The sequence below is a fragment of the Trichosurus vulpecula genome, chromosome 3 (assembly GCF_011100635.1).
Source record: "Trichosurus vulpecula isolate mTriVul1 chromosome 3, mTriVul1.pri, whole genome shotgun sequence".
In the NCBI taxonomy this organism is placed as follows: Eukaryota; Metazoa; Chordata; class Mammalia; order Diprotodontia; family Phalangeridae; genus Trichosurus; species Trichosurus vulpecula.
In genome coordinates, this window is record NC_050575.1 from 389,220,762 (window position 1) to 389,363,706 (window position 142,945).

At 42.1% G+C, this 142,945-nt stretch overlaps 6 protein-coding genes across 14 annotated transcripts in view; 3 read left to right on the forward strand and 3 right to left on the reverse strand.

Annotated features, from left to right (window-relative positions):
• Window positions 1-1,561: 1,561 nt before the first annotated feature.
• On the forward strand, window positions 1,562-84,790 carry ZC3H18 (zinc finger CCCH-type containing 18). Of its 9 annotated transcripts, none has more exons than XM_036750924.1 (19): window positions 1,645-1,743; window positions 10,145-10,764; window positions 19,794-19,878; window positions 20,305-20,385; window positions 23,835-23,983; window positions 24,306-24,398; window positions 26,150-26,307; window positions 33,741-33,858; window positions 35,061-35,329; window positions 54,895-55,086; window positions 55,771-55,896; window positions 61,489-61,590; window positions 70,021-70,164; window positions 71,090-71,242; window positions 74,342-74,502; window positions 75,720-75,919; window positions 78,307-78,403; window positions 82,229-82,325; window positions 83,827-84,790. In XM_036750924.1, the coding sequence occupies exons 2-19, from the start codon at window positions 10,159-10,161 to the stop codon at window positions 84,029-84,031; spliced, it is 3,036 nt and encodes a 1,011-aa protein (XP_036606819.1). In that variant the 5' UTR covers window positions 1,645-1,743; window positions 10,145-10,158; the 3' UTR covers window positions 84,032-84,790. The 9 variants fall into 9 exon arrangements, with proteins under 9 accessions (XP_036606825.1, XP_036606828.1, XP_036606824.1 ...); XM_036750931.1 differs by having other exon boundaries at window positions 71,090-71,155; XM_036750928.1 differs by having other exon boundaries at window positions 20,326-20,385.
• A 4,890-nt stretch (window positions 84,791-89,680) lies between these two features.
• LOC118843500 (60S ribosomal protein L17) lies at window positions 89,681-90,295 on the forward strand. The gene has a single exon (XM_036751156.1). It carries the CDS (start codon window positions 89,702-89,704, stop codon window positions 90,254-90,256), a length of 555 nt encoding a protein of 184 aa, XP_036607051.1. The 5' UTR covers window positions 89,681-89,701; the 3' UTR covers window positions 90,257-90,295.
• Window positions 90,296-97,606: 7,311 nt separating this feature from the next.
• LOC118840844 (10 kDa heat shock protein, mitochondrial-like) lies at window positions 97,607-97,912 on the reverse strand. The gene has a single exon (XM_036748209.1). The coding sequence runs from the start codon at window positions 97,910-97,912 to the stop codon at window positions 97,607-97,609; it is 306 nt and encodes a 101-aa protein (XP_036604104.1).
• Window positions 97,913-102,847: 4,935 nt separating this feature from the next.
• On the forward strand, window positions 102,848-105,627 carry IL17C (interleukin 17C). The gene is made up of 3 exons (XM_036748311.1): window positions 102,848-102,871; window positions 103,956-104,281; window positions 105,369-105,627. The coding sequence occupies exons 1-3, from the start codon at window positions 102,848-102,850 to the stop codon at window positions 105,625-105,627; spliced, it is 609 nt and encodes a 202-aa protein (XP_036604206.1).
• A 6,668-nt stretch (window positions 105,628-112,295) lies between these two features.
• Window positions 112,296-128,742, reverse strand: LOC118841027 (cytochrome b-245 light chain). Its single transcript, XM_036748435.1, has 6 exons — window positions 128,571-128,742; window positions 121,117-121,186; window positions 118,095-118,169; window positions 116,643-116,726; window positions 115,150-115,231; window positions 112,296-112,774 (listed from the first exon to the last, which is right to left on the reverse strand). The coding sequence occupies exons 1-6, from the start codon at window positions 128,626-128,628 to the stop codon at window positions 112,568-112,570; spliced, it is 576 nt and encodes a 191-aa protein (XP_036604330.1). The 5' UTR covers window positions 128,629-128,742; the 3' UTR covers window positions 112,296-112,567.
• Window positions 128,743-131,226: 2,484 nt separating this feature from the next.
• The window catches only part of MVD (mevalonate diphosphate decarboxylase), a 12,336-nt gene continuing 617 nt past the window's right edge, over window positions 131,227-142,945 (reverse strand). Inside the window, exons 2-10 of the mRNA XM_036752935.1 lie at window positions 141,458-141,528; window positions 140,240-140,354; window positions 136,880-137,020; window positions 136,413-136,612; window positions 135,918-135,992; window positions 135,472-135,690; window positions 134,756-134,871; window positions 133,474-133,582; window positions 131,227-132,748 (exon numbers count right to left, since the gene is read on the reverse strand). Of these exons, the coding sequence (XP_036608830.1) occupies window positions 132,668-132,748; window positions 133,474-133,582; window positions 134,756-134,871; window positions 135,472-135,690; window positions 135,918-135,992; window positions 136,413-136,612; window positions 136,880-137,020; window positions 140,240-140,354; window positions 141,458-141,528 (1,127 nt within the window). The 3' untranslated portion in view covers window positions 131,227-132,667. The remainder of the gene's footprint in view (window positions 132,749-133,473; window positions 133,583-134,755; window positions 134,872-135,471; window positions 135,691-135,917; window positions 135,993-136,412; window positions 136,613-136,879; window positions 137,021-140,239; window positions 140,355-141,457; window positions 141,529-142,945) is intronic.

Consider the following 142,945-nt stretch of genomic DNA (forward strand, 5'->3'; position numbering starts at 1 on the left):
TGAAGGCAATCAGTAAATGAGAAGATCTTTCCTGCCAATTTGAATAGGCTTCAGGGGGGCTTTTGGGGTCCTGGGGGAATGGCTAAGACTGGAGCCGATGGTTGGCGCCTGAGTTCTGGTCACTCAGATGACATTCTAGTGGAGGGGATGACGTCTGGAGACTATACAAAAGGAAACACAGCTTGAAGATTGAGATGTAGTGGAGGCAGGAGAAAGAGGAAGCGGTGGCAGCAGGCACTACTGAATACAGGACTGACCCTCATGCAGACTGGAGAGTGCTGAGCAAGGGCTTGAGGCCAGTGGGTAATCTTACTGGAGGGCCCTAGCTTTTGGTGGGGGGGGGGGGGGGGGGGGGCGGGAAAGCACTAGTATGGCTTGGCTTGCTACCATAATATTTTCCTGGTCACTGTTGTGACATAGGCATATTGGTTTTGGAAGGTTCTTGCCAGGATATCAAATTGGGGACACTGTTCCATGGGTCTGTTACTGTGGAGCTTGAATAAATGCTTTAACTCCTCTGCCTTCTACTTAGAGAATTTCTTATATCCTGCAATTCTGGACCATTCAGGCATATTCATGATTTTCTTTGAAATCATGAATTCCTCCTTAATGATGTATCAGTGCCTGGAACATAACAGGGGTTTAATAAATGGTTATTTCCTTCCTTCCTTATTTCCTTTCCTTTAGTCGGTTTTTCAATCCGTCTGACTCTTTGTTACCTCATTTGGGTTTGGGGGGCAAAGATACTGTGTCCTTTCTTTCTCCAACTCATTTTACATCGGAGCAAACTGAGGCAAACTGGGTTAAGTGACTTGCCCAGGGTGACACAGTTAAGAGTCTGAGCTGACAAAGAACTCTTCCTGATTCCAGGTCCAGCAATCTATCCACTTCGCTACCTAGCTGCCCAATTGTTAATAAGCATTTATTAAGCACCGCCTATGTGCCAACAAAAATAAACAAGCTCTCCATAATCTGACATCTCTTTTCAGTCTTCTGACATTCTTCCCCTTCTTCTCCTTCACCCACGGGGCTCGGCGATGGCTTGCGGGAGACCACAGGCACATTTGGCACTCCATTTTCCACGTCCAAGCTTTTGCACAGGAGTTACCTCCTCTTGGACTCCTCTACAGCTCAAATGCTGTCTTCTTCATCAGACTTAGGCTCTTCTTGGTCTCCCTCTGCTGCTTGGGACCACCCCCCCCCACACCCCCGCCCTCTATTCCCCAAAGCTACATTGTATCTTCTTCATGTGCCTGCCTACCTGTGCACACCTTAGACGTTAAGTTCTTTGAGGGCAGGAGCTGTTTCGTCTTTGTCCTTGTCTCTCAAGCGCGCAGAATAATGGCTAAAACCTAGCACGTATGTAATAAATTCTTACGATATGCCTCCATTTAATCTTCCCCCATCCTTCTCTTCCCCCAGCAAAGGCTCCTGTCGCCCTTTGCAGCAAGACCTCACGGTGGAAGCACCAGAGCCGGTCTCTTTAAGCGCGGCACGCACGGCACGCACAGCACGCAGGGCACGCACGGCAGGGCGCGGCGCGGAGAGAGGAGGGGGCGGAGCCGCCCGGCCCGGGCCTGGGAGAGAAGGAGGGAGGAGGGAAGCCCGCTCTCTGGAGAGAGGAGGTCGCGGCCTGATGACGTCGCACAATGGCCGGCCCCCGCGGGTAGTGGAGCCCGTTTGTTCCGCCCGCGTCGCCCCGAAGCCGAAGCCGGAGCCGGAACCGGAGCCGAAGCAGCCAAGGTCTGTGAGGAGCGGAAAGATCGGGAAGACGTCTCTCCGCGCCGCCGTCCCCCCTCCCCCGCCCCGTCCCCCTCCTCTCCTCCGCGGCCGCCCTCGCGCTGAGGTGAGGAGCGGGCGCCGGGGGCTGGGCGGCGGTGGCGGCGCAGGCCCGGCCTGGGCTGGAGGCCGCGCCAGGGGCCGGCCAGGGGGCGGTGGCCCTGGAGGAGAGGCCGGGCCGCGCGCTGGGGCCTCGGAGACGGGGAGGGGGGGAGGGGTTCGAGCGCTTCAGGGCTCGTGGCTCCCCCGGCGCGCGCGAGAGTGTGTGCGCGTGCGCGCGTGGGGCGTGGGGGGGGGGCGGGGGGAGGGCTCAGGTTCTACTCCCGGCTCCGTGGGGGAGCGGCGCGCGCGGGGGGATGCGGCCCCAAAGCACGCGCGATCCAGCTTCCTTACCACCCCCGGAGGGCGGGCCTCTGGCGGCCGGCCCCTCGGGACCCTCGCTGCGCAGGGTCTGGCCGGCGGGGACTGGCCGCCTGTGGGGTCGCTCCCTGAGCCTGCCTGGCCTTTCCGGAGCTGTCACGGATCGTGGGCCCGAGATTTACCTGGCCCGTGCTGACCGACCACCAAGGCCAGCAGCCCCGGTCCACGAGGGGTTCCCTGCGCAGAAAGTTGTGGCGTGAGAAACTTTTGGGTGGGAAGTGCCCAGAATTTGCTGTCTGTCCTCGCCGGAGCGTGTCTTCTGGCTGTGCTCCGGGCCACACTTGCACCTATTAGAAGGGGAAGAGGACAGCGTAAATTCCAAGTTTGATTCTGTTTGATTAGGAAAATGGAAACAAACTGAGAGGGTTATTGATTGCCTCGCGGTAACTGTAGCAATGATAGGGACAGTATAAAGGTTTCTGCTCTTGTGCTTATTTTCTGTTAGTAGCAGAGCTAACACTGAAAACCTAGACTTTGCTACATGCATTTGTCCACTGTGATTTGTTGTGGAGAGTGGAAGTTTATCATATAAACCTTTAAAAATACTCCTAAAGCAGTTTAAGGTTTACAAAGAACTGGAAGTCTTAATGCAAATGTTATTTCCCTGTTACAGATGAGAAAACAGGCTTCTAAGAGGTTAGATTGTTGATCTCTAAACCTCCCATTGTCCAGTCAAGTCGTGCATTTATTAAGCGCTTACTATGTGTCAGGAACTGTACTAATTTCGGAGAATTTTACATTTTTTTAATAGAAGAAGAGAGCCTCCTTGTGTGTGCGTTTGTGAGTGCATGCCATCTTGTGACATAGCATTGGTTTTCTTTCTGACTAGCAAGCCTTAAGTTCTTTTTCAGTGATTTAGCCCTTTCTCTAACAAGGGGATTGGGATTACTCTACCCCCATCCCCTCTGGAAGATTGGGGTACATAGATAAACCTTGACCATCAAGTCTTTTATCTTTAAGTTGTTGATAGCCAGTTTCCTGGAGTAGGGATGTGTCCCTAGCCTTTAGGTGGTAATCTGTAACAGTATCGCTGCTCCAGAAAAGGTGCAGTAAAGTCTTGCCTGTGATCAGAGTAGTTTTTGACTTTACATTTTAACAATTTTTGATTGTTAAAACATGAATGACTGCCCTAGGATTCATTGGGGGAGCCATAGCTCAATAAGTCTTATAGTAAATTGGAGGGAAATTAATTAATAAAAATGCTCTGTCACCAACCATACTGAGTTTCCTTCTGGGAGAGTTCACCTTGTGGGTAGCTCTCCTTTGTGGTCTCCAAGTTATGGCTGTAAAGTAAGAATGCTTTAAAAATTAAATTTAAAAAAATACAGCCAAATGAACATTGACCTTCAAACAAGTCACTTTGGGAAGCTACATACTTATTCCGATAATGCTGTTATTGGGCAAAAAATTTTAAGGAGTCTTTTTTGCTTTCAAAGCCTTTACAAGCAATGGAAGAATACCAAGGTATTTATAGTAGCACTTGTTTTTTGACTAAAAATACTATTACCCAGTTTCATCTCTCAGGTATTCATTAGACTTGACTTGAGATTGCTTGCTTTTTACTCTTTCTGAACTCAAATTGTTCCCCAAAGGATAAAGACTTGCAACTATTGAATATATTTGAAAATACTGTCATATACTCTGAAAGAGAAGTTTTTTTTAAATGGGTTTAAGTAAAACCATTATTAAAATCTTCTTTTGCCTTATCAATGAGCTGTATTTGTTGGAATAAACATGTGGCCTTTCAGGGTGACTATGTATTTTTGTTTACATAATTTAGATAGAAAAACTAAATCAAATTATTTCTCTAGTTGATGATGTGGAGGTTGTATTGCATTCTTGAAAGTTGTGCCATCAGAGCACAAAGGTCTGACAGATCCTAACAAAATTTTGAGTAGGGGACTGGCAATGGAGTTGTTTGAGGACCAGTCTTGCTCAGTGAAGTCTCATCACTAGAACCCTAATGGGGTGATGAATTTATTTGGCCCCAATAATTTCATTAATGTAGTTTCTGTAGGTATGCAGTTGTTATAGATTTTCTATGGAGGGAGTAGCCACATTGCTGAATCATGAATCTCAAAATTTTGCTTCTTAAAAATCGATCTCATCATTTCAGTCATATCTCACATGTCATGGGCAATTCCTTAAATGTCTGAACACAGTCCTGAAGAATAGGCTCTAAACCCTGATATGAATTCATGATCATAGGATAGTATTATTAGTTCATCTAAGAAGACAAAATTGGTCAAAATTGTCAGAAGTCAGCTAAGACTTTTGTTCAGAAAGTGTCTCATTTGTTGAACTAAAGTAAACCAAGTTTTTCTATGCTAGTCCTTTCTATAGTGGTAGAGTGTTAAATCTGGAAGGAGCTATAGAGATCACCTATTTTGGGCCTTTTGTAGTACAAATGAGCAAACTGAGACCCAGAGACATTTTAAGAGAATGTATGTGAAATCATCATGAAAACCATAAAGTTCTGTGTAGCTATAAAGTGGTGGTTATTGTCAGTATTCTTTTTAGCGACTTAAAGTCATACAAGTAGTGACAGAATTGAAGAACCCTGATCTTCTGACAGATAGTCCAGGACTCCTCACTAAACCATATTGGTATAAACTGGTCTGAAGCTTCTGTCAGATGCCTGTGGATTCATAAAGCTAGAAAGGGCTCAAGGCCTCATGATCCAACTCCCTCATTTTACAGACAGAGAAACTAGGACCTGGGGAAGTTAAGTGACTGGCCCAAAGTTTACAAAGATAGCAAGTAGCGATAATGAGTTATGAACCTAGGTTCTGTGACTCTAGAACCCAGTGCTCTTTCCCTTATGTTACTTTTCTTTTATGTTATAATGGCTTTCAAACTGCTTACTGTTGTGTTGAAAAAGGTTTCAGACCTTTTAAAACCATTTATCTTTATAAAAGACGCTTAACTAGTGTAACGCCACAGACTTAAATTTTGCTAGTCTTACAAGGGAAGGCAAAGCTGGCTGCCCCTAGTGAAGGCTTCCTCCTGAGAGTAGTAGGTGTGCTTAGTGCTTTTTATTGCTCTGGCACATTCTTATGAGCACATGAAAGCTTGTCTTCAGCCTTGGAGAGTATAGGAAATGGAATTTGGGGAGTTCTTTTAAGTAACTTCTCTTCCAACATGCTAAAGTAGAACTTAAAAATCAAATTTATGAGGGAACTTCCACAACCCTAACATGCTTAATTTTTTATAATTTTAAAAAAAATATGTATGTCTTTGTGTCTGTTTGCTACTGATCTTAGCCCTTTGATCAGCATTTTAATAATTTTCAAGGTATGGATAGAACGCTTATTAAATTTGAAGATAAAGCTGGAAGGGATAGCTTGTATGTTGAACAGGAATCAGGATCCAAAAAGAGACTGGGTAATTGTTTGTCGAAGATGTTGTAGAGGGAATTCATGTCCAAGTGTAGATTGGAATAGATAATCCTGAGGTTTTATAAGAAACAGTTTCACAAGAATAAAAATGGAGGCAGCATTTCCTGTGGAATGGGAGGTTGATTTTAGTTGGTTGCATCTTCTGGATCGTTTTTATTAGACTCTTCTAGTCTAGCACCACTTATAATCTCAGCACCATTCCTTGAGCTTAAAGTAAACCCTTATGTTTATTTTGAAAAAATAAGCTGTTGCATAAGGGGAACTGCAGTAAGACATAAGTGGACGCTTGATTGTATATGTGTCTTTTCTGGTATTATGTAGCTCTTTGAGGGTAAGAGATGTTTTATGTTTTTTTTGGTAGCCCCCTGACATATAGTAGGCACTTGATAAATGCTTCTTGATGAATCAACCAATATTGAAAGAGCATAATTCAGAAGAAATGTCCCAATACTGTTAACATAGGCAGTCCCCAACTTAGGAATGGGTTGTGTTCCACAAGATTGTTTTTGGCCAGTTGTTTGGAACTTGAAATACAGCATTTTCCATAGAAACAGTTTTTATAAATGGTGCTTAGGTTTCCAAGGTAGTCCCCAAAAGTCTCTTTAATATATAGCATGACTGAACTATATAATATGTAAGATTCCCTGAACTTTTTGAGTGTCTCTGAAACTTGTGCAAATAATAGGGAATAGGATATAGCAGCAAGAAGGTGTGGGGCATTCTAGGTTGGAGCTTTGCTGATACTTACAAAATAGGGGAGAAGGTTGGGTGAAGACCAAAATCTATGGAAATGAGATGTTACTCCTGGTGGCAGAAGTGGAAGCTGTCATCCAGAAGGCAAGTAGAGTTTTGATGGCAATAACCTTTTCAAAGTTTAGTGTTTGCAAATTGGGAACGACCTATGATGTTCTTTTCATATAGGAAGGACATAGCAAGTTTTAAAATGAACTTTATTCGGTTTACTTGCAAGCACTTTTCTCGGATTGGTTAAGAATAATTCAAAGTCAGAAAGGCATTTATTTCTGCATTTTATCATTTAAGGTCTAAATGTAAAATGCAGTTGGTTCTTTATCTCATTAAATTTAAACCAGATTAGCATGCTTTGTAATGAATTATTTATATATGTGAAGGTCTCGAAGTAGACTATGATAGTTTGGGGCACATAAGAGCTTTGAATAAGAGTATATGTCACATGATTGAATCATAACTGAAGATTAGACTAGATCAGGGTTAGACCAGAGAGTAACCTTTAAAATCCAACTGTGGTTCGTATTTAGCAGACATATGCAGGAGTTATCTGCAGCCCATCAGGTGCAAGGTTTTTAACTATAGTTTCAGTTGGAACTTAATTTTGAAGATAAATTTGCCTTCGTAGGCAGTCCATGAAATCTGGTATCTGTTCGTTTCTTGTGAGGTAGTAGCATAGATAAGACATTCTTTTGAGGATTATCTAAATTCATAGCATAGAGTACTAAAGGCTCTTTTATTGTAACCAAGCAGCCAGTGCAAAAGTGGCACTCGAGTGTATAGTATGTTAATATTATCCCTTCACTTAGACTTGAAAAATGAGATTTTCACCTTGTTATAGGTGACTGCTGACCTTTTGGCAGCTATTGTTAATTGATGTCAACCCCTATTCCCACTTGACTCAGGAGGAGGAAGTAAGAAGTGTCTGCAGAAGGACCAAAATTCTTGTTCTCCTTGGCACAGAGGGTCAATTTTTTCCTTCCACCTTTATTCACATGTTTAGAGCAGCATGAAGCATGAAATTCAAGCGATTGCTTTGCAAAAAGAAAAAGATCCTCGGTTTTCTCTCCTTCCCTTTCCCATTCAAGGCTGCATTTCCCTTTCCATGATAGTGTTGAACAGTTTGTAGAATGAGATGTGGGTCACTTTGCTATGTCTGTTTTCTTTTTAGTAACTTCAGATGGGTGAGAAACCAAGTGCCCCATGTTTTCTGTTAATGGCTCATACATATCTCTTGCTCTTAACCTTCTCTTTGTTTTCTTCCTTTTATTCTGGCTGGCTGGCCAGTTTCTGCAAACAAGTCAGGGGATAAAGGATTGACCTTGAAATCAGGAAGACTTGGGTTCAAGTACTGTTTTTGACACATACTAACCATGTGTTGCCGCCAAGCAACTGTCTAAGACTCTTTAAGTTACAGAGTTGCCTAACTTCATTGATGGAGGGAGTTTATACTACTGAATTTGCTACATAGCTGAAATCCCAGGTTCTAAACAAATACATCTTAAAGTAAATTTCCATGACAGGTCCCTCACAGAGAGTTTTTTCATTTGTTAAAACAATAAATTCATTGTCAGAGTTGTGACTTTGGAGGAATGAATTTCTGAACTTTGACTCTACTTCTATATGCATTTAAACATGTTTTACTTTTGAAAAGAGTGAGCCCCAAAGAATTTCTACCCAAACCAGTAAGCACTGGATGGTTGGTAGTCTTTAATTCAGTGTACATTTTCTTTGCCCTGGATCACTAAGATAATAGTGTGCTTGTGATATTACTATCCAGTTTCATTATTGAGATTGTGGCAGAGAGAAAAAATCCCTCAGAGGTGGGAGGATTTGTATGAGGCTGTGTTAGAAGGGGGTGGTAGGCCATGGAGGGCATAGCCTGAAATAAGTTTTGCAGGTAGTCCTATTCAGGGAAAGACTGAGGTAGAATTCTACCAGGCTGTGAGGTTAGCTGCATTGTGTTGTATTGAAATGCACATTGAATTTAGAGTAAAAAAGACCTGGGTTCAAATGTGACTACTAATTGGGGGATGGTGTGTGGGGAGGGGGTGGAATTGAGAAATAACCTATCCCTGAATAATACCATGTGACTTTTGGACAAGCCATTTCCCATATCTGACTCTCCTGGTCTTCGCCTGTCATTTGAGGGGGTTGGACTAGATAATCTCTAAAGTCTCTTTCAGCTCTAAATCCTGTGATGCTGTGAATGTAGCCAGTGTGTACATCCCTGTAGATTTCAGAGGACTGCATGAAAACTGCTCAGTGTTTTTTCTGCCACCAACATGCAGAATGAAATTAGTAAATGTCAGCCATCTTGCCCTGCATTTAAAAACAGGAGAAGGAAGAACAAAGTACCCTCCTAAAGCATCTGAGTGGGATACCAGCATGTGTGCACTTTATAATTAAATCTGGAGTAGTAAAAATAGACTTGAATATCTTCTGAAATAGAGCAGAATGAGACTGTCAGCATCATGTAAGCACAGCTCTCGTAATATGGAGAATTTTCTACCAGAAGTTCTTCTCTACAGGTGAATATACCCATTGGCAGCTTATTTCAAAGTCATGAGTCACAATTTTGGTGGGAAGGAAGGAGTCCCTCATTGTAGATATGATAATGTCCACTCAATTACCTGACAATACAAAAATGGCCTAAAATATTGTAATGAATTATGGTCTCCCTTAGTAATTCCTTTAGTTCATAGCTTTCTAAATCTTTGCTTCTGTGGGCATCTTTTGTATGACAAGTGCTCTTCTACTTTTGGAGCATAAAGTGATGCAGATAAATCCATCCCTTCCGGTGGATAGAGTGGTCCCAGGTCATAAAATGGACCACTAGTGCCCACTATCTATTATCCTAACTTATTTTTAATAGGTATTCTGATCTGGGTGGATGTTAACACAGTACCTATACATGAAAAGTGACAGGCAGCAACGTGGACACCCTTTGAAATGCATGCTGAGAGTTGTTAAAGAACTGTCTACAATTTTTCTGCTTTAGGCCCCTAAGGTTAACTCTAAAGCCAAGGTAGGTTTGTGGCTTACAATCTGGTATCACTGGTTACCATGTGGAGGCCATCTTTAATTTGAAAAGTAACATGTCACCTAAAATTGCATTGTTGTCTCCTATAGCAAAGAGCTTGTTGACTTTTTTTCTTAATAACTGCTAGAATGGGGTGGGGGTGGGGGGGATCCTGTGTCAAAATTTGTAACATTGAGATGTTGCCTTAAATTGCATTTGTATTTAGGGGAAGGTAGAGTTTAGGGAGGTAGTATGCTGAGGATATGGAGGATCTTACCCATTTGGCATATTTCACTTAAATTGTCATTGCTAAAAATCTCTTAAGTTGTTTATAAATATCACATTAATTTATGATTTTTAATTGAACCTATATGATTTTAAAGTTATTGTATATTTTCTTTTGGAATGGTACAGTAGTAAGAGTTCTAGATTTTGTGCCAAAGGAGTTGAGTTCAAATCCTGGCTATGCCACTTACTACCTATGTAAGCTTGGGCAAGTCATTTAACCTCTGGGCTGAGCTCAGTCCCCTTATCTGTAAAATAAGGGGATTCTGAGGTCCCTTTCAGCTCTAAATATATGATCCTAGGGAGCATAGCATCTGTAGTCTGGAGAATAAGAGTCTAAATTATAGAGAATATTTGTTCAGGATAAAACCAAATGAAGGAAAGACACATATACCTCTTCCCTCCCCTTTGAGCCAGTAGAACTAGGAAATGAGATATATTTCCCAGTTTGTGTTGAATTTGGTAAATGTATATGTTTCTCTTTCTTTTGTAGACCAGAGGATACTGATGGATGTGTGTGAGAGTCCTGATCGAGATCCTGGATCTCCAGAGGAAGAGCAGCAAGAGCTCTCAGATGATGATATTCTGAAAGAAAGTGGGTCTGATCGGGAGTTGGATGGAGAGGGTGGGAGGGGCACTGATTTGGAGGAAGAAGAAGAAGATGCAGCAAGGGCACTGAGTCAGGGTGAAGAGGAAAATCATTCAGATGAGGAGGACCGATTAAGTGAAACCAAATCTCAGGACTCTGATAATAATGATCAGAGCAGAGATCTTAAGAACTCCCCATGTCAGGAGGAGGAGGAGGAAGAGGAGGAGGAGGAGGAGGAAGATAGGACAAATGATCTTCGAGACGAAGCCTCTTCAGTCACTAGAGAACTGGATGAACATGAATTAGATTATGATGAGGAGGTTCCTGAGGAACCAACAACTACTGCTCAAGAGGATGAGGCTGAGAAGGCTGGTGGAGAAGATGAGGATGAGAAAGGAGAAGGTCTTCCAGAGGAAGAAGAGAAATCCAATGGTAAAAATGGGGAGGAAAAAGAGCACCTGGAATCTCTGAAGGAGAAAAAAAAAGAAGAAGATGATGGAGAGATAGATGATGGAGAGATTGATGTAAGTAATAGCCTTGAAAACTAACATAAATTTAACTAAAGGAAAAAAACGAGATTTTCTACTCACTTGGCATAAATTTTTGCTTGTACACACATATTACTCTGCTGCCCAGTGTCATTAATTGATGATCTGAAAACATGACATTAGGCAAAAAGGCATGGGGAAAACAATTCCACAGAATGTTATAAAAAAAAGTGATTATCTGGATTTCATGATTCTATAAGGTTTGGTATAACACATGTCATGATTATAGTGTCCTAATGATGCCATTACAAAATGATATTGGTCCAGGAAATATTATAAAGGATGTTCCTGGACTAGGCAGTTGGGTAATCATAAGCATGACTTGGTGCTTGTTGGATTGTATGATTGAACTGAAAATAAATGACCATGGATCAGTTTTGTTCATAGTGCCTTGCTTAGTAAACTTCACTGATCATTACCACTTTTGCCATACAATAAAAACAGGAAGGAAAATGCCTTGAAACTCAAATTTAACTAATTTACTACTTGTTGGATTTGGCTAAAGGCTAGTCAAGGAAAGAGAATAAAGTTAATCATTTAAAGTGTCAGTTTTAGACTATCCGATTTTCTGTTTTTTAATGAGGACCAAGTTGTTTTGATAATTCTTGCTTGTTTTGGTTTATAGATATTAAATTAACCTTAACATGGATAAGGAAATTTAATTGTTCTAACATGGTATTCACATCTCATGAGCCTCTAGCAACAGATTTGATGTTCCAAAGATTGCTGTGTTTTTGAGAGGGGGTTAAGGGAAGACAGAGACAGAGAGATTCTTGGAAACCAGGAAGCATTGTGGTGCATTGGGAAAGCATTGGCTCTAGAGGCAGAGGATCCAGCCCTCTTTTCCAGAACCATTTTCTTCTTCTCCCAGACCCTACAACACACTAGTCCAGCAGGAACAGTCAGAATGCTCCTTGCTCCCCGTTTTCAGATTCTGCCTCTTCCATTTTCAGTCAGCACCTCCTCCTTTAAAGTCCATTCTATCCAACTATGTCACCCAACCTGTAGCCTGGTGGCAGTTATATAGTCACTGGTCATACTCTTCTTTCTCATGGAATTTTATGACTGACTGACTTTCAACCCCAGATTACTGCTCTTGTACTAAGGGACTTCAACAATACATGTTGATATTTTTTCAAACTCTCTAACCTCCTAGGACCTCAAGCTCCTCAACTCTGTTTACCATTCCATCTCATCCACACACAGACGATCACACTCTTGCTCTCACAGCCATCCAAAAACTCTAAAATTCCTTTATCCAATCATAACTACCTGGCATTCCACGTTTCACTTTCCCTTACTCCTGTACTTTCCTAGGCTGTGACTTCTGTATTTGCTACACTTTTTCCTCCCTATTTGATCTTCTACTCCCAAATTCCTTGTTCCCTTGTCTTATCACTACTCCTGCCTTCCCACATATCCATCCTAGATTACTCCGGTTGTACACCACCTTTTCTTCTATTCACCAGGCATTGAAGGTAGCTGAAAGAAATCATTCAGTCTTGCTCACTGGGTCTACTACAAATTTGTGAGCTAATGTCAACTGGGCCCTCATTTTACTTCTTCCTAATTGAATCTGTATGACACATCTTGTAGCAACTATTCCAAAACCTCTCTTCTCAAGCATTCCCTACCACCTTCTTTCCCACTGCTTACAGTTGAGACTCTCAAAAATGGAGGCCATTAGGAGCTCCTTTTCTTTTCTCTCACAACCTCCTAACATTGCCCATTCTTTTCTCATTTTCTGTGATCTCTGATGGTCCCTTGAGTCACCCAGGCTGACTCTTTGCTCTCATCCCCTCCTGTGTTCCCCAGAGGTTATCCCCATAATCATTCATTCCCTTTTTCTAACTGTAAATTTGTCCCTCTCTGTTTCCTTTTTTGCTGCCTATAAATACTCCCAGGTATCCTCATCCTTAAAACACACACACCAAAAAAAAAATCCAAAACACCCCACTATCATTTAACCCTATCATTCTCTTAAACTGTTGTCACATTTTCTTTCCCTTTTGCAGCTAAGCTCCTAGAAGAAGCTGTTAGAGTAGGTGCTTTAATTTCCTTTTTTCTCATTCTCCAGCCATTTTCCATTTGACTTTACTGAATTGAAGTTAATCAATTACAAAATTATCAATAATTACCTAATCTAATGGCCTTTTCCTAGTTGTTATTCTTTTTGACTTCTCCATAGCATTTTACATTCTTAACCTACTCTCCAAGATCTCTCTCCTCTCTAGGGTTTCATAGCACTCCTTTCTTTTAGTTCTCTTACCTTTCTTGACTAATCAGACTCTTGCTAGATCACCATCCTTATCATGCCTCCTAATTGTGGATGTACCTCTAACCCTCTGTCTTTGGTGCTCTTCTCTTTGAAATCTCTGTTAGTGACCCCATCAGCTTCCATGTTTTTAATTATCATCTCTTTGCAAATGACTCCCAGGTTCTGTATATCCATCTCTAAGCTCTCTCAGCTACAGTCCTACATTTCAAACTGGCTGTACTGCAGGAATCTCAACAAGTCCAACACAAATCATTATCTTTCCCCCTACCCTAACCCAATGCTTACACAGAGGTCGGAAGAAGTACAAGAACATTCTCAAGGTCTCTGAAGAACTTTAGTATCAGTTGTGAGACATGGGAGATGCTGGCATAGGGCTGCCCCCCATGGCATAACCACATCAGAAAAGATGCTGTGCCTCAGTAGCACAAAGGGAGTGTGAGATGGGCAAATCTAGAGACATCTCCATCCCAAATGTTCAAACAGACTATTGTGCCTGACCTGTGGTAGAGTATTGGACTCATCAGCCACAGTCGAACACACTGTACCTTGACCCGAACGCTGTGGTATCAATCCTAACCCACTCCTCTTCTGATTTCCCTATTTCTATCCATAGTAGAGATAACTAGAAGTGGAATAGTGGGCCCGGAGTCAGGAAGACTTGAAGTCAAATCTGTTCTCATACTTCGTAGCTGTGTGGTCCTGGGCAAGTCACTCAACCTCTGTTTCAGTTTGCTCACCTCTAAAATGGGTGTCATAATAGCACCAACCACCCAGAGTTGTTGTGAGAAAATGTTGTGAGAAGTGCAAAGCACTTAGCACACAGTGCCTGGCATGTAATAAGGGTTTAATAAATGCTTATTCCCTTATTGTCCCTCCAATTACCCAAGTCTCCCACCTTGGTGATATTCTTAGCTACTATGCTACATTCCAGTTAGATGTCAAATCTTGTCTTTTATACCTTCACAAGATCTCTTGCATTTATCTCCTTCTCTCCCCTTGTGTGACCACCACAGCAGTTCTGTCCCTTATTACCTGTTACCTGGGCCATCACAGTGGCCTCCTCATTTTAAAGCCTCTCCTTGCCTCACGCCACTTCCCTAACACATAGCTGCCAAAGTGACTTTCCTAAAATGCTGGTCTGATCGTGTTAGTTCCCCTGTTCAGTCAACTCTTGTGGCTCGTTATTACATCTGGAGCCTCTTAGCCCCCAGCTCCCACTTTCCTTTCAAACCTTTCTAGCACTCATTTGCATTTGGCCCAGCCAAACAGCTTTCCATTGTCTGTCTCCTCACCTTAGCAGTGACTTTCTTCTGTGTCAGGAATATGTTGTCTTTACCATCACCACTTAGCAAGCCCCCTTATTCTGAAGACTCAGCTCTAGTGCCACCTGTAGCGATCCTTTGCTGATTGGCCGCTGGCTGCTGTGGCCTCCCCCTCGTTACTTGGTATCACTTTTTTCTGTAGCTTGTATGCATCAACACATGTTTTAATTAAGCATCATGTGCCAGCCATGAATTGTGTTCTCTCTCCCAATAGAATATAAGCATCTTTCAGTAAGGGGCTGTTTTATTTTTATCTCGGGTATCTCCCAATGTCTGGCACAGAGTTAATTTGTTGGTTGATTCAGATCTTTGCTCAGCGACACTGTGTGTGTGATTTTGGATTAATCACTCAGGGTCCTTGCATTGTCCTACAGTTTTCTCATCTGTAAAAGAAGATTGATTTAGGTCAGGCCTGCGCAGTTGCAGCCCATGGGCTACTTACGTCTGTTTGGCACACCAAAAAATTTTGGGCAGCCTGTGAAAAATGTAGAGGAAAACATCCTTTGTATATAGAGGAAATCCTTTGGCATGCTGCAAGTGGCCAAGAGGGCCTCAAGTTGTGCAGTCCTAATCTAGGTGAATTCTGAGGTCTATTCCAACTCTAAATCTATAATCCTATGATTCCCTACTGAAGGAATTCCAAGTATGGTAAAACCCCAAGTAAAAGGAATATCAAAAAAATGGGATGTTCTTGTCCATTCGAATTGGTTAACCACAAGCCCTTTATGTTATAACCCACATTGAAAATCTTTCTAAAATGTAACAGTGTTCTTTCTTGGTATAGTAGGAAACAAATGTGAATTTTTTAAGACTAAGATATAATCTGGAATTTTTTAAAAAATTATTTCTTAAGTGGCATTCTGTTGCTGCTATTCATCCATTTAACTGGTTAGGGCAAAGTACTAATTGTGCTGTATTGTTTCCTTTCACTCCCATTTTAGGACCAGTTTTCTTTAAAGAGCAAAATAAAATCCTCTTCCACAAACATAGACCCTAATCCTACTTAGCCCATTCATAATGTATTCAGGGGTAATCAGATGGGGTGGTATGGATAGCTCATTAAGAGTTCTTACCATGATGAGAAAACATATCCTGAGATAGTATTATATGAAGGATCAAATATTCTTTTATTTTTTTTCTTTTTTGTGTCCTGGTCTTTTAAGTCTTGTGTCCAATAGTAAACTTAACCTGTATCAATTGTTAGGGTATTGGTCCCTCTCAGTTCTATTTTCATTGATATTTATTCATATATTTTCTTTTTCAAATTGCCAATATTGACTTTTCATTCCTCTCTAATGTCCTGTTCAGCCCACTCGATACCACTTTAGTGGTTGAGAATAAGTGGAAAACTGGTATGAAATCTTTAATTGTTTGACACAGGCCCCTGTACTTAAAAACTGGGAAATACTTTTGTTTTTGAATGGCATAGTGACTTTTCATATTTATTACAAAAAGCAATGAACATTTTTACATTGTGATATAAGTCAATTGTCCTGAGTTTTCTAAATTAAGGGGAAAAAATCTGCTGCTTGAGTTATTTTGAAAAAGAAATTAGAACATACTTATAGCATCCAGGAAGGTTGGTTTAGTTAGCAGTCATCTCATTTAAATCTTTTTGAGAATAAAATAGAATAGGGATTTCATTACCAAAGGAGATCTTGACTTGTTACTTCATTGTTTTCTTCATCTCAGCATCCAGAACAACCAGAAGCGTTTGTTACATGTGTTAACTCTAGAAAGTTACTTGAATTGGTCTTATCTTTTTTCAACTTACCAGGACTTTCTGTTGTGGTGACATATATATCCAGCTATTTTTCCTTTTAAACTATAGGTTATTGTGGCAGTTAAGCTGATCTCTTCCCTTCCCTCCCCCCATCACTTTTATAGTCTTTGCTTTACTTTCCTTGATTATTATGGCACCATAATTCATACATTAAATCCCTTGAACATGTTTTACTTGAACAAACATTTTTAACTAAAGCTTTGCATCACTCATGTTTTGCCATGATAAGATTTTCTTTAGTTACAAATATATCTACCATCATCAGAGATGAAACTATTCTTACGAGTTTTTTAGATAATTATTTATAGCAAACTCTTAGATTATTTTGATTGCAAGGTAAAGGGACAAAGAAATCACTCACACTTAATCCGTAAATGAAACTAATTTTAATTAAGGGTTTGAGGATCCTGATCCAGCCAGGACAGCATTCTTTCTTTGATGGGGATGCCACAGGACATAATGTAGCATGACAGGGTCAAATTCTTTGACATCTACTCTTTTAGGATCTCTCTAGATTTCCAATGGCTCTATCATCTTTATAGGCAAATTATCCATGAATTTATCTAAACCTTTTTAAATATATTCCATATTTTCAAGTCAGGTAAAGTTTCATAAATTTGTGGTCTGCTTTGTGATTTAGAACATTTTATTTGTCCCAAGCTTGCCACTTAGTGATGACTAACATTTATGTAGCATTTTAAGGTTTGTAAAACACTTTGCACATATTATCTCATTTGATCCTCACAATAACTCTATGAGGTGAGGTAGGTACTGTTATTAACCCCATTTTGTGGGAAACTGAGGCAGAGAGAAATTGTGCAGTAAAGACTTTCCCAGGGTCACCTGCTTGTGAGTGAGTGAGGCTGGATGTGAAATGTTTCTGAGAGGCATCTTTTAGTATTCTGGGATTCATGAACGAGCCCATTTTTACCTTCACTATTTCATTTATGATTTTGTGACCTTCGATCACATTCAGTTTCAGTCTTTTGCTTTTCCAAATTGAAGACTTATTTTTTTAAAAAAAATCTCTCCTCATATGCCTATTAAAAAAAAACATCCTTCTGTTCATGCTAGTTGTTGTCCTTAAGATCTTCTGAAGTTCTTTGGCATATTTGTTATCAGGTTGTCTGGGTGTAATTTACTATGGTTTTGTATAAGAGCAGGAGAATATCTTGCATTTGTTATTTTTGATGATACCAGTATTTTGTTGTTCTTTTGTACACTGATTGAGCCACTAAGTAAAAATTGCATATGGTTGTTTTGTTTGGTGAAATGATCACTACTGTCCTTTATTACAGATTCTACCCCCCACTAGTTGAGTTTGCATCTGTTCTCTTTTTCCCTGCCTTTTGGTCATACTGCTCTATGGTTCTGCTGCCTGGTAGATAATTACCAGGTTATGAGAAGCAGGTACCTGCTTGAAAGACTGAACTTGAATAATCTACAAACTAAATGTAGATAAATTGGCCTTTAAGTAATTTAAAAATTGGCTGTTTTATTTAGGTGTCCTTTTTCCTATGTTTCAAGCACATTGTAAGACATATTGGTAGAAAATGACAGTGCACTTTAATCTTCTACAACTTAGAAGAATATTGAATTAATTATTTGTTTACCAGAAAACTCAACTAGTTATACTATGTTTTTTGATCTCATTAGAATTTTCAGGTCACTTCTTATTGGTCTTTGGTCTTAACAGCATTTGTCATATTAGTCATTTCTAGAAATTATTGTCCTCTATAATGTGTGTGTGTGTGTGTGTGTGTGTGTGTGTGTGTGTGTGTAAAGAGATAGTGTGAGTACACATGTGCTTTCCATGTGCTAGGCACTGTGCTAAGGGCTGTTACAAATATCTCATTTGATATTCACAACCACCTGTGAGGTAGGTTCTATTATGACCCCTGTTTTACAGTTGAGAGAACAGAATGACTTGCCCAAGGGCACAAAGCTAGTAAAATATGGGGCCACATTTGAACTTAGGTCTTCTTGACTCTAGGCCTGGCCCTCTGTCTACTGGGCCACCTAGTTGTCTGTAATTTTATTATCTGTGCTTGACCTTCCAAGACTAACAGGAAGAGTCAAGCATCTATGAACCTTTTAAAAGACGTTTTTTCTTCTGTGAACAAAGGAAAAAAGAAATCCTCTTTTGAGGTTACTCTTTGTAATTTTAGTGAATTGACTTTGTTACAGTTTCTTAAGGGAATATATTGAAAGTTTTTCAACATATTGTTCATCCTCACTGCCTAACCATCTTCAGTTAGATTGACTTTGATATTAGATCATCTCATCAGGGTTTTGGTGTAATGATCACCTAATTTTATGAGAGAATCTTTTTTTAAAAGGGCTAAATGGAAAATGGGAGAAGAACAAGGCTTTAAATTGCTATATCAGGATGAACTTGATGCTTCCGTAAAAATTAAAGAAATCAATCTACCAACTTCCTTAGGAAAGATTGGCCTTAGAAATCTTTCATTTGTTTAAATAAGGTTTTCCTAATCTTTTCAAAACCAATTTGTGCTTAGAATTTACTCTTAGAAAATATAAAAAATTAATAAGCCTACATCTTTTACCAAGTAGAAAAATAATTCTGAACAATAGTGATAATGTGACAGATTTGTATTATCTGCTTGACAGAAGTTCTTCCCTCAGTGGAGCAGAGGAATGTCTTATTTTCAAGATAGACAAAATAGTACAGATATTTCTATTTCACTACTTGGACAGATGCAAAGAGAGCTCATCCACATTCTCTCATCCTGTATGATTCTTCTATCTAGTTCAGTCTTTTCATAAAACCTCTGAAGAAGATCTGCCCAACCCGGGCAGGAACAAACATTTACTAAGAGCCTTCTATGTGCCAGATACTGTGCTAAGTGCTTTACAAATACTATCTCATGCTATCAACATGTAAAAGCCTTTTCTCTGTGTGTTTTATGTCTGTTTGACTTTCATTCTCTCTATAATGAGCTAGCTTCCTTTTCTCATGCATGTCATGGATAATGGCTTTCACTCTACTTGTCATATGCAAGTCCTCATTGGCGATATGCTGTAGCCTACTAATACTCATTATGCAGTTAAGAATCAAATCAGAAAAAATGTTTATGCTTTTAAAATGTACCCCATTACCAATTAAACTCATGATAATGATACTTGTACTGCCTACCTCAGAGTTGTGAGGAACATGCTGTGCAGACCCAAAGTGGACTAAATTGTAAAGTACAAAAACTTGTTAGTCATTTGCCTGACAGGCCAAATTTTCTCATGTTACAAATTTAAATTGGGGAGGGAGGTGAGGTTAGCTTGTTTTTTTAAGCTTGACCTAAGATTCTTAGGTGAATATCAGGGGCTCCCCTACCAGTATAGATCAGCAACTTATCTGTAACCTCAGTAGGCTTAGAGAGTAGCTTGGGCAACTGAAAGATCAAATGATTTGCCCATAGTCATGCAGCTGGTATGTGTCAGAAGTAGGTTTTTTGACTCTTGGCCAGCCTGCTTCTCACCCGTGATTACTGAAGAGAAAATAGCTAAGGTTTACAGCAGCTGGTTTTTACACATCTAGATTCATGACAGTGGCACCTCGTCAGGTTGTCATCAGAATTCTATTATTTCATCTTATTTTCTGTTTCAGGACGATGATCTGGAAGAAGGAGAAGTGAAGGATCCTAGTGATAGGAAGGTGAGGCCTCGTCCCACCTGCCGATTCTTTATGAAAGGTAATTGTATATTAAGTCAGATGGCTTGAAACCACCATTTGTAAAGCCTGTTGTATCCCCAGGAATTGAAAGTGACTTGTAGTCATTGTTGAGAGCAGGACAGTATCGAATACACTGGAACCTTACAAAAATTGATATTCTCGGGGTCTATGCTGTGAATCTTTTTATAATCTTATGTGTCTTGATACCACACCCCTTTGTGCCCATATCCAATCCCCATGGGAACTTGAATGATCATTGATAAAATAAGTGGTTATATAATAACCACCATGCAATTGACAGTAAGGAAATTATCGTAACCCTAGGATCTTATTTGAAAATTTTTTGTTTAAAAAAATTGCTTCTTATAAGGAAAGGTGAATAAGGCCCCCTTTACAAGGCCAGATTCTGAAGGTATTATCTTTGATCATGTCCCACCTCTGCAAGGTGGGTTCCCCCTTTCAACAGGATGCAACAGAAACGTTCTCGGCGAGGATTTCCAAGTGGAGCAGCCCTCAGAAAGAAACGGTGATCTTTCTTCTCTATGAAATGAACAGTATGACTCTAGGTGGAACATCAGGTGGAAGTTTGATAAGATCTTAATCTTTCAAATCTGGACTAACACCTGTTTTCTTCTCTTTTATCTTCTATTTTTATCTTGAAACTTGCTTTAAGATACTACAGGGAGAGATTTTAGGTTTGGATTTGTGTGTATTATTTTTGGTTGTTTTTCATATGGAAAGGCTTTTTGTTCATGATTCAGAAACTTAATTGTGAGAAATGAATTTGTTTAGCAGGCTGCCTGGCATATCCTGTTCTTTTCATCATTTTATTTGCTTTGTTCTTATTTGTTGTTTCCTACCAGGGTTGTAAAGTGTTATATTTTTTTTCTCTTCCACTCATTTCAAACTGTTCTCTTGGCTTCCTTTTTTTGCATTGGTTAATGCCAGACACTTATCTCTGTCTTAAGGTCAAAGTTCATATTTACCTAATTGCAAATAGTGATTTGATCTTGATCTAATTGCTATCCCCAAAACAAATAGTCATGTCATGATTTAAACTTGATTGATCTCTTTTGCATGTGGGGAACTTGAAGTAGACTGCAATAAAGTATGTATAGCTTAAGAATTTTGAATAAGAAAATTGCTCCAAAGAAAACTTTGGAATCATTATGGAAGGTAGAACTAGAAGACATCCAAATTCCTAAATTCAATTCTAAAATTACCATTATCTGCTCCTTCTGAAATGACTTCTCACTGACCAGGCTCCTTACAACTTTAAGTTATTTTTAACTTAATGCAGAGGATTAATCCATAGGTTATAACTTCATTTCATCTTAGTCCAATATCTGATTCAGTTTAACTAGTTAGCAGCTAACTAGTTAAAAGTTATGCTGTAATCTATTCATGTTTGGTATAGTACTACCCTCAGTCCTCTGGCTTTAATAGAAGTCTTATTTCCTGGCAGGATCAACCATCTATGATACAAATAAATAAGGGAGAATAGATTTTGAATGGAGAGTCAAGAATTGTTGAGAAATCCTTACACTTCAGGCAAGAAAATTGCATATAAGATAAGATGGTGAATGAATAGCAGTTCATTTAGGAAGAAGTGGCCCCTATGTTAGTTTTAGGAGACCAAAGAACTAACCACATAAAAGCATTGTGAAGTCTGAGACTGTTTAACATAAAGACACAGAATAATCCTATATAGCTTAATATTTTCTAAAGGTATTATAGCACAGAACAATAATTGATATTCATAATGGTGGCCTGAGTTATTGAGAAAAGTTTGTTATATTCAGCATACTCTCTTTAAGAAAGCTGGGAAGTGTATGATGTATTTTGGAAAAATAAATGACTGAAATAAATTTATTTCTTAGAAAGGGTAAGCTTCAATCATTTGGAAAATTTCATTCCCTAAAAAATGCAGATGAGGTATTACTGTGTATTCAGATACAAATTAGGCATTCTCAAGGATAGGATCATGAGCGCAAAGGAACTTCAGAGATCTTCAAGTCTACTTACCTTATTCTGCTTGCCCAGCTACTCAACAAAGGTCTACAATTTACAGTCAAGTTAGTTATGTAGTTCTATGAAATAGTTACCTAGTTTGGTAAATGACCATCCTAAGTAAAAGTAAACAAAATAGCATGGAAAATGATTTGTAAATATTTACAAAATACTTCATACTTAAACATAACCTCACTTCACATATGCTCTATTTTTTTTTAATTTAAGACATTAGTGAATTGAACATTTTTTTAAAACTTGCATTATCATATTTTAGGCTTTTAATTCACACTCCTTGTAGAAAGTGGACCAATTCCATTCATTGTATTGGTTCTTTCTTAGAGTACACATTGGTTGTATAAAAGTGTAGTCTTGGAGTTGAATTCTTCACTGTATGCATTCCTAAAGATATCAGAATCTTTGACTATTGCAATGTCTTCCTGTTAATTGAGACAATGAACAGGATGGAAAATGGTTGTTGAAAACTAAATTATATATTTGTTTTATTTATGTCATATTTTCCGGCTTACCATCAAAGAAAGCTAAACAACAGGACATATGAAATGTATGGTTTCGTTTTAGCAGCTTCTATAATTGTTCTTTTGATCTTTATTACTTAATGTTTTATAAAAAAAATCAACTTTTTCTCATTGAGGCTTAATGGAGGAAAAGTGGGAAATGGGGACAAGAGTTAAACTAATTAGATGCAGTTGCACTAAAGAATCAAAGAAAAAAAATAGTTAAAATTCTAGTTTACATCTTTTTGCAGTATACACTTTGAAAATTTTAGATTGGTAGAGAATTATGTCATATATCATAGGAAGTATCGCAGTGGAAACATTTAATAACTAACTGTAGTAACTGATTAAAATACTGGTAGTGTTTAGGTAGTTTTTTTTTTCTTTTCCTTTTTTTAAAATAAGCCGCTTAAGTTGTTTTTGGATTTTTTAAATATTATTTAAAACTAACTTCTTAGGATCTCTACCTCTTATTATTTAAAAAGTCTAAAGTGTGACCAGATCAGCGCCAGTCTAGCCACTTTTTCACAGTAGTCTCCATTTGTAGAATTTGACTCTGTTTTACCAGAGTGAAAGCATACTTTATGCTTCCCTGAATTTTTTTGCTTCTGACTCAGTGATAAAGTAGGATTTTTTTTTAAATACTCCTGAGCTGATTTCTGATGTTACAAGCCACTTACGCAAATCATTTTGCTTCCTTGCATCAGGGCCATCTTTATTCTCATTACTTTTTGCAGCTTACAGAAGCTGGCAGTTATGGGTTAAATGTGCCTAGCACTCTGCTGAAGCAGGAGAGATGAGGTACCTTTCTTCCAGATTATTGCGTATAGGTGGATCCTCATACCTTTGTCTGCCCAGTTTCCCTTTGGCAAGGGCACGTGTGTTTTATTTTTTCCCCTCTTCTCTTCACTGCCCTTAGCAGCTTAGCACAGTGCCTAATACTTAATAAATGCATTTTAACCTTACTGCTCCTATTGAAGGTATATTTTTAGTATATTTTTCATATTTTTTATTTTTAGTATATTATTCATGTACTCAGTTTCTCATACATGTAATTCAGTCCTTATATAATAATACTTAAACATCTTCAGACCAAATTTATGAGTAAGAGCTAGTTTGTAAGAACTTAAATTATTTTTTAAAAAAGATGGATGTCTGAGTTAATTGTGCTGTTTTCAGTTGAAGGTTCATACTAGTATCTGTAGTTCCATATAGGAAAATCAATTTGAGCTCCAACTGATATGCCTTAACTAAAAAGGAAGGCATACTTATTGTCCCTGTCTTTAGAATTTATGAAGTGCTGTACAGTATCTTGAATTTCTTTATCCTGTATAGATCTGTTTCCTAGAATACTCATTGGTTATAGTAAGGTTAGTAGTAAGGTTGGTAGTAAGATTAAAAAAAACCAGCTGTGGCCAAATCCTTACCTGATTTTATGTTTTTATAGGTCATTGTACTTGGGGGATGAATTGTAGGTTTATCCATCCTGGAGTGAATGACAAAGGAAACTATTCTTTAATCACAAAACCAGATCCTTTTCCACCCAATGGTGCACCACCTGTTGGACCTCATCCATTGATGCCTGCCAATCCTTGGGTATGAACTTCTCTTTTCATCAAAGCCTTGTACATTTGGTGGGTATGGGGTGGGGTTAAATTTCAATCTTAAAATGTTCTGATACCAACTGAATGAGAAATTCTGAGATTCATTGACTGGTGACTTCTCTGGTTGTAAGAAGGCATTTTTGCAGCCTTAGGTAATGTTTTTCAAATGTATGTTTTCTGTGTCAGCGGTCCTAGACATCTGATTTATCAAGGTGGCAGCTTGGATACAGTTTGGTTGACTTAAGTCTATATTTGTCATCTCTACTTTTTGACATCTAATAAAATGTTAATTTTTTTGGTCAATCTTTTAATAGGGTGGACCAGTTGTTGATGAAATTCTGCCTCCACCACCTCCAGAACCCCCAACAGAGAGTGCCTGGGAGAGAGGACTCCGGCATGCAAAGGAGGTAAAAGGACAGCAGAAAACCTGAAAAGAAAAATACAGTCTTCTTCATTGCCTAAAATTCATTATTAGCATTTATCTGATCCAGAGAGAATGAAATGAAACACAGTAAAGCCACTGGGAATTATTTTCACACTTCTGTGGACTCATGCTATCCGAATTTGGAGTCAGAGGACCTGGGTTCGAATCCTGCTTCTGCTGCTTACTACCTGTTTGTCACTTCCCTCCCCTCTTCAGGCCTCAGTTTACCCATCTATAAAATATGGGGTTGGACTAGATGATCTTGAAGGTTCTTCCCAGTTCTAAATACTGTAGTCCTTATTGTATCTTTTATTGTTTTAAGGGAAGCGTAAATAAATAGTATATCCCTAAGTTTTATAAACTTTATAATCCATCCTCTGGGAAGGATACCCTGCAACCTCCATAGAAGAGGAGACTGGATCTACTTATTATTTTAAAGGCAATAGGGTACGGTAGGAAGAGCAAAGGTCTTGAAATCGAAAGATCTGAATCCCAGCTCAAATGCTAGCTGCGAGACTGACTTGTTTAAGTCACTTCATCTATCTGTGCCTCAGTTTCCTCATCTACAAAATGGAAATCATAATAGAATGTCTTATTAGGTTATAAGGAAAGTATTTGAACTTTAAGGCGCTATATAAATGAATTCTCACTGGTTTTATGTTTGGTTGAAATTGAAACCAAATCCAGTAATTGTCAGGTGCTTTGTGCAAGTATGTATTAGAAGGTTTAACCTGCTCTTAAACCAAATTTCTTAGTAGAGAAATTTTCACAAAATGCATTTGACCCAAAAGTCTGTGACTGCAGCCTTCCTTAACCTTCAACGGCTAGGAATCATCCCTTCCTTAACTTCCATAAAATTCTTCACAGTCTTTGTATAGATAAAATGTTACCCCCCTCTTGGATGTGACCTCATTTCTGGAAAAACTTAATGATGAACAAATTAGTCGCTGCGTTTTTCTACCCTCTATATATCCCTTTTATTTATTTTTCTGTCTTTCCTTCTCACCTCCCCCCCCCCCAAAAAAAATTTTTTTTTCTAAACCTTGAGTGACCTTAACAATTATGTTGAATTATGTTGACACTTAGCAATTGTTTTGAATAGTTAAGTCTTATCCTTATTGTTATGAGCCTTTTGTCTCCCATTCTACCTCTCTCTTCACCTCCATGCTTTTGGCTGCTTGAATTTTTCAGTCTCTTGACTCAATCCCAGAACTATTTGTGGGTAATGGTAGGATCAATCCCTGTTGGAATATAAGTTAAATCCATAGCTATGTTTGGTGCACCTGGCTTGAGGGCTGGATGCAACTCCAGTGGTTTAATGAAGAACTTGATTTGCTTATTTGCTCTAAAAACCAGTAGCATTTAGGATCATGGGATCTAGATCTGGAAAGGCCTTTAAAGATCAAATCTAAACCCCTCATTTTACAAATGAAGAAACTGAGTCCCAGAGATTTGTGATTTTGTTGGATAGCTTTCTGTGCTTTGATTCTTTCACAAAGTTATAGGCATCATTTTTTTTTTTAATTATCTCCACCATCATGCAGCTTCTGCCTGACTGCTGTGTTAATTTTAGCATCCTTCCCATTTAGGGTCTCTGGGAGTGCTAGATGCCAAACCAGAATACAGTGACTGCAAATTTTTCCCCTTTCCCCTCCCTCTTCCCCCCATCCTCAGTTATTGTGATAGTATTTTCTTTTTAAATGATTTATATGTCATTTATTCTTGTAATGATAGGTATTAAAAAAGGCAACCATTCGAAAAGAACAGGAGCCTGATTTTGAAGAAAAAAGGTTTACAGTGACCATTGGAGAAGATGAACGGGAATTTGACAAAGAAAATGAATTTTTCAGAGAATGGAATTATCGGATTACTAGAGATGTCAGAGATACAGCGTAAGAAGTGGAACCATTTTTTCTTTAATGATTTGTGGGAGGGCAATGCCAGTGTATCTTTCTGTTAATCTCAGAACTCTTTGGTAGTTATTTGGAAAAGGAATTGCTTCCCTTTTTTTTTTTTTTTTTTGAGGTGTCTGCTTATCTGAAAAACACCTGTGCAGTAGACAAGAAGCTGGTAGGTGTAAGTTCATGTATTTGCCTAGAGTATATTGGCATCCCTGAAACAGCTTCTGGCTATATATTAGCAATTGGCTTTTCTTTTATTCAGATTCTGATAAGTAATTATTGGGGCTTTGTGCTATGGTAGGTGTCCCCTTAACAAGCCATCTGGTGTTCCCGTCAAGTCTGAGAGCATATCTTGTAATTGCTCCAGGAGCCTTGTGATCCTTTCTGCTTCCCTCAGCCTTGTATGGGTACATCAGGAAACAGGAAATCTGTAGAGCTCGACACAAAAACACAGAAGGCACAGAGAGCCTTGACTTGGGGGTTGGGTTACAGATCCCACTGCCAACCAACACTACTGCCTTTGTTTCTCTTCACCATGTTGCTAGAAACTTTGATTATAGCAGCATGCCTTTGGCAGCAAAAAGCTGTTTTTGTAGTCTAGTGGGGTCACAGCTTTTTCCCTGTAATTTTATTATTTGTATCACCTTTCACACGTAAAAACACCTTAAAGCCAGGTTTCTACCAAAGAAAATCATTTTAGTTCATTCTAGTTACTTGGCATAAACTAAAATGTTTTTGACAGTCCAAATTGGTTTGTCATCATTTCACAGGTGTAGTTAGTCACTTTTTACTCTTGGTCATGGAAAAACTCATCATGTATCAACCTGAATTGTATTTATGAATTTAAATGAAAATGAAAACTTAGTGATGAATGGGACAGTCTAGGATTCAATCATATAACTTTAACTGACCCTTGATTTCTTAAGTATATTTTGAAATGCTACTATAGGCAAACATGGTCTCAGAATATCCCTTAATATTCTGTTTTCAAAGAAAACTCAGCACCAAAATTCAATCCTATCATTGCCCTTTTAATGGCTGAGGCAGAGGTGGAAATGAAACTTTTTATACCTGGTACATCGTAGGTTCTTAGGTACTCTCTAAATGAATAAAAGATAGTATTGCCTAGGTCTCCTTTTGCTCTTAGAAGAGAGAGGTAAACTGTTAGTTTCACCAGATAGGGTAGAAACATACCTTCTAGAAAGGAATAAACCCAAAGTCAAAGTGTCAGGGTTTTAAAGACCTGTGTAGATGAAGCATTTTGCTAATAAAAAGACTATTCTATTTGGGTCCAGTGAATTAGAGCTTGGAATTTTTCTGGATCATACTTTGTCTCTTCTACAAAGAAAATAAATGCTATAGATTGTTCATTTGGGTTTTATGGCATAATAGGGGGAAGGATTCAAATGGTTAGTCACAACTTATTTCCCAAGGAGTAAATATCCAAAGATTGGTTCACAAATCTGGACATGTTTTGTAAAAGAAAAGGGGCAAAAGGTGGGAGGATAGAAATTTAGTACAACAGAAAGCGTAATGGACCTATGAAGGGGCAGCCATTATTTTAAACCTCCTCATCTACTGTTTATCTTTTGTCTTTTCCATTATTAATGATCTGTCAGCTCCCCAGGCCTGATGGAGCAGAGATGCAATAAAATTTCTTGTTAAACATAATTCCCATAACTGCTCTTCATGATGATAATATAAATTATTTTTATGTATGTAGCATTTTAAGGGTTACAGAAATGCTTTCCCCACCACAGCCCTGTGAGGTATATCAGTACTGACATCATTACCCTGTTTTACAGATAAGATAACTGAGATTCAGAGATAAGCATCTTACCCAAAGCCACAGTGTCCTAGCCACAATTCCTTGATCCCCTCACTTCAAGCCAAGTGCTCTGTACCATGTTGTGTCCAGTGACCATGTAGTAGTTGGCAAACATTATGAAACTATGTATGTATGTTTGTATATACACATATACTCCTGACGGGAACAGGAGCACATACGACATAACACTCTAGAGTAAAAATAATAAATATGTTGGGGCCATATGGTGGGGCTTTTTTTGCTAAATAATTTAAGATTTTAAAAATTACTTGGAAAATGGAGAGAATACTATTCACTTGAATAAACCATTCTAAATTGATGGCTTTTCAACCTGTCTGACAAGGACAGCTAATTAATAGTGGAAGGTAATAGTATAGACACAGGCCTTCCATGTATAAAATGCCACCTTGATTCTTGAACATCAGATTTAAGGTACCATTAGCAGAAGTATCCTAAGATTAAAAAAGTACACAGACCAAAAAGTGATGTAATCTGAGTTTTCATGTTGATATCATGGCCATTTTTAAGTTTAAGATCTCTTGTTTATTTAATAAGCTCCCATGTATTCATTTATCTCTGTACTTTTAAATCAGTATATTCAGTTTGAAACTCTTGCCTGAGCAAAAATCTCACGTCACTCATCACTTTCTGGACATTTTCAACTGGGAATCTCCCACCTCTCAGCAGTACCTCAAACCCCCTTGTCCAAAAAAGATTCCTTGGTTCAAATACTAGCTTTGTGATCTTGGGCAAATGACTTAACCTCTATGAGTCTTAGCTTCTTTATCACTGAAATTGCTGATAATATTAACCTCATAAAATCTGGAGGCTTAAATGAAATAGTTTACATAAGGTGCTTTGCAAACATTAAAGTATAATTTAAAATATCCATTATTAATATTATTATAAATATGCTTCTCCTCCAGACTTTGCTATTTCTCTAAAGTGCACCACCATCCTAATCAACCTGGTTCATCTCTCTATAGAGAACTTCCTTTATTCTCTCATAACTTCATATCCAGTTGATTATTAAGTCTTACCTATTTTATCTCTGATTTCTATAATGGCCATACCCTATCCAGTGACATGGTTACCACCCTAGTTTAGGCCCCCATCACCTTTTGCCTGGACTATGGCAGCAGCTTCCTTGTTGGTTTCTCAGCTTCCAGGTGTTCCCCTCTCCAAACCATCCTACACAAAGCTGCCAAAATAATTTCCTTAAAGCACATGTCATCCCCTGCTTGAGTCTCCAGTGGCTACCTGTTGCCTCTAGAGTAAAGTAACAAACTCTTTAGCTTGACATTGAAAGCCCTTCATAGTCTGGGTCCAGCCTACCATTTCAGATTATTTCATATTACTCCCCTTCACACATACTTTTTCCATGGAGTCAAACAGACATATATGCTCTTCTTTGAAGTTGGCATTCCATCTCCTTTCTTCATGTTTCTGTACAGGCTATCCCATGTGCCTGGAATGCACTTCATATCTTAAAAGCCCTAACTTCTTCAAGGTTCAATTTGGGTGCTACCTTCTCTAGGAACCCTTTAATGATTCCCCTATTAGTGCTCTTCCTCCATTTAAATGGTTATATTTATTTGAGTAAAGGCGGTATTTCCTGCCCCCTCACCTGCTAGAATGTGAGCAGCTTCTACATTAAGGGATCGAAGTGCTTGGAATATGATATTCTGGAGGTCAGTGAAGGTAGGATTAAAACCAAGAATCACCTACCCAGCAAAACTGAGTATCATGCTCCAAGGCAAAATATGGACTTTCAATAAAATAGAGGACTTTCAAGCTTTCTCAGTGAAAAGACCAGAGTTGAATAGAAAATTTGACTTTCAAACACAAGAATCAAGAGAAGCATGAAAAGGTAAACAAGAAAGAGAAATCATAAGGAACTTACTGAAGTGGAACTACTGTTTTGTTTACATTCCTACATGGAAAGATGATGTGTATAATTCATGAGACCTCAGTGTTAGAGTAGCTGAAGGGAATATATACATATATATGTGTATATATATACATATATGTGTATATATATATCTGTAGACAGAGGGCACAGGGTGAGTTGAATATGAAGGGATGATATCTAAAAAAAAAATAAAGGATGAGAGGAATGGGGTAAATTATCTTGCATAAAAGTGGCAAGAAAAAGCAGTTCTGGTGGGAGGGAAGAGGAGTCAGGTAAGGGAGAATGAGTGAATCTTGCTCTCATTGATTTGACCTAGGAGGGAATAACATACACACTCAATTGGGTATCTTAGCCCACAGGAAAGGAGGAGGAAGGAGATAAAAAAAAAGGGGGGATGATAGGAGTGGGGGGAGGATAGAAATGGGGAGGAAATTTGTAATTGACACTCTTGTGAAAATTAATGCTGAAAACTAAAAACATTAAATAAATAAATAATGATTTAGAAGAAAAAAAAAAGTTGATTGTAGCCAGGATTATGAAAGATGTATTGGAATGGGAGAGGAGTAGAACAGGAAGTTCTGTCAGGAAGATACTGCAGTAATTTAGGTGGTTGGAAATACAGTAGTTTTGAGCATTGCCTGCTTCAGAACTGCAGGGGAAATAACATTCTGAGACAATTTAGTCAAAGGAAAATGATTTCTTCTTTCGTTAAATTTTCCAGAAATTAAACACAATTTTCTCCCATGAGGATTATTTTAGTGAAAGGAATTTCTTTTCTATAAGATCATAATCCTAATTTACAGCTATAGTACTTGTATTGAACACAAGGCATAGTTTAGCTTTACCTTAAAGGGAGAGACTTCCTTGTATACTTAGCTCTAAAACGTCTGTCTTAAGTTAAGAACTGTGTGTAAGCATAGTAGATGATGTTTGAAACAAATTAGAAATCGCACAGTGGGTAAATAGCATTTAAAAACAGGCACCATGGACACAAATGAAAGTATGTAGAATAAATTGGAAGAACATAAGTAAATAAATAAGTAACTACTTAAAATAAATAAATAAATAAATGACATGTTTGCTGAGGTGGGTTGTTCATCCAAGATGGATCAAAGGGTTTGTTTTTTTTTTTAAATGGGCCCTGAGGATGGAAGCAAAACTTCCAAGCTGGATTTTCAGTTTGGATTCTCTCTAATGTCCATCAACTTTTCCCTCAAATAAATCTTTTGAAGATAGTGCTACATTACACCTAGAAGACTTTTTATCTTTTGGTGAGGCAAGCTCCAGAAAAATAATCAAAGATGGCTAAATAGGTTATTTTCTACTTAAGGAATTTTTAACTTTATGGCATATTTCTTTATAGCAAATATATAGCTAGTTTTACTAGCTGATGTGTTATGGTTCCATTTTACTTAAGCAGGGTGGCTGCTTTCTGGTTAGTAAACTTGTCTATTGCTACCATAGAGAAATGAATGAGAAATTGTAAGAAATTGAAACTTTGTGAAGTTTTAGGTTTATTTCCAGTTTGTAATCAAGCACTTAGAGGCATTAAGGTTTCATTTTAGGAGTTCATGTCTAAATTGGGCAACTGATGCCATTTCCCGTTGCTTGTATAGGTAATAGAAATTGCCAGTAACTAAAATTTCCTGATACCTGTTTGAGTTTTTCTAGGTCTTGAGCAGGTAGCAAGTTTTTGCAAGTGAGTGAATCATTTGGGTTGTTGTAAAACCAAAGCTGTTCTTTCTTCTTCTATCTCCTCTAGTTGTCATACTTCCTTCTGTTCTTACTTATTAAAACTTCTTGAAGACTTGTATTCACTGAATGGGCGTTACCACACTCAAAGTGAGAACCTGAAAACACCTTAGCCTGAAAGGGCCAGGTCTCACAGTGCTTCCTGGGTCATCTCCAGTCGTCCTGGTGAATATCAGGCCACTGGACCCAGATGGCTCTGGAGGAGAAAGTGAGGCTGATGACCTTGCACAGCCTCACTCAAATCAAAGTCAAGTCATCATTTCCCTGATGTCATGGTCCTCTTTGAGAATGAAGGACAAACACAATTAGTCTGTTTGAATGGCATAAGCCATTCAAACATTGCCTGTGGCTTCTTATTTAGAAAAACTTTGATATCTTTCTTGTCACTTCTCCTAGATTTTTAAGCTTCATCACCAGTATTGATTCTTGATTCTTTTCATCAAATATATGAGTGATTGTTGTGTTCTAAGCATTGTGCTGTTTGCTTCTCAGATAAAGTATCTGAAGGTATCCCTGCTCTCAAGAGTTGACAGGCTATCAGGAGATACATAATGGGAGGTAAAATGTGATCAGAAGAAAAGGATGGGTCTGATTCTGTGCTGTGAAAAAACTTGAGGGAGATATTTCTTGCAGTTGAGTAGGGACTGAGAAAGCCTTCATGGAATGACTCCTCAGTTGGGTCTTGAAGGAGGAGAAACTTTCTTCCTATTGTCTTATCACCAGTGGATTATGAAAAGAGATCTGGAAAGTTAGGTTGGTGCCAGCTTTCATCAGGTCCTGGAGGGTTGGAACGGGATTTAGTGTTATCCTATACACACTTGGGAAACCATTAAAGTTTATCATTATTATTATTGTGGTGGTGGTGATTAAAGCCCAAGCTCCAAGTATTAGGAAGATTACCCTGGCAGTGGTTAAAAGGGCAAGGTAGAGAAGTAAAAATGCTTGGTGCCATAATTAGGAGACTATTATATTTCAGGATGAGGGCTTGTGTTGCAGTGGTTGTTTTGGGAGGATTGCATTTGCAAGATCACAGAAGAGGGAGAATTAGCAGTATTTGACAGAAGCAAATAGATGGCAGTGTTAGGGGAAAGATGGGGGAGGTGGAGGTCAAAGAGTCAAAAGATTCTTTAAGGTTTCAGGCCTAGGTTACTGAGGCAATAATGGTGCTATCCAGTGTAGTGTAAAAGACTAGAGTTCTGGAAAGATGTCAGAACAGAATACAGATTTTGAAGTCATCTAAAATGAGATAATTAAAGCCATGCGAATAAATAAGAACACTAAGCAACAGTTGAAGATAAGATTCTCCTCTTCTCTCTCCCCATCTCCCTTCCTCTAATTGTAAAGGGGGAAAAGGATTACTGGATCGCAGATCTTTAAGATTGTAGTCAACTGACTGAAAATCAAAAATGAATGTTAAAAAATGAATAAAAAGTTTTCCATGACTTCACATGTATAATTTTTGCCTGCCTTCTCAAAGGGTAAGGAAAAGGTTGGCGGGAGGGAGAGAATTTGGAAATGGAAATTTTAAAAACATAAATTATTAAGTATATGAAAGATCCTACTTAATTAAGAAGATCCTATGCAGTTTATGTCCAGGCTCATCTGAATTTCCACTTACAGAAGCCTTCCTTGATTATTCCAGTCATGTTGATTCAGTTTTCTAGCTCTAAGTGCTTTTCATCCATACTATATACTGGGCACCATATTATAGACTTTGTTAATATCAGATTGTTTTATATGTATGTTGCTAATCTCTCCAGTTAAATGTAGACATTTTGTGGTTAGGGTTCATAATTTCATTTCTCTCTCCTATAGCACATAGCATAATTAGGCACTGTAGGTTCTGAGTAGATACTTGTTTATTCATAATGTTGTATGCAGATTTTTTCCTCCGTTCTACAGGTAGAATTTATAATCTTTTTTTTTCTTCAGACTTGAACCTTATTCAGATCCTTATTATGATTATGAAATAGAACGGTTTTGGCGTGGTGGACAATATGAGAACTTCAGAGTGCAATACACAGAAACTGAACCATATCATAATTATCGAGTAAGTATGAGTCAGATTTCAAAAATAGACTATACGTTTCTAAACTTCCTTTTTGTATGTTGTGAGTTTTTATTTTTCCTTAAATTTAAGTCTTTTTTTTTTAAATAAGATTTGCATGAATTTTGTTGTCAGAGTGTCCAAATTATCATAGCTAAAATGAATGTCCAGGATTTCTACTTAATTAAAATTCGTTCAGACCTTTCCAATCCTGGAGTTGGGGTGGTTACTACAAAGTACTAAATACTATTGATGTATAAATTATCATTCATTCTCATCTTAAAATAGTCAGTTTGTAGATCTGAATTGTGACCACTTTTTTGTTGGGGTAAGTTGGGTACTTAAAGCTGCATTTCTTATATTTTAAAAGCTTTATATGTATTCAACTCGTTTAGATTGGTTTTCCCTGCCGATTGTGAATAACTAGTCTGTGGCTAGGTACTTGCAGGTTGTTCATAATTCATCCATCACCTTGAATTGTGATATGCCTAGCAGACGCTAGAACCATTGCTATTATCAGATAGATTATCCTCACTAGTGTGACTTATGAGACATTATTACAAAATAGTGGGCTTTCAAAACGAAAGTTAGAACACATAATAAAAGTCATTCTGATTTGGCCTGATGGCTACATCAGAAAGGGATATCCTTAGTATAAGGGAGGAAGTCTGCTGGTTCTCTTTCTTCTTGTCCCAGTTGTAGGGGCTGGATGCTCTTCTGCAATGGGGATAAAGTCCATGTTTTAGGGATCAGAAGGAGCCACAGAGCTACCTCTCATTTGTAAAAAGATGAATGGCCATGGTAATGAAGTGCAGGCTCTGAGGCAGGGTATTGCCACAAGGCAATGCAAAGCCAGTTCCTTTCACTGCTGTAGTCATTTGGAGTTCAAAGTGAGGGAGCACTTCATCATGGTTCTTGTACTACAATAAACTTGAACATTTCAGAATAAGAATTGAGAAAAGTCTATTCCAGAGGGCTGGAGAGTATTTGTTGGACTGAATTCAATCCTCAAGCTTTACTTAGACAACTCTGGTTTAGTATTGAATTCCTTAACATTGTACCGAGCAACAGCTTCATTGTTTCCTATTTTCTCAGATGAAACTTTGAAATTTAATTACCATTTGAAACTATAAACTTTGTTTCTTTCATAATCAAGGAAGTAAATATGTTTAAATAGTTGTGTTGTACATTTTTTTTTAACTTAGGAGAGGGAAAGGGAGCGAGAGAGAGAAAATAGACAGAGAGAACGGGAACGGGAACGTGAGAGAGACCGAGAAAGGGAACGGCGGCAAAGGGAGAGAGAGCGAGAGAGAGAAAGAGAACGGGACAAAGAACGCCAGCGAAGGAAAGAAGAATGGGAACGAGAACGAGCCAAGAGAGATGAAAAGGACAGGCAGCACAGAGACCGGGACAGAGAAAAAGAGCGAGAAAAAGAAAAGGAAAAACCAAAACCCAGATCGCCTCAACCACCAAGGTAGGATATTTCCCAAGTACTTTGGGTGTAGGGGCAGGTGAGGGTTAGTATTTGTCAACTGCTCCAGTAAATTTGATGTTCCAGATGAGGCAGTCACTCATTTCTCTTTTGTGTGCCCTGGGAGAAAATATTGTTTTATTCTTTTTGAACACTACGTGGTGCTGGAGGAGATTAAAATACACTACCTTTACAATTTTGTTTTTTAAGTGGGGGAGTCTTTAACATAAGAGTAATTTGGCATTTCATTTTTTTTTTTTATCACTAAAGGACTTGTAGCTGGTCCAGGAAATTTTTTTTTAGGCCCCCATTCTCTAAGTTTTTGTGCCGTTTATATGGTAGTGTCTTCATATACAATGACCAGTATAACCTGATGATTACTTTCCCAGCCAGTCCTCTAGGACTTATCCCTTCCAACTTGAGAGGCTATGATCCTTTATTTGCTTACTTGAATAGGAAAATAGACTGTATGTATCAAGTAATGGATTTTTAAAATTAGTGTATTGGTGTGTTTTTTGTATTGTTTTAAAAACACTTTGAAGTCTAAAGGTGCTACATAAAGATACTTTTATGATACATTAAAACTCAAAGGTGTGATCATAAAATAGCTTGTAATTACATAGTATTGAAGGCAATATTCATGTAACTTCCTGGGGGAGAAATTATAAGTAGGTCATAATAGAACATATTTGGGCTGATGTCTGAGGACTCAGTAGATTTCCCCAACAAATATTGAAATTTGTCACCCTTGAAGCTTTTCCTGATTCATCTACCAGCTGTTCTCCCTTCTCCTTTCTAAAACTATTATTGTCATTACCCTCTTTGTATCTCATGATAAGATTTGGGGACCTAAAATTAGTTTGTGAGGAATAATTTGAAAACTCCTAGATTGTAATGATTATCAAAGTGCTAGATTTGGAGTGAGACCTGGGTTCACACATCCCACTTTGGATACTTGCTATGGTGAGCTTGGAGCAGCTAGCTGGTGTAATGGATAGAGCACTGGGCTTCGAATCAGAAAGATTCATCATCATGAGTTCAAATCCAATCTCAGACACTTACTAGCTGTGTGACTCTGAGCAAGAGACTTAACCCTGTTTGCCTCAGTTTCCTCATTTGTTAAGTGAGCTGGAGAAGGAAGTATCTTTGCCAAGAATACCCAAATGGGGGTCACAAAGTCAGACATGATTGAAATGACTAAATAACATCAAAAATGGTGAGCTTATGGTCAAAGTACTTCATCTGAATTTCCTCTTCTGCAAAATAAGAAAAACATACTTCCTGCCTCACAAAACTGTTAAAAGGAAAGTGCCACACTAATGGAACCTCTTTCTGAGTGACAGAAATGAGGGATAATGGGCCTAAATGAATGCTATTATCTTTTAAGTTTAGCTATGCAAAGTTGAAGCCTAACTATTTTCTAAATGCTTCAGTAAGGTAAATATAGGACTTGGAGCATGAAATAGAATTGGGCAAGGAACTAGGAGGGACATAGAGAAATACAAAGAGGGAGTACAGAAGTGGAGGGGGACTCTTTGTTGAGCAGAGTGTCCTAAAAGTTTTTAAAATGAGAGAATTAGTTAAATTTGATTGTAAAAACTACATTTTCTTTTAAAATTCCTAGTGTGTCTACCATTTGAGAACTAAATCTTATACTATCGATTTTAAATAATATGCATAGAAGTTGAATAATGATGAATTTTTTTTTTTTTTACTGGTTTATAATTTTTATTTTTTTAATTGAACAGCTTATAACAGTTAATGTGACAATATTTATATCAGGTAATATGATATTTATAATAGTTAAAATTATATAATACGAAGACCAAATATTAAATATTTGTCATCTCTATTAAGGACCTTGCAGGTAGTGTTTCCGTACCCTTCTTCCTCTAACAGTACAAAGAGATTATCAGACTAGTTAATCATCACATTAGGAGGCTCAGGGGATAAGATCTGGAAAAAGAGGAAGAGGACAGAAAAAAATAAGCAGGATAGCAGCAAGCCCAAGAAGCTAGGAAGTCGATGAATGGAGTCAATGACTAAGCAGAAGGAGGCCCACATAGGGTCCCCTCTCTGTTTGAAGGGGGAGGATAGAACAGGAGGGCTCTAAGCATGAATACTACCTGCCTCCAAGCCTTGCTGTTTGCTTTTTCATCATACCTAAGGTTTGCCCATTAGTGAGATTAATTGAGACACAGGTAGGAGCCTATTCCTTTCTTTTGACTGAAAGAGTCCCACGGTATGTATTTAAGAAGACATGGTTTTTAGAACATTGTTCTAGATAATCTCCAAATTTCTTAACAGTTCTTACATTCTAAGATTCTAGCTAACATTCTAGTTAGACTTAAGAGGTTTTTTTTTATTTTTTTTTTTGTTTTTTTTTTTAATGCAATTTATTTATTTAACATATTTGGTTTTCAGCATTGATTTTCACAACAGTTTGAATTACAAATTTTCTCCCCATTTCTGCCCTCCCCCCCCACTCCAAGATGGCGTGTATTCTGGTTGCCCTGTTCCCCAGTCAGCCCTCCCCTCTATCACCCCCCTCCCCTCTCATCCCCTTTTCCCTTCCTTTCTTGTAGGGCAAGATAAATTTCTACGCCCCATTGCCTGTGTATCTTATTTTTTAGTTGCATACAAAAAGTTTTTATGTTTTTGAACATCTGATTTTAAAACTTTGAGTTCCAAATTCCCTTCCCTCTTCCCTTCCCACCCACCCTCCCTAAGAAGTTGAGCAATTCAACCTAGGCCACACATGTATTATTATGTATAACCCTTCCACAATATTCATGTTGTGAAAGGCTAACTACATTTTGCTCCTTCCCAACCCATCCCGCTTTATTGAATTTTCTTCCTTGACCCTGTCCCCTTTCCAAAGTGTTTGTTTTGATTACCTCCACCCCCATCTGCCCTCCACTCCATCATCCCCCTGCCTTTTATTTTTTTTTTTTTATCTTCCTCCCTCTTCTTTCCTGTGGGGTAAGATACCCAACTGAGTATGTATGGTATTCCCCCTCAGGCCAAATCTGATGAGAGCAAGGTTCACTCATTCCCCCCTCACCTGCCCACTCCCCTCCTCTCCTAGAACTGCTTCCTCTTGCCACCTTTATGGGAGATAATCCACCCCATTCTATCTCTCCCTATCTCCCTCTCTCAGTAAGTTACTCTCTCATCCCTTAATTTCATTTTATTTCTTTTAGCTATCTTCCCTTCATCCTCAACTCACCCTGTGTCTGCTCTCTTTCTTTTACATATATATATATATACACATACATACACATACATACATATACACATAGATACATGCATACATACACATTCACTTATATATATACATACACATATATATATGCATATATATATATGCATATTCCCTTCAACTACCCTAATACTGAGGTCTCATGAATCATACTCATCATCTTTCCATGTAGGAATGTAAACAAAACAGTTCAACTTTAGTAAGTCCCTTGCAATTTCCGTTTCTTGATTACTTTTTCATGCTTCTCTTGATTCTTGTGTTTGAAAGTCAAATTTTCTATTCAGTTCTGGTCTTTTCACTGAGAAAGCTTGAAAGTCCTCCATTTTATTGAAAGTCCATATTTTGCCTTGGAACATGATACTCAGTTTTGCTGGGTAGGTGATTCTAGGTTTTAATCCTAGCTCCATTGACCTCCGGAATATCGCATTCCACGCCCTTCGATCTCTTAATGTAGAAGCTGCCAGGTCTTGGGTTATTCTGATTGGGTTTCCACAATATTCAAATTGTTTCTTTCTGGCTGCTTGCAGTATTTTCTCCTTGATCTGGGAGCTCTGGAATTTGGCAACAATATTCCTAGGAGATTTCTTTTTGGGATCTATTTGCGGAGGCGATCGATGGATTCTTTCAATTTCTATTTTGCCCTGTGGCTCTAGAATATCAGGGCAGTTCTCCTTGATAATTTCCTGAAAGATGGTATCTAGGCTCTTTTTTGATCATGGCTTTCAGGTAGTCCAATAATTTTTAAATTATCTCTCCTGGATCTATTTTCCAGGTCAGTGGTTTTTCCAAGGAGATATTTCACATTGTCTTCCATTTTTTCATTCCTCTGGTTCTGTTTTATAATATCCTGATTTCTCATAAAGTCACTAGCTTCCACTTGCTCCAATCTAATTTTTAAAGTAGTATTTTCTTCAGTGGTCTTTTGGACCTCCTTTTCCATTTGGCTAATTCTGCCTTTCAAGGAATTCTTCTCCTCATTGGCTTTTTGGAGCTCTTTTGCCATTTGAGTTAGTCTATTTTGTAAGGTGTTGTTTTCTTCAGTGTATTTTTCAGTATTTTTTTGGGTCTCCTTTAGCAAGTCATTGACTTGTTTTTCATGGTTTTCTCGCATCCTTCTTATTTCTCTTCCCAATTTTTCCTCTACTTCTCTAACTTGCTTTTCCAAATCCTTTTTGAGTTCTTCTATGGTCTGGGGCCAGTTCATGTTTTTCTTGGAGGCTTTGGTTGTAGGCTCTATGACTTTGCTGTCTTCTTTAGGCTGTATGTTTTGGTCTTCTTTGTCACCAAAGAAAGAATCCAAAGTCTGAGACTGAATCTGGGCGCGTTTTCGCGTCCTGGCCATATTCCCAACCAACTAACTTGACCCTTGAGCTTTTCAGTGGGGTATGACTGCTTGTAGATTACAGAGTTCTATGTTCTACGTTTGGGGGGGAGGTGCCAGCTCTGTCAGAGCCGCACTCCTCCTTCCCCAAGAACCCCCAGTCCAGACTGGGCTCAGATCTTCGGCAGGCTGTGCACCCCTGCTGTGATCCGCCACTTAATTCCCCCCACCAGGTGGGCCTGGAGCCGGAAGTAACAACAGCTGTAGCTGCCCCACCTCCGCTGCCCCCGGGGCTGGAAGCCGAACCGCGAACTCCTTCCACTCCCGCAGCTTTTCCCACTAACCTTCTCCGCAGTCTTTGGTGTTTGTGGGTCGAGGGGTCTGGTAACTGCTCACGTATTCAGGGCGCTAGGGCCCCCTCCGCCCGGCTTCCGGTCTGGATCGTCCACGCTGCTCAGGCTGGGCTCTGCTCCACTCCGTTCCCAGCTCCCAGCTCCCAGCTCCGTGTGGAATAGAGCTCACCCAGAGACCATCCGGGCTGTCCTGGGCTGGAGCCCTGCCTCCCTCCGCTGTTCTGTGGGTTCTGCCGTTCTAGAATTGGTTCAGAGCCATTTTTATAGGTTTTTGGAGGGACTCGGGTACGGAGCTCACTCTAGTCCGTGCTTACCAGCTGCCATCTTGGCTCCGCCCCCCTGATGAATTTTTTTGTAGGAAAAATTACTGAGTTGAGGCTTCCTGACTTGTGGCAATTTAAATCAGATCTTCTTTATAGAAAGATTTGTAGTGACTTTTACTTGCTGTTCTAACCTTTTTTTAAGAAATCAACTACCATTTATTAAGCACCTAGTATGTATGCTAGGTACTGCCAGAGGTGTTGGAATATAAAGACAGAGGTGAAACAGACTGTGGCCCTTAAGAAATTAAATTATGTCATTAGTGACAACATGTATACGTATAAGTACATACAAAACAAATGTTTTATGGGGGAATGAGCATAAAGAAAGGCTGAATGTAGAAGGTTATTGTTGAGCTGAGGCTTGATGGAAACTGAGGATTCTGGGAGGCAAAAAGGAGCAAAGAATGCCTTCTAGTCTTGAGACTAGCCAAGGCAAAGGTGGGAAACGGAGTGCTGGCTGTGAGGTACTAGGCCTTTGGGGGTACAGAGGGGAGTAATGTGTAAGAAGACAAGAAAGGCTGGCTGATAGCAAATTGTGAGGTTGTGTTTAAGTGACAAATAGAGAAGTTTCTCTTTGACCCTGGAGTTAATTGGGGAGCCAGTGGAATCTGAAAAGGGGAATGACCTGTGCTTTAGGAAAGTCACTAGGGCAGCTCTATGGAGTATAGATTGGAGTGGGAAGAACTTGAGGCAAGAAGTGGATTGGAGCTAGTTGTTTGGGGGGAACTAAATGAGCATGAGGGCTGGCTAGTAGAGAGAAGAGAATGAAAGCAAGGCCTATTGTAAAGGTGAAAGGGCAACTGTTTGGACTTTTGGAGTGAGGAGTTGAGGATGACACTGGGGTTGTCATCCTGAGTGACTGGAAGAATGAATGGTTCCCTCTAGAAACAAAAAGAGTTTGGGAAATTGATTCATTTTGGAGAAAGATAATGAATTCTGTTTTGGACTCTGAGTTGGAGGTATCTTTGAGATATCCAGTTTGAACTGTCCAATAGGCAGTGGGATATAAGGGATATTTAGATCTAAGAGTCACTGGCATAGCACTTAGGAGATGATGAAATAAGAAGGCAGAAAAAGAAGAGAAGGGGGCCCAATAGGGCCTTATGGTGCACCCTCAGTAAGGGGGCACAATATGGATAGTCATCCATCCAAGCAGACTGAGAGAGAGCAGCCAGAGAGGAGTCACAAAAGAGACAGTATCCAGGAGCAGGAGGTCATCAGCAATGTCAGTGCGTTGGAGAGATCAAGAAAGATGACAATTGAGAAAAGGCCATCAGATTTAGCAGGTTGGAGATTGCTGGTGACTCTGGAGAGAGCACTTTCAGTTGTGATGAGTGCAAGGAATTGAGAAGGGAGTGAGAGGAGGAGGAGTAGAGGCAGAGCATGGAGAGAGATTTTTCTAGGAGTTCGGCTGAGAAAGAAGGGGAAAGATGGATGGCTCTAAGACAGTGATAACACTGCTTGTTATAACTTGAAGATAATACTATTCAATGGTATCCTTTTTTAAATTATTTTTTTCAATTAACAATCATTTACTTATCTCCCTCTCACTTTGTTGTCCTCCTCCCATCCCCACTCCAACCCCCAGGGATGGAATCAAAATCCCTGCAACAAGTACACAGTCAAGCAGAACAAATCCTCACATTGACCATGTCCAGAAATACGTGTCTTACTCTGCATATCTAGTCTGTCACCTCAGGAGGGAGGCAGCATCATGAGTCATGGTTGATTATTGCATTGGTCAGAGTTCTTAGCCTTTCAAAATGTACATTTTTACAATGTTGATGTTATAGTATAAATTATTCTGGTTCTGCTCACTTGACTGCATCATTTCAAAGTGAGGTTCAAGTAACATCTAGTTCCCCCTACCCTTTCATCATTTGTATAGGCTTTTATTTATGTTCCTTGATTATATGGGAAAATAAGTTCATCGCTCCTATTTTTCTCCTTTCTTTCTTATTGTATGCTTCCCCCCTTCTACTTCCCCTTTCCTGTTTGCAAGATCATCACAACATAACACAAATTAATCCCAGGACAACCATCTTATTGTACTCTGTCTATGATCCCAGAGAACATTACACATCTCAGGATGCTTTTATCATTTCTCTCCCCATTAGAATGCAAACACTTCATCCTTATTGGTTATTTGTATTCTTCTTACTCTTGTGTTTGTAGTTCAAAGTTTCTACTCAACAATAGTCTTTTATCAGGAATGCTTGGAAGTCCTTTTTCATTAACGGCCCATTTTAGCCCCTATAGGATTACATTCTGTTTTCCTGGGCAAGTTATTCTTGGTTATAAGCTTTTGCCTTTGTTTTCTGTATTTTTTACTCCTTTGTAATGGTAGCTGCTAAATCTTGTGAGAGTCTGACTGTAGTTCCTCAATACTTGAACTCTTTTTCTCTGGCTACTTAACAGTATTTTTTCTTTGATCGTGACACTCTGGATTTTGTCTATGATGTTCCTGCAAATTTTCATTTTCAGATTTCTTTCAGGAGGTTACTGGTGGGAGGTAGTCTTTGAAGAATAGACTCCCATTGATAAACCTGTTATTTGTGACTTACCTTATCTGTCCTGTTTTAATCTTCGTCTGGTACTTTCTACCAAAGTGTGATCAAGCGCTTTAGTTCACTGGCTCTCTTGCCAGCTATTTAGACAGACAGTTATAGATTCTGGGAGTCAGATGAGGTATAGATAGGAATGTTGACTCATGCGCCTCTTGCTGTGTATCCTTTCTCCCTAGTCTATTCAAAATTTTCTCATCACCTCCTAGACATAAAAATAGCTCGCCTAATTCATTGTGAATTGGCAGACCACCAACTGGTATTTTGCCTGAATTTACTTCAATGGCATGATGCCAATGTATTGGGCTCAGAGACAGAAGAGTAAACTTGATGGATGTCCAAGCCTTCTATTTTTCAGGTCCAAGCAAAAAACTAATAAATGTTCAGTCCTAGAATTGTGGATGAATTCTACAAACATTCAAGGTGGTTTCTAACATCACTAGGGTTTGTACATTACGATAGAAGACTTCTTGAAATCAGTTGATGTTTTTCCCAGTCCATAACTTAGGTTTACCATTATCTGTATACCTCACTTTACTCACTAGGCATCTTCCATATTTAAACATGAATGTTTTAGGAGAGCCTCCTACTTAAGGGAACACTAGGATGACAAAACCTTTTGTAATTTAAAAAAAATTCACCTTCTAGTTTGATTTTTTTTTTGGTTAACATTTTCATAAATAGTAAAAACTCTATTAATTTAGACTTCATTAATTTGTGGTAACTTAGAAGCTAATTCAAATTTAACTTTTGCGTGTCCTATGAAAAAATAACTCGAAAGGCCCAGAAGTTTAACTGCTGAGTTTCTGTTACTAGTTTGTTATTAAAAGCTTTTTTATGATGTTCCCCTTCCCTTAAAAAATGTGGCATTTCCAATTTGGCTTTTTTTTTTTTTTTTTTGGAGACCCAATTTGGCTTTCCAAGTTAGAAGGATTTTTTAAAAACTTCTGGACCACTGTGTATTCCATTATATTCATATTTAAAATTCTTTTATTAAGAATTCTTTTTACCACTTTTGAATAGAAGAATGGAAATAGAACCCATTCCATTTTTGAATTTACCAAGAGCATGAATTTTAACATTAAATGTCCTAATGACGTTATCATGATACATGGGCAGATGGTTTAGTTACATAATCTCCTAGGAGACTTGGATCAGCTACTTTCAGTTTTGTGTCCATGCCTTCCTGAATTATCAGTAGAGTCTTGTGGGGTTTTTTTTATACATCCAGATTTTCAGAATTAAGACTGCAAGCTTAATAGAAATACTGGCAAGTCTAGTCCTGGCTCTGCCACAAATTAGTGCTCTGTGACCTTGATCGAGGTTGCTTAGATTTTCTGGAACTTGTCTACAAAATGATGGATAGAACTGTTTGACCACTGATGTCCCTCCTGGCCAAAACCCTACAACCTGCACCTGCAGGCTGTGTTCTGTTAATTATCTGTTACATTCTCTTAACATTGATTATTGGTAAGATTGTTCCATATGCTGAAAGCCACATCTCATTGGTGCTAAAAAGGCTTTAAAATCTTAGAACCTATTACCCTAATTTAGCTGAATCCTTTATTCTTGAAGAACTAGAGTTTCAGCTAGACCAACATTTCCAAAAGTGGCCTTCCTTTGGCCATCCAGGTGTAACAGTAAATTTATCTTTATTTTAATCATGGACTTTTATTAAGAAATTTTTTATTATGAACAAACGTAAACATTTCAGTGTGAAAAAGAGGATTCATTTGAAACTTTGGGTCTCTACTAGAGCAGTAACTTTGTGTAAGGTATCCCATTTCTGTTGCAAACATGTCTTTCTAATCACCCTTCCAGGATAAGTTAAACTTCTCAAAGTTCTCTGACATGTAGGAATTTTGATTGCTACTATGATTAAAGAATTTTTTCACATTCTTTTCATCTACAAAGAGGAGAGTTATATCCCCAAAAAAAATAAAATTGGAATAAGTGTAAGGATTTTGTCAGATACCAATTAGCCTCTGTTAACACAGCTTTATCCAAGTATTTCCTGTGGTGGCATCTCAGAATATCCAAGAATCCTAGCATTCACTAGTACCATCCTGAACTCACCTCTTCTTTGTTTCCAGACATTAAAAGGATAAATGATATATTGTGGCAACATGTTAGAGAATATGCACCATAAATATTATTTTCAAAATCACAATTTACTTTAAACCAAATAGATTCTTTCATGCAAGCTCTAAACCAGCTCTAAACCTTTTAAATCACAAAACTTCTATCTCTTAATCTCTAGTAGGTAAACTCCTGACATGTGAGAGGAACACACATGCAAAATATAAATAGATTGTATACTCCTCTGCTTTGAAGCATTAGCTCCAGACATTAACTCCATTAGCATTGGAGTTAACCCTCCAGTAGAGGGCAGGTATAAAGAAAGTATGAACCTGATAATGTACTGCCTTGTCTCTTGTCCAAAGATCAGCCTAAGTTAAGTTTGGAGAAACTGATCACAAGATTGGCTGCAGGTAGTGAAATTTTTTACCTTAGCAATTCTTGAAACCCACCTAAATGATTAGAAATCTTATCCTCTCCATCAATGAAAGAGCACCCAGAATGAAATCACAGATCCTTAAGATAAGAAGATATCAGAAATATCACTAAAGAAGTCTAAGGTGGGGATAAGTCAGTAAGTGTTCCTGTGAACCAGAGATTCTTCACCTAGGATCCCTGAACTTTTTTTTTAATATTTTGATCACTTTATTTCACTCTTAATTGGCTTACTTTTCAATCCTTTCTATTTTAGTTTGTGCATTTTAAAACCTCTCCACCCATAAAATTCTAAGAAGAGGTCCATAGGTTTTGATGGACTGCCAAAGGGGTCCATGACTCAAAAAAGCTTTACTCTAAAACATTCGCTATAATCTGACCCTCATTTTTCCTAGTTTTTGATATATCCTCCCTACTTGGAATATTTTTTCTTGTTGTTCATTCGTTTCAGTTGTGTCTGACTCTTCGTGACCCCATTTTGAGTTTTCTTGGCAAAGATACTGAAGTGGTTTGCCATTTCCTTCTCCACCTAATTTTACAGATAAGGAAACTGAGGCAAACAGACTTGCCCAGAGCCACACAGCAAGTATCTGAGGCAGAGTTGAACTCAGGAAGATGATCTTCCTGACTCCAGGCCCAGCACTCTATCCACTGCGCCACTTAACTGCCCCACTCGGAATATTGATTTTAGGGCAATTCTCATTTTCCTCCTTCTACACTCTTTTACTAGTTCTTTTTCCCTTCCCTGATTGCTCTGCTCTAGGATGTAGCTGGTAAGTTCATAATGTTTGTACTTCCACTTTGAGAATATTTTTTTTTCCTTTGAGGGGAGAAGGGAAGGCAAGGGGGTTAAGTGACTTGCCCAAGGTCACACAGCTAGTAAATGTGTCACGTATCTGAGGCTAGATTTGAAGTCAGGTCCTCCTAACTCCAGGGCTGGTGCTGTACTCACTGTGCCACCTAGCTGCCCTAACTTTGAGAATTTCTTTTTTTTTTTTTTGAGAATTTCTTATTGCCATTTTCTCATATTGCCCAGTATTTACTTCCAACTTATTCTTTAATTATTTTACTAAAAAACAAGATTTGAACATCAGTACAACCATGTTTACATTTTAAATTATTATCAACATATAAAGTAACAACTTTTCAGTCTCTTTAAGTTTTAATCAGGATACTTTGTGCAGTCTTCTGCCTTTTTCATTTTGTGATACTTAATAAGTCTTTGTTTCTTTGTATTACTTATAATTTATTCTATCTGTTATTTAGCAAAAGATTTCAGTCACAGAGGTCCACGTGACCTTAATGTAATCCTCCACTCCTTACTGTCACTCATTTCACATATCAAACAGCTAAATCTTGCTGTTTCTACCTCTGTAGTATCTTCCACATGCATACCCTTCTCTCCTTCCATATTGCTGCCATCCTAGTTCAAGTCCTCATCATCTGTAGCCTAAACTATTGCAGTAGCTTCCTAATTGGTCTCCCTGCCTCAAGCCTTTCCCCAGTCTAAGCCATTCTCCACACCAGAGTGTTTTTCCTGAAGTGTAGTTGTCATCATGTCACAGTAAACTCCCCTGGATTCCAGTTACCTTAAACATATCAAACATAAATTCATTTGTTTGGCATTCAGTGTTCTTCACAACCTGCCACCACTTTCCAGCCTTATTATACCTTATTCCCCTCCATCCATGTACTCAATTTTACAACCAAACTGGGCTTCTTGCCTGGCACAGAATAGCCACCTAATAAATGCTTGCTAACTTGACTTGCTGAGATAAGACACTTCATCTTCCATCTCCATTCCCTTTGTATTGACTGTCCCTGGTGCTTCTCACCCCTCCCCTCTTAGAACCCCTGCTTTCCTTCAAGAATCAAGCTCCACTTTCTACCTGAGAACTTTTCAGATTCTCCTGAATGTTGGTATCTTCACATGCCCCCAGTTACCTTGTATGTATTTTGCACATAATATACCTATATACATTGATGTGTAAATTAATGCAGAAAAAAATTATTGGCATGCAAGTTAACCTTAGAATTTTTTGCTTCTTTAAAAATATTTTAATGTTCATTATGTTCTCCTTTTGCTCCATTCACTTTGCTTCACATGATTTGGCATTGAGCCCACAAGATTTTGACATGTTCTTTAATTATTCATCATGAGATCACACTTACCACATGGAATATTAAGCATACCTTCTACAAACAGTTCATTTTTCCAGGTCCAACAGGTTAAATCAACCAAGTTCACAGACAGCTGAATTGTCTTTCTCTCTATCTCTTGGATAAATTTGTACCATAATTTAGTATTCCCTCAGTGGGGACAAGACTTCCAGGGTCACTGGAAATTTTTTTTAAAAGTCCCCCAAACATGTTTTGGAGTGATTGTTTTATAGTCTGATGAAGATACCCAATCTTACCTACTCACCTGGACTTTTTCTGACAATAGTTTTGTCATAGCCTTGAATGAAAAGGAAGGTGAGTTTCATCAGTAAAATTTACCTTTTCTCAATCTTGAGTACTTTAGCTTTAATGTTGTTTTGCCTATGACAAGAGTTTTTTTCTTCACAGGAACAGTTAGCAGCTATTTGTTTTTAAATTATTCTTGCTGCCTGTTCATGCAACTTCAGGAAGCCTGTACTAGACAGCAGAGGAATCAGTAACAACCCTTCCATTTGCCAGGTCCCTCTGAATGTCTTTGCCTGTTTTCAGAGGATTAATTAGGTTTTTGTGCATCAACAGTTTCAGTTCTTGGTGATATTTTCCATTTTCAGCCTCACTTTGCTTTGAGCTTCAGGGCAGCTGATACTATTTTGTTGTGAGTTTGAATGATTTTGGAAAAGCTTAATTAACTTCCTCATCCCAGCAGCTGCTACACTATCTATAACAAGTCATTGAAGTATATGCGTTTTTAAAGCTACAATTTTTGCATATGTCCTTTGAATAATATCCATTCTTAAAAACCAAACCAAAGAGAGCAGTGAAGTGTGTGTATATCACAAAATCATGAAATAATCATGAGCTCAACTAATAAAACTAACGAAAGCCAATTCAATCAAATTTCTGAGAAGTTGCTTACTATGGTGCAGGGGTTCTCAAACTTTCTGTTTTCAGGACCCCTTTACACTCATAAAAACTATAAGTCATCTCCCCTCCCAAGAGTTTTTGTTTATATGGGATATACCTATTGATATTTGCTATAGTAGAAATCAATCAGTAAATTAAGTGCTTATTGTGTATCAGACACTGCACAGTGCTGAGGAGACAGAGAAAGACAAAAGACAGTACTTGATCTCAGGGAGCTCACAATCTGTTTTGAGGGAGACGACATGCAAGCAATTATTTATAAGCAAGCTATATACGGGAAACATGGAAAATAATCAACATAGAGCATGCACTAGAATTATGTGAGATAAGGAAAGGCTTCTGGTAGATGGTGAGATTTTAGCTGATACTTTGGAAATAAGCCAGGGATATCAGGGAAAGTAGAAGGGAAAGCAGAAGATCCCCCAAAAGAGTCTTGGAGACCCCAAAGCACCTTTGGAATCATACTTTGAGAAGAACTAGTAAAGTGGATAGAGTGCTAGATTTGGAATCAGTAAGACTTATCTTTGCATGTACCTGAATTTAACCTAGTTATAAAATAGGGCTAATGACTGAGTCCTGCTACTAATCCATTTGAACTAATATTACCATCTTTCCTGCAAAAATGTTTTATTTCACTTTTGAATTTTTCTTTTTTTTCCCCAAATCTTGACATTCTTTTTCTTTAGATTCCTTGGAAAGAGCCTCTTCCTAATTTTCTTTTAAAAGGCTTTGCTATATTCAGTTGTCTGTAACTTTGCCAGCTTCCACCCTATTCCATTTATTACCCTGAATTTTACTTAGGGAATTAAATGAATTTTGGATTTTGTCACTGGATTTGTGCTGGACTCCTTGAGTAGTAAATGAGCTAAAGGCTAACTCATTGTAGGCCTCATTGTAGGGGTATGGTGTTTGTTTCTTGAGGTTTATTTTAATTACATAAACACACCAGTTCAAGAATAAGAAATTTACACATGACTCCATAGATGCTATAAATGCACTAAGGACTATGCAATAAGTGGAATGTCCCGGACCTCCCACTCCATTTCTTCATTTAATTACACTTAGTTTTCTCTAATGATCCAAGTGATGAGGGATTGCTTAAAATTAAACTTCCCCTTCCCCCATGTCTTTGTTTTTATTTTTTAATACAATGTTCAATCTTTTATAGCAAAATCAATCCACTGAGTATGCCATTACATGGGGAACTACATACATACATTAAAACTGTTAAGTTGTGGTAAAAATCTGTGCTTTCTTTGATTTAAAACTTCAAGGGCTTTCCCATTTCAGAATTTTATGGCCTTTGCAAAGTACTTATGTACTGAAGTACTTAGAGTATTAGGTGTTATACCATTTCAGGATCTCAAGGACAGCTCAGGTTGGGGACCTGTTAGCTTTCTGTATTCAAAAAGTGTTATGATCTAGGGCAAAGTCTGCTCACTGACCTAATTTGAGTTCTGCAAACTCCTGACCCTGGTTTAGTTCTGATCGATATGCCTATCAGCTTGTCCCTGGTTGGAATTTTCCAATAGATTTCTGCAGTGAGTAGAGCACCGGCTCTGGAGTCAGGAGGACCTGAGTTCAAATCCAGCCTCAGACACTTGACACACTTACTAACTGTGTGACCTTGGGCAAGTCACTTAACCCCAATTGCCCTGCCCCCCCCCCCCAAAAAAAAAAAACCCAACAACGTGAACAAACTATAGGCTCCCCTTTGGTCTAGCATTCCTGCCTTAGTCATTCTACTTCAGGGTTCATCCTGTCCAACCAATTCAGTATCTGTCTGACTGTGTTATTGTTGAATCCATACCTCTCTATATTCTCCAGAATGATAGTATAAACTACTTTAACACAAGTTTGGCTAAAATCAGGGTAAATTGTGTCCACGTCATTCATTTCATCTATTAGTTTACTTACCTCATCAAAAAAGGGAAATTACATAGTCTGACTTGACCTGGGTTGTTGTTTATTTAAAACATTTTATTTTCAGCTAATATGAATTTTTCCAGGAATCAAAATCAAACTTACTGGTCTAAGGTTTGCAGCCTCTAACTCTGTTTTCTTTCTTTTATTGAAAATTGGGAACAGCATTTGTTTTTCTCCAATTTTGTGGTTCTTTTGTTTTCCATGATCTTTCAGATGTCACTGAAAGTGGCTCACTGATCACATATCTGCCAATTCTTTAAAGACCCAAGGATGTAATTCACTTGGGCCAGGTGACTTGAAGTCATCAAGTAAATTAGATATACTCCCTTCCAATCTCTTACTTGGCTATCAACTTGTTTTGTGATTTTAGGGTAAAGGTTAATTGTCTTCAGATAAAACAGAAATGAAGTAAGAATTGAATAGCTCTACCTTCTCTCTTTTGTCAGTTATCTCAAACATCCTAAGCAAAGATCCTATCCTGTCTTTGATCCTCTTCCTCCCAGTATAGCTAAGAAAAAACCAAAACGCTTTTTATTGTCTTTAGCTCACTTTTGAACTTTCACTTTTCTGACATTTTTTTTAAAGACCATTATTTTGAGGACCAAGCTACTTTCTGCTTTTAAAATATCAGTTGGTTGATTGGTTCCATGTGCATTTACGTTAGTCTCACCAAACAAATCCTTTGTGTCTTTGGAATTTTATTCTTGAGTACATCCCATCCTTCCTAGGCTGACTTCCCCTAAAGCATTTTAGACCAAAGGATTTTAGATTAGGATTTTAGACCTTTCCTCTGGACTATTTGAAATGTGCTTTCGTAAAATCTTGGATTCATGTCAGACCATGCCCAGGTTTCTTCTCCTTTATTACAAACTTTAGAATGGAATTGACATTTCCCCCTAAGGTTTCTATCATTTCCACCCCAGAAACCATTTCCTCCCTGTTAGCGAGAATCAGATCCAGAATATTATTTTCCTTTGTTGATTCCTCTGCCTTTTAAAGGATGAAATCATCACCAAATCAAGATGTTATTAGCTACTCTGCCTTTGAAAGGGAGAACTTGAACAGATTTCTGGATGATTAAAATTGTCTGTCTCTATTATGTCATGACTCTGTTTCCCAAACTTTTTCTTATCTATTTACTTTTTCTGTTTAGGTGGTCTGTAGTATTCTCCGATGGCAAAATTACTTTTGTTTTTCCCTCTTTTAACTTTCACCCAAATATCCTCAGTCATGTTTCCCAACCCTATGGTTCCTGAATTTCCTCACATCAGTAGATCTTAATACAATGTTATGCCATTTCCTCCTTTACCTGTCCTTTTTCTTTCATATTCATCATCCAGATTTCTCCTCCATGAAAGTTCCTTTCTTCTTTGTCTTCCTTTCCCAGAAAGGGAAGCCCTAGTAAGGGCTCACCCTAGCCAAAAGAAAGAGCAGCATGGCTATTTTGGATGAGTTTAGGGTCATCAACTACAAGTCTTCTAGTGAGATAGAGGACCACCAGGCCTTACTATCTCTCCTAACACTTTGTCCTTAAATCCTCTGAGCATTACTCTCTGCCCTGCCCCAGCACCCTTAACACTTTTCAGGCCTTTCCATCTGCCCTGCAGCTGAAGTCTTTTATATATGTTGTCTCCCCTAACTGGAGTGTGAGTTCCTTGAGCCACACCGTCTCCTTTTTTCTGTTTGTATCCTAAGTGTTTAGCACAGTGTTTGGCATAAAGGAAGCATTTAATAAATGTTTTTGTATTTATTCATTCATTCAAGTTAAGCATTAGGCTAATGCCTAAATGGTAGGGGCTGACTCATGTGTGAAAGTAGATAAAAGATACGTCAAGTACATTTTTCCATAATGTAAGATAAATGGTAGAATAGACTTAATTCAGTAGTATCCCCATAATAAAACCCTTTAAACATATAAAAATAATGCCCTATACTATCCATATGTAAGAAAAGTACAAAGCAAATAGAGCCTAGCATTATGTTCATTTCTTTTATGGATATGTTAAGTGCCTATTATAGATAATATATCTACAAGGAAATGGAATATGAAACAAAGATAAATAAGATATTGCCTGTCCTCAAGAGGTTTTTGGTAGCATAACTATTCATGGCTCAAAAAATGTGATCTGCCACTAAAATTGATACTGTTTCTCTTTGATATCTAGATCTAAAAGCATTTTTGATGTTTTTTGGAATTATTTTTAAAAGGATTAGCACTGGATAGCAGTTGTCAGGATATGCTACAAAGATGAATTCTTGAATGATAACATGTTTGCTACTTTCTTGAAGTTGTCTGCCCTTAAGAATAAAGATGCTACTTGGCTATCTCTGCCAATAGAAAATCCAGTACCTCTTCAGTTGCTTGTCGTCAAAATCCCAATTCTCATGTTGTTGGTAAGAGTGCTTGGAGTATATCCAGAATTTCGTGTAATGCAACTATGTGAGAAGACGACTGTGTACAAATATTTTCTGGGCTCCACACTGCTACTATTGAAGCAGCCAATTCGTTTGGATTCCAAATAGTTTTATCCACAGAGTAGGTGGGAAATTCTTGCTGATGTGAAAATGTTGACTCTATAAAGGATTGTAGACAACCTGGATTAACCAGTCTGTCTGCAATCTAAAATAGTCTCTTTGGACTTGACTGATCATGGAGACAAACCAAAGCTCTTTTCACCTTTCCTCCTATCACAGCATAGAGTTTTAAATTTTAGGACCAATCACAGGAAGAGCAAAGAGCCCCCCTACCTTCTCTAATTCCCATCTTTTTTCCCCTACCTTTGCTATTAGTATTTAGCAGAACTGAAATACTCTTTAATGATTGAGGCAAATTCTGATTATGAAACACAAACTTTCTGTTTCGGCTAAGATGAAAATCCCAGAAGAAAAAAGGTGAAAGAACCTTTTAAATGGCCTCTCAGAATAGAATTACCTGGTTTTTCATTTCCTTCCTTTACTACTTTAATATGTAGGACATGGTTACATAGCAATGGTTCAGGGACTATAGCTGAGATAAGAGAAATTTTAAGTCTTGATTTTGGTGACAATGTGTACTTAGGTTAATTCAGGAATTTTGTGTCCCCAGAGTACTGGCATAATGCTAAGCACTTGACAGGAACTGAAAAAATACTTGTTGACTAATTAAGCAAATCCCATCACTGCCATTAGTAAAAGAATGTCCCAAAAGCAAAAAATGAAACACTAATCATCTTTGTTCTGATCATTTGTCCCACTGACTAACTTCATCTGATAAGATATTATGTAAATTATTATCTTAGAACTTTTTCCTTAGGGGTTTATAACCATTAGCTTTGCAAAATCCCAAACTGTTATTCTTAGCATTGTAGTACTACCTAGCTCTGTCAGAATATATTTATTATCCTGGGGTCTAAGCAAAAAAAAGAAGTCATACTTTCTAGGCATCCACCCTTCCTCAAATATTATGCCCCAGCCGCATCTTTGATTGTAAGAACTAATTTAGTCAGCTAAACCTGTTTGTCAGGACATTCAGTTGGAGAACAGTTCAATCCCTCAGAGCTTCCTGCCACAAGAAACAGAGTGCTCGTGGTGGACTCACATCTGAGATTTGCTTTCATCAAATTATTTTTCATTATTGTCAGCTTGGCCAGCCATTGTCCAAAGTTCATTACAATTTACAAGTCAGCATTGGTTACGTGGATTAGTTTACATTTAGGGGCCTTGTAGAATATCTTTTCCTTATCACTCTTACTACCCCTGAATCTTACTTCCTATGTTCGTGGTTCTTTATGAACCTTTATGTTTCCTAGTTGCTTTTTTAATAATTTTTTCAGGATTTCTCAGGTTTCATGGTTTAGCTAGGTTATTTATTTCTTGTTGAACCAGTAAAACTTATCTCTTTAAGTTCGTACTCTATATTTTAAAATTTGTAGGGCTGGATCTTTAATTTTATAGACAGACTTTTATTTCGTTGAGTTAGAGGAGATAGGGAATCCTGTACCACTTTGCTCAATGGAAGGAATGAATCTCCCTTTAAAAGATAATTTTCCCCCAAGAGACAGTACCTCTTTGCTTCTAGATATCTTTGTCTTTTATTTACAAAATTGGCCTCTGACCAAAAAGTTAGGTGATAAATTGGGTAGAAGATAGAGATAGAGTACTCTTGTAGCTTTGGAATATCAGTCTCATATGATACCAGGAGAACTCTGTTCTTTATTAAAATTGGCATGTGTGTGTTTTCAGCCGTCAACCTGAGCCACCAAAGAAGGAAACCACATCAGCTGGCCCACAGGTGAAAAGGGCAGATGAATGGAAGGATCCTTGGCGACGATCTAAGTCCCCTAAGAAGAAACTTGGCGTATCAGTTTCTCCGAGCCGTGCACGGAGGCGTCGAAAAACATCTGCCTCATCAGCATCTGCATCCAATTCCTCCAGGTAAAAAGAGCACTTTAGGATACAAGGCATTATTATTCCTGAATTATCTTCTTTAGATATTTTGGTTTATTGTTATTAACAGCAGCTATGTTTTCATTTTGGACTGGTTTTTATTGTGAGTGAAACTTTCATGAAGTTGTTTGCCAGTTAAACTAGGACATAAAAGGCGAGAATTGACTTCCAAATGCACAAAAGTTGTGAAGAACATCTGAGGTGATTTTGTGGATTAAATGAAAGTAATAGCCACCTAGAATCTCTCTTGCGAGGCTACCAAAAACCAATGGGTCTCCTGCCCCTTTAAGGCCAGTCTTTGACAGCTGGTAAAAGTTCAGTGTGTTGGAGAATAGTAATCTTAAATGCTTTCTATGAGAAAGCATCTGAAATTCTAAGTCTAGATTTTTGTTTGGGCAGGGTGGTAGGGAGAGAGAGAGAGAGATGAGAGGACAATGACAAGGTATGCACAATGCCAGAAGAAAAAAAAAGTGTAAAAATTGTAAAATTGTTTTTAAAAAATTTGTAAAAATGGATTTGACTGAGTTGTGCCCATAAAAATCTCTAAATGGAAGATGGGGTACATTCTTTTTGGGGAGAACACAATGCTGTTCAAAACTGAAAGTTAACAAAGTTAAGTAACCAAATATTCTTAAGTTGATGAAATGACTTTTCCTCTCCTTCTTTTATCAGGTCATCTTCTCGTTCATCATCATACTCTGGTTCTGGCTCCTCTCGATCCCGATCCAGGTCCTCATCCTACAGCTCCTATTCTAGTCGGTCTTCTAGACACAGCTCATTCTCAGGCAGCAGATCCAGGTATACTTTCTTTGGCCAGTGCTCTCCAGCGTTACTGCCTCCCTGCTCTTCTGGAAAAAGAGATGGAAGCGGGTCAAAGGCAATCTGTGGACTTTGTGTTGAACGACTTTGTTTTTATACAATTTTCAGTTGGGGCCTTGGTTACTTACAGTTTGGGGTCCTCTTTCCCCATGTACCCTCGCAACAGAGGCAGTCAACCAGGGTACTTCTTTAATAATTCCTAAATTCCGGTCAAGGTAGTTTGCTCTCCATGGAGGGTCTCTGTCTCCTTGTCTCAGGTAGGTAGGCTATATTCTTCTGCTAAATGTTTGATTGCTTTGAAATGATTTGTGATAACTATAAAATGTTGAATGCTATGTTTTAAAAGTTATTAATATGCCCTAAGACCAAATGGGATAGATTGCAATTGTTATAACTTTTGATAAATGAAATGGAAATGAAGACATAAGTTGTTATTCTAGAAATACCAATATCAATATGTTTTCCTAGTATACTAGAATTGAGCTTAAGCCCATCAAAAAAAATAAGGGGCTATATAGTCAATGAATTGGCCTACTGCACATACAGTTTGGGGCTTCTCCAACCACCAAAATGTAATCCATAGTTACTAAAGGTTGGAAAAAGTTTAGACAGCTCCCTCCTTTGGAACTGTTGGTTTTTGTATTTTCAAAATTGTTAGATTCTGTTAAGAATTTTACTTAGTCCTTTGTTTTCATTTGCTTGTAAGTCAGAATTGAATGAAACTTCTTAATTGGACTACATTCACCAGATGTTTACAGTTCTGTACCAAGGGTGGGAAACCTGTGGCCTCAAGGCCACATGTGGCCGTCTAGGTCCTTGGGTTTGGCTTTTTGACTGAGTCCAAGTTTTACAGAACAAATGCTTTTATTAAGGGGATTTGTTCTGTGAGGTTTGGATTCAGTCAGTCGCACTTAAGGACCTAGAGGGTCACATGTGGCCTCAAGGCCTCAGGTTCCCCACCCTTGCTCTATACATCTTTCCCCTTTGTACTTCTACTTTTTTACTTTTTCCATCTGCCTCAACTCTTTACAGATCATCTCAGCCTTCACCCAACTGCATCCTTCCATGTACACATTGACCACCCTCTCTTTCACAGTAGCCCCCAAAGATTCTGACACTGGCTCATTCTTTGCTAACATGGATTGCTTATGTTTCTATATTCAGCATACTCTCCTTTTCATCTTTATTTATGTAACTAATCACAGTCTGTCCAGGTTTGGAGAAGATTGACTAACAGTAGGAAGGGCATCTAGAATCATTGATTTAGAGTTAGAAAGTACCTTAGAGGCCATTTAGGCAAACTCCTTCATTTACTGGTGAGGAACCTAAGGCCTGGAGAATTTAAGTAACTTGCCCCAGTTTACACAGCAGCAAGTGTCAGACACAGAAATTGAACACTGGTCTTCTGGCTATAAACCCAGCCCTTTTCCCTCTTGACTACATGGGTGGGTTGGACTACTCACACAGACAGCTTCTCTTTTAGGTTCTACTCTAGCCTGGGAACTAGATGAGTTTCATTATGGTTCTATTATCAGAAATGTTTGCCTCACCCTTATGTTTAGTAACTGCAATATTCTTCTCTCAGCTAAAGCCCATTAAGCAGCATGTATAAAACAGTTTAACGTTAGCTTTTGAAGGGATGATGCTTTTCCCTTTCCTCATTGTTTCATTGGGAAGCTTTATTACTGGACATTGTTATTGTAATAAAGCCTTTAACTATCTCAATTCTGATTGATATACGATTCCTATAGTAATTGTAGAGCAAGAAAATTCTAGCAGATTTCCTTACTAACATAAGGAATGTAACTTTGCACAGAAAAATAATTTGTATAAGTAAAGAGTTTAACAGAGCTGTTACACTTGTCAAACATTTTTGGATACCTGCTATGAACTGAATGCTCTTCTAGGTATTTTTGGATAAGAAAGTGGATCCAAGAATTAGAAAATATAGCCTGTGCCCTCATGGATCTCAAAGTGAGATTCATACAACATACAACATTTATATGTGGGAAAAAGACTCAAAATGACTTTTCCAGGTCATCTAGTATGTTAGAATAATATGTTATATCCGTATAGTGTGTTGTCATTTTTATGTCACTTTCACAGCATTCTCATTTGATTGTCCCAAGCACTCTTCAAGGTAAACATAGCAAGTACCCATCTCCCTACTTTACAAAAGAAAAAACCCTGGTTCAAAAAAGTGGCTTGCTTTGAGGTCACCTCACTAATAATTGATGGAGCCAGGAGAACCTAGTATACTATGAGTGGTTCTACTCACTGGTGAACCTCGAGCATTGACCAAAATGTCATACAAATGAAAAATAAATGATGAGTATAGACCTGGTACATAGGAATAATGAAATTGTAGTTAACTCAGGTAATATTTTAACCCAGGAAATACTTCCTCAGGAAAGTAAGTAAGGAATAATAGGAAAGTCTTTGTTGGAATGATGAGGATTTGGCTTATTGGCACATGCAAAGACAGTGATAGAAACCAGCAAGCTATGTGCTGAGGATGATTTACTTGAGAAATTAAATTTAATAGAAGGCCTTGAAGATCTGACAGAGGAATTGAAGGAAAACAATACTGTTGGTGATGATAGGTAAAGCCAGAGAAATACATTTGGAAGTAATTATGTGCAGGCAGCACATACTTAGACCATAAGAACAGAGGAGCTTCCTTTTTCCTGATTAGTTCAGGCAGAATACATTTTGTGGGAGGACAGAATTGGAAGTATGTAATTTGGAAGCTGTATCCCAGCTCCTCAATCCAATTTTAATTACAATTAAAACTACTTAAACCTCTGTGTCAGAACTGATTTTATTTGTAAACTTAAGTCCCATGATTTAAACATTAAATTTTTAGCAATTAACAAAATTAAGTTCTGTGCCTTTCAAGAAAAATGCTACTGATTGTTTCCCAGACAATCGATGGCAACTTTAAAGAGCCTGGTCCAGCCTTAATTATCAGAGGGAAAGTTTCAAGAATGATGGGTGATTCTTCATTCCCTCTTTCCCCTTTCTCTCCTTAATTCATCATTTAAAAAAAAAAAGTAATACAAGCACATTAGACATTTGCTTCATTGATGACATAAGTATTATTAATCACTTACCTGTTATGATTGTTTTGTTTTGATATCTTCTTTGGGCTCTTTAGTACTCACTCACTAGTTTGTGTGGCTCCCACTCTAGGAAATGACTATTGAGTGACCCTCAGAAGTATTGACTGATCCTCAGACTTCCGATATATCTTCAGCTTAACCACTCATCTCACCCTTTCTTTATTCTGACATCCCCATTTGCTTATGGAATACTTCTAGATGAATAATCTGCTAATACCTGAAACTTATCTTGTCAAAACAGAGTTTGACATTTTCCTGGAATTACTAGTTTTCCAGATATTTTCCCTGTTTCCCACTCTCCACATGCTAAAATAATCTTTTAACACTGTTTTTTTCTCATATCCCTCCCTTATCGAAAAGCCATTATGTCATGGTGGGAAAGTGATGCATTTGGAGTAATAGGACTTGCATTCAAATTCCTTCTTTGCCCCTTTACTACCTTTGTGACCTCTTATTTTCTAGAGAGGTCTCAGTTTCCTCATCTGTAAAATTTGGGCAATGGAATGGATGAGTTTTAAGGCTCCTTTCAGCTCTGCCCATCCTCCTGTTCCTAGATTTGAGCAAATCCAAGTACCTCATCTGAGCCTTCGATGCTTTTTCATGCCCCATGCCCCTCCCCCTTCACTAGTCTAAGTTTTGCACTTTAGCTGGATGATCTCTTACAAAAAATAGCTGTTCTCACAGTTGTGCCATGACACATGTCATTCTCGTGGCCTCAGCCATTTGTATCTTTCCAAATCCGATACAAAACTCACATCCATTCATTTATTGAACAGATGGTTATTTGGGGGCACACAAAGCGCTAAAGATACAAATATCAAGACCACAGAGGTCATCTGATTCAAACCCCTTGTTTACAGAGAAGGAAACTGGGAAGTGACCCCCTCATGGTCACACAAGGGGTAAGTGGCAATGGTGGGATTTGAATCTGAGCCTCTGAACTTTAAAACCAGGTTTTTGGTTTTTTTTTTTTTCCCACTGTGCCACACATTACTGTTTCCACCTTGGGGGAAAATCACATACACAAATAATTGTGGAGAGGAAGAGGAGTATGAAGTAGAGATCCCTTTGTCCCAGAGAGAAGCTGGTTAGGCGAGCCTTCAATGAAAAGGTAGGAACCAGACTTGAGCTTGAAAAAAGAGGAGAGTTTGGGGGAGGAATCAGGAGGTAGAGTGGGACTATGGTAGAGAGCACTGGATTTGGAACCTGAGTTCAAATCCCTGCTCTGTCACCTAAGACCTTTGTGACTTTGGGCAAATTACTTCCCTCTGTGGGCTTCCATGACCTTGTCTATGAAATGAGAGCCTTGGAATAGATGAGCTTAAAGCTCCTCTCTAGCTCTAAATGGATTATCATTTGTGTATTAAAAGGAGGACTCAGAGAATCCAAATGGTCTAGATATGGCTATTGTGGGACAAGGCTGGGAACATAGGTTAGAGCTAAATTGTGTCAGTCTTTAAAAAGCCAAGTTTATTCTTTATTCAGTAAATAGGGAGAGATTCTCACTTCTTTCAATTTCTCCTCAATGAAATAAATCTTTTGGCATCTGATTTCTTATAGAAATGTAGGTTTGTGTATTTAAGATGAAGATACTCAGTATTTAAAGCCAACTAACAGGGTTTTTGCTTTGTTTTTCTTTTTGAATCTTTTTGAGGAGTGACATCAGAATAATACATTAAGATTTCTTGGGTTGGTGTTGGAAATGGAATGAAGAAGAGATGGACTAGAGGCAACAAAGACCACTTAGAATATTATTACAGTAAATTAGGCTAGAAGAGACAAAGGCATTTGTAGCAGGAAGTCAGAGGAAGGGAAGGATTCAGAAGATATTTAAACTCAGTGTGAAAGAGAGAGGAATTTTAGTCAAATAATGACTCTGCCGTAGGTCCTTCCATGTTTAAATACCTAACTCTTCACTCTTCTGCTCTATATCTCTTCATTCCTTCCATATTCATCTATTTTCATGGCACTACTGATCTTAAGTGCTTTTAGGTGTTTGTGTTATATTTCTGTGTTCTCTCCCCATATTACCAGTACATTTTAAACTCCATAAGCACAGGGTTCTCATCTTTAACAATTATTTCTATGCCTACTACCATAAAGCTCAGTATTTGCATTCCATTGAATGTCATTAACTGATTTTTATCCTTGATATATTCCTTGTAGTTCTTCTACTTTAATTTTAGGGCACATTAAAGAGAAAAAACAGAAAACAAAAGTGAATTACATTGTGGAAGGAGATTTATGAAATTCTTCTAACTACTGATAATAATTAGTATACTTCCATAAGTCTAGCCTAAATGCTTCAGCAAAATGTTAACTCCTCATATGATCTAACATTCTGCAAGGTGTATAGTGTAATAACTATTTCAACAATTGTGCTTTTTGAATTGTGTATACTTATGCCATGCTTGTCCCTGATAGCCATTCCATATTGTTTATTTCCCAGGTCTCGGTCTTTTTCATCTTCCCCTTCTCCATCGCCAACACCATCCCCACACAAACCTTCTATAAAAACTAAAGGAGAGCCTGCTCCACCTGCTGGAAAAGGGTGAGTTTGGAGGAATTTAAATGTGTCCTTATTCAACTAATTTTTTTTTAATGTGTTTGAGATTATGGAAGGAAATTCACAAAAAATGAAAATCTTATAAAATGGAGTTCTGTTAAGTATTTGTGACTGATGGCAGAACGTCAGGTGACAGGATAAACAAGAAAGTAAATGTAAAGTGGCCACTTTCTGTAATAAAATGCTTTGTTTGAGTAAATTCCTGTGTTCAGATAGGTGAAAACAGGAAAGTAAATCTTTTATGTTTATGCAGCAGTTTATATCATTTAGTACCCCCTAAGTTGGCAAATAGGTTTTCCTTGACAGAGAATTTTCCTCCAGCTTAGATTCCTCCTGAAGATTAGTTAGTAATGAATAACCTACTCCTTGTTCTCAAGTACTTTGTCCACTCTAAAGTGCCACAGAAATATTAGTTGCTGTTGCTGCTATAAAAAGCCAAAGGCAGTATTGGAGAGATTCTCACTTTTTTCAATTTCTCCTAGATGAAATAAAATCTTTTGGCATTTGATTTCTTATAGAAATGCAGATTTGTGTATTTAAAATGAAGATACTCAGTATTTAAAGGCAACTAACGGAGTTTTTTTGTTGTTTTGTTTCGTTTTTCTCATGGTGCTTCATGTTTTTCAATTTTGCTGCAAGTGTCAAAAGGCAGGTTTGATTATCCAAGGAAGGCATCCTTGCTTATAAATTAACATGTTTAGAACCACAACTTTTTCATGTTTTATTTTATACTAGGTTTAGATTGCTTTTAGCAAAACTAGATCCTGGGAGTTCCCAGCTAAGTTTTATTTACTCTGGGCAAATCATTTGAAGAAACTAAGACATAGAGAAATTACCTGTAAATGAAAATGATCAAACTGACCTATCAAATATGAAATATAGTTAATTATGAACAGTTTGAGAGGATGTGTAGCTTAGTGGGTAGAGAGCCAGCCTTGAAACCAAGAAGACTAGGCTCAAGACACACCTTGATACACACTGTCACTCATCTTGGGCAGGTTATTTAACCTTTCAGTATTCTAAGCAACTGTCTAAGCCAGAGATTCCTTGTCTGAGATCAGTGACACTTTTTTTAATATGTCAGTAACTGTATTTAGATGGAATTTGCTTCCTTTGTTATCCTGTGTATTTTAAAACATTATGAGAAGTGGGTCAACAGATTTCACCAGACAGCCATAGGACTCCATGACACAAAAAGAGGTTAGGGACCCCTCCTTCATGCCTATACCCCACACCGAAGATAGCTACACTACTTGCCTCCATTTCCCCATGCAGGTGGGCACATTCTATGTAGTTTGTAGGCTTATAGCAAGGGTCTTAACCCTTCTTGTGTATCATGGACCCCTCTGACTGCCTGGTGATATTTGTGGATCTCTTCTCAGAATAATGTTTTTAAATAAATGCATAAAGTAAAATGCACAGGATTACTAAAGAAACCAAAACTATATGTAATTACGAAAACTTGTTCCAGAAAGAGTCGTCTGCCTTCAGTGCCTCCATTTCCACAGTCCCTTGCAGGCTGGTTTTAGTCCCAAACTCTATACTGAAACTGTTCTCTCTTGGTTGCCACAATTCTTCTAATTTGATTTTCCTTTTTGATGCATTGCAACTTCTCACAAATACACCTCCTCCTCTTCTCCTCTGACACTGCTATCACCCTGATGCAGGCACTCATCACCTTACACGTTGATTATTGCAGCAGGATGCTGATGCATCTGCCTGCCGCCCCAGGCTATCCTCCATTCAACCACTAAGGTGATTTTCCTAAAAGTCAGATCTGATCATGTCACCCCTCTACTCACTAGATTCTAGTGGCTTCTTACAAGACACTTTTAGGATCAAATACAAAAAAGCTCTGTTTGGCATTCAAAGCCTTTGATAATCTAGTTCGCTTCTACCTTCTTCTTACACCTTACCCTCTAGGACATGCTTTTCTATCCTCTGTCACTGGCCTCCAAGCTATTCCTCAAACGAGGCACTCCATCTCCTGACCCTGGGCATTTCCTCTAGATGTGCGCTGCCTCCTCATCTCCTGTACCTGTTGACTTCTTCTGTTTTCCTTTAAGTCCCAACTGAAATCCACCTTCTACAAGGAGCCTTTCCCAATCCCTCTTAATTCTAGTGCCTTCTTTCTCTTAGTTATCCCTTTTTATCCTGTTTATAGGTTTGGTTTTTTTTTTCGTAATTGTTTGCTCATTTTCTCCCCCATTGGATTATGAGCTTCTCAAGTGCAGGGACTCTCTTTTGCCTCTTTTTGTATTGCCAGTGCTTAGCACAGTGCCTGGCACATAAGCAATGGCACTTAACAAATGTTTATTGACTGAGTGACTAACTTGCCTTCTTTGGTTTCTATGACGCTATTCTTTATGATTCTCCTACTACCTCCCAATATTTATTTGTGATTCCTTGGTTGGCTCCTCATTCACATCTTTAAACATGTTGTCTTTGGTCCTCTTCTCTCTACTCTCGACCTCTTCCCTGTGCAAATGACTTCCGAGTCTGTAGTTTCAGCCTCAGTTTCACTCTTTCCCATCTATCCTTTAAACACTCTGTTACATACCTTCATTTCTTACTATTTTAATGGTTTTCATGCCCCTGGTCTCCTTTTTTCTAATACATCCTTCATGCTAGAGTAATCTTCCTAATTTAGCACTCACCTGCATTATTCTTGCTTAGGTGTTATTAGTAACACTCCATTGCCCCCAGGGGAAAAAAAAGTAAACTTCTGATCTAAGCATTCAAGGCCTTTGATAGTCTGGCTACAACCTACTTTTCTAGCCTTATCTCCCAATAATCCTATATGTTCCAATTAAACCACCAAACTACTCTTTCTCCATTATTATCTCCCTTGTGAGGCCTTTCCCCCCAGTACTGCCTTTACCTTCACCTATACCCTTCACATTGGTCCTAAAAAGGGTGTTGGAATACCCTTGTTCCCTGTTACCACAAACAGACCCTTCCTCTACCATTATCATTCAGTTACCTCTCTTCTGGTTAAGTTCATCATAATGAAATCTATCACCCAATCCAGATCTTGGTGGTCCACAGTCGTTATCCCTCCTTTCTCAAGAAGTTTAGTACCTGGCTCATAATACTCCATATATACTAGCCTGGAGTCATTCTCCCTTCTTTCTCAGAGAGGTCAGTACTGGTTCCCAGTAATCTCCATTCCAACTCCTTCCCTTACAAACACCTTGGCCTCTCTGTTCCTTAATCTCCTAAACTCTCATAATCTACCACTTACCTAACCCCAAATTATTGATTGTGATGACAAGATGAAAGATGTAGTCATGCCTTTGATCTTGCCATCATGATCAATAATTCTAAAATTCCTTCATCTAATCATAACCTACAATTCCACCTCTACCTATAACTCATTCCTCTTAAATCAGTTCTTTGTCCTTATGACCTCTAGTCTCTCCCTTCTCCATTCACTTCTTTCTCAATCATCCCTTCTCTGCTCTAACTTCCCTTCACAATCTTCGTCCTATAGTTAATCAGTTCAATATTATACTGTCTCCTGCTCAAGTTCCTTGTTACCCTTGTCCCATAGATGTCCACACCTTGCCATGAACCAACTCTTGATTACTCCTATGTTGTGCTACCTCTGCTTCTTTTCACCTGCTGCTGAATAGAGAAAAAGGAAATTTTTCAACTAGACTAACTGGGTCCATTACAATTTTATTATCTAATCTCAACAGCCCTTACTGTAGCAAAGCAATTTTTTTTACTCCTCTGTAACCTCTTCTCTCCTCAAGCTTCCAACATCAACTACTCTGCCCCCACACTCTCAGCTCATATTTTATTGAGAAAATAGAGGTCATTTGCCAATGAGTTCCCTCTTCCTCCCTTCTCTGCATCATCCTTCTTTCCCTCCTTTATTCCTATCTCTGAAGAATTGACCCTTCTCACCAGCCTCAGCCTCTCTATCTGTATCTTTGATCATATTCCCTTCTTACTCTATCATAGTGCCTTCACAATCATCTCCTTGTCCCTGTTTACTAATTTCTTCCCTATTACCTATAAATGTATGCAGATCTCTCCTAGAATTAAAAATTATTCACTTGCCCTTATTCTCTCAAGCTGTCATCCTTTATTTCTCTTTCTTTCTTCTTTCAGTCTCCTATAAAAAGCTGTTCTCATTACCTTCACTTCCTTGCTTCTCATTTACTTCTCAGTACTTTGCAATCTGGATTTCAAACTCATCACTCTACTGATAACTGTTCTCTCCAGAGTTACCAGTAATCTCTTAATTTCCAAATCTGATGACCTTTTCTCAATTCATCCTTCTTGACATCTCTTCCTTATTTGACATTACTGACCATCCTTTCCTTCTGTTATTCTTGGTTCCCTCTCAACCTTTCTGACCACTTCTTTTAGTATCATCATCTAAATTGCATCCCTTAACTGTGGGTGTGACTCAAAGCTCTGACCTGGACCTCTTCTTTCAAAATCTATTTCTTGGTGACCCCCAACATTTCTTGTGCAGATTGACACAAGATATCATGACCCGTGACTTTATCCTAAGCAAATGACTTCTAGATGTCAACATCAAGCCCTAGTCTGTCTCTGAGCTCCAGTCCTGTATTACCACCTGCCTATTGGACTTTCCAAACCACATGTCCAATAGACATCTCAAAACAGCTCATTCCCATATCCTACCTTCCCCCCCACCTCCCCAGGCACCTCTTCCTATTTTCCCTTTTCATTTTGGTCACCACCATCCTTCCAGACATCCAGATTTACAACCTAGAATCGTCCTCAATTCTTCACTCTCCTTACCCACGCATAAACAAGTCTTGTCATTGTTTACCTCCACAGTATCTCTCACGTCTATTCCCTTATCTCTATTTAATCAGCCACCACCCTTAACTAGTTCAAGTCCCTGTCATCTTTCATCTTGCCTCCCTCAAGTCTTTCCCCTCTCCAGTCCATCTTGCCATACAGCTACCAAAATTATATTGTTAAAGCACAGCTCTGACCATGTCACCTACCCATTTGTAAGCTCCCTTGGTTCTTCATAGACTCTGGATGCAAATGAACATTGTTTGGTGTCTAAAACTTTTCACAGCCTGCCTCTGATCTACTTTTCTAGCCTTCTTACATATGACTTCTCCTTCACACAGTCTCTGGCTTCCCACTGTTTCTTACACATAACACTGCATTTCCAGTCTTTGTGCCTAAATGCAGCCTGGCCTCTATCCTGAAATACTCTCCATCTTCACCTCTGCTCCTTAGAATTCCTAGTTAGGGGAGACTACCTGCCAAGATACACACAGGAACTATATGAACCCAGTTACAGAGCGTTCTTTCTACAAATAAAGACAGATCTAAATAATTGAAGAAATATTAATTGCTCATGGGTAGTCTGAGCCAATATAATAAAAATTGCAATAGTACCTAAATTAATTTTTTATTCATGCCATATCAATCAGACTACTAAAGGATTGCTTTACAGAGTTAGAAAAAACAATTAAAAATTCATTTGGAAGAACCAGTGGTCAAGAATGTCAGCAGAGGGGCAGCCAGATGGGACAGTGAGTAGAGCACCAGCCCTAGAGTCAGGAGGACCTGAGTTCAAATTCGGCCTCAGACACCTGACACATGTAGTAGCTGTGTGACCTTGGGCAAGTCACTTAACCCCAATTGCCCTGCCTTCCCCCCTCAAAAAAAAAAAAAGTCAGCAGAATCAGTGTAAAAAACATGGAAAAGGAAGAAGGCCTAGAATTTCAGATCTCAAACTATACTACGGAGCTATAAGCATCAAAGCAGTTTGGTCCTGGGTAAGAAATGATCAGATTAGGTACACAGCATACAGAAGCAAACAAGCACAATAAACTCAAAGATCTGAGATTTGGGGGCAAAAACTCACTCTTTGACAAAAAACTATTGGAAAAACTGAAAAATGTTTTGGTAGAAACTAGGTATAGACCAACATCTCACACTGAATACCAAGATAAGGACCAGATGAGTATGTTATTTAGACATAAAATGTGGCCTCACAAGCAAATTAGAGGAATGTGGAACAAATGACCTGTCAGACTTGTGGATAAGGGGAGGTTCACAGAAGGTAAAATAGGCAATTTATAGGCAATTAATAAAATTAAAAAGTTTGCACACACGCGCGCGCGCGCGCACACACACACACACCCCAAATAGAGCTAAAATTAAAAGAAGCAGGAAATGGGGGGGGGGTGGCGTCTTTGCAGCAAATTGCTCTGATAAAGGCCTCCTTTCCAAATAAATTGAGTCAAATAAGAGCCATTCCCCAATTGATAAATGGTTTTCAAAGGCTGTAAATCGGCAATTTCAGAGGATGAAATCTAAGTTATCAAAAGCCCTATGAAAGAAATGCTCAAGATGCAAATTTAAACAACTCATGTTCACACTCATGTCAGCAAAGGTGATAAAAATGAAAAATGTCAGAGGGGCCATTGGAAAAACAGATATTTGAATGCATTTTTGGTGAAGTTGTGAACTGGTCTAGCCATTATGGAAAGAAGTTTGGAACTAAGTCACAAATCCCCAGGAGGTCACAGAGAGAAACAAAGTTTCATACATACTAGACTAGTTTGAGCATCACTCTCCAAACAGAAATGGTACATCCAAACTGTGTGAGTGCTCAGGAGCATGGTGCAGATACCACTGAGGCTGTGGGGTCAGTCCCCATGGAGACCTTCAGTCTTTAAAGTTTTATGATAACCTGGAAAGACCCACATGATATGATGCTGAGTGAGGGGTGCAGAACCGGGAGAACATTGTACACAACCATAGACACATTGCTTCTGTGATGACTTACTTTGATAGACTTGGCTCTTCTCAACAATACAAGGTTCAAAGACAGCTCCAAAGGACTCATGATGGAAAGAGCTATTTACACCCAGAGAACTAATTATGGAGTCTGAATGCAGATTCATTCCATTGGTCATAATTCTTCTTTACAACTTGACTGTTGTGTAAATAAGTTTAATGAGAAGGTATATGTAGAACATATATCAGATTCCATGTCTTGGGACAGAGCAAGGAGGGGAGGGAGGGGAAGAAAATTTGGAACTCAAAAATGTGGAACTGGGTGTTGTAAACTAAAAATAAAAAATCTAAAAATTTTTTTTAAAAAGTTTTATGGTATCTTTTGTTTCTACATCACTTTCAGTTATGTTAGAGCCATTGTATGTATTGTTCTTCTGATTCTCTTTATTTCACTCTGAGTTATTTTACTCTCCATTCATATAAATAATTTCCATGTTTCTCTGAATTACTTAGATCCATCATTTCTTTTTTGGACTTAAAATCTGTGATTTTATGGAAATAGGAGTCTTCTAGTGAGGAGACTCCCTCCCCCAATTCAGGTCAGCCACTCTTCTGCTACTTAGTCTTAGGATCATAAATTTAGAGCTGGATGGACCCTCCCAAGTCCAGTCCCCTCTGAAGCCTAAAGAGTCATGGTCACACAGCTAGTAAGTAGCAAAAGCTAGTCCTTTGACTTCAAATTCAGAGCACTTTACACTGTACTGCTGTCTCCCCCAGATCATTGCATGGGATACTACTGAGAGCGGGCATGTCTTACCTAGTCCCAGAGCTCTTATGAACCCAGGTTTTCCTGATGCTAAGGCTAGCTCTATCCATTAGACACACTGCCTTATCATGTGGTACTGAGACTAGTATAGCATATATTGAAACTTTGTTTCTGTCTTTGCTCTCCTGGGGATTTATGCCCAGAAGTGGGATTGCTTTGTTAGTTTAAAACAGCTTGATCACTTTTTTCATATAATTTTTATTTTTTCCAAAATGGTTGAAATTCATAGTTCTACCAACCATGTATAAGCACTGACTTGATTTTTGAGAGGCGGTATGGCAGAGTAGAAAAGGCTGTGGTCCAAGAGTCAGAACTGAGTTTTAGTACCAAGTCATACTGACCGGCTTTCTGTATAGCCTATGACAAGCCAGGAAACTGCTTCCTATACCTAGAGGCAGCTGTAAAATGAAGGCTAGGTCAGCTCTAACCTCCTTTCCAGCCCCAGTATTCTCTGGTCTTAATCTACTACCAGCATGCTCTTGTGGAATTATTTAAACTATCTTAATAAACCGTTCTCATTGGAGTCTTCAAAAAACAATCAATGTTACTCATTTGACTTCTTAATCACAGGGAGAAACACAGTCTAAAGTTCCTAAAATAGTTTTGTTCTTCCCTCCTCAAATAAAGGGGTGATGGGTAGAATATCTTCAAAGTGATAGGAAAGTTCATGGACACATTGTGTCACTAATATATAATGTTACATTTAAATGAAGCAATGAAACTTTTGAATTGTTGTGTTTTTTGTCATACCTAACTCTGGGTGTGACTACATTTGGAAATTTTGTTCAGAGCAAAATCTCTGGTGCTGACAATACCCATATTTAATTTTTATTTCTTAGAGAGAAGTCTCTGAAAAAGCCAGCCCCACCTCCAGCCCCCCCACAGTCCACCAAAACCATCACACCTGCACCAGAGCCAACCAAACCAGGAGATAACAGAGAAGCAAGAAGGAAGGACCGCCAAACGAGAACCCCACCCCGGAGGTGAGATCATTGTGCTCTCCTCGTGGTCACTACGGTTTCTGAATGCTGTGCATGAGCAGTCCCAAAGTGACCTCTAACATAAATCAGGAGATGGTATAGTCCAGAATCCAGAAGCAGAGTAACGGAGAGGAGATTAAATCAGAGTTCCTGAACAAGTAAGATCTAGTCTTCCCACAAACAAAAGTAATTTGCTAAATTGGCAATCCTGTCTAGTAGAGTGTCCCACTGGACTTGGAAGCAAGAGGCCTGGGTTTTAGTTCCTATTTCACCATGGACTAGCTTTGTGACCTTGGTCAAGTCCTTAACTTCCCTGAACTTCAGTGTCTGTCTGTAAAATGATAATAACTACTTTGCCTGTATTCCAAGGTGGTTGTGGAAATTAAATGAAATCATGCATATCAAAGTTCTTTGAAAACTAAAATTTAAAAGGATACATACTTTATCCCCATTATTACTATTGCCGTTTATCATCATTATTATTGCTTAGAGCATGGTGCTAATGCTGCCAAGATTGAAGGTTTAGTCTCTAGACAGGCCTTGTCATCTTGCTTTTTACTACTAAAAATAGTGTTCTATGTTCACAGGTTCAACATGTGGAATTGAACATGTAGCAAAATAGGGACCAGTAGGGTCTCTTTCCATCTAATAACTTCTGTCTCATTCCATGGAAACACGTTTAATGTGGTGATAGACCATGTGAGAATGGTCAGTATCTCTTCAGAATTGGCATGAGCTGTTTCTTTCCATAAAGAAAATGGAGTCATAATGGGCCCTCAACTTAACATGTAAAAAGAAGTTTATTAGTCTGAACCGAGGGTTGGAGCTGTTTATCTCTAAGTCAGTAGTTCCATCATAGTGGAGGGAAATTGGCCTTGTCCCCGATCCATTGACATTGATTCTAACAGGATGTCTGATTGTGTTGCAGGCGGACCATCAGCGGCAGCATCAGCGGCAGCGCCAGTAGCTATAGCGGATCTAGTTCCCGATCCAGGTCATTGTCAAGATCTCTCTCTAGGTCCCATTCCCGATCAACTTCTGCCTCTATTTCTCCCTCCCCATCAGGGTCCAGGAAGTCCCGGTAAGAAGTTAAGCCAAGTGTTAGCTTCCTTCTCCCTGAGGTATTCTGGGACCAATTACTAGTAAATCCTGTAAGTTTGAAAATTATCATGAAGGGGAGTTGGAAGGCTGCCACACTGTTAGAAAACAGTTCTGAACCTCAGTCTTAATTTTTAAAAAGAAAATTTGCAGACATAATTCTACTCATTCTGGAGATGAGTAATATTCTAAGTGAATATATATCTAGCACAGGAAGGAAGTACTTTTATATTTATGAAGAAAAACTAGAAAATTTAGACTGATAGTTGATGTCCTATACTTCTCCCTGAAACACTTGGGTTAAATTGCCAGATCTGATCTCATGTCTCCAGTAGGAGAAAGACCCAGGAGAGTTGGTACCTTCTCTGTGTCCAGCAAAGGCCAGTAGAAAGATGGGTGGAGGCAAGCCATCTGAAACTACACTATTGAGTTCCAGAAAGTTTCTTATCCAAGTCTCTCCGTGTGGAAAGTTGATAGCTTGCAATGTGAGACCTTGAGAATCAGAACCTTTAAGGAAACTCTTCATTGAAAATTGGAAAGAGACACTTAGAAGAAAGATAATAGAAAGAAGTTCTGTGAAGCATTTTAATAACCTGTTGTAAGGGTCACTGGGAGGAAGAGACCAAACCATAATGGGTTTGAGTGACTTGACCATCAGTAAAATAAAAATACTGCTAAATGTGCAGGCAGTGGGGCAGCCTATGCTTTCTTACCTAAACTTTTCTTCATTGGCCTGGGCATATAGCCTTTTTTTAGTGTGGTTCTTTCCCCTTCCCCATACCTATTTATTGACGGTCTTAGGAAATCCAGGTAGGTATTTTCTTTGGAAAGATATAAAACATATTTAACACCACCACTACCACTTTTTTAAACTTATGTGTCTGTTATAATAGTTTAATATTTCTTTTAAATACCCATTTGTGCCTTTCAATTACATGTTTATCAGGTTTGATTCTCATTTCATGAAATTTTAGAGCTGAGAGGGACTTTAAAAATCATCTAGTCCAACTCATTTCACAGATGAGGAAAGTGGGGACCAGAGAGAGGGTGGTAACTTGATTTGTGAACTGTTTTCATACTAGATGAGAAACTAAGGGGTATCCAAGGTAACCTTTCCCAAAGTTGATAGGAGTTCAGTTTTTACTTCAAATTGACTTATGTTTTGAAATGAAATGCCCCTGACCTAGCTTTTCATTTTTCTGTAGGTTAGTCATCTTTCCTTGTTTTGCATATTTCGGTTTACCAGAGTAGGACCTCTTTCGTTCAAGATTAGTAGGCAGTGCATGCAAACACACCGGGTTTTGGTCATTTCCTTCTGTTAACTGGACAGGGAATCCTTTTAGTCAAGTGATAGAAGGTTCTGTTATCTCTGAATCCCACAGTTCTGAACACATATATCCCTTAGAAAATAACAATGAGAAATAGGAGTGCTGTTGAGTAGTCATTTGACTGGTGGGCACTTAATAAACGTTTATAACTTTTGATAAGTAAACATTTATTAAGGCCAGCTATGTTTCAGGCACGGTGCTGAATGCTGAGGATACAAGAAAAGGTAAAACATCCTGCTCTTAAGGGAGCTCACAGTCTAATGAAGGAGACACCATGTAAACAACTACATAAAAACAAGATAAATTAGAAATAATCAATAATCAACAAAGGGAAGGCATTAGAAATAAGGGGGACTCAGAAAGGCTTCCTGTAGAAGGAGGGATTTGGGCTGGGACTTTTGAAAGAAGCCAGGGTAGTTAGGAAGAGATGAGAAGAGAGAGACAGCTGGTGAAAATGCCCAGAATCCTAGAGATGAAGGGTTTTGTTCAAGGAACACCAGGGAGGCCAGTATCACTGGCTCACAAAGTACAGAGTGGGAGGTTAAGGTATAAGAATATTAGAGGTGGGGGGGGAGGCGGGGTTGACAAATAATGATAGACTTTGAATACCAAATGGAGAATTATATATTTGATGGTAGAGGTAATAGGGAGCCACTGGAGTTTATTGAGTGGAGGTGGGATGGGGTGGTTGACTTGATCAGACCTGCATTTTAATATCACTTTGACAGCTAAGTGCAGGATGGACTGGAGTGGGGAGAGACTTGAGGCAGAGGGAGCAACCATCAGGCCTTTGCAGTAGTCCAACATGAAGTAATGAGGGCCTGCTCCAAGATGGTGACAGTGTCAGAGGAGAAAAGAGATATTTCAAAGGTGAAAAAGACAGGCCTTGGCAACAAGGATTTGGGGGGGAATGGGAGGTGGGGAGTGAGATTAAGGAGTAAACACCTAGAGCCTCTGTGACTGGGAAGATGGTGGTAACCTTAGGAGGTTTGGGGGAAAGTTGATGAGTTCAGTTTTGGACATGTTAAGCTTAAGAGGCCTGCAGGTGATCACTTTGAAATGTCTGATAGGTAGGTGTCCGCAGGAAGGTGAGAGCTGGATGAGCAGATTAGAGAATGTTTAGCTAGAGGTGATAATTAAATCCATGGGAGCTGATGAGGTTACCAGGTGAAGTACTATAGATCCAGAAGAAAAGGATGGAGCCCTGTGGGACACCTTTGGTTAGAGGGTTGTGATCTGAAGGAGGATCCAGCTAAAGAGACTGGGGAGTGGTCAGTCAGAGGTAAGAGAACCAGGAGAGAGGGCTGTCCTGAAAGCCTAGAGAGAAGAAAGTATCAAGGAGAGTGATCACCAAGATCAAAGGCTGCAGAGAGGTCAAGGAGAATGAGGATTGAGGAAAGACCATTGGATTAACAACTAAGAGATTGCCAATAACTTTGGGGAGAGCCATTTCAGAGGAACGAAGAGGTCAGAAACCTGGCTACTGGAAGTAAAGGGAGAGGGAAATGGAGACCCCTGTTGGAGATGGCTTCTCGAGCGCTTCAGCCACAGCAGGGTGAAGTAAGGCCCAGCAGCTCACAGTGGGGAGTGAGCCAAGGGAGTTCAAGAAGAGGGCCACCTGGGCATATCGGTCCCCAGTAGGGAAGCATCCAGTCTCCACCTGTACACCCCCCTCCTTACTTTCCCCTTCCTACCTCACTGTCCTGCAATCCAGTGTCTCTTTGGTGGTGCATGGACTTCTGTGTATGTTTCAGGTCCCTGAGTGTGAGCAGCGTCTCCTCTGTCTCCAGTGCCACCTCGAGCAGCAGTTCTGTCCGCAGCGCTGATTCAGAAGACATGTATGCTGATCTGGCCAGTCCCGTTTCCTCGGCCAGTTCCCGGTCTCCCACCCCCGCCCAGCCGAAGAAAGAGAAAGGTAAAGCATCTGGTTCTTTTGTGCTGGTTTATCTTCTGAGGGGATCGGACATCCCTAGAGAGTGTGCCTCACTGCTTTCCAAGTATCCAGGAAAATGAGTGTATCTCAGGCTCAGTCAGGAAATCGGGGTTGGGGAAGGGATATAATAGGACATAATTGTAATATAGAAAGAAAAAGCTTCAGTAAAACTTTCATTTAAAAAAGAAAGAAAAACAGTGCACTTAGAACAACATAGTAGGGACACGGGCTCATAAAAAGTTTGTGACACGAAAATTTAAGAGTGTAGTAGTATATGCTTAAAAGGTTGATAAAACTGCCCGGTATACATCTCTGTTTGGTTGTGAAAAGGAATGACCATAGGGACGTTTCAGCCTAGCCTTAAGTGGGTCTCTCCTTTATTTACTTCACTTACATAAGGTAGGTAATACACAATAACTTTGGGACCTCAATGTCATTCATTCTCCATGGCAGACCTTCATGGTGAATCTTGACCCATAATAAAGAGTGTCACTTTTTTTCTTACCAGTTTTTCTGCCATTTCCATAAGTCTGGAATAGAAAACACTACAAAACATGGCCTGTGTCGATAAATATGAATATAAATATAAATATAAACTTACATGGGGGGAGGGGACGGTGAGGGAGAGATGGTCTGCTTCGGGCCAAAATCCAGTCTTCTTTGTGTAAACTCACAGCACTATATACACATCTCACGTAGAGATGTACGCACACACTGGGCATGAGAGGCATCTCTCTGTGCTCTGTCTGTAACCTCCCTGCTCACTAGACAAGAGCCTGCCTCTCCTGAAGTGACTCCCTGCACTGGCTCTCAGGCCTTCTGGGCCAGGCCTGTGATTGCAGAGCGCCTGGTGAGGAAGCCTGAGCAGCGCATGGTCTCGAGAGAGTCGTTAAATAACTGACTCGTCCAGGGCCACGTCACCCGTGTGGGGTCAGAGGCTGGACCGGAGGCTCAGTGTCTGTTATCTCGAGTCACCTCTCAGTTATGACCCCCCCCCCCCCAAGCCCCCCCTCCCCACCTCTAGGGCCTCGGCCACAGGCTGCCCATAGTGTAGGTACTTTGTAGCTAACAAACCATTCCGTCTGCACATTTGTACTGTTCATCTGCACGTGCACATTGTGTGTGTTTGATGCTGTTAATGATGTTACCCCAAAAGAAGAGATTACGGTAGGTGATGGTGACAATTTCTCATTTAACAGGAAAGTCTAAAAAAGAAGACAGTGTTAAAGAAGAGAAGCGGAAAAGGGAGGCGCCCACACAGCCCCCCAAGTCCACAAAGCCTCCAGCCGGCAGCAAATCATCCCAGCAGCCCCCCCCTCCCCAGCAAGTGCTCCCACCGCAGCCTCAGCAAGGAGGGTTCAGTGCGCATAAGGAGATCAAGCTGACGTTATTGAATAAGGTAAGACCATGGAGCGAGGGCGTTAGGCCAGCTAACTCAGCTATTGCTCATCTGCTCGTGGGGGGACAAATGAAGAAGAGGACTGTGAGCAGCAGGGAACTTCCCTAGTGAGCCCGGCTGAGCGAGAGTCACAGCCCTGCTGCTAGCAGGGAGAACGGAAACCCATCAAGGGGACAAGAAAGGGCTTCCATGCCCTTGACCTTGGGCTCTTAGGGTGGTTTTAGTGCTGCCACTTGCTGGGACAATTTTAGAAAGTGGAGAATGTACCAAGAGGATGATTTTATGTTGGTCATGAGACTTGGAAATTCCCAGGGAGTTCCATGTAGAGTTGGCCAAGTCACTCCACAGCTAAGTGTACTGACTACAGGGGAAAAGTGAGAAATTGATTGAAATAAATAAATGCTCTATGAGAACAGGGCTGTGAATTATCTTTGTAGTTTGTGGATATGCTACCACATTGACTATTGGAAAGACTCAAGCTCCCTAAAAGTCATTGAAATACAGAGTAAGGAAACGTTTAACCTCTTCTCAAGGATAACATCTTCTAAAAAAACCTCTGAATTCTCCTGGAGCTCCTCCTACCATTCCTGGGCTCCACCACTCATGTCACATCCAGTATCTTCTGGCTTTGAAAAGACCTGGATCCAAGTTCCACCTTTGACCTAGACTGGCTGAGTGACCCTGGGCAACTCTCAGATGGCAGTGGTGTACAAATTACCTGGTACTGGGAATGATTGTGATGTCTTCATTTTGTGAAAGCAGAGGTCTTACATGTAGGCTGCTCTGACATAATGTCTGCCCTGGACAAGATGAAGCTGGTTTTCTCCACCTTTACTTAGTTTTCTGTTCTGGGCCCTACATGCCATGCCATACACACATTTCATTGCTCCCTTGGGTTGTTTTTAATTCTATGACTTTAAGAATAGAAATGTGGAAAAGTTGGAGCTTTTAATAAAAGCACATCCTTGGATGGCTGTTAGAGACAGCATAATAGCTGTTAATGTGAAGAAGACAGACCTTTCATTGATCTTCAAGCCCACAATGAAACAGCATCAGGCACCCTGAAGCTCAAAGCAAAGTGAGGCTGAGAATGGGAAATACCACCAAGAACTGAAACTGCTGATGCACAAAATCCTAATTAATCCTCTGAAAACAGGCGAAGACCTTCAGAGGGACCTGGCAGATGGAAGGGTTATTACTGATTCCTCTGCTGTCTAGCACAGGCTCAGGCAGCAAGAATAATTTAAAAACAAATAGCTGCTAACCGTTCCTGTGAAGAAATACCTCTTATCATGGGCAAAACAACATAAAAGCTGGAGTGCTTGAGATTGAGAAAAGGTAGCTTTTACTGATGAAACTCACTTTTTCATTTATGGCCATGCTGAAACTATTGTCAAAACCAAATCCAGGTGAGTAGGCAGATGAAGGCATCTCCTCAGACTATAAAACACCCATTCCAAAACCCCTTTGGGGGACTTTTTTTAATCTCCAGTGAGTCTGGAAGTCTTGTCCCCATTGAGGGAATGATGGTCTCTGAACAGCAGAATTATTCCAGAATTACAGAAATCCACAAATATAGATGGAATACGTCCAACATGACCTTGCACTGTGCCCCATTTCACAAAGGATTAATACAAATATCCAAGAAAAAGAGATAAATATGCTTCAGTGCCTTATTTAAACCTCATTGTCTTATAATCAAAGCTAGACTTGAAAAAAGGAACTATTTATCAAAAGTGTGCTTAATATCCGATTTTTTGTGCAGAATTAAAATATATACATCAGAATCTTGTGAATTCAGTGCCATATCACTTAAAACAAGGAATTGCTGCAAAAGGAGGACAAATACATATTTTTAAAGATGTAAGAGTCTGTAGGCCTTATCGTATGTCAAATTTAATTAGTTTGTATGCCATGGTATAAACTGCTAAGCAGCTGCTCAGTCTGATTCAGTAGAGTAGGGAGCTCCCATGAACAATGAGATCGCAGGTCCAGTCCAAAACCAGAAGCTCTGTGCTACACTTTGAAAGCTGTTCGTGTCTGTCATGCACCAGTAATTTAGGTACTAATTAAATCGAGCAAATAGCTTTGTGTTCCAGTACCAAAAGAATAATTCCTTTATAATACCCTCTTGAAATAGGGAATATTTTGTGATTCTTTCCAGTGTGTTTAAAGGTAGGGGAACAAAGAACCACAGAGGCTCAGTAATTGACTGAGTCCATTGAAGACGGGGAGTGGCCATGCTGGGTAGTATTGCCCTGAATAGAAGGCAGCTTCGTTACTTGATACTACCATGTTTCTTTTTCTTTGTCTTTTTTTTCTTTTTTAATTTGGTCTTACCCAAAGTTTCTCTGCAGTCTTTGGCTTTATTTCCTGTCTTATTTTAGGCAGCTGATAAAGGAAGCAGGAAGAGATACGAACCATCAGACAAGGATAGACAAACTTCTCCTCCAGCAAAACGAGCTAACCTCTCTCCTGAAAGAGGTAAGAAATTACCACATTGTCATTTTAATGTTGAGGAGAAAACTTTTCTAGGAGCAACTGTCTAGTCTTGGCACAACCTTGACTTTTTCACTATCACTCTGCAAAAATGTAAGAGCCAGGCTTATAATAAAAGCTCAAAAATGTGCTGCCTCCCAGCCCTGCAGGCAAGTTATTTATGGATATAACAACTGGAACAGCTACTACATTAAATTACATACCTCAGCTTCCATTCCCAAAGATTTGTTGTAATTTCTCTTCTTTTAGTCTTGACTTTTAAAGGAAACATCTAAGATCTCTCCGCTTCTATCTACCGAAAGTGGGCAACAGATTGCCTAGATAGGCTACGATGATAGAGGCTGGTGAACGTATGATTGCAGTTAAAGGTAGAGAGAGGGATCAAGACTAATTAAACAACAAGTCTTTTTATACTGCTCCCTCCACTGCCCTCTCACTGTGAGACTACCAGTAGTGTTCATCCTCTGGGCTGTCCTCAGCACTGGGTGCTCAGAAAAGAGACCCAAGAAAGAAATGGTCCCTGCTCTGGAGGAGGTGGAGGCATGGGGAGTAGGCACAGCAAACAGCTATAGACATGATTCTAGAGCACTAACCTGGAGGATCAAGAAAGGCTTCCTGAAGGAGGGAGCACATGAGCCTGGGGAGCCTAAGGGATTCTAAGCATATAGGGAACATCTGGGCAAAGGCATGAATTCAGGAAACAATAGCCTTGTCCTACAGCATTTGTGTATGCTCAGTGCTAGGCGCTGGGCATGCAGATTAAAAGGTGAGACAGTCCCTGCCCTCAGGAAAAAGATTTGCTTACTGATTCCCTTCGAAGGGCGGCTAGATGACACAGCAGAGAGAATATCAGGCATTAGGTCAGAAAAACTCATCTTCCTGAATTCAAATCTGGCCTTATCACTAGCTGTGTGACCCTGGGTGAGTCACTTTAAACCCTGTTTACCTCAGTTTGCTCATCTGTAAAATGAGCTGGAGAAGGAAATGGCAAACCCCTCCAGTATCTTTGCTGAGAAAATGACACTCTTTTTAAATTTTATTCATTTTTAGCTTTCAGCATTCACTTCCATAAGATTTTGAGTTCTTCTCATACTCATGCAAATCTGGCACCCGCCAGAAGACACTACACCCCTGGCCACCCACTTCAATACTAGGTGGACCCTCTCTCATGTTCCCTAACGTACTGGACCAGCAGGAAGAATAGACATATTCTTTGCTCTTCGCTGCCCCTTCTAAACCTTGCCTTACCTGCTGTCAGTGACCGTTTCTCCTTTGAGGTCCACTCCATCTGGGTGTATTGTCCTATCTAGATCTACGTTGCACAGTGGGTAGAATGGCGGTCCTGGAGTCAGGAAGACCTGAGTTCAAATCTAGCCCCATAGCTGTGTGAACTTGGACAAGTCACTTAACCTCTGTTTTGGTCTTTTATTTGTAAAGTTCTTAGCATAGTGTCTGGGACATAGTAGTCTTAATAAATGCTTGTTCCCTCTTCTTCCTCTTGTCCCTCTCTACCTTTTCTTTGCCTATTGTCATTCACACCTTACCAAATTCTAGCCATTGCCTCCACCATTTATTTGTCTCCTCACTCTTACCTATGTACTACCAGGCACCACAACTTTGCCAACTGGGTCTACTACAAATTTGTTTCATGATCTCAGGTGGGCCCTCACTGCTGTAATCTCCTTTGGTTGATTCACTGTCATGTACTCCCCATAGTGGCTGTTGCAAATCTCATCTTCTCTCCTTAAGCCACCACTTCCTTCCTGTCCTCCTCAGCAGAGAACCTCACCTGCTTTTCTGGGGAAATCAAGATTGTTCACTGTGAGAATCCTCTTCTCATCTCATACTTTAAAAGCTCCTTTTGCTTTTGTTCCCCTCTCTGAGAAAGAAGAGGTACTTCTTTCCAGTGCTATTCCCTTTACTTGCGCCCTTGATCCCTTCTTCTGCCCTCTCCTGTCTTCTCTAAGAGCTTGTTGCTTCAATCACAATAGCCCTTAATCTGATAGATCCTGGATTCATGTAAAAATGAGATTGCCAAGAGAGAATGTATCAAAAGAATCCAAGAGTAGGGCCTTGGCAGATATGTATGTTTAGGTGGAAGAGATGGATAATCCAGCGAATTAGACTAAGGAATGTTCAGAAAGGTGGAAGAACCAGTAGCAGTGTCACAGAATGAGAGTATCCAGGAAGAAGGGGGTGGTCGACAGTGTCCAAAGTTTCAGAGAGCTTATGTAAGATACAGATTAAGAAGAGGGATGGCAACTGAAAGATCATGGGTAATCTTGGAGAGAGTAGTTTAGTTGAGTGGTGGTGTCAGAAGGTAGATAAATAGAAGCTAGAATTAAAAGTTAGTGGAAGACAAAGGAAAAAATGGGTTTCTCTAGGTTCGTTGGCCTTAGGAAGGAGAAGGAACACACATAGTCCTTCTCTCTAATCAAAGACTGGAGGAAATGTGGGCATGATATCATTGGGAGGTGAGAGGAAAGAAAAAGGAGCTTTTTTTAAAAAGCCTTTCTTTTTTCAGTCAAGGTTGAAGTGAGGTCCTCGATCGAGAGGGAAGGAGTAGAGGTGCTCTGGGAGAGTTGGAGGAGAAAAAGGAAGTTTGGAACAGCCATTGTGGTGGGTGGGAGAGAGAACTAATTTAGGGAAGGGGAAGGGTCGTTTCTCTGTAGAGTAAGAACTCAGTTGAGATTAGGTAACAGATTTGTAGTGATGATTGATGTCTTGTTCTTCCTTCACCCATACTTCCAGGGTGGTGGTTTGACAAGATGCGAACAGCGGCATTGGGACAAGGGCTAAGAAATTCAAATTGAGATTGTGAAAGGAGGAAATAAGGCTAGAGCTAGAATGACATGGAAGGAGGATTAGGAAGAGTGAGGCAGCAGAGAGGAGAAGCTGGGCTTGCATAGAATGTTTTCAGTTCCAGAGTTTCAAGATAGAACACTTAGGGGTAATGGTTAAATTCAGGTCATGACCATCCATCCCTGTGGATAGGTGAGGGGGGGGGGGCAGGTAGAGGCCATGAGAGGTGAGAAAGTTGATGTCTACTCAAACACTCTAGCCTCCCAGTTCTTCAAAGACTAAGGGAAACATTTAAATATGACAAATAAATAGATGAGTATGTATTTTGAAATCTCTGAGGTGTAAGTGAGTGTTGGAGATTGAGATGAAAAAGAAAATCACGAAATAGGGACCAAACGCCTTGAGAGACAGGGAGAATGATCAGCAGCCAGTAAATGATTGCAGCCAGAATAGGGATAGGATAGATAGACAGGGAGAGGGAACTTCAAAGGGGAGAGGGGGGAGATGGCTAAGCAGTGCTGGAAGAGGGAGGCTCTGGAAGTGTCTGGGGTTATGGCTGCTGCTGCTGCTCCTCCTAACAATGGAACATTAGAGTACGCACAACTAGTACTCCAGAGGGTGAGCTAGGGGCTGGAAGAGCACAAAAGAAAGAGGTCTGAGATGAAGGGAAATGTATTCATTATAGGATGGGGTTTCCAGCAGGCCACAGTGGAAGGGAAGCATGTGACAGTTTGTATGGCTTGGAGAGAAAAGTCCTCCATTGGTTCCTAGGTTCGTTTAGAAATTAGGCGAGGAGCCATTTTGCTTAAGGAAAATAAAATGATCTGGAGTGTAACTAGGACTTTTCCTTAGAAGTAAGCTAAGCCTCACATGCTGTGCCACTGACATAACTCCAATTTGTCATATTCTTTAAGATTATCTTCAGTACATAATGTGACTATTGGAGGCTGAAGGGATCCTGGCAAATCATGGGATGAAAAAATAACTCCTTTTCTCCTTTTATTCCAGGTTCTCGTGATAGGAAACCAGGTGGGAGAATTTCTTCTCCCAAACAGGAACGCCAGAGAGGACAGAACCCCAAACCACCTCTCACTCAACCAGATAGGTGAGTCCCCTCTCCTGTCTTCCTCGACAGATTTATATGGTGGCTCCACTACTAATGTAAGGGAAGCTAGAACCTCACCTGTTGTGGGTTCATAAAAGAGCAAAGGAGTCTTGACTAAGCAGTAAGGAGTCCTGGCTTAAGAATGCTTTAGTCCCTCAGGGATTCTGTTCCCCCTAGTATAGATGATAACCTTTGTGCCTTAACAAATCCCCCAGACAGTCTGTGGCCAGATAGCTCACTGCCCTATGACCAATGTGGAGATAAACATCCCTGAGCTTAGCTTTCATCCTCAGTCAGAGGTCCATGCCCAAAGCTTTGCCAGCCTGAGCCTGTGCTCCCTAGCATAAACCCATCAAGGAGCTCTTTATTATCTGTATTAAAAGGCAAAAGGGAGATTATGAATAATATCCACTGATAAACTAGAAACCTTATTTTAGTTAAGTTTAACTTTTTGCTTAACCAAATATGTCCTTAGTCCTGTTAACAAACAGACCAACTGACCTGAGTTTTGCCTCCTCCCCCAGTAAAGTTTCTGGTAAGCAGCAAATAGCTAAAGGCCCGTTGCCAATCAGTCAGTAAAGGTTTATTGACCAGAAAAAGGGAACCTAAAGAAGTGATAGCCCCAGAGATTCTGCAGGTTCCCCACCTGTAAAACAGCTCTGAATAATTCACCTCAATGTCCATCTTTGCATACTGCTTCCATTGCAAGAGAGGCAGGCAGGTTAACAGTAGCCTCTTGTGACTTCCATTCAGAAAATAGATCTTTATTGTAGCTCTTAGATTCTAATACTTTAGTGATGGTGTCACCTGACTGAAAAGTGTACTTGTCTATCAAACTGTCAAACATACATGAAAGGAGGGATGAAGAGATGAAACCCGGGAACAAAGGAAGCTAGATAGACAAACACAGACACAGAGAGCCCTCTGTCTTCCTTGGTAACTTCTGTCAGAGGAGCTTCCTGCCCCTTCCCCAGCCAACCTGGAAAAGCTAGAACCTGCGACTGCCTGATTGGGGGGAAGGGTTCCCAACTTAGTTTTCAGTGGAAATAATGACATTTAACATTTTAGAATCAAGTCTCTTGAGGGCGAAGGGAATGAATGGAGAGTTCAGATTAGACCTCAACAGAGACTGCCGACTGATTGAATAGTGTTTGTGTCAGGACTCAGCAAGAGTTCGCTCCTCTCCTAGCCTTACTAGTCCAGCTGTGGCCTAAAGGAAGGGGCTGGTGAGGAGTTGGTCCATTCAGTCCATTGGGTGCCACAAGGCTAGTCCAGAAGCCACTCTCCAAATGCACGGTTGCCATAAAGGCAATGAGAAGAACTCAGTATCACAGATGCTTCTGACCCTTTAGCTTTTCAGGCATTATTTCATGCAGCTCCTCCCATCCAGCTTTTCCCTTTTACACCCTTGCATAGGAATCAGGGTGGGGAGGAGAGCCACCCAGGCCAGGCTAGTGGGTTATGTCCACTCTTCAGCCCCTTTCTCTCTCTTCCTTTCCAGGAAACGCCAGCTATCCCCACAGTCCAAGAGTTCAAGCAAAGTCACCAGTGTGCCCGGCAAAGCCTCTGACGGGGGCCCAGCCACAGCCGGTGCCAAATCCGGCAAGTCCAGCACACTATCAAGACGGGAAGAGCTCTTGAAGCAGCTGAAGGCCGTGGAAGATGCCATTGCTCGGAAGCGGGCCAAAATCCCTGGGAAAGTATAGCTCCCGGCCCAGCCTGCATAGACTCTTACATGTTTTTATAAATAGCGTAAGCGCAGCCATTTTGGATTGTGCAGTTAATGTCTTATTTTGGCTGCAGTTCTTTTTTAAAATTAAAAAAAAAAAAGAAAAAAAGTTTCTCAGCTGGAAAAGAAGCCGCCCGTATAATGAAGATGACTCTGATTCCCAGCTGCTTCCCAGCGACATTGAGGATCAGTCCCTTTCTTCCCAGAGGCAGACCAAGCCAACACTGAGGCGGAGGCACATGCAGCAGCATTTTCAATGTAAATTATAAACCCTGGACTCCTAATTCCAGCCTCATTGGATACTCTCTCTCTCTCTCTCTTCCCCCCCTCCCCCCCATACCCTCTTTTTCTTTTTTCCTCCTCTTCCTCCGCCCACCCTTCTTTGCTAGCCACGAGTTGTGTTCTAGTTAGCCTTGCTGTGTGTTGTGTCTTCAGCAATACAGTTCTATTCCCTGTGTAACAAGAAAAGCGAATACTTCTGTGAACTACTGGCAACATCTTCCCCTCCCTTGCCCCATCCCCAGGATCAAAAATATATATATAGATATAGATATATATATATTCTTGACTAAAGTCTGATTGGGAAATATTTCCTGTCTTTTATTTTAAGCATCAGATTGTTTTAGTTGATTAAAAAAAGAAAAAAAAAAACAAGGGTATCGTTGGGGCGTCTGTCTAATGAGGAGGGTCTTTTTTTGAGGGGGTCTCCTAAAATAAAATATTTTGATAAACAGTTCTTCCTGCCCTTTTAGTCATGTCTGCGTGTGTTGGAGTGACTCTTCTCCCATTCCCCATTCTCACCTTTGGATTTCCTCACCCACACAACCAGCAAATTGACAATTTAAGGAATAGAAGTCATAGACTCCATTTGTCCTAGTTTAACAATAGCTTGAGCTTACAGAGCACTTTTCTTTCAGGTCTGTCCTCTTGATGAAAATACAGATGAGGTACAGTGAGATTGGAACTATACGTCAAAGCCTCACTGTACAGATTCAAAACTAAAACCGGGGTGGCCGGACTCCTGGGTAACACGACCCCAACTCCCATCTCTGCGGGTTCCCTTGAGAGCAGTCTCTTACCTTATTCCCTGACTTGTCATACTTGTGACTCTTGTTAAAGTTGAAATTGACTGAACTCTGCAGAGGGAACCTGCGCGTGGCATTCATCTGCTAACCTGTAAAGAGAGAGCCGAAGAGGTCTCATCTGGACAATCACTGGGATGTGGCAAACCGTTGGTACCCCTTCAGGGCCAGTTACACCTTCCCTGCAGATTTGTGGTTGTAGGTCAGGAGGGAAGACTTCTGTTTCTACATGCCATGTGTGAGTAACCTTGGGGCCATGGAAGGAAATTAATCTGCTGAAGTTATGCTGGTGTCGACGTGGAAGTGCCTTAAATCAAGAAGCCAGCTCTCTTGGCTCTGTTGAGTGACCTCAGTTTGCTCAAGGTCAACTCTCATCCAAGCTCACCTTCAAAATAAAAGGATGCTGAGCTCAGAACAGTCATTTGCCAGACTCTAAGGGAAAGGTGTGTAGTATTAAGACATCAATTAAATTGTAATATTTGGCTAATTTGCCCCAAAAGCATAGTTCCCCAGATGACATGTCATCAGAGGGACCACAGCCCAATGGCTTATTTTCTCACTCCTTCAGTTTCTCCCTTTCTGATTTTTCTCACACAGCCCTGAGGTCATGATGATAGCATTAGAATATTAAACATGGAAGTTGGGAATCGGTTTGCTTTTCCTATGTTTATGTTTGTGTGTATCAAGTTGATTATGTTTTCTAATTTTTGTCCTTATCATCCAGTCGGGTAACTCACAGTTTATATAGTCCTTTAAGGCTTGTATAACCTATGATGTAGGTAATGCAAGTATTATTTTCATAATTTTAACAGATAACCTCAGAGAGGTTAAATTACTTGCTTATGGTCTCACACCTAATAAGTGTCAGAGCTGGGGATTTGAACCCAGGTTTCCTAACTTAAAGTCCAGAATTTGTTCTGCCATAGTATACCACCTAGGATGTTGAGGATAAGATTAATTAGTACAATCCAAAGCAGTAAGTAACCAGATCCTAACTGTATTTGGATACTTAAAGGTTTATTTAATTTACTGCCAGACCAAAGCTGGACTTCTGTTTGGAAGATGGGAAACATTTTTCACCAGATGAAACGTGAGTTCACAAGAACCAAGCTAAGGTAGTTTGTGGTAGTTTGGGTAGTTTGTGAATGTTCCTTAGTTCCACAGGATTGAATCCTAATGACCTGTTTTGTCAGCAAAGGAAGGGACCCTAGAGACCATCTACTTAAACTAGTACTGCTTTTCCTGTGAAGAAACTCAAGCTTAGAATGAGGAAGCCATACTTTCTGGTGAACTGGGCTTCAAATATCAATCCAATGTGGGAAAAACGAACTGTCTAAAATACTGGTGAATCCTTTCAGTTCACTTTGCTTGGTAAACCGAGTCTATTCAAAGGCTACTGTGTGGACACAGTTTTTAAGGCTGGCACTGAGTTCTCTTCAACCAGACTTGGGGCAGAAGTTGCAAAGAGAAATTTAGGCGTAATAGAAGAGAAAACTTCATAAAAATTAGAACTGTCTGAAAGTAAAGTGGTTAGCTTCCCCCGAAGGTTGGAGGTTCTTTTGTCATGGAGGTCTTCAATAAGTAGTAGAAGAAACTTTTTCAGGTATAGGTCAGACCAGATGACCTCTGAAATGATGTGTGATGCTTCCAATGAAACTACCAAAGGAATTGGACAGGACATTTAATAAGAATTCACGTTTTCCAGCATCTCATTTGATCCAGCAACTCTGTGAGGTAGATAGTAGACAGGTAGACAGATATTTAATCTCTTATTGATGAAGGAATTTTGTCTATAATCAGGTCTTCACTTTCCAAAACCAAGCATCTTTCCACTATAATAATAGCCCTCTCTCCTTTGGGAAAAGGAATGTGTCCTGATTGTTTAATGCTAATCAGAAGCAGAGACTAGTTGCCTTTTTCTGGCAAAATGAGAGCAGAAAGGCTTACAAAATAGAATCCTACATCTGGGAACCAGAACAAACCTTCCTGATTATCTGGATGTGGAATCAGATACTTAGAATGCCAGAGCTCAGAACCTTAGAACTCAATTGGCCCAACACCCTCATCATATAGATGAAGGGAATTGACCTTCCAAGCAGCTTCAGCTAGGTCATGGCAGAGCTGAGGCTAGCAGCCATACTGCCCAATTCCCAGTACAGGCTCTTGCTCAGTCCCCCCACCCCTCACAATACCGTTGACCACGGGTCACCAGAGGCTAGCTGTCCAAGCTCTGCATGTTGTGGAGGATTGTGAACTGATCTAACCCAACCCCCTTCATTTTTTACAGATGAATGATGGCCCTTTGGAAGGCACTCAAAAGAAATGTTTTCAGCAGAAAGCACCAGCCCTGGCCTTTTGAGGATCACCTATAATTCTTGCCATAAAGCACGTAGTTGCCTTTGCTCCAGTAACAGACCCCTTTCACAATCTATAAACAGTCCTTGCTATTTTGCTGTCCAAAACAAAATGTACGGTGGCAAGAAAACTGGCCTTAAGGTCAGAAAGATCCAAAATCTGGTCCTGCTTCTGATCTGACCCCGAGCAAAACAACTTCTCTGGGCTCTATTTGGTTTCCTCATTTGTGAGATGGAGGTAATCGTGATATCTAATACTGCCTACCTCAGAGGGTTGTATCAAGTCAACTGATGTATTCAAAAGTGATCTTTAAACACCAAATCACATAAATGTAAGTTATTAATGTGGGTGAACATGGAAGGGCATGTGAAGAATATAGAATAAGAACATTGAGCATGTTCTAAGTAAATAATAAAAGCATAATATCTGTGTTACAGGCGACTGGAGTTTGGGGGTGAAGAACAAAGGGATGACATTCCACACACACACACACACACACACACACACACCCCACCATATTAACCCAGGGATGCTTTGTACCCTGAGTTAGAAAGAAGGATCATAGAACAACGAATAGGGTTGTAAGGAGCCCAGAGTTCTCTGGGGGAATTCCCCTCATTTTACACTTTGAGGATCCTGAGAGCCAGCACTTTGCCCAAGGTCACACATCTCTGGGGCTGAGGGGCTGAGCTGGAACTCAAACTCTGGCTGAGGATGCGAGCAGCAGTCTGGACGGAAAGAGAGAAGACTTGATGAGGAAGAATCACAGAGAGGCCACAGCGAAAGGAGCACAGGATCCGAGGTGTGGAACCCAGGTTTAAATCCTGGCACTGCTGACTCACTACTGGTGGGACTGAGTAAGCAGTCTGATTTCTCCAGACTCAATTAGCTCTTCTGTAAAATAGGGTTGGGGAAGAAGATTGGACTAGGTATCTCAGGTCAGTCACTAAGCATTTATTAAGCACCTCCTGTGTACTAGGCACTGTGCTAAGTGCAGGATTAAGGTCCTCAGTTCTATTAATAACTTGCTCTGACAGAAAAAAAAAAAAAAAGAAAAGCCATCCCAGGGCCTGCCAGAACCTACAAGGAGGCAGGGAAGGACCAGGTGTGAAAATCTTTGAAAACCTTAAAGCATTATATAAATACGAGTTCTCATTGGGCAAATTATTTAGCTGCTCAAAGACTCAGTTTCTTCATTTGTCAAATAATAATAGGTGTTTGTCCATTAGTGAGGATGTACGTGAACATGTAATCCTGAAGAACTCTGTGAACGTAAGCTACAATTGTTCATGTGGGCAACTGTGTTAAGGGAATACGACCAGAAGACATGGCAGGCAGCAGACTGGATGAACAGAATAAAGGGCTGAAATGGATCAAAGGTTTCTCTGAGGTCTCTTGTTGCCCACTAAAGGAGGATATTGGATGCAGGTGTTGGGGTGTGGTGACAGGGAACAGAGAGGAGCAGCTTCCAAAGGATTTTGGAATCCAGGTATTTTCTGATATGGAACCTCGGGGACCCAAAGGTAGCTCTGTGAGCACCATCTGTGGACATGATAACTGTACCCAAAGTAGTGAATGGCCCTCACCCTGTCGGCCCCTCTTGCAGTTCTTTTATGCTGTTACACACTTGTGCGTGTTTTATCTCCCCTTCCCCCAACTAAATTGTAAGCTGAGGACAGGAACCGTATCTTAATTATCATTGTAATTGTAAAATGGTTGTTCAAGGAATAAATGGTCACCCTAAGGGGTCACCCCATTATCTCAAGGTATATTATGAAATTATCAAGAAATTCTCAGAGCAAAATTCATTTTACTCCCCCCCCCTCCTTTTTTTGAGGAATGTATACATTTCCATACAACTCAAAGCAGAAAGAAAGGGAACGTAATAGAAACAGTGATCCTGGATGTTGACACTTCCAAAACTCTTCGAAATCATTGACCTAGGGCTTTAGTGTAAAGACAGCATCTTAAGATGCTTAGGTGATGTGATTCAGCAATTGCTGAGCAGCAGCTCATCATAAAATTCTAAAGACGCATTAAGGATGGTGACAGTGGAAGGAGACCAACAGGGTTGAGAAATGCTGTGTTCTCATAGAAAGAGCCTCAGGCTTCCATTGGACTCCGGTCAAAGGTGAGGAATTTGGGATGGAATGCCATGGAGAAGGGAGGTAGTGGCTCTTCCGTTGAGCCGTCCTAGGTAATCATTTAAAATGGTGAGGTACTCTCTTGATCCAGAGAACCCCACAAAATCATGCAAGTCAAGGGGTTCAAATCTCCGGGTCCACTTCAAGAACACCCGTGAAACAGCCCAAGCTATCAAGGGCATGCATATCCGAAAAGCTACCAAGTATTTGAAAGATGTCACATTGAAGAAACAATGTGTTCCCTTCCGTCGGTATAATGGTGGAGTTGGCAGGTGTGCCCAGGCTAAGCAGTGGGGTTGGACACAGGGTCGCTGGCCCAAAAAGAGTGCTGAATTCTTGCTGCATATGCTTAAAAATGCAGAGAGTAATGCAGAACTGAAGGGTTTGGATGTGGATTCTCTTGTCATTGAGCATATCCAGGTTAACAAGGCTCCCAAAATGCGACGGCGTACTTATAGGGCTCATGGTCGAATCAACCCATACATGAGTTCTCCTTGCCATATTGAGATGATACTCACTGAAAAGGAACAAATTGTTCCTAAACCAGAAGAGGAGGTTGCTCAAAAGAAAAAGATATCCCAGAAGAAACTGAAGAAACAAAAGCTTATGGCACGGGAGTAAATAATGAAATTAGAGTGCAAATAAAAAGCGAAATGAAAACAAAAAAAAAAAAGGGAGGTAGTGGGGAGGTAGCCAGGAAGATCACCAGAGGACCCTCCTCATTGCCCTACACTCCGTCAAAATGTGAATGAATAGTAGCATTTCATTAGAAGCTAGGAGTCCACAGGGGTTGGGCTTACTGTGCAGAGCTTTGGTTGTGTGATAAGAGAAAAGACAAGTGAGAAATGTCTGTGAGATCAAGACTGGACATTGCATCGATCTGTTTTTTCAGTGCTTTCCTAAATGACTGTGGTCATTGTGTAAATTGTTCTCTTGAGTCTGCTTCTCTATCAGTTCATAGACGTTTTCCCAAATTCTTCATATTCATAATTTCTTTTGAACCAATAACACTCCCTTACATTAGATACAATTTGTTCAGCCATTTCCCAATCGGTGAGCACCTACTGTTTCCAGTTTCTTGTTACAAGTGCTACTATAAATATCTGTACACATGAGACCTTTCCTTTTGATGCCACAGCTTTCCTAATGTGCTGTAACCTCATTTAGGGCAGGCGCAATTGTGACTTTTCAGAAATGTTTTTCTGTCGTATCATCACTGGGACAATATTAGTGTTAAATCTTTCAAATTTTCATTTAATCCTCACAATTTCCAGGTGAGATAGGCAAAGCTAAGATCTGGCCTCACAATCAACCGCCCATTTGCATTCGAGACTTTTCATATTAATCCCCTTCCACACTCAACCTGAGCCTGTAGAGATGACGATAAATACCAGCTTCCTTGGCTATTGTAAGACTCAAGAGATAACGTAGGTAAAGCGTTATGTGCCATATTGAGGTCATTTATTATTGCTATTATCTCTTTCTCTCTTCCTGTCTCTCCTTCCTCCGTGTCCCTCCCTCTCCTCCTCTCTCTCCCCCTCTGCCTTCACCTCTTTCCTTCCTCTGTGTCTCTCCCTCTTTCTTCGCTCCTCCTTTCTCTGCCTCCTTCTGTCTCTGTCTCTGCTTTTCTCCCTCCCTCCGTGTCTCCCCACCTATCCCTCTCTCCACCCACCTGGTGACAGTCCCGGAACAGGAGTGGTGGCCGCGCCTCGCACTGGAGGGGCCAGCAGTGCGCGCTGCTAGGTGGGGCCCCTGGCTCGGGGCCCTCGCTATCTGGGGCGTCGGAGGAAGTCGCTTCGGTTTTCCGAGGGCCGGGGCTGCCCGGAGTCAATGGCCAGACCCATTTCCCGCCCTTCGGGCTGCTAGGTGGCGGCGGGCTCAAGTCTTTGCTCGCGGGCTCTTTCCAGTCTTGCCCAACCTGGGACTTCTGCCGTTTGCCCCAGCCCGGGGCTGCCCCGAAGTAGTTCCCTCCCAGCCCGGAGGTCACACGGCCCCCGGCCTCCCCTCTCCGTACCCAGCTTCCGTGCCATCTCCACCTACCCCCACCCCCGGGATGCTCAACCTAGAGGCCCTAGACCTTAATTCCAGTCCGGATCCAGGCTTCCTCTCTTCAAGTCTTAGTTTCCTCCTATGTAAAATAAAGCTGGTATTTGTCCTACTTGTCCACAGGGTGCTTGCTGCATGGCAAGCCCTTTCTAAAACTTCTAAAAATTGCTATTGTAATTATCCCCACCCTCTGCCATCAGCCCTTCTTTCTCCTTCTATCCCCTGCCTGCTCTGCTTAACCCCCAAAGAGGAGTCCCATTTTCCCAAGAGAGCAGTGCAGAGAGCTTAGAGCCGAATTTTCCCCTGCCCCCTTCTGCTGCTCAGGTCACAGACTCCAAGGAATCCAGGCCAACCAGGGATCTTTCCCCTTCCCAACTGCTAGCAGTCTTCTTGGGTCTGACTCTTGGGCCCAGACCTCCTTGGGCAGACAGGTGGCAATGGCCTTCTTTTGGAAAGGGCCGGGGTCAGAGAAACGAACTTGGGAGCAGCCACATCCCTCAGGTCACACCAGCACTTGCCCACTAAGTTGGCCAGTTTCCTGGACCTAAGAAAAAAAAGGATTCGGGGGGAGCTCTTCTCTCAGTGAGGGGAACTGTCCATTCTGGCCAGTGACCTCAAGTCAGCCTCATAGATGCTGCTGTGCAGTGAGTCAGAAAGAATGTTATTGTTTGTTTTTTACAAACTAGCAAAGGCAGATGGAGAGATTAACGACTTGTCCGGTGGGTTAGTGTCGGCCAAGAGCCCAAGGCAAGTGGCGGCCATCCCTTTGACCTTGTACTTTGCCATCAGGAGGACAAAGATGTTGCGGAGCAGGGAAGAGAAGATGGAATTTGGAATCAGATTATCTGGGCATGAGGCCAGACTCAGAGTCACTTCCTAGTAGGATAACGTTGGCTAAGGCTCTCAAGTCCCTTTCCTTCTGGATTTCTGTTTCCTCATTTATAAAGTGAAGGAATTGGCTCTCCAAGAGCTAATCCAACTCTAACTGTTTATGATTCGGACTTGTACAGCCTGTCAATGACTCAGAGAGCTGTTGTGTGAGAATCTTCAGAAAGATCAACAAAAACAAAACAAAACAATAAAAGACACGTGAAGCCAAAACCCTCCTCTGCTACATCATCAGGGCAAAGTGATGGAAATAGCTTTCCCCAGTTTCCACACATACACACCCTTTGTATGGCCCTGAGCCTGATTTTACCAGGGTACAAGTGCCAGGGCGGAAGACAGTAAAAGAAGCCCAGACTTTTGACCCACTCAGCATTCCCTTGGACATGGACCAGCTCTAGGGACAGCCCCTCCTAGGAATCCAGTGGTGCTCCCAACACGTGTTGCTAAATTTACGTCAGTCTCAAGCAGACACACCCCTTTGTTGTTCAGTCATGTCTGACTCTCCGTGACCCCATCTGGGGTTTTTGTGGCAAAGGTACCAGAGTGGTCTGCCATTTCTTTCTTCAGCTCATTGTACAGATAGGAAACTGAGGCAAACAGGGTGAAGTGACTTGCCTAGGGTCACATACCTCATTGACCATCTTTAATTAGATCCCTTGCAGTATGTTGATTTTAAGAGAGTTCGGAAATGCACTAATTTGGTGTTGTCATATCTATTGCATGCTGCCTATGTGGTCTTGGGGAAGTCATTTCCCCATTATAATTCATCTATAAAAGGAGGGGAATAATTCTCTAACGACATCTGCAGTGCTAACATCCTAAATTCTAATGCACCATGTTCTAAAGTTCCTTCCAACATGAATATTTCATGTCCAACAAACAGTAAAAACACCATATCTGGGTTTGAACCCTAGTCCTGCTACTTCCTACTTTTGTGACTTTATGTAATTCTCTTCCTCTCTCTTAGCTCCAGTTTCCTTGTCTGTAATATGAGAGGGGAAGTAGACTAAGTCACCTAAGACTCTACACTTGATGATCTTGGTCAAAACTTTTGCCTGTGAGACACCTAGATTTTGGCCCCTTTACCCTGCCTCTATCTATATATCCAATAGCAAGGTGAGTGATAACTAGTAGCCTTGCTCTGTTGGGGATACTAAAGCTGATGGAGTCCAAATCTGTGCAGCAGGGAGTTCAGAAGACTAAGATTGGCTTAAAAGAGGGAAAGACGTCCAGCTAGGGGTAGGTCTATCCCTAAGTGTACTGACTACCTGCCAGGTTTCACTGGAAAGATCTTCTGCAAAGATGTCATCTAAGAGGAAATGATTAAGCAGGAAGAGAAAGGAGAAGAGGTGACTTGTCCAACAAATCCTGGAATCACCAGGCATTGCATTTCACCTTGCAGCTTGAAATTATCAGAACCTCAGAGCTGGAAGGGATCTGGGAGGCCATCCATCTAGTTCAACCTGTATGTGACCAACTATTCTACAACATCCTTTAGTGATGGTAAACCCATCCCTCCCTCCAGAGGCAGTCCACCTGGGCACAGCTCTGAGTCGGAAACCTTACGGCCAGCCTAAATCTGCTTCCATGCCACTTTCTAAAGTGAATCCTTCTTCCACAGAACAGCCCTACAAATATTTGAAGGTTAGTTCTTATGTTCCCCAGTTCCTTCAGAGGATCCTTAGGTGGGATTTATTTCAAGATCTGCCACCATCCTGGCTCACCTTCTCTGGACTCTCTCCAAAACAAAAGATTCAAGATTTGGTCTGATCAGGGCAGAGGACCACATTTCCTTATTCAGGACACTGCTTGTCTTAAAGCAGCCTAAACTCACCCTTCTTTCTGCTTTCCTCTTGCACTGCCAACACTTCTAGAGGTCGTCCAAAAAGCCCCAGATCACTTTCCCACAAACCGTTGTCTAGCTATGTTTCCCCAATTATGTGCCCGTGAAGTTGACTTTTAGAGCCCAAGTGTTAAGATTTTGCACTTATTCTCATTAAGTTTCATCTTCTTAGATCTAACCCAACATTCTATCACGTAGAAATGAAAAGCTTGTACATGATCCCATGTGTTTTAAGCTTGTGGAACTTGTTATAAACTGAAACTATTAATAGCTCATAGAGTATCAGAGCTTTAAGGAAACTTAGAAATCAACAAGTTCAAAATCTTTCCAGTCTAACCATCTATGAGGCAGGTAGGTGGCACAGTGGGTAGAGCACTGGACCTGAGTTCAAATATGACCTCAGACATTTCCTGGCTATTTGACTTTGGGCGAGCCACTTAGCTTCTGTCTGCCTCAGTTTGCTTATTTGTAAAATGGGGATAATAAGCATCTACCTCCCAGGGTTGATGTAAGGATCAAATGAGATACTATTTGTAAAGTGCTTTTCAAATCTTAAAATACTATGTAAAAGTTAGCTATTAGTCCCAATCTAGTTAAAAAAAAAAAACAACTAAAAGTGAGGTGACTTTTCAAAGTCACAGACCATAGAAAGTTTAGATAAATTAATGGAATGTGCAACAAATGGGAAATAGGTGGACAGAATTGTGATATATGAACACAATGGAGTGTTATGAGAAATATATAAGAAATGACAACTATGAAGAATACAAAGAAATGTGGAAATACTTGTACAAAAGGGTGCAGCACAAAGAGGGAAGAATCAAAGCAGCCATTTGGGGCCAACAATTCTGAAAAGCAAGATGGAAAAAAAGTGACTGAGATAATCTATGCCCTTTGACCCAAGACAACTATGTAAAAAAAAAAAAACCTGGAATCACCCAAGGCAACTATGTTAAAAAAAAATTTTTTTTAATTCCCTCCACCAAAAAAAAAAAAATACACAGAAGAAAAAGACTTCTGAAACAGAGTTTGTAACAAACAAGTTTTTTCTTGTCTTCATTTCGTTAAAGTTAAAATTCACTTTAACAAATCAAAAGTAGTTTGGAGTTGATGGTTTATTATATGATTTTTGAACATTTTTATTAGTTCATTTTAATATCATTTATATCATTTATAATTCTCCAATCACCATGAATGAATGAATGAATTCGTTAATGACAGTCTAAGAAACAAAATTAGATCATACTTTCAGAGTTATACTTTCTGAGGGCAATCTCTTCTTCCTGCTCCTGTCCCCAGCCTACTATCCGTGTTAAAGCAAGAACCCTGGGCTGGAGGGAGGTTGGGTCTGACCAAAGAGAGCCAATTCTGATATTTTTATGCTCCTTGTATTCTATCCTAGGAGAATTTGAAAATCATAAAGACGCAGGGAAGACGAAACAAATAAATAACTTGTATACTTTACCATCTATCATCTATAAAATACGTTCATTTTGATGCTTTCTTTTGATCCTAACAAGACACTTGTGATGTAGTGTAGTATCAATTAAGGTGGGACTTTCTTACTGTTTTAAAATGATTAATTAAGCGTCTTTGATTGCGCCTTACTAGGTGCAAAGCCCCAGGCCCAAACTCCTATCTACTAGGTGCTTAAGCCTATGTGGGCACAAAGCCCTCAGGGTCCTTAGGGGAGTTGCTAAGACCAGAGCCAATAGTAGGAGCCTGAGTTCCGGTGGCTCAGATGACGGTTGATGATGACTAAAGAGGGTATAAAAAGCTAGAACAGAGCTATTTACGAGGGCTCTCACTCTCGGCGGAGTGCTGATGTGGAGACTCTGGGCAGCTGTAGTTAAGAGCCCTCCAGCTTGTAAACCCGGATGTTTGGACTTTGTTAGACTCTGGTAACTATGCATTGAGATTTGAATCATACAAGGTCTATCTGTTGATGTTTGTAATTTGTATTTGCTCTGAAGTTCAGGGTGCTGGCTTTTTCCTCCGAACTAAGTGAATGATATTTGTATGCTGGATTAAAGTAAGATTGTTAACCCCTTAACATTGCTTTCCTTAGTAAAGCAGATCAAAAGAACCTGTGTTGGCAGCTTTCGGTGTGCTGGTTGTTGGTGGGTCTTACGCCCCTTCAGCAGTTGCTAGCAGATTGTTGCAACGTGTAGGCAGGGCAGAAATGAGTATTTCCATTTGATGGATGAGGAAACTGAGGCACAGAGATGACTTATTTGAAGCACCACAGGACTGAATGAGCATTGGGGATAAGAGGGAGAAATATACTTAATTCTTGTCTTCTCTACATTTCCTTTTCCCTCTCATCTTTTTCTCTCCTTTATTTTTTCTCCTTTTTTTCTTCCTTTATTCTTTCCCTATTCTCCTATCACTCTCTTCATCATCTTAAGCCTCAGGATACCAACTCTCCTTCATGTTACAGATGAATTCCAGGCAAACTGAGTTCCAGAAACATTACTTGAGTTTATTTTATTTTGAATTTTTTATTGACATCTTTTCTTATATCACCTCTTCTAAAAATAGCCCTCTCTATTCCTCTTCCCAAAAGATCACTTCCTTGTAATAAGAATGTTTTTTAAAACAGTGGTTCAACAAAACCAACCAACAAATTGACTTGGAATATCAAAGCCTATACATCTCCACCTTTTCAAGGGCCAAGCTTCTTGGTCATTATAATTATCTCACATTCAAGTTTGGTTTTTTGTTCTTTATATTTACATCATTGGAGTCATTGTATAGATTGGGTTCTTTTTACAATTCTGTTTAATGCATTCTGCGCTGGTTCACTTACACTAGTACTTGTCTCTCATGTCTGTTGTTGTTCAGGTGTTTCAGTTGCATCCAACTCTTTGTAATCCTATTTGGGGTTTTCTTGGCAAAGATACTGGAATGGTTTACCATTACCTTCCCTGGTGCATTAAGGCAAATCGAAGTTAAGTAACTTGCTCAAGATCACACAACTGAGTGACTGATGCCACATTTGAACTCAGGTCTTTCTGACTCCAGACCCAGCACTTTTTACCCATTGTGCCACCTAGCTGCCCCTATTCCTTCTTTTTTTTGAGACACAAGATATCCATTTATTATAAAACAAGAGATTTGTAAATTATTTACATGATGAAACAAAAGATTTCCGAACTTCAGTGGAATGGGCAACTTCCGCGTCATTAGTGGTTTCAGTCCACGTATTTCCCCAGAATGTCACTATCTCTAAATAAGAAATAGTCCTTGTCTTCTATAACTACTTTGGTTCCACCATATTCTGGAAGAACTTTATCCCCAACTTTGACACCAAATGGTTGAATTTCTCCACTCTTTCCTTTAATTCCTGATCCAACAGCTACTACCATTGCATGTAATATTTTTCCTTGAGATTTTTCTGGAAGCATAATACCTCCTTTGGTAACAGCCTCAGCTTCACTCCTTTCAACCAAACCTCGGTCAAGGAGGGGAAGAAACTTTCTAAAAGCTTGCCCCGCCATGGCTCCCACAGTGCCCCACAGCTGTTGCTCTAGCTCAGCGTTCCCTCCGTCCCTCGCTGGGCACCAGTAAACTCGCAGCACCCCCCACCCCCACCCCCATTCCTTCTTACAGCGCAGTAACACCCCAAGATGTTCGCGTACCGCGAGGAGTCAAGCCATTCCCCACTGAATGGACATCGATTTTGTTTCCGGTTCTTAGATAATACTAAAAGCACTGCTCTGAATATTTTGTTGCATATGGGACTGTCTATCTTTGATTTCCTTGGGTTAGATGCCCAGAAGTGAAATCTTTGGGTTCAGGATTGGGGCATCTTGTCACTTTTTTAAAAACAATACTATTCCAGGATGGCTGGCCCAGCTGTCTTTCTGCGGCACCTCCAACACTGGCTGGTTCCATTGTTTGTCACCCTTTGCAGTAAGACCTCAGAGTTGTTCTGATGTGCATCTCTTATTAATATTTCAGAATGAGCTTTAAGATGACTTTGTTTGCAATTCTCCTTTTGAGAACTGTTTATTCATAGCTTTTGAGTCCAAGCTCATCTTAACAATGGATAATTAATGGCTGGAAAGCATGGGAAGGGGAGTATTTAGTTTCCAAAAATAGCCCAACTTGCTCCCTATGATTCCTTTGGGGTAACCAATGTCTTTGCTTCCAGGCACCAAAAAGACTGAATGGATTTTGAGAGTAATAGGGAAAAGTCTCTTTTATGCTTGTTTTACTTTCTCCCTCATTTTTTCTCTACTTCTTTAGTCTTTCCCTATTTTGTCCTTTACTGTTTTCCTGATCTCAAATGTCCCTCTACCACTTTTCTTTCATTTTTGGTGTTGCAAAACCCATTTAGGGTTTTCTTGGCAAAGATATTGCAGTGGTTTGCCATTTCCTTCTCCAGCTCATTTTACAGATAAGGAAACTGAGGCTAACAGGGCTAAGTGACTTGCCCAAGGCCACACAGCTAGCAAGTATCCGAAGCCAGATTTAAACTCTGGTCTTTCTGACTTGATGCCCAGCACTATGTCCACTTTGCCACCTTTATTTTACAGGTGAACAAACCAAGGCCCAGTAAGATTATTAATCCATGACTTTCCCAAGGGCACGCTGATTATAAATTGTAAAATTAGATTTCAACTCAGATCCTCTGAGTCCAAATCCATTGTTCTTTCCCTAATACTGTTCTTCTGAGCTCTGAAATCCCCTGATGCTATGATCTTGGTGAAGGATTGGTCAACAGCTTAACCCATTTGTCTTTTTAAAGAGGATGGGTGGGGCAGGTGGGTGGCACAGTGAATAGAGCACTGGCCCTGGAGTCAGGAGGACCTGCATTCAAATCCAGACTCAGGCACTTGACACTAGTTGTGTGACCTTGTGCAAGTCATGTAACCCCAATTCCCTTGCTTTCCCCCTTCCAAAAAAAAATAAAAATAAAGAGGGTGGGTGAAGCTGGTAGTATCTTAAGCCAGGCCTGGGTGCTGAGGGAAAGTATATTATATTCACTAGATGTCCACCCATTCCACCATTCATTCTTTTCCTAGCATTTGGGACCTCTTCTTTTCCTCTTTCAGTATCCAGGTTCTGTCTCCTCTCATACCTCTATCAAATCTTGCTCTGGGAGCCTTCATTCACACGAAGGTTCAAACAGGGTTTAACAGTCCATTCCTGGGGGAAGGTGATGGAATAGAAGATAGTGGGATTCAGAAGTCTAAAAGAGCTCAGAAGTTATGCAATAAAGGCCCTCTCTTTACAGATAGGGAAACTGAGACCAAGGGCACAGGTGGATGAATCGGAATTTGAAGGCAGATCCTCCAAATCCAAACTCAGCAATCTTCTGACTATCCTACACCAATAAGAAGTAAAGCTTTAGATGAAAGAGGTAATCGAGGTAAATCAAGGAGCATTTCTTAAGTTCCTGTTGTGTTCTCACTGTGTTAAGAAGGGGAGGGGGGTAGGATACAAACAAAGGTGAAAGTATATTCCCTGCCCTCAAGCACCTTACAACCTCTAACAGAGCTGACAATGTTCAAACAGCTGTGTACAAACAAGATATGGACAAGATAAATTGGAGCTAATCTCAGAAAGCAGGGCTAAGATTAAGGATGACTGGAATACACAAGTGGGATTTGAAGGAAGCCAAGGAAGTCCAGAGCCAGAGAGGAGGAGGGAAAGAATTTTTCAGGCATGGAGCAACCTGGGACAATTGGATTGCTGAGTTCAAGGAACAGCAAAGAGGCCATTGTCTCTGGATGAAAGACTGAGAGGGGGTGGGGAATGAGAAGACTGGAAAGGTAGGAAGGGAGCCAGGTTTTGCTGAAAATCCAAACAGGATTTTTTTTTCTACACCTGATCTTAGCCTTTAATAGACCAAGAAGCTATTCAAACAGGTTTTTATTCTTGCTCCAGGATGTAAGAAGTCACTGGTGACCAGCAATAGGATAGAGTTTTAATGGCAGAATTGATGAGTCAATTGGTGGAAAAGATTGAGGAGAGGGGGCTGGGAGAGGGGTGGGTGCCTAACCTGCCTCCTCCAGGCAACGAGTTGCCTTTTCAGTTGAATTCAACACTAATCTGGGAGTCAGGAGGCCTAGCTTTCGGGCTGGAATCAGGACAGTTCTGTGGCATTCAGGATGGTCCATAATTTGAGATCACCCTCTTGTCTTATCTAACACTACCTGATTCCTTTACCTTGTGACCAAATTGGACAACTGAGTGTACCCCTAACCTTTCTTGCCTCCAAATCCTTGGTTATGACATTCCCTATGCCTAGAATGTTCTCTATCTTCCTCCTAGCTATACAATAACAATAATAAGGCAGGTAGGAGGCACAGTGGATAGAGGGCTGGACATGGAGTCAGGAACTCTACCCGAGTTCAGATCTAGCCCTCAGACACTAGCTGTGCGACCTTGGACAAGGTTTGCCTGTTTGCTCAGTTTCCTCACCTGTAAAATGTGCTGGAGAAGGAAATGGCAAGCCATTCCAGTATCTCTGCCAAGAAAACCCCAGATGGGGTCACCAAGAGTCAGATACGACTGAAATGATGAGACAACAACAACACATAATAATAATAGCCAGTATTCATGTAGCACTTTAAGGCATGCAGAGCACTTTATACATATTAGCTCGTTGAATCCTCATGATAACCTTGTGAAGTAGATACTATTTTATCCTCACTTCACAGGTGGAGGAAACTGAGGTAGAGAGGTTTTGACTAGCCCAGGCATCACACTGCTGAGGCTGCATTTAAATTCAGGTCTTCTGGACTCCAGGTCTAACATGCTACCCACTGCACTACCTAGCTGCTTTCAACACCTAGCCATTCATTAATGCCCAATTCAAATGCCAGGTACCTCCATAAACCCTTCCCTGACATTCTTTAGCAATAGTCTCTTCTCCTCCTCCTGCTCCCCCCCACGTAATACTTTATCCACATCTCTCTAACGCACCTACTGTGTACGATTTTGCATGATAGTTTTATGTGGCTGGGTATGTGTCATATCACCCTACAAGACTATAAGCTCCATGAGGGCAGGAACCATGTCTTAGCAACATTTTCTACCCCTCCCAGAATGCAACGTAGTGTTCTGTACATTGCAGGCACTTTCTAGATGTTGGTTGAAGTATACTTAATTGAACTCTGGGACCAGTTTTCTTCTTTGTGAAATGAAGAGATTGCATTAGATGATCCCTTTCAGCTCTTAATATATTATGACTCTGTGAACAGATTAATGTTTTGCTGAGACCCATCCTTGTGCTCAGCTTCAGGTTCTGTAGGATATCCAAAATGAGCCCTGCCCTCAAAGAGCTTCTCAGAGTCAAGCTTAGGATGTGAATGGGGAAAACACTATGTGCACCTCAGCGTGAGGGGCTCAGTCTTCATGCAGCCTTTGCACCATGAATTCCCATCCTCTTAAAAAGAGAGCCGGAGGAAGAAGGAAAGGTGGAGTGGAGGGAGTGAACAGGAGTCATACACCCCATTTTGCTGATAGGAAAGTAGGGCTCAAGGAATCAGAAGGCGAACCCTGAATTCCTGCTTTCCCTGCCCAATGCTACTTCCTTATGGATCCTTGTAGCCTGGCTGCAGAAAGCAAGGTAGGAGTTAAAAATATCACTGGTACTGTCAGAAAGTCATTTACCCTCTATGTGGGAAATGGATGAGCATGGGGAAGGGAAGAGGAGGTACAGATTTGGGGAAGGGGGAAAAGAGGATATGGCTTGTGAAGGATACAAGAAAAAGAACTCGTGGAGAGGTGTGGTTGAGGAAAATGGTTTGGGGGTTAGGAGCATGGGTAAATGTGTTTCTAGATAATATATTCGGGGAAATGGGTTTCTAAAAAGGGTAAATTGTGGGAAATAAGTTTGGGATTTGGAGAAGGAGACATTAGGCTGAGGTTTGGGGCTGGAGGGTTTGTAGAAAGTAGCTAAAGGGAAATGGGTTTGAGGTGGAAAGAGACATGAGATGAATTGGGGAAGGGGGAATGAGGGATAGACTGGATACTGGGGAAGATGGGATTATGGAGAGGGTAGGAGTAAAACACATTTGGGGAGGGGCAGCAGAGGAGAGGGCAGCAGATCAGGCTTGTGGAATGACCTCAAGAAGAAAACTGGATAGAGCCCTTCAAAAACCTTCTAGGTTAAAGTGACACTCGAAATTTGATCCCTCTGGGAAGCCCCCCCACCCCCGGCCTCCCCATGCTTGAAGGCCAGATCATTGTTGGGAGGAGAAAATACTGGGCCATGACACTTCCTTGCAAAGGAGGAAGAGCAGGGCATTAAGAATGGAATGTTTTCCCCTGGAGTTTCCAGAGGTGTGTTCCGCCCTCTTTGCCAGAGTATAAAACTAGCTGAGCCAAACATGAAATCAGAAACGTCCAAATAGACCCCTTGACAGGTGCCTGCTGTGGGACTAGAAAGGACCAAGAAGAAGTCTCTATTTCTTCCTCCTATGCCAGTGAAGTCCCCTGTCATGGTAAGAGCATCAGTGCCTAGTGTGGGTGGCACCTTGGCTGCTCACCAGCTAAAGATATGTTACTGGTTGAGCCAGCCCTCATTGATGAGATGGGAGGGATGGAGTTAGGGACAATGGAATCTGGACCTCCCGGGAGTAGCAACATGATCTAGAGGAAGAAAGAACCTCCAGGTCTGAAACGAAGATTCCTCTTTCCCTTCCCCTCTGCTTTTTTTTTTTGGGGGGGGGGGAGGGAAAGCAGGGCAATTGGGGTTAAGTGACTTGCCCAAGGTCACACAGCTAGTAAGTGTGTCAAGGGTCTGAGGCTGGATTTGAACTCAGGTCCTCCTGACTCCAGGGCTGGCACTCTACTCACTGTGCCACCTAGCTTGTCCCTCTACTCTTACTTCTGCAGTGGCTTAGATTCTGTTCATGGATTTGGGTGCCCCTGCTTTGCCCTAAATAAAATTGGAGCAATAATTTCCAGCTCATCTTGGTGGTTAGGATGTGTTTGGGGAGAGGGGAAATTGAAGGAATTTGAACCTGTGAAGGGGAGCAGAAGGGATAGGTATAGGGAAGGAGCTTATGGAAGGGGGTGAGTGGATAGACTTTTGTTTATTTCTTTGGTTGAGTTTACCCAAAAAGGTTCAGAGCAGGGATTCTTAACCTGGTGTCCATAGACCCCTTTGGATATAATCCAGGGGGTCTGAGAATTCGGATGGGGAAAATACAGAATATATTTCAATATAATTGGTTTCCTGTTTGATCCTGTGTATTTTATTTTATGCATTTAAAAACCTTATTTTAAAAAGACAATGGGCCCCACCAGATTGCCACACCAGTCCATGACACAAAAGAGGTCAAGAAGTCCTGGGCTAGAGGGTCATGGTGACTTTGAAACTAGGGAGCCCCTCCAGTCCTAAAAGAAGGGGGAAAATGAACCTCTCCCCGGTGGATGAAGGTGCCCTGCCTCCCAAAGGTTCAAACATCCCTGCTAGCTAAGTTGGCAGACTTTCCTGGGGCCCGTCAGAAGGTCAAGTAAGTTCCCCATCAAACAAAGAGTCCCCCTCTTATATTCCCCTTCTCCCAAACCTGTCTCCATCAGATCGCTGCCTGGGTTCTCCTCCTCCTCTTTCCTGCCTGCTTCTCCCGCCACCCACCCTGGCTGCCCTCGGGAACTTCGAGTCTTCACCAACGCTGCTACCCTCCCGAGGAGCTGTCCCACAACCAGCTTCCCCTCCACCTGATAGGCGTGGGTGCCCGGTCTGCCCGCTCCCTGCCTGCTACACTGGTGGCCAGCCTGGAGGCTGGGAGCCTAGCAAGGACACGGAGACATCAGCGCCACAAGGAGTCCCGATGTTCAGCTCTCCAGCTTGAAAATGTGTACGAAGCCGAGGTCCATCAGCGATCCCTCTCACCGTGGAAATACCGGTAAGCCCCACAGACAGCAAAGAGCATGGAGATCCGTAGGCTAGGGGCTCAAATAAGCTCCACACATTTGCATAGGTGAAATCAGGCTCCCAGAAGTGTAAAAAATGACCTTTGAGCTGGAAGTGTCTGAGCTGAAGGAACCTTAGAATGAACGTGCAAAACCGTAGAGATCCTACAGGGGGACCTAGAGGGGGAAAGGGATTTGCTACCTCATTGACAACAGAGCCAGGACTGAAATCCAGGTGTTTGGACATCCAGCCGAGGGCTCTTTCACAAAATCATGTGCTGTCTGCAAGATTAAAATGGACAGCAACAGCAGCCTTGAAAGGGGGACGAATTCTCCTGAGGGGGGAGACTTAAGAGATGTGGAAGGAGAGCGGGGTGGAGGGAAGGAGTGATGGGGAAGGAGAGTATGTATTAGTTGGATGGAGTTTTCTTTTTAGTAGCTGGTAGTCACCTGCTTCTCTTCTGCCTGTCCCGTACATGAGGCTCTGCCCAATCCCCTCAGTAGCCAATAATCTGATTGATTTTAATTGGGGTAGGGATGAAGAAGAGTTCAAAATTATTGCCTACAAAAGGTTTTGGGATATTCGCTGTGGAGAGAGGGGAACAGAAATTGAGACTTCAGGCAAAATTGTAAAATAGATGAAATGTCTTTTTGGGATCATCCCACATTCCTTTCCTCCTTTCTTTGTGCTCTCAGCCTACCCTTTATCATCATAGTTGTTTGTGGCAATGGGGGTTGTGACTTGCCCAGGGTCACACATCTATTAAGTCATTGAGGTCACATTTGAACTCAGGTCCTCTGACTCCAGAGCTGGTGCTCTATCCGCTGTGCCACCTAGCTGCCCCTCACCTTAGTTGTTAACGGCAGACATGGACTTAGGGGTGTTCTGTCTGCCCAGGGGTATTTGCCTTTCGATGATCACTATGAGCACTTTCTTCACAACAGCTTTGTGAGGTTGTTCATTAGGTTGTGAGCTCTTTGAGGACAGGGACAGTCTTTTGCCTCTTTTTGTATCGTTAGCACAGTGCCTGACATGTCATAGGCATTCAATAAATGCTCATTCACTTCTTTGTCTTACAGAATTAACTCAGATGAGAACCGCTACCCCCAAAAGCTAGCCTTTGCAGAGTGTCTGTGCAAAGGCTGTATCGACATGAAATCAGGTCGGGAGACATCTTCACTCAACTCAGTTGAACTGTATCAGAGAGTGCTGGTCCTCCACCGAAAGCCCTGTGCTTTGAAGGGAGATACTCAAGTGACCCCAGGGGCCTTCACCTTCGAGATAGAGTACATCAACGTCCCTGTGGGCTGTACCTGTGTCCTGCCCCGGTCTGGCTAAGAAGGAGTGACCAGCAGGAGCTGGTACGCTCACTCCTCAGTCCTCTTGGTTCAACCATTAACCTTCTGTTTAATACACCCTTCAATTATGCATCACTTGCCCAGCTCCAGGATGTGACTTGATCCATAAAGCAGACTGGAATGGTGGGGAAAACCCTTTGTTTGGAATCAATAGACCTGCGTTTGAATCTTGGCTCACTACTGACTTATGTGACCTTGGGCAAGTCAGTTAACTTCTTTGGGCCTCAGCTTCCCTAACTGTAAAATAAGAGGATTGAATTAGACAACCTCGAGGGTCCATTCTAGTTCTGAGTCCTGTGAGCCTCTGAACCCAGACAAAGGACAGTATCCAGGGGAGTCCTTACCCCAGCCAAGACAAGAAACCTCCTTCTTCCCTATGGATTTCTCCAAGGTTTCTCCAGTGCCGGACAGATGGATATGCTTGACCCACAATTATTTATTATTGGTGCCTCTATCCTCTTTTGGTCCTGATTGCTAGCCCCTGCTGACTTTCTGTTGGCCTTTGAATTTAAGGTTCCCCAAGACTCCCTTCACTGTACACCTGCTGGGTCCAGTGCTGCTGGCAGGGCTGGCCCTTCCCCAGGACGAGTGGAGAACACAGGCTTATCCATAGCTGCTGGCTCATTTTCTATGAGGTCCTTCATTCTCATGCCTGGTGGGAGGGATGTTGTGGGTAGGAGTGGGGAGGTTATGTTTTTAATGATGTAGTCATGGAGTTAAATGAAACCTGGGTTTTTAATCCAGATTTGGTAATTAGTATCCCCTGGAAAAGTCATTCAACTCTCTGATTCTCAGTTTTCCCATCTGTAAATTGGGGACAATACTTCTTGTACCACCTTCCTCACAAAGTTGCTATAAGGAAAGCCCTTTGTAAGCCCTGAAGCTTGTAAGTTATTTTATAATTATAATTATTATTATTTTTAAGCCCCATGGGCTGTCTTTTGGTGGGTTCCTTCTTGGAATACAACCTTCCATGTGCCATTTTTTTCTCCTCCTCTCCCAAGACTGCCTGTGTTCAGTGCTGGGGCCCTTTCGTTGGGCAGGCCATCAGGCTGCCCCACAGGGCAGAAGCCTTGGGGTTCAGTGGGCTACTGTAGAGGACAAAAGGGTGGATTTTATTGGCCACATCAACCCACTTGTTCTCTGTCAGCTCTGGAAGGCTGCAATCTGAGAAGCCATTCACTGAAGGTTGTATTTACAGAAGCATTGTGGCTATGTGCATATGTATGTATGTATCTATATATTTATTAATTATTTATATCAAATAGCTTTGTGGTTGCATTATCTCTTTGCAGTTGGTCTCTCCTAGGGAAACTGTATCAGTTTTTCTGACCATTTGTATCTGGAAGATCTCTTTGATTTTCTGTTGCCGTAATTTGAAAAGTCCAAGGTTGATGAACAGGGACCAGTAAGGGAAGAATTAACCCTTTGAAAGCCTTCTCTCCAAATACCTCTCCTCCGATGAAGTTAGTTGTCAGGCTTCGGCTGTGGGGAGAGAGGCCTGTGTGGGGCAGGAAAAGTAGCCTGCCACGGTTCTGACTCAGAGCCAGGGGCTCTTTCTTTCATTGGGACTATCAGGTCCTTTTGGAGACATTTTCCTTTTTCAGGTTGCTCATTTGAACCTCAAAGGCAGTACTCGATTTTGTGAAAAGACCCCTAGGCTGGGTGTTAGGACACCCGGCCCAACTAGTAACAAAGTATAGGTTGGGAGAGGCCCAGGAACAAGGCTTCAGTGAGGTTTTAATCTTCCCTTGGAATTCCACTTTTTATTCACTCTCTTACCCCCATCTCCTAATTATAATTATCTGTGGCAAGAACCACCTAGGATTTATGGGGTTTGTGTGTGTGTGTGTGTCTGTTTTAAAGGCTATACAGGAAGTCATTGATTTCTAATCTAAATATGTTCTAGAAATGACTTTGTCCTCACAGACTATGACTTCTCCATGACTTCATTGTGCTCTGATGCGTTACATATGTTTTATGTATATACACACATATATTCACAAGCACATACATATATATATATTAGATTCATTTTTAGAGTCCCATGATATATTAAATCTTCCTCTCTCCCTCCCTCATTCTCCTGCCTTTCCTCCTTTCTCAATGATGGGTCCAGGAAGATGGAGACCACAGCTGCACCTGTCTTTAGTGGCCCAGCTCAGGTTCCAAGCTCCACAAGACAGAAAAACATAACTTGACTTGGGGCCTAGTCAATGAGAGTATCCTTATCTAGCTGTGATCCTAGGACGGACTTTAGACCCTGGGCTTCTGGGCCAGAGGCCAGTAGGGTGTTGTCAGGCCTTCGTAAAAATTCAATGAAAGTTGTAAGATGCTTCTTATTCATCCATGTGACAGGTTAGATCGGGCATCTGAGGTAAGGCCCCAAGGGTCAGGTGTCACCTTTGAGCCTCTGCTTCTTAGCACAGCTGGTTCAGAGGTAATTAAAGGTTATACTGTGGATTTTATTGATTCCCTCAGAGGAGAGCCCTGGCTTCTTCTTGGGCACAATTTTGTCATGTTTTAGATGGAAAGCAAAGCCAAGGGCAGGGAATGAAAGGGGGGCGTGGAGTAGAGGAGGACAGCATAATTTATTTAAATTATTGTTATCCCCAGATGTTGTATTTTTGTTTCCACAAAAAATAAAGTTGCATTTGGAAATAAAGTTTGTCTTTCATTTAGAGCTTTTCCGTTCAAAGCGCCTGGTCTGTAGCTGGTGCCCATCTAATGGGATCCCCAGTGAGGACTGATTGAAAGAATCTAGCACAGTAATTTGTGCACATGGTGGACACTCAATAAATGCTTGTTGAATGTGGAATGAATGGATTGGAGAAGCTGAGCATGGGGAAGAGAACAACTGGGGGGACAACAGAGGGGTCTTCAAGAATCTGAAGGGCCCTCCAGAGAGCAGAACTAGGAATGATGTGGGGATGTTACCAAGAGAGAAATTTAGGATTGTTTGGGTATAAACATCCCGACAATTAGAGCTCTCCATAACTGGGAAGGCTTTCCCAGTTACCTCTATGCCTTACCACCTGCCCCCAAGCAACCATTTTAACCCCCTCCTCCCACAACAAAACCTTGGGCTCTGCCCCCTGGCACACCAGGCACACATGTGGGTGAATTTTTTGCCCCATCTTGCCTCAAACCAAGCCTAGAATCTTCTACTTCCCAGACATTTCCACACCAAGGCATTGATCCTGTATGCCTCTACCTCTTCCTAGATTCCCTTAATTTTTTTTTCCCATTATAATGAAAGTTTCTTGAACACAGGGACCGTCTTGTTTGTTTGTATTTGCATACCTAGAGCTTAGCACAGTGCCTAGCACATCATAAGAGCTGAATAAATGCTCTATCTACCTGTCTGTCTACCTGTCAATCTATCTGTCCATCTATCTATCATCTCTCTACCTGTCTGTCTATCCATCTGTCTGTCTACCCATCCATCCATCTGTCTATCTGTCTACCTGTCAGTCTATCTACCTACCTACCTGTCTGTCTATCTACGCATCTATCTATCTATCTACTGGGTTTCCTCTCCTTGGAGATCTTTGAGCACAAACTAGATGACTCCTCTTCAACTATGTTGAAGTGGGGATTCTTTCTTTTCTTTTTTTAATTCAAAATCTGAGATCACATCATTTTTTGTTTTGTTTCTTGTTTTGTTTTTCCTTAATAGTATTTCATTTTTTCCAATTACATGAAAAGATAGTTTTCAACATTCACTTTTATAAGATTTTGAGTTCCAGATTTTTTTCTCCCTCCCTCCCTCCTCTCCCCGCTCCTCACGATGACATGCAATCTGATATAGGCTATACATATACAATCACATTGAACACATTTCCACATTAGTCATGTTGTGAAGGAAGAATCTGAACAAAAGGGAAAAACCACAAAAAAGAAAAAAAAAAGAAAATAGTGTGCTTCGATATGCATTCAGACTCCACAGTTCTTTCTCTGGATGTGGATAATATATTCCATTGAGTCTTTTGGAATTGTCTTAGATCATCATATTGCTGAGAAGAGCTAAGTCTACCAGAGTTGGCCATTGCACAGTATTGTTGCTACTGTATACAATGTTCTCCTGGTTCTGCTCCCCTCATTCAGCATCAGTTCATGTAAGTCTTTCCAGGTTTTTTTGAAATCTGCCTGCTCATCATTTCTATAGCACAATAATATTCCACTACATTCATATACCACAACTTGTTCAGCCACTCCCCAATTAATGGGCATCCCCTCAATTTCTAATTCTTTGCCACCACGAAAAGAGCTGCTATAAATATTTTTGGGTATGTGGGGCCTTTCCCTTTTTTATGATTTCTTTGGGATACAAACCTAGTAGTGGTATTGCTGGACGAAAGGGTATGCATAGTTTTATAGCCCTTTGGGCATAGTTCCAAATTGCTCTCCAGAATGGTTGGATCAGTTCACAACTCCACCAACAGTGTATTAGTGTTCCAATTTTCCCACATCTTCTCCAATGTTAATCATTTTCCTGTTTGTTGTATTAGTCAATCTGATAGTTGTGAGGTGGTACCTCAGAATTGTTTTACTTTTGCATTTCTCTAATCAATAGTGGTTTAGAGCATTTTTTATATGACTGTAGAGAGATTTAATTTCTTCATCCAAAACCTGTCTGTTCATATCCTTTGACCATTTATCAATCAGGGAATTATTTTTATGCTTACAAATTTGACTCAGTTCTCTATATATTTTAGAAATGAAGCCCTTGGGACAACTAGGTGGCACAGTGAGTAGAACACAGGCCTTGGAGTCAGGAGGACCTGAGTTCAAATCTGCCCTCAGATACTTTGACACACTTGCTAGCTGTGTGACATGGGGGAAGTCACTTAACCCCAATTATCCTGCCTTCAGCCCTCCAAAAAATTTTTTTTAAACTATAAAAAAAGAAAGAAATGAGGCCTTCATCAGATACCCTAGCTGTAAAATTGTTTCTCTACTTTCTGCTTCCCTTCTAATCTTGGTTGCATTGGCTTTGTTTGTGCAAAAACCCTTTTTAGTTTAATCAAAACTATCCATATTGCATTTTGTAATGTTCTTTATTTCCTGTTTGGTCATAAATTCTTCTGTTCCCCACAGGTCTGACAGGTAAACTATTCCTTGATCTCCTAATTTGTTTATGATATCACCCTTTATATCTAAATCATGTACCATTTTGACCTTCTTTTGGTATACGGTGTAAAATGTTGGTCTATGTCTAGTTTGGGGACTTTTTTTCTGGTAGGAGCTGCACTAGAATGCCTTCAAGATTGTATTGCTCTCCCCTACCAAGATCCGGGAGCAGCACCAGCAGCAAGACCTGGTCAGGCCCCAATCTACATGCAGTTCATTCAGTGTCCAGAGCAAGAACCAAGGCACAGAGGGTAATGTCATACTTAGAGAGCTCTGTAAGGATGGCCCAACCCTCAGCCTAGCTTCCTCTCAATACACAAGGATAATGTTGCAATCAGTCCATAGACCCTTGTAATAAAGAGCCAAAGGCCCCTAGTAATAACAGTTTATGATCAGAGGAGGGAAGAAATGTCTGTTTTTACGACACACCCTGGGGTTTTCCCACTCCTTCATCTCTGCTCACAGCTTTCCTGGGGCTCTCCCCCATATTTCCACCTGTTGAAATCCTGCCTGTCTATTAAAGTTCAGTACAGGTGCTATTTCCTCTGTAAAATCTTCCCTCTGACTGAGCTGTAAAGGACCTCCTCTCACCTGAACTTTGTCTGAACCTTCCTGAAAGTCATTAATCACATCCTGTCTCGTGTAGTGGTAATGTTTGTGGGTCTTTGATGGGTGAACCTTTCTTATCATTCTAGGAATGTGGGTTCTCCACCACTTCCTGGAGTCTTTTTGCCAGGCCAATGAGGACCCTTTCTCTATTTTCAGCTTCCCTTCACCCATTACAGTATGTGCTCGAGAACAGAAATTGTCTGCTTGTACTTGTATCTCCAGTGCTTAGCATGGTACCTAGCACATAAGGAGTCCTAAATAAATGTGCTCTCTCTCTCTCTCTCTCTCTCGTTCAATCATTTTAATCATGTCTGACTCTTCATGACCCCATTTGGAGTTTTCTTGGCAGATACTAGAGTGGTTTGATATTTCCTATCTATCCATACATCTATTTATCTATCGATCTATCTACCTACCCATCCATTTATCCATCCATCCATCCATCATTCCATCTACCTATCCATCCATCCATCTATACAGTCATCTCTGTGTCATTCATCCATCTGTATCTATCCATCAGCCTACTTCATCTTTCTAGACATCCATCCATCTGTCTTCTCTCCTCCAATGGAAAGAACCTCCTCGAGGACAGGTATCAGACTTTACACATTTTTTTTGTATCCACATAACACAGGACCCATTGTGTCTTCTCCCACCATGGGAAAACTTTGAGATGAAGCATGGGAGAGGAGCACAAGGAAAACTGGATTTCTCATGTCCTGCCTTTCTCCACAGTATGGTTTCATCATTTGCACTGAATTTCAAGAACATATGACACTTAAAAACCAAATGAAAGCAGTCTGCAACCCTGGAAAGGACTCTAGAAAATATGCAAAGACCCCTCCCTCTTCCTGTACCACCCACCATGCCTATTTGAGGAAGAAAGACACATGAGCTTTTACCGTGCTGCATTTATTACAAAATATATATTGCAACTGGAAACTGTGACCAAGGATGAAGACAGACGGGAAATAGGCCAGGCTCTGCCCCCGGGGCCAAACAACCTGCTAGGAGGTTCTCCATCCCAAGTAACAAGGGTGCCTGTCTTTGATGTCTTTTGCCCTCTGGTGGTCATTTGTGGGAGTACATGGTGGTGGTGGGAGCTAGTCTCTGCTAGACTGGAGGGTGGGGGTGGGGCCATACCCAATCAAGGGTCCCAGGCCAGGCTCAGGGTCTCCTTACACGACCTCATCAGTCACTGGAACTGGGTTCACCTGGGGGCCCCCAGAGGGCCCTGCGGCTTCTTCTTCAGGCTGCTTCTTCCGGACCTCGGCGGGGGGCCGAGGTGGGGGGTTGCTGGGTGGCTGCTTGATGGTAGCCCCCACCTGGAGTCGTTCCTTGGGCTTCTGCTCAATGGGCCTCCACTCTTCTCCCCGGATTGCAGCCTAAAGAAGGAGAACCAGGGATGGGTGTGTTGGTCTAGGGGTGGGGGTGGTTTGTCCATCAACTGGCAGGAACAGAGGAGCTGCCAATTAGAAGCAGCATCCTCCCCTCCTCCCCACCTGCCCTGATTCCACTAGCTCCCAACCTCTACTCCAGGATTACTCTAGTTCCCTCTTAGGGACACTTCCTGCCTACGGGCTTTTTCCCCATATATCTGGAGGCCTCCACTACACGTCACTAAGTCCTTTCACTCACTTACTATACATATCTTTACACATCTAGTTATTTGCATTTTCTCTTCTCTATTAAAATGTGAGCTTTTTGAGAACAGAGACCGTATTTTTGCCCTTCTTTGCATCCCTGGCATCTAGTGCAGCATTTGTCATACAGCAGGCATTTAATAAATGTTTATTGACTGATAGACTGAATGACCTTTGGGACACAAGTGTGGAGCAGGAGAAAGCCAGACCTGGAGTCAAGACCTGCCTCTGTGACCCTGGACAAGTCTGTTCCCCATATGGCCAATTTCCTCATTTGTAAAATGAAGAGTTGGGACTATTTACAGGTTGTCTTTCCCTATTAGACTGTGAGCCTCTTGAAGGCAGACACTGGTTTTGCCTTTTGCCAGCACTTCACACCAAGCCTGGCACATAGTAGGTGCTTAATAAATGCTGATCGAAATACGTGTAAAGTTAAGCAACTTTGAAAGACTTAGGAACTATGATCGACATAATGATCAACCACAATTCCAAAAGAGTCATGATGGACTCAGATTGAAGCATGTTCCTTCCTTTCTTCCTTTCCTTCCTTCCTTCCCTTCTTGACATGGCTAATGAGGGAATTTGCCTTCGTGCCTTTATATTTGCTAACAGGTTTTGTTTCTCCTGCCTTCTCAATGGGCAGGGGAGTGATCAGGGAAAGGGAGAGAACTTGGACCTGAAAGTACATGGATTTTTTTTAAAACAATGCTTGTTGGCTGTATGACTGTGGGATAGCCCCAGGAGCGGAAGGTGGGGGTGAGACAGCATTGACTGTCAGACTCCTGCTCTCTTCGACACAGGCCATGAGCCCCCAGGTTATTGAGGGACCTATCCAAGCCTCAGTTTCATCCTCTGTAAAACGGGTATACTAGTAATTAAACTTCCCTGCTTTGTGGGGTGGTTGCTACAAAAGTAGTTTGTAAAGCTAGAACTGAAAATAAAATAAAATTGAATTTTTAAAAAGATATAAGAAAAGGAAAAATAAAAGAAAGAAGGTGGCAGCAGAGGGGCTCGTGATCAATTATTATGGTTATTACATGGCTTGCCCACCAGCAGAGGGCCATAGGCTTTGAGCTGCCTGCAACCTGACTTTGCCCTGAATCCATCACAAAACCAGCCTCTATGATCAGAGGCGCCATTCCTGACTGTCTGGCTGAGGCGAAGGGTATTGTCCATGGTTCTACAGAAGAGAGGGGCATGAACTGGCCCACACAGGAATCAAGCTGACAACCATGGCCTCAGCAGCCAGGCTTTGTCAGGAGCTAGGCAGGACACACAGCTTGTGAAAGAGACACACTGCCTTGAGGCCAATGTGCAGAATAAGGGGCTCCAGAGGGAAGGGTGCTGCCTCCTCCTCAGCCAGAAACATCTCTCTGCCCTTAGGGGCCCCTTCTCCCACTGCTGAGTTCCTCCTGGACACTTGGTTTTCAGGAAAGCCCCAGAGCAGCCGTTCTTCATTCCTTTCAAGGCTCTGCTTCTGCCTGGGCTTTGTGGCCCTGGAGGTTCCTCTTCCCACCCCTTTTCTGTTCCTTTTATGTGTCAGCTTCTCCCATTGCCACATAAGCCCCTTGAGGAAAGGGAATGTCTTTTTGCCAGTATTTGTATTCCCAGTACTTAACTCAGTGCCTGGCACACAGTAAACGCTCAATAAATGCTTGTTGACTGACTGACCTGGCCTTCCACCTGCCCTTGGAGCTCACAGGTGTCCTCGTGGGATTTAAAGCTATCAAGATCGTCACCTGGTATAATCCTCTCACTTTACAGGTGAGAAAAACTGAGCTCCAAAGAGGAGATGGATTGAATACTGTCACCGGGATATATCTTTCCCTGGAGAACATCAGACCTTTAGGGAAAAGGCAATGTGGGATAGTGGCTAGAAGAGCTGGTCTTTGAGTCCAGAAGACCTAGGTTCAAGTCCTATTTCTGATACACTGAGCCTGTGGGACACGATAGGCCCAGTCTCAGTATCCTCCCCTGGAAAATGGGAGGAAGAAATCTTTCATCTCCGAGGTAGGTCCCTTCTAAGCCCCAAATCTGATGACTCTAAGACGGGGATGTTAGAAGGGATCCAGGGCAGGGAGAAAAGGCTTCGTCTATCTGCACAAGATCTGACTCACCAGGAGATAGATCCCACTTGCAATAGCCAGACAGGCTGTGCCAAGGATGGTGGCTAATAGTACCCCTGCAGGGACCGCCAAGCTGTGGAGGGAAAAAAGAAAGGAATCACCGATGCAGAGACATCTTCAGGGATGGGCAGTAGATGGGTGATGCTGAAGAGGCTTGGTAAGAAGCGAAAGATGCTATGGGGGATTTGCTGGCTTTCTGAGGCCTCAGCTCCTCTCGCTCGTGAGGCTGCTTCATAGAATCTTAGAGTGGGAAGAGGGCACAGAGGTCATTTAGGATAACCAGTGCCTACAGAGGGAGCCTCTCTATCACCTCCCAGATGAGTGGTCATACTGCTTTCATTGTGAGACCCCCAGGAGAAGAAATTCCATACTTCCCAGGTTAGGTGACACAGGGAATAGAGACCGGAAACTGGAGTCACATAGACCTGAGTTAAAACCCAGCTTTGGGCACTTAGTGTGTGACTGCCTCTAGGCAAATCACTTAACTGCTTACTCTCTGCCTCAGTTTACCCATCTGTTAAATGTGGATAATAACAGCATCGATATCCCAGGATTGCCGTGAGGATAAACTGCGCTAATATTTGTAAAGCAATTTACAAACCTCAAAGTTCTATATAAACTCTTCAGCCAACTCTAGTTGTTAGAAAGTTGTTTTCCTTACCATGAACCACATATGCTTTTTTGATCTCGGACCAAGCAGAACAAGTCTCATTTCCCTACTGCAGGAAGACCCTTCAAGTACTTGGAGTTATCAGGTCTTATCGTCCCCAGCCTAAACATTTCCACCTGTATGGCCATGGGTCTAGCCTCAGTTTCCTCATCTGTTAAAATGAAGGAGCTGGACTAGATGGCCTCTGAGGTCCCTTCCAGTTCCAGAGCCACGATCCTTCATCCAGACCTCAGAGAGCAGAGCCTCTAGGCCCCTCACTACAGATGGACCTTTTCAGGAGCCTGGTATCCACCTTGTCAGTGTTCTTTCTAAAAGGTGGTCCACAGAACTGACCACGATCCTCTTCATGCAGAGGTTGGTTGACTCTCCCCACACCCTTCTCACCATCACTCAGGGCTCCCCAAGGCTGACGGTTAAGCATTACATTTTCCCCAAGGCAAACAAGACAACAGTGGTAGAGCTCAAACCCATACAGAAGACAAGATGAAGGAACAGTGAGGAAGAGACCCAGGCACATGTCACGAGGCAAAGGGTCAGGAACAGGTGAGCCTTGGTCTACCTGCAGGGTCAGTGCCCCAGCCCTTAAGCTGGCCACCTGGAATATGGCCTATTAGGGGAATCTCAGTCAGCATCTAAAATCAGGCAAGGAAGATGTCCTAGGATGGAAGGGGAAAGAACCCAGGAGTCCTGAACCCAGGGTTGTCCCCCCCCCCCATCACTGTCCCCACTCTGCCAGAGGTGGCCAACTTGAATTCCAACTCTCCCCGGGAAACCTGCCCTCCTCTCCAGCTTCAGGAAGGCAGGTGGTTCTCACCAGAGGTGCAGGATGGCTCGAATGTAGTAGTTTCTAGTCAAGGGCCCGAATGCCTTCACCACGGTTGTCAGGTACTTCTGACCACTGGACAAGAGAAGAAAAAAATGTCCATGCCCAACTAGTGTCACACACATGGAATGCCCCTTTCCTGGTGGCCCCCCAAAACCCTTCTTATGAGGAATTTATCAGCCAAGGGAAGCTTCCAGTGAGTGTGCTATGGAATGCCCACCTTGTGAGCTAACACTGCATCTGAAAAAATGGCCGGTGGGCCCCCCAGAGCATGGACCATCACCACCTAAGTCCTATGCTTGGAAAATGGAGTCAGACTCCCAATATATCATTTTTGAGTGCTATGTACCTAGAACTGTGCGAAATACAAGCTATGACAGTCCTTCCCTCCTGGAGCTTATCATTAATTCTGGGAACCCAGGGCTTCAGGAGTTCAAAGAAGGAAAAGATGGATGGAGATTGAAGGAGGTCAGGGGAATAAGTAAAAGAACTTCAAAGATGGGAAGAGTTTGTGTGGATAGAGGTGTGTGTGTGTGGGGGGGAGGGTGATGAAGATTGGGATAAGGGGAGGAGACTGAGGTTGCCATCTGATTTTTCCAATAATCGGGATGGGTTTGTACTGAGTCATTCTCACTCCACCATTTTTTCGACAATGAACTTCCTGACCACTTGCTGTGTGCCCAGGACTTTGGGGGATCAAAGAGGAATAAGACAAGGTCCTCTGTCCTTTATAGAGCTTTTACTCCAGTAGGGAGAACAAGAATGTTAAGGAGGAAATGGAGAGCAATAAACAACAGTATATAAGTATTGCTAATTGCCCTGATCAATACATACATTTTGAATTGATTACAGACCAGAAGTGCATTTGGGGTTTAGAGAAGGGAGTCATCACGGTGGACCAGGAGTGTTCAGAGAAGGATTCCTGAAGGAGTTGGGATCCATTGTGACCACACACAGGAATCTGTCAAATGTCCAACTTGGGCTGTTCTTCTCTGCCTGAAGTTTAACTCCCTCCTTCCTCTTCTCCCTTACCCCACTCCCAGCCATACAAACTCTATCTATCTTTCAAGACCCAGTTAAAGTTCTGTTATATCTTGGACCACCTTCAATCTCCCCCTTCCTCTCTTCTTTCTTTTAATTCCCAAAGCCCTATTCTCCCTGAAAAGATTATAAGCTCCACAAGGAAAAAAGTATTATTTTCTTGTATTTAGCACAGTGCTAGGCACTTAGGGCATAAGCACCCATTGAAGACTTGTTAAGTGGTTGGTTCCTCTTCTCCAAGCATACACATGCTCAAGGAGGAACTACTGGCTAAATCGTTAAATCTAATGTTTGCTGACAAGGAGTTGGGAGGGTCCTCAGCCCTTCCTGTCTCAGCTGGACAAAGGTGGCCCTGAAAGTCCCTAAAGATCTCACACACGACAAACAAAGGTGGGAGCTTACCATCGCTCCATGGTGGAGCCCTTTTTCCTCTTACCCCGAGGGTATTCCAGCAGGCAGATAAACACGCCAGCTACACTGGGGGATCCAAGTTAAGGAAAAATCTTCATCTTTGTGAAATGAGGGGGTCCAACCAGAGGGTCTCAGCAGTCCCTTCCAGGCCTAGATCAATGATGCTCTCAGCCTATCATCCTTATCCAGCCCAACCTACAGCCCTGCCCACCAATGGCTCTGGTGGGATTCATGGAGAGGAACCTATCTAAGGTCACAGATCCTGAAGGAGGAGCCCAGAAAGGCAAAGAGCAGGTGCAGCCTGTAACAGCAGTGTCTAGGTAGAACTTCAACCACGACCAAGGAATTCTGGCCCATTATGTGCCTAGGTGGGGATGTTCCAAAAATGAAGGCAGCATTATGATGTAGGAATTTAGAGCATAGTTTCAGAAAAACCTGAGAAGACTTTTATGAACTGATGCAAAATGAAACGAGCAGAATCAGGAGAATGATTTACAGAGGAACAGCGATATTGTCAAATAATCATCTTTGAAAGACTTAGGAACTCTGATCAACACAATGACTGACCCCAATTCCAGAGGACTCATAATGGAGCGTGCTGCCCACATCCTGAGAGAGAGCTGATGGACCCAGAGTGCACATCAAAGACTATTTTCTTTTCTTTCTTTTTTTTTGGACAAGGCTAAGGCGGAAATTTGTTTTTCATGACTATACATATTTGTAAGGTGCTTTGTCTTATCTTCTCAATGGGAAGGGAGGGAGAGGGGGAAGAAGACAACCTAGAACTGAAAATAAAATAAAACTGATTTTTTAAAAAGATATAAAAAAAGGAAAAACAAAAGAAAGAAGGTGGCAACAGAGGGGCTCATGATCAAGGCCTAGAAAGCTCCAGCTTCAGTTTTGCCATTAACTAGCTTTGTGACCTTGGGAAAGGTGTGCCCCCTCTTTGGGCCTTGATTTCTTCATCTGTGAAAGGATCCACAAAGTTGAACAAGATGATTTCAAACGTTCCTCCAGCCTGATAGTGTGTTCTAAGGTCCCTCCCAGCTCCAACATTCTGTATTCTGAAGTCCCTCCAGCCTTGGCCTTCTCTATTCTAATGATCCTCCCAGCCCTGACATGCTCTGTTCTAAGGGCCTTTCCAGCCCTGACATTCTGTGTTCTAAGGCCCTTCCCAGTCCTGACATTCTGTGTTCTAAAGGTCCTCCCAGCCCTGAAATTCTGTGTTCTAAGGGCCTTCCCAGCCCTGACATTGTGTTCTAAGGATCCTCCCAGCTCTGGCATTCTGTGTTCTAAGGGTCCTCCCAGTCCTTACGTTCTGTGTTCTAAGGGCCCTTCCCAGCCCTTACATTCTGTGTTCTAAGGGCCTTCCCAGCTCTGACATTCTGTGTTCTAAGGGTCCTCCCAGCCCTGACATTGTGTTCTAAGGATCCTCCCAGCTCTGGCATTCTGTGTTCTAAGGATCCTCCCAGCTCTGGCATTCTGTGTTCTAAGGATCCTCCCAGCCCTTACATTCTGTGTTCTAAGGCCCTTCCCAGCCCTGAAATTCTGTGTTCTAAGGGCCCTTCCCAGCCCTGACATTCTGTGTTCTAAGGCCCTCCCAGCTCTGGCATTCTGTGTTCTAAGGGTCCTCCCAGCCCTGAAATTCTGTGTTCTAAGGGCCCTTCCCAGCCCTTACATTCTGTGTTCTAAGGCCCTTCCCAGCCCTGAAATTCTGTGTTCTAAGGGCCCTTCCCAGCCCTGACATTCTGTGTTCTAAGGCCCTCCCAGCTCTGGCATTCTGTGTTCTAAGGGTCCTCCCAGTCCTTACGTTCTGTGTTCTAAGGGCCCTTCCCAGCCCTTACATTCTGTGTTCTAAGGGCCTTCCCAGCTCTGACATTCTGTGTTCTAAGGGTCCTCCCAGCCCTGACATTGTGTTCTAAGGATCCTCCCAGCTCTGGCATTCTGTGTTCTAAGGATCCTCCCAGCTCTGGCATTCTGTGTTCTAAGGATCCTCCCAGCCCTTACATTCTGTGTTCTAAGGCCCTTCCCAGCCCTGAAATTCTGTGTTCTAAGGGCCCTTCCCAGCCCTGACATTCTGTGTTCTAAGGCCCTCCCAGCTCTGGCATTCTGTGTTCTAAGGGTCCTCCCAGCCCTGAAATTCTGTGTTCTAAGGCTTTTTCTAGCTCTGGTATTATCTGATTTCTGTCTGTTACAAGCTCTGGGAAAGTTTTCACTCATCACATAAGAGTCACAAGGATCAATTCCCCTGTAGCTTTAGCACCAGGGCTGAGACGGAGAATTTGGCAAATGATCCCTGCCCCCAGTCCCCTAGCCCGACGGCCAAGGCCTCCAAGGCCAGGCATTAACAGATGCAGCTGAGGAAGGGACAGGAAGCATCACCATCTAGCGGACGGAAGAAAACCAAGGCCCCCAGCCGCTTACAAGGGACCTCACTCACAAGAGACTTTTCCTCCCTTCAGAGGGCCAAGGGTGTGTCATGGGAAAAGGGCCAGCCTGAGCTGCCAAAGAGCTCTGTGACCTCATCTGCTTGTAATTGTCTTTGTTCTGATGCTCCTTCTGCCTCTGGCATTCAATGCTCTTATGCCCAAATGCCTTTTCTAGCTTTGTTTCCTCAAAGCATTAGAGGCTAGAATTGGGCTCTTCCATACCACCTCGTCCAATGGAGGCTCAAGATGTAAAGTGACTTTGTGAGTGACTTCTAGAAACAGGATTTGAACCCAGGGCTCACTCACAGAACGGGGAGAATCCAATTTGTATCCCTTGCCTTAGAGAAGTGGTGAGAAAAGAAGCTTACAAGTCTAAAAACCCTATAGAAACGAGCATTGCTACTGTTATTATGATGATAGGATGCCCCCTTCCCCTCAGGGATTTACTTCCCACCCTTCATCAGCTTTCCTGTAATACTTGATAACAAATGAAGCTCAAAATTCAGGAATCCTTGTTGAGTTTGGGCCCAAGAATGGAGTGACAAGCAGGGTTGGGAGGCACGGTGGGGGTAGGAGAAGGATACATCGAGTAGGCACCAAACTCCCACCAGACAAACTGCCCAGCTGTTGCCACGATGCCACCAGTCAGGAGGACTGCAAAGAGAGAAAGGGAAACTGAGTCAGGATTGTGGGCAGCCTCAGGGGCCAGAACCAGTAGAAGCCATGAGATACTGGGGAGTTGTCCCCTGAACAGAAGGGGGATCCACAAGTGCCCCCTCCATCTCTTTTCCAAGCCTGGAGGGGTGGACTATGTATTTTCTATTTTATTTATCTATGCATATGTTGTTTTCCCTATAGAATGTAAGCTTCTTGGGGGCAGGGGGTGTTTCACTGTATCCCCAGTGCCTAGGGCAGTGCTTGGCACATTATAGGTGCTTAATAAAAGTTTTCTGAATTAATCAATATGAAAGCCTCTGTCTGTCTCCCTCCTCTCTCTCCCCCTCTCTCCCTCCCCCCCAACCCCCACCTCTCCTCATTCTCTTTCTCCTTCCCTTCCCTCTCTCCCCCCCTCCCTCCCTCCCTCTCTCTCTCTCTCTCTCTCTCTCTCTCTCCCTCTCTTTTCCTCTCCCCATTGCCCGTCTCTGTCTCAGCCAACCAACCAGTCTTTACAAAGCCCACTTGGGTATATCCATCCCTATAGCCTGAGGTTTGCTCCCCCTTTTGCTGATGTCTGACTTGGAAGGTGCTGATAAATCCCCTACACACACACACACACACACACACACACACACACACACACACACACACCCTTCAGAGAGGTGCTGCCCATCCCTTGGGAGCTAGCAGACTGTGTGACCTCCTAAGAACAGAGTCATAGAATCTCGGAGTTGGAAGGAACCTTGGACATCATGAAATCATTGGCTTCTGAGACCAGCAAAGCCAAGAAGCTCAGGACTTTCCCTTCTTTTTCCCGCTTCCAGGAGTCCACTCTCCTGCATTCTCTTCCCCTCTCTCACCATCCCTTCTTCCCCAGAGATCTGATCTCATGGATTTCAGTCTGACCATGAATGTCAGTGCTCATGTTCACTCTTGAAAGGGGGTTTGTAGGGAGTCATCTCTTGCCCTGTGGAAGCAGCAACTTTACCTTTCCCCATGAGAGGAATTCTCTCAGGCATCAGAGCAGGGCTTGCTGGATGAGGAGAGGGCAGAGTAGGGGCACTATCCCTTGCCCTTGAAAGCTGCCAGTTCTGTCTAACCCAGAGCTGAGAGAGAAGCCTTGGGCAGAGGGGGCTGAAACATCTCCCCCAGGAAACAGCTCTTGAGACTGGTCCTTCATTTGACAGCTAAGGAAACCGATTCCCAGAGAGGGGATGAGATCTGTCTGAAGTTCTGTGTGTAGTACGCAGCTGAGCTGGCGCTCCCTCCGGGGTCTTCTGACCTCCAATCCATAGCTCTTCACGTACATAGCAGGCAAGCGTGACTATAACATGGCGGGGAGGAGGGCATGCAGATAGAGGGAAGGACGGCTGGCGGACGGTGCTCCCAAGATGGATCTCAGCAGTTTCACAGGCTTTTCAGAGCTTGACGGAGGCCCGCCCACTCCATCGGAACTCTTGGAATTTCCCACGGGGGTCTAGCTCTAGGTCCCCCACTAACCTCCTTTCCTTCCACAACAGCTGCTATTACTCCACCATGTCCACTCACAGACTGGACAATTTACAAACCTGAGCCGAGCTTTCTTTTTGTTTGGATTTTCATCCCCAGAGCTTGGTAGACTGTCTGGCATGTAGTAAATGCTTAATAAATGCTTATGGATTGACTGACTGAACCAAAACCTCCTCAGTAGCTTCAAGGCCACAGAAGGGGCCACAACTCATAAACAGCACAGTTTTTAAAGGCCTTCAGGCAGAGACCACTCTCCCCCCATCCCCAAGCACCTCCTTCAGTGTTTGACAATCTCTATTCCAACAGGGTGGTGGAAACAGTCACGGGGCACTTGTTAACAAGCTGATTTAAATGCCACCTGAAAGGCTTTTGAGAGACAATGTTGTACAGAGATTAGAGGACTAGACTTGGAATCAAAAAGATGTATGTTCAAATCCTACTTGAAATACTTAGCAGTATGACTATGGGTAAGTCACTTACCTCTCTGGGCCTCAGTTTCCCTGTCTGTAAAAGAGGGGGGCTGGCCTTGATAGCTGCTAAGGTCTTTTCTGCCTCTTAATCTGAGGGGCCATGATAAGGTCTTTCTCCTTTTTAGCCTAAATCCATTTAGCTGTAACTTTTTTCTCTTGGCCTCCCTTTTCTATAAAGTAATTCAGGTCACCAGAAGCTGTTTGTGGATTCCATGAAGAGGAAACAGAGAACTGGCATCGTTAAGCCAGAGGCAGAGGCCTGGAGGTGACGGAAGTGGCGTCACACACCCCATAGTGAGAAGGGACCCAAGGGTGGAAAGAAAATGAATGAGGGAGGGGGCAGCTAGATGGCTCAGTGAGTAGAGAGCACCAGCCCTGGAGTCAGGGGGACCTCAAGGACCTCAGTTCAAATCCAGCCTCAGACACCTGACACTTACTAGCTGTGTGACCTTGGGCAAGTCACTTAACCCCAACTGCCTTGCCTTCCCCCCTCCAAAAAAAAAAAAGAAAATGAATGCAGATACCTTCCCACTAGAGGGACTCTCTCAAATCCTTCCTTTTGGCTCTCCCTGTTCTGGGCCAGAGGAAGAACAAGACCAAGGAAACCATAGTCTCAGCTCTTGGGATACCAGACATGACAGAAGTCTTGCCTCTAATTGATGAACTAACTGCAAATCAGAAATTCTCCTGAGTGTCTGTGTGTGTGTATATGTGTGTTTGTGTGCGTATGTGTGTTTGCGTGTGTACGTTTCCCTTGATCACAGGTTTTAGAACTGGAAGGGACCTAAAAGATCATCTGGCCTCTTTTTACAGCTTAGGAAACTGAGGCACAAAAAGGAAGACGCTAACCTAAAGCCATAGAGTTAGCATAAAGAAGAATGGGAATTTGAGCCCTGAAGGAGCAGAGTGTGAATAAAGAAGCCCTAATAATTCCTCTTCCCAGAGCCCAACAAATGGTTCCTGGACTCTTCCTAGAACTGGGGCTGCCCAAGCTCAGAATCATGGTATCAGTCTCAAGGTTGGAAGGCGCCTCAGAGCCCATCTAGTCCGCTGGTACCTGAGAAAATAATCCCCTCTGCCAGTTCCTCACCCAGCCTCTGCAGGAACCCACAGCCTCCCGAGAAGAACAAGCAGTAAACCCACTAACACCCTTCGGGGCTCTCAGAACTGAGAGGAAACAAGTAACTGCCCAGCCCCTCTCACCAGCTGCATGTGAAAAGCCTTCTGGGGCTCAAGACCAAAATCAGGCTAAGAAGCCCTTCCTCAGTCCCGTGGCCAACTTGTAGCCTGTGGGTACAAGCAGCTCCAGGAATGCAAGATGCCCAAGAGTTTGCTAACAACATCTGACCTAATTAGTGCACCATAATTAATAATATTAATTAATTATCAGTCTGATAAAGTATTATATCATTAACAGTATATTGCTACATTACATAATTATTATAAAAGAAAGATTAATTACTCTCATTTGCTACTATTAATTGCTATATTATATAATTATTATTAGAAAACTAGTAACAATAATTAATGGCACACATCTTGGCCAGAGGGCCAGCCTGGAGTTAAATCCTGTGTCTGACGCATAACTATTTGCTATTGGGACCATGTGCTCCCCCCTCCCCCCAGAACTCTGCAAAATTGTAAGTTACCGATGGATGGCTACTCTACATCAGTGAAGGGATATTCCAAAATGACACTTAAGAAATCACAAGTCTAGACAAAAACTTGGATAATGGTTTACAAAGCGCTTTTCCCCCAACCACTCTGAGGTCGGCAAGGCAAGAGTCCTCATTCTAGACCTAAGGCAACTTAGGCTCAGAGAGGGTAGGGGATTTGCCCAGGCTCACACAGCAGATGAGTAGGGCCCAAACTCCAATCTTCCCAGTCTAAGGCAGTACTCTTAACCACCTGACATCTCTGGCAATGAAGCCAAAGTCTGGGTAATGTCTGGGTCCTCTCCATAAAAGGGCTAAAATCCAAGGGGGGAACCATTAGCTGATTAGGCAGCAGGTCAATAAATATTTCTTAACTATGTACAAAGGACTATCCTAAGGTCAGGGAATACAAAATAAAAGGAAATAAAAAGGAAAGAGAGATTGGTGGTAGCAGCTCATAGTCGGAGCTGAAATGATGATACCCCACTCTTCTCAAGAAGAGGTTAAATATCAGAATCCTCATTGCCTTGGTCGAGCTCAGTCAGTGGCTAGCACTGAACCCAGAACCCTAGTCCTGTAAGAAGCAAGTGGATCATTCTGTTCCCTGGACTGCTCTTGTCTTATGGCTAAACAAACATACAAGCCCCCATTGCTGCCCCACTAACATGGAGGTTCAATATTTCCTTCTTCTCTGCAGAAAAGTGGTGGACTAGGGGTATAGAATAGCGCATATGCTGTCAGGCGCTTTCCTGTGTTGGTTTGTTATTCTTAACTGTTTTCTCTGTTATAAGGGAAGGAATGATTGTTGAGAAGTGATGCTCTTTAAAAAGCAGTAAGTGCCAAGAGAAGACTTTTTTTTTAAGGTTCCGGCTCACCAGGGGTATAAATTAAAAATCCATGCATTTAGCCCCAAAGAACAGATAGAAGATGCCTTTCCCTACTCCTTTGCAGAGGTGAGATGGACAGTAAGTGTGGAAAACTGCACATATATTCAGATTCTTTTTTGTTGCGTTTATCAGCTTTGCTCATTTTTTTCTCTTTTCTCTTTAAAAAAATTTTTTACATGGGGTTGCTCTCACGGAAAGAAGAAGGAGGAATAAAGGGGTAAAACTAAGGCAACGTAAAAACCAAAGATATCGGTACAATTTCATTTTTTTAAAAGGAAAAAAAATTCAAGGAGTCAGTCCAAACACAGAGAGATTTCAGCTCATGAAAAACTTGACCTCCCCTGACTGCTATCATTGGTTTGGGGTGGGGGGGACTCCTTGTTTTCCTCACCTCTACATTTCAGAATCTTCAAAGAGTTTTTTTCTTCCCTGGTTCACTTGCCAGGCACAGGGCCTCAGTAAGCTAAGAAATGATCATCTTTCAGAATTTTTTTAAAAAGGGGGAAAAAAGATCCAATGACCAGGCTGGCTAAGAGTCTAGTTTAAGATCCTAGAATAGTACAAAGTACAACAGAATTTACAAGCCAGAAGCCCCAGGATTCAACTCGGGTTGTGCTTCTTACTAACTGACTTTATGGCCTGGCTTTACGCCATACACTGTCTGTAAGATGGGGGGAAATGAGATTTGCATTACCCGAACAGAGGCAGCAGCTCAAAGGCTTTATAGCTGGCCGAGATCTCAGGAACCCACATTCCCAAGAAGGAACCACCCACCCACTAGATCAGACTGAAGCCCAGGTTATGCCCTGAGGAGTTAAGCAAGCCAGATTGGGCACCTTCACTTTTTCCTGCAGGGAGGGAGCCACCTGGGCTTGAAGGCAAGGTGAAGCTGGGCTGGGGGTGGTACGGAGTGGAGGTTTAGCTTTTGGGGGTGATGCTTTAACCCAATTGTCCCAAGGTTTCTCAAGTCTGAGGAGGCCGAACTGGCAAACTTTAAGGCAAGGGATCTTCCCTCCCACATTCCCTTATCCCCTCCCCTGATACCTCTCACAGGGATGGAGAAAGTCCCTTCTTGGACAGAGCAGGAGAAGGCTCCCCTCTCCAAAGGCCCCTAGGAGAGGGTGAGTGAGCACTGACATTCATACTCAGGCTCAGACTGAAATCAGTGACATCAGATCTCTGAGGAAGAGGGGAAAGTGAGAGAGGGGCAGAGAACACAGGACAGTGGACTCCTAGAAAGTGGGAGAAAGAAGGGGAAGTCCTGAGCTGCTTCTTCCTTAGCTGATCTTGAAAAGCCAATGAGTTCATGGCATCTAAGGTTCCTTCTAGCTTTGTGATCCTATGACTCTGCCTTCTTAGGGACCACACACAGCCTGCTGGCAGCATGGAGGGGAGAAGAAGGCCTGTCTCACCCTGGCCACACTGTGCGTGGACTTAGAGGACCTGAGTTCAGGTCTCACCTCTGTCTTTAATTAGCTGTGTAATCTTGAACAAGTTATTACTTCCTCAAAGCCTCAGTTTTCTCATCTGTAAAATTAGACTTACTCTCCAAAGCTCCTTCTAGTATTGAATTTTAGGCTCTTTGATCAGGTCACAAATAGCTTCTCTCTTTGCTCTGTGTGAATGTGTATACCTGTATTGAGGTGGCAGCTCATAGGATTTGGAGGTGTTTGTTTTGGGAGAAGAGTGATTGGGGAACTATAACCCAGAGAGCTGGTCGGGCCTTGGGAGGGCTGTGACTCACGCTTCCAGGCCCCTTGACCACCAGGGTATTACCCAGGACTGACTGTTAAGGGGGCCTCTGCCTCTCAGATCACAGGGGACCCTCAGGAGGCAAAGCTGAAGGCAAAAGACTCTCCTTCAGAGGGTGTCAGGGGGCAGGAGGTTGCAGGAGCAGACGGGGGCTTTCCTAGGCTTAGCAGTAGGGTGGTGACCTAGCCAGAAACCACAAGGAAGAGGAGAAAGAGAAGGTTAGGGAAGAAAAGACCATCTGAGGGAGAAAAAACCCCCACTTCTGCTTTTTACTTTCACTTCCTCAATCTAGGAGAGGCAGCTTGCTTCTGACTTGTCTTCCTGAAGTTCAGAATTAAATACGACTTGAGGGAGAGGGGGCAGAAAGGAGGGCTCACGTGATTCTTGGCTAATGGATGCTACCAGAGTCTCTGTTTTCTGTGTTTCCCTCTTGTGCCTTTACCTCTGGCCAGAACTCCAAGCTCATCTTTGCCTCCCATCCCTCCCTCCTTCCCCCTCCCCTCCCAGCCTGGTAGTGCCCCCAGCTGCCGCCTTTACCCTAGGCACATCTCCTAGCTGCAAACTATGTTAACAATCTCTGTTTCTCTCTGTCTCTCTGTCTCTCGCTTTCTCTCTCTCTCTCTCTCTCTCTCTCTCTCTCTCTCTCTCTCTCTGTCTCTGTGTCTCTCGCTTTCTCTCTCTCTCTCTCTCTCTCTCTTTCTCTCTCTCTCTCTCTCTCTCTCTCTCTCTCTCTCTCTCTCTCGCTTTCTCTCTCTCTCTCTAGCTCTCTCCCCCCTTCCCCGTTTCTCCCTTCCCCCCTTCCCCGTCCCTCTCTGTCTCCCCCCTTTCTCCCCTATATTTCATCTCTTCCCCCTCCCCCACAAAGCTCTAGACACTCACCTGCAGCCCCTCTCTCCTTCCCATCCTACTTCCAGCTCCCCCCATCCCCAGCACCCCACTCCTCCCGGCCCGGGACACTCACTCCGGGCTTCTCAAAGTTAAATTACAACCGAAAAAGTTTCCAGCCCAGGGCCGCCGGTGGGGGCGGGGAAAGAGCTGGCAGTGCCCCAGGGGGCCAGACGGGCCAAGCCGCCCCCCGCCCCCACATCGTGCCCCTGTCCCCACTCACTGAGGCCGGACGCCAGAGCCTGCTCGTTCGCCCACATGGCCCATTCGATCTGCCCCATCACGGCGGGCGGCGGCCCCCGGAGAGAGCGGGCAGCGGGAGAAGGAGGAGGAGGAGACGGTGGCTGCGGAACAGCGGCGGCGACGGCGGCGGGAGCCCGGCACTGACCCGCCCAGCGGCCGGACCCCGACTCGGCCACGCCCTGTGCCCCGCCCGGGGGCCGGCCGGGCCGCAGGGCACGGCTTCCTCCTCCTCCAGCCTTCTCTTCCTCCTCTTCGTCCTCCTCTCTCCTCCCCTCCCACCCCTTCTGCCCGCGCCCCCGACCTCCCCATCCCGACCGATCGGACCCTTGTTTAACTGGTCTCCTGGCCCCGACTCAGACCCCGGACGCTGGCTCTGCGCTGCTCTGCTCTCCAGGCTCCCCCGTCCCTGGAATGATACCAACCTCCTAACCCCCAACTTCACATTGGGCACTCCTGTGGGATAGCCTCTGCCCCTCACTCTGGGGCAGGGCATCGAGCGAATCGCCTGCTTTGGGGTCAGTTCATGGCTACTGGAACTCCCAGAGGGGGATATTCTTTCTACCACTGCAGGTGGGCACCTTTTCTGCCACTTAGAGTCTTAGAGAGTTGACTAGTTGCTCTGAGTCACACAGCCAGCCAGTGTCAGAGGCAGCACCTGAACCCAGGTCTTCCCGGTGTGAAGGCTCGCTCTGTATGTTACCCCACACTGCCATCTCGAAACAAGGGGAAACACATAAGCACCCCCACTTATGGGGAGCCCCATTCCTCTTCATTCTGGGGGGTCACTTTCAGATAAACACAGCTCTTCCCTAACAGGAACAAAGTCTTCAACTTCAGAGAAATGTTACAGGCTCTCCGTGACCTTCGCACTGTCACAGAGCCTGGATTCAAAGTCAAGGCTCCTGTCTCCCAGGCCATTGTTCTTTCTACCTCATGGGATCCCTGACTTAGAGGAAAGAAAGTCAGGAGACATAGGACTTAATTCTGGCTCTGTCAGTTACTAACGCTATGACCTGGGCTCCAGTGAACAAACTGTAAAATGGGGTAGTAATGCTTGCACTACCTGGTAGAGATAGCCCAATTCTTAGGATCTCTAGCTCCCAGGGACTTTGGGCTTTTATCTAACCCAGTCTCTTCATTTTCCGGATGAGGAATAAGGCCCCAAAGGTCAGGCCACATGGTTGTTTTGAATAACAAATAAGATAATGCCTTATAACTGGAACACCCGACCTAAGTTAAAAACGGGCTGTTCTTCAGCTAAAGAAACCAAGCATGAGATGAGGATGAGGGCTTTTCTATGCCTGGGGTGTGGGAAGTTGACCAATTTCCTGAAGAGACAGAAGAAGTACGGTAGTTCCTCTCTAGGCTACCACACATTTTATATCCTTTTTAAAATAGCCCTTCCCACCCCCAATATCCTTATAAGCAAAACAATCAATTGGCAATCATTTATAAAGTACCTACTAAGTGCCAGGCACTGTGTTGAGGGAGACGCAAAACTGAGGTGGTCCCTGCCCTTTAGGGGGTTTACATCCTACAAGGGCGAGACAACAGACAAAAATACAGGCTACAAAAAACCACCAGTAATTAGGAGTTGAAGAACTAACGACTGAGGGAATTAGGAAAGGCTTCTTGAAGTAGGTGACGTTTGAGATGAGCCTTGAAGGGGCCAGGAGAGAGAAGTAAGGGCTGAAGGCGCTCCAGACACATGGCAGCCTGTGCGGGATGGCAGCCCTCTCTCTGGAGCACTGGCCTTGCACTGCAGTGAAACAAGAGCCTCTTTGTCACACTTTCCATCCTTCCAGTGTTCTGCCCCTTACAAAGTGGGGGTGGGAAGTGTGGGGGGGAGGGGTTTCAGGAAAAACTGGCCTTAGACATAGATACCTGCGTGGCAACTCCTAAAATCAGAGAATCTGGAGAGTTTCACCTTTGCTATCTAACAGAGCTGGGCCTTTTAACTCAGGGTCCATGAACAGAATTCAGGGGGTTTGTGATTTAAGCAAATGTTTCAATAATTTTATTTCAACATAATTGGTTGTTTGATGTATGCATTCAAAAACGTCTCTGGGAAGGGGTCCATAAGGGTTTGCTAGTGTCACTCAAGTTCCTAACTGAATACCTTCCACAATCTTTGTGATTCTCTTCTTTAAATAAACAGGAGTTAGTAGAGACATTTACCCAATGCCCAGGCAGGACAGAAAGGATTAATTCTGCCCTGGTTGGAAAACCCAGTCACGCAAAGTAGCATGAGTCACATTAGTGAGAAGAGGGAGACAGTGCCCCTATTACCCCTTCTCTTTGAAGTTAATGCTTCCTTTTGTTTTATTTTGTAGTTTGTGGGTTTAGAAGACCCAACAGGGGCAATGTGGATATCTGATGAGGATGAGAAGGAACTCTAAACCAACCATAATAGTAGAACCACCAGCCACTCTTTACAACAGGAAGAGCTCAATTGTATCATTAATGGAAGATCTAGAGGGAAGTGGGTCTCTGGAGCCTCAGCCTGAACTATTGAGGGCTATGTGCAGCTGGCAAGAAAAAAAACCAGCCCAGAACCCATCCTGGAGGATGACCAGAGCCCGATTTTACTTAGCTCGTTTGTACGGCATCATTCAGGGCACTTGGGATCTTGAGGTCCTTTGCTTCTACCTTTGCAATCACTGACTCTCTCTGACCTGCAGCTCCCAGGGTGTTGGTGTTGGGGTGATAAACACTGAGCATAAGGGAAGCATCCTTTTGGAGTTCTTTTTTTGTTCACTTACATGATTACAGTACTGTTTAAATGGCAAATGTAATTGGCCGCCATAGTTAGAAAACAGAATGTATTGGATAATCGAATATTTGGCCTGGTAATCCATGGAAAGGGGGTATGGGATGACTAAATGTTGAATGGGAACACTGATAAGGCTGATCATAATCAGACCTTCCATTGGAGAGTCAGAAGGAGCTCCAGGGTCATCGTGATGAACACGAATTATCACAGTAACGTACAAACAGGGACGCTTCCCTTCAACACAACGCGAGATAAGAGAGGACACAATAGCACTTCTTTCTGGGGTGAAGTAATCGACTTCTATTTCTGGGGCGAAGCTGAACCCTGCCTCTGCTGACATCACCCATCCTCTTCCCCAAAGTCTGGTAATAATGGAAGAGAGCTCCATTCTGGGAGCCAACGGGAAGGGGCTTGTTCCTACAGAAATTTGAACACAGATCCAAAGGCAAGTCAGTTATCCTTGCAGAACCTCACGTCCCACTCAAGATTAATGCCAACAACCACCTTTTAGGTGTGTGGAGCAAGGGAGCAGATGCCCAAGGTTAACACGCCATCACTGGCTTCAAAGAAAGACCACTTGGAGATCATTTTAAATTAATCGGTTTTTTTAAAGAAAATTAAACTCATATTCAGTGGCTTCATGTTAAATTCTGGAACACCCAAGCAAAATTTGGCAAAGATTGGCCCTCCAGGCCACCGCCCCAAGAAGTACCCTCCCTCTGCGGGCTCCCGAGGGGCTGGTAGGTGGCACACTCCCATGCATTTAATACAGATCAAGAACTGTCGACAACAGTCTAGCAGAAAAGACTGATCACTTTTTTCCTCTGTGGACTTTGTTGAAGAGCAGCAAGGACGGCTTTGGAGGAAGAGTCAGAGAGGAACAAGACCCTCCACCACTGGCTCTCACAGGATCTGGTGTCACTCCTGCCCGATAGCTGTTTGGCTTGGATGGGCTATGCACAGGGCTGTCTGGGGTCCCCGCCACAAAGACACCACCTCTACAATCTGCACACGGGGGAGTGAGGTGACAGACACCATGGGAAGGACAACAACCGCCGCCTCTGCCACTAGAGGTTGGAGCAGCTGACAGTCAAGCATCCCAGTTTCCAATGCACAAGTCCTTGCTAGTGGCACCTTTGACAAAATCCCCTGCCTGACAATATTTTTCCAGTCAGGTACAGAAACTGGGAAAGCAGCCAGAGTCCTGCCAAGCCAATCCCTGATAGTATAACCAGAAGTTGCAACAATGCTCCCCATTTGGCTCCATCTCCCTGAGGTGCACGACACCTTGAGATAGTACACGCTCAGGATGCCAGCTTGGGCAGGCCATTGGGGCCCAGGAGCTGCTGCTGGGGATCTTCCAGGACCTGTGGTCCAGGCCCCACCTGTAACAGAGAAGTTCAATGCAGGATTACATGGACAGGCAAGAATTTCACTTAACTAAGCCTTTTCCCTGGGACAGGAGGGAAGGAGCAATATGGGAGGGTCAAGTTGTAAACTCTCGCCTATTCCTTCTAGGAAGAAAGATATTAGCCCAACACAAGATGGCCATTTTGGAATGTTGGCTTGGCTTGGGTCCAGTTCTCCAAATCCTTGGCCAAAACTCCTTGGGAAGTTTTTCTTCCTCCTCTGTCTTCTTTGTTCCACAGGTTCATCTGCCTGAGGTCTACTGTGGCTTCACATTTGCAGCACCTTTCCCGGCAGCAGCCTCCCACCCCCTCAGTGATGGACAGGGGAAGTCATCATGTCACATGCATGTCATGCAATTATGAACATGTGATTTGCAGAGGAAACATTGGCAATACCTGCTTTTGGGAGAAGGCAGCACCCTGGGTGTTTGTACTTCCCCTAAATTGTTACTACACCATGGCCAACTGTTTAGTGGATGGCAAGGAAGGAAAAGTGGCCTAACAGCCTTGGGGCAGGGGGAGGGAATCCATGCATAAGGAACTGGGGACCTCTGAAGGTGAGAGTAATAAATAGGATGACTATTGTGAAAAAGGTGGCCTCATCACAGGGGATGAGTATCTGGGGAAAGAGAGTGGGCCTCCTGTCCTGATCTTTGGGGGCTTCCCTGGGGATCAGGGGGAAAGCAGTTTCTAGGCATTACCTGAGTGGCAATGACATATCTGATTCCTCCAGGAGACGGCTCCACGGCCAAAGCAGATTTTAGCTCTTCTGAGAGCTCAGCAGGCTCTACTGCCAAGCCTTTCAGGAACCTAGGAGGAAAATGACCAGGAAAACATCACCCTCTTTGGAGCCAGTAGCCCCGAGGCAGCACGGATGAAGGAAATGAACAGATTTCTGCCCATTCGTGCCCATCAGTACCATTCCCCTAAGTGAGACAGGATCCTTTCAGCCAACCCATTCAGCACCCAGAGACCAGCCTCCTGGCAACACGCCTCTTGTGCTTCCTGAGTCACAGGCTATTGCTGGGATTGTTATCAGGGAGGTAGAACTTTCCAGAGCTTGTGTTCCACACACATGCCCTTCAAAAAATCTACATTTTTTTTTTAAAGTCAGTGCTTTCTATCCAAAATACAATGATTATTTGCACAACATTGTGCAGACTGGAGCCATGAACCTGAACCACATACAGCTCACTTCTATAACAAACTCCACAGGAAAATTTCAAAGCTATCCCTTTATCTTCCAAGACACTGCTTCCTTCTCTCTTCACCAACCATATACACAGAAATTAGTAAGGAGATGTGAGGAGGAAAGCCGGGAGGGGATGATGGAGACTAGGCAGTGCATGCAGAAGCACTGGCAAAGGGGCCTCCATCAAACCCCAGCTCCTTTGCTCCATCAAGAACATTTCTAAGAGTCTTCCATACTCCTAACTGTACCCCACAGTCAGAATTTGGCTCCTTGGGAGTCTTGAGTGGTGAGTGGGCTACCAAGTGACACCATTGTCCTCTCTTCCCTTCCTCCCAGACCAGCTTCCACCTAGGCTGGCACCACCACCCACTCTGCTCCTGCCGTCACCACTAGACTCCCATAACCAGAGTACTGGGAAAGCCGTGGAACAGCTCTCTTCTCTGCAAGGACAGCTGGCCTCAGGAGGCAGCATGGGCAGGGGGTGGAAACAACACGCTGGGCTGGGATGCCCACTCTCATTGCAGGCCTCTTAGGATAATCAGTGGTGGTACTGGATTCTGAGAATGCTGCCCACCATCATTAGACAAGAGAGTTCTAATGGTCCTAAAGTCATAATCCCCATCCCAAATAGCGAATTAAAGCAGGTGATGGACTCAGGGATTTTCAGTTTAACTTTCTGGTGGAAGCAGATACTATTCCTCTTTCTTCATGCCTCAACAAGTACATAACCCACAAGCCAGCCATAGCCAGCCAGGAAAAGGGAAAACAGAGGAAATGTTGATATGACTCACTTGTCTCCATTCATCTCTGGGGGGAAGATCTGTTTTATGACAGCGACAAATTCAGCCACTGTGTCTTCCAGGGTGAAGATCACGGCATTGGGACCGGCATCAAAGGTGTACGCCACCTGAAAAGCAGGACAGTGGACATGGATGTGCCTGTGACAGCCCCTCTGCTCCCAGGCCACCAGTGAGCACAAGGAACTCTCAGGCTCCCTAGGGCCTCGTCCTGAAAGCATCAGAGCCCCAACTTCCCTAAGAGAGGCCCGAGGGCCACCAAGAGAGCAAAGGGGTCTCCCTCTGCCTCTGAAGTCTAATGGCATAGGAAGGAAGCGCAGCACCAATCCACACTGTGTGAGGGGCCAAAGGGGGAGACTGAAAAGTTTACAGATCCTGATGTTTTAGAGATGGAAGAGAATCAGAGACTTCATTCCCCATCAACAGAAGGTGGAGAGGGATCCCAGAAGCCTGGCAATGGGCACGCTCTTTGGTCCTTCCACAATCTCATCCCCCCTTCCACATACACTTCTTCTCCCTTCCACCTTCCTCAGCTGTGAATGCCACACAGGGCCCTAGGGCAATGGGGCCAAACTCAGTCAGAAAGGTATTCCTGCTGGCCACCAATCCACATCTCCTGTGAGTTCAGTTGGGCGTCTGGCACCTCAGCTCACAAAGAATCAAAGGGCATCAGGTGTCAAGGTTCCACACAAGTAGCTGCCACACTTTACCTTAGTCTTGCCGTAGTGGGCATTGAAGCAGTGGACCAGGCCGATGATCTGCCGAGATGTGTCACTGAGGTAACAAATGGGAGGGAAGGTGTCCAGGCAAGTGGCATGGAATTGGTTGCTGTCCTTCATGGTTAGCTGGCCAAACCCCTCAAAGTCCCGCTCCTTGATGCACCGCACCATCTCTGCCATCCTCCCTGGCACCACAGACTCAGCCCGAAACTGCAAAGTGACAAGCCAATTTTCCAGAATCATCAGACTATCAAGGGAAAGGAAGGTGGGAAGGAACACGGATGCTGATCTGGAAGCCCATGGGTGAGGGGAGAGAAGGCTGAGGAGTTCTAGGACCATGACTCTGGCAAGGCCTGGCTGTCCATAGTGTGATCTGGGCAGGCCATCACCGACCCCTCCCACTCCATCCACCTGACATCCCCAGGGCCGAGCCTTACTTTGAGCAGAGGGCTGGTTTCTACGCTGGTCTGCATTCCAGCCGTACTGGCCACTGGTTTTCTTTCAGCACTCACCTAACCCAAGAAAGAATACATTAAGTACCACAGGGCAGCCACTTCAAGAGAGTACATCTCACAGCACTACCCAAACCAACCCTCACAGGAGCTCTGCGAGGTAATGAATGCTGTGCTACGTGCTGGAGAAAATACAGATGGACTAGAGGCCTTCTAGGAACTCAAGACAAGACTAACACGCAGGAAACAACTGCAAACAACCCAAGGCAGACTATCAGAATGCAGAAGAGTCTTGTGACCCTCTGTCCCTGCATTCCCCTGAGGCTTCCCCAGCCAAACCATCCAGAACTGCTTAGGCCACAGACCCCAAGCATCTCACGAATCCCAGAGTCTCCCAGGCCTCCTCCCAGAAGCCCAGCCTTCAGAATGGGAATCCTGTCGGCGAAGCTTTCATCTGCTCCCAAGCCAGGGCCCACTCACCACCAGAACAAGCACTCGGAGCTCTGGCCAATGGGACTCTGGTGCAACCTGCTGGGCGATGCTGTCCTTGCCATCAGGCCTTTCTCCCATGTGCCACTGCACGAAGCCACCCAACATGCTCCGGCAAGCACTGCCCGAGCCTTGCCGGGCCACTTCTGAGAGCTCACTCTCGACTCCATAGAGCTGGGCCAGAGTATAGACTATGGGCAAAGGAATGGGGAGAGAGAGAGATGAAACACGGGAGGAAAAAAGGAAGGGTGTTCAGAAAACAGCAGTATCTGTGATTAAAAGATGGTTAATGTGAGGTGGGCCTCTAGTCAGCTCCCCAGGCCCTCATAGCTTCCAGAAGCCAGGAGCTGCTGCTGATCCAGCAGACTGCCTCCCACCCCACAAGTCTCGGACCCTTCCTGGTCGGGTAGGCTGATCTGAAGACATTCATAATGGGCCCCATTTCCAATACTACTCACCGAGGCAGGCGTACCCCGCTGCTGAGGAGGCCAGGCCTGCTGCTGTGGGGAAGTCATTCACGGAGGCAATGTGCACCTTGTAGGAAAGAGGAACAGAATCGCCATCACTCCCGCTCCTCCTTTTGCGAGCTAGGCGACGGACTGTTGGGGAAGAGAGAAACGAACAAACCCCAGGGGCCGGGGCCAGGTTAGTCCTTCTGTCACTGCCTCTGAGATGGCCTTCACCTCCTCTCTCTGGAGCTTGTTAGTCAGGCTATCTTCTCATTAGTCTTAGAGCATAAACCACTGGTCTACCTTTCCTCATCTTCCCAGCTCACAGCAGAGGGCCTAGCGCAGAATGGGTACTTAATCAATGCTTGTTGGGACCGACAACAAGAGAAGGGGGACAGCCCACCCAACTCCTGGTACTACCGTGTCCTTCAAGTGCTTGTGCCAGTAACAGAAAATGAGAACTCCCAACACTTGGGAAATCAACTGATCCACAAGGATTTGCAAAAGAACCCTACATGACAGGTACTGCATTAAATCCTGGGCTACAGATACCAAGGAAAACTACCCTGACATCCTAGAACTGGAGGCTAAAACAGAAACTGAAAGAATCCACCCATCTACCCCTCCAAAGAGATCCCAAAATGAAAATTCCTAGGAATATTTTAGCCAAATTCCAAAGCTCACAGATTAAGGAAAAAAGACTGCAAGCTTCCAGAAAGAAACAATTTAAATATCATGAAGCCAGTCAAGATAACATAAGATTTAGACCTTCTATATTAAAGGATTGGAGAGCACGGAATAGGATGTTCTAAAGGACAAAGGAGCTAGGATTACAACCAAGAATCCACTTACCAAGCATAACTGAGCACAATTCTTCAGGGGGAAAAATAGAGATATAATGAAATAGAAGACTTGCAAGCATCCATGATGAAAAGACCAGATCTAAATAGAAAATATGACTTCCAAATGCAAGACTCAAGAGAAGCACAAAAAGGTAAACAGGAAAAGAGAAGTCATAAGGGATTCAATAAGATCAGACTGTTTACATTCCTACAGGGGGAGATGATACTTGTAACTCTGAAGAACACTATCATTCTTAGGGCAGTTAGAAGACATAGGCAGAGGGCACAGGTGTGAGTGGACCATGATGGGATATCTAAAAAAATAAAATTGGGGAGTGAGAAAGAAGAATGTACTGGGAGAAGGGGGAAGGGAGAGGTAGAATGGGGTAAATTATCTTACAGAAAAGGCACAAAAGAGCGTAGAGGGGAAGATGAGGGGGGTGCACTGGATAATGCTTGAACCTCACTCTCATCAGAATTGGCTCAAAGAGGGAATAACATACACACTCAATTGGGTATAGAAATCTATCTTACCCTACAGGGAAGTGGGGGGCTGACAAGAGAAAGGGTTGGGGGGACAATAGCAGGGATTGTGTATCAGGGGAGGTGGCAATCAGAATCAAAACACTTTTGAGGAGGGAATGGATGAAAGGAGAGAGAGGGAGAAGGATAAACAAGGTGGAAAGAGGATGGAGGGAAATACAGAGTTAATAATCACAACTGGAAAACTTTTTTTTACAAGCTTCTCTGATAAAGGCCTCACTTTTCAAATATATAAAAAACTGAGTCAAATTTGTAAAAATACAATTCATTCCCCAACTGATAAATGGTAAAAGCATATAAACAGGCAGTGTTCAGATGAAGAAGTCAAAGTGTTATAGCCATAAGAAAAAATATTCTAAATCATTGATTAGAGAAATTAAACCAACTCTGAAGTACCACCTCACACCTATCAGATCAGCTAATATGACAGAAAAGGAAAATGACAAATGTGGGAGATGATGTGTGAAAATTGAGACACTACAGTTTTATTGGTGGGGTTGTGAACTGGTCTAACCATTCTGGAGAGCGACCTGGAACTATGCCTAAAGGGCAACCAAACTGGGCATACCCTTTCATCTAGCAATACCACATCTAGGTGTGTATCCCAAAGAGATCATAAAAAAGGGGAAAAGACCCACATGTACAAAAATATTTCTAGCAGTTCTTTTTGTGCTGGCAAAGAATTGGAAATTGAAGGGATGCCCATCTACTGGGGAATGGCTAAACAAGTTGTGTTATATGAATGTAATGGAATACATTACATTCCATAAGAAATGACGAGAAGGACGCTTTCAGAAAACCCGGAAAGACTGATGCAAAGTGAAGTGAGGAGAACCAGGAGTATATTGTACACAGTAACAGCAATATTGTACATTGATCAGCTGCAAATGACTTGGCTATTCTCAGCAATCCAGCAATCTAGGACAATTCTGAAGGACGTATAATGAAAAATGCTGTCCACCTCCAGAGAAAGGACTAATGGAATCTGAACGCAGATCAAAGCAAACTTTTTACTTTATTTTTCTTGGTTTGAGTTTTTTTTAATTTTTGTCTTTTTGGTCTGTGTTTTCTTTCACAACATGACTCATACAGAAATATGTTTTGCATGACTATGCATGTGTAATCTCTATCAGATCGCCTGCCTTCTCAATGAGGGGGGAGGGAAAGGAAAAGACTGAATTTGGAACTCAAAATTTTCAAAAAACAAAGGTTAAAAATTGTTTTTACATGCATTTGGAAAAAAAGAAAAGAACTGGAAATTAAGGAGATGTCCATCAACTAGGGAATGGCCAAACAAATTCTGGTATATGAATGTGATGGAATATTACTGCACATGAAGAAATGGCAAAACAGATGGCTTCAGAGAAATCTTGGAAGACTTGTATGAACTAATGAAGACTGAAGTGGGCAGTACCAAGAGAACAATTTACATAATAACCACAACAGTGTAAAGAAAAACAACTAAGAAAGACCTAAAATAAGGACTCTGATCAATGCAGTGACCAACCATGTTGAGTTTATTATACGCTTAAAAGGAATAGCAAGCTATACCTAATAGAGATTCTCAGTTTCGTGTACAATCCTCTTTTTTTGTATATAGAAATGATCATTTCTGGGTGTTTGTTAACTTTAGAATAAAAATTAAAAACAAACAAAATCCATCTACGTCTCCCTTTGTATATCTGCTGACCCCCACACCTACAGCTCTGTAGCTCCCAATGATTATGTACCAAAGTAGAGATCTGAGAATCAATGAGGGTGGCGCTGGAGGTAGCCCCAACAGTGCTCAGGGTTACTCACCAAGCCTTCTGCCACCTTACTTTAAGGGAGTTAGGAAGATCAAAAGCATCATCCATCTCTTCTAATCTACTGTTTCAGCTGGAAGACCCAGGTTCATTACCACTCCCCATCCCAACAGAAAACTAGGAAAGAAGGGCATGTGGCCCAGGGCCACAGGGACCAGCTTAAGATCTCAAGCACTTACTCTCTCGAAGGCAGGACTGTAACCGTGGGTGCCCCACATCCTCCTCCTTGCCATTCAGCCAGATTCGGTCCTCTTTGAAGTCCCGGCTGATGGCTGCTGTCGTGGTGGTTTTTAACTAAGAAAGAAAAATCAGGATCACCTCAGCCTTCAGGAAATAACAAGGAATTTATGGATAGCAATGTTAATTAGAACTGAACTCATTTTCCACACATCCAAGTCCATTTTAATACCTGTTACTACCCATGATCTCCTTTTTAACCTTTTAGGGAGCCAGATGTTACCCTTATTTTTCGGTCTTTTAAGATAATAAGTGATTTCCCCCGGCCCCAAGTTCAATAAGCATTTATCAAGCCCCTACCGTGTTCAAGGAAGGTACTGTGCTAGGTATGGAATGTTCAAAGACAGAAAAAGTTCCTGCCCCTAAGAGGCTTACATTCTACCAGATCTTGCACATACTCAAAGGGATCTATGATCCTTGAGGCAGTGTGTAGAGCACTAGCCCCGGAGTCAGGAAGACCTGAGTCCAAATTCAGCCTCAAATGCTTACTAGCTGTGTGACCCTGGGAGAGTCACTTAACTCTGACTGCCTCCCCGAAAGAAAGAGAGAGAGAGATAAATGAGGCAGTGTGGCTTAAGGGATAGAAGGCAAGCCATAAAACCTGAAAGACCCAGGTTTGAGTCCCACCTCTGACACCTACTGGTCACTTAACTACAAGTTACTTACCTTCTGAGGGCCCCAGACAACTCTCTAGGACTCTTAGTTGCAGAGAAGGTTCCAGCCTGCACTAGGAGAGGACCTTGCCTCAGCTAGGGAGTGCCCTATGACAATGAATCATAGGTCTAGTCTTTAAGTAAATTTTAGAAATCAGTAAATAGTCAGAGGCAGACACACTGACCTGCCTGGGGTTGTAGGGTAGGTGGTAGAGACCCTGGACTGGGTCCAATAATCCTACCTGCCAGGCCAGGGTTCTAGTACAAATGGTTTGGGTCCCTTATTTTTTAGCACAGAAATGTTGGTCCTGTGAAATCATCCTCAAAAGAGTCCTCTGGAAGGGGTCAGAAGTCTCGAACTCCTCCAGTGGAGGCTACAGACTGGGAACACTACTGTTGCCTCTTCTCTTCCCACTCTTCCCCAGGCAAAGTCTTCCATAGTACATGGCCTTATGTGGGATCTCGGCTCCCAGCTGGGGGGGAAGTCGATTATGCATTTGTATATACCTGATTTTGGTGCAGAGTGACACTCAGTGAGGAATTGATGGGCAAAATCAGTTTTTCATCACGTTTTCCCCCTGGAAGAGTAAGCAAAGCCAGATCACTGCTGTTACTGTGCTGAGGCAGTCCAACGGCCTGCTCCTCCAAAGGCCAGTTGTGCCCCAGGCCAGTCTATCTCTTCCCAGTCCCACCCACACCCACTCACACCAACCACCAGAGAACATGGAGTTCCCAGACCAGCAAAGTCCTTCCCCTCCCTTCTGTTTCAGTAAATCTTTCAAAACCCAGTTCAAGCCCCACCCCTTTGAGAAAGCTTTGCCAGACCCCTCTGCACCAGGAACAAAAATCCAGGTGAGAATCCTTTATCTTCAACACTTCCTAATTTACCAGTCTGCTACCTTTCACTTCCATTCCCCCCAGGCCACAGGCTGCCTCTCTTTGCTCATTTAAAACTCTTCTTAGCAAAACCTTCAAAGGACCTCAGTGAAACACACTGGAGTCAGACTTCACTGCCATTTACTTCAAAAGAGCCATGACTTCAGTGGTGTGAGGACTCTCTTCATTGATGCAGACCGAATCCTCACTACACCTTAACAGACTATAATTCATGAGCTCAGTAGACACTGGTGGCCCAGCTCCAGGCAATGCCTCTATGTACCCCAGACAACAGATAGACAGTGTGCCACCAGGACCTTACTAGGAGCCTGTTCAAACTGACAATCAATAATAACAAGAGATAGTATTCAAACAGCGGCTACTATGTACCAGACACTGTGCTAAGCACTTTACGAATGTTAGTTTATTTGATGCTCACAAGCACCCTGTTGTTATCTGTTGTGCTGTTAGTTTTTACACTTGAGGAAACTGAAGCAAACAGAAGTTAAGTGACTTGTCCGAGATCATGGAGCTAGTGAGCATCTGAGGATGGATTTGAACTCAGGACCTCCTGATTCTCGTCGAGGTGCTCTAACCACTGCACCCCCAGCTGTGCCAAGATTTTGAAGACAGCCTTTGAGGCAAGAGGGAGTCACTAGTTTACTAAGGGGGTGACATGATCAGACTTGTGTTTCAGGAAGTCACCACTGAGAGGCATCTTCCTTGGAGATGGAACCTGGGTTTGAATCCTCTAGTCCTAATTAATTAGCTGTGTGATCCTTGGACAGGTCATCTGCTGCTTCGGAGCTGTTTCCTTTGTAAAATGAAGGGGCTAGGCTAGATCAGGGGTTCTTGGCCTCTCTGAGTGTCATGGACCTCTGACAATCTGGTGAAACCTATGCACCCCTTCTCGGAATATTTTGGGGTGCACATTATTTATTTATTTATTATTAGTTTTTATTAAAATATTATTTTAAGCAGTATTTATTATTTAAAAAAAGAACGCTTTAGGTGCGTATTATTATTTTTATTCTTGTTATTTAAAATGTCATTTTAAGTATTACTATTAACATAAATAATGTTTTAGGTGCATATTATTTATTATTTTAGATCACTATT

Coding starts and splice junctions, on each gene's coding strand:
- LOC118843500 (XM_036751156.1), top strand. CDS start 89,702: ATGGTGAGGTACTCTCTTGATCCAGAGAACCCCACAAAATCATGCAAG.
- IL17C (XM_036748311.1), top strand. CDS start 102,848: ATGCCAGTGAAGTCCCCTGTCATG. Junction 102,872..103,955: donor CAGTGAAGTCCCCTGTCATG/GTAAGAGCATCA, acceptor TGTCTCCATCAG/ATCGCTGCCTGGGTTCTCCT. Junction 104,282..105,368: donor CTCTCACCGTGGAAATACCG/GTAAGCCCCACA, acceptor TTTGTCTTACAG/AATTAACTCAGATGAGAACC.
- LOC118841027 (XM_036748435.1), bottom strand. CDS start 128,628: ATGGGGCAGATCGAATGGGCCATGTGGGCGAACGAGCAGGCTCTGGCG. Junction 118,170..121,116: donor GAGTTTGGTGCCTACTCGAT/GTATCCTTCTCC, acceptor TGGATCCCCCAG/TGTAGCTGGCGTGTTTATCT. Junction 116,727..118,094: donor GGCTCCACCATGGAGCGATG/GTAAGCTCCCAC, acceptor TCTCTTGTCCAG/TGGTCAGAAGTACCTGACAA.
- ZC3H18 (XM_036750924.1), top strand. CDS start 10,159: ATGGATGTGTGTGAGAGTCCTGATCGAGATCCTGGATCTCCAGAGGAA. Junction 24,399..26,149: donor GACTCCGGCATGCAAAGGAG/GTAAAAGGACAG, acceptor TTGTAATGATAG/GTATTAAAAAAGGCAACCAT. Junction 55,897..61,488: donor TTCTCAGGCAGCAGATCCAG/GTATACTTTCTT, acceptor TTTATTTCCCAG/GTCTCGGTCTTTTTCATCTT.
- LOC118840844 (XM_036748209.1), bottom strand. CDS start 97,912: ATGGCGGGGCAAGCTTTTAGAAAGTTTCTTCCCCTCCTTGACCGAGGT.